Source organism: Carcharhinus amblyrhynchos, chromosome 14, assembly GCF_965287045.1.
Source record: "Carcharhinus amblyrhynchos chromosome 14, sCarAmb.v2.hapA, whole genome shotgun sequence".
Lineage (NCBI taxonomy): Eukaryota > Metazoa > Chordata > Chondrichthyes > Carcharhiniformes > Carcharhinidae > Carcharhinus > Carcharhinus amblyrhynchos.
The window spans coordinates 28,058,087-28,174,231 of NC_137337.1; the positions used below are offsets into that span (position 1 = coordinate 28,058,087).

The window sequence follows — 116,145 nt, forward strand, 5'->3', positions numbered from 1 at the left end:
TTTTTAAGACGCGGGTTGATGGGTTTTTGATAAGAGAGGGGATTAAGGGTTATGGGGAGAGGGCGGGAAGGTGGAACTGAGCCATGACAGATCAGCCATGATCTTATTGAATGGCGGGGCAGGCTCGAAGGGCTAGATGGCCTACTCCTGCTCCTATTTCTTATGTTCTTAGTGAGACACCAAACATTTACCTTATGACAGGTATCTGTTGTAATCTTTTGGTTTAACTCTTCCAAAGTCATGTAACAAGGATATAAATTATATTTCTCTTTATTTCAGATATTAATGCAGCATTGTGAGTTCTCCAAAATTTGCGTGAACAAATTGACAGTTTTGCTGCCTTCAACTTGTCTGTAATATTGAATCTCAGATATTAAATATTATCCTATTTTACATGTCATAAGTAGTGGAGTATCTATTTCTTAGATATTAAGCAGCATGGTGGCACAGTGGTTAGCACTGCTGCCACACAGGGCCAGGGAGCTGGGTTTGATTCCCGGCTTGGGTCACTATGTAGAGTTTGCACATTCTCCCCATGTCTGTGTGGGTTTCCTTTGGGTGTTCCAGTTTCCTCCCACAGACCAAAAGACTGGTTGGGTGCATTGACTATGCTAAATTCCCTCAGTGTAGCCGGACTCGGGGATTTTCACAGTAACTTCATTGCATTAATGTAAGCCTATTTGTGACACTTTCTAGTTTTTCTCATTATTGACAGCAAGGATCCGTCTGAAGAGAAGCAGATGTGCATGCAATGCCACATTATGAAAAATGCTTGGGTTATGGAGGAACTCTGAATTTCAAATTTTTATCTTCACCCACAATATGAATGGAGAAGGCAAAGGTAATAAGAAAGTGGAAACTGCTATAGGATGAGGACAGTGGAGTTTTGAATGAAATATAGTTTGAAGTGGAACCTAGTACATTAATATTATTGGAATAGTCAGCTCAGATGACAAAAATCCCATTTTAAGTATTTGTATGTTATATTTATTGCTTAAGGACGAAGCAATTGCACTGTAAGGTATGAATGAGCAACACCTGCTAACTCAGTCACCAACACTTAAATGTTGTGAAAGTAATTTTAAGAAGTTCTCAATGGAAAAGCCTTCCTGCATCATTGGAGGATGTGTGATGCAGAGTTCCATGAAGTATAAATTTTCAAATACTTCCATGGATTTCTATTACTTTTGTAATCTGCAAGAATGTGTTGTGACAGGGATATTGCTGAGTGTTAGAGTACAGTACAGTACGCTATTCCTGTTTGGCACAGTGGAGGTGGTTAATACAGCTGCCTGGGTTCAATTCCTGGCTTGGGTCAGTGTGAAGTCTGCACATTTTCCCTGTGTCTGCATGGGTTTCCTCCCACAGCCCGAAAGACATACTGGTTAGGTGCATTGGCCACGCTAAATTCTCCCTCAGTGTACCCGAACAGGTGCCACAGTGTGGTAACTTGGGGATTTTCACAATAACTTCATTGCAGTGTTGACGTAGGCCTGCTTGTGAAACTAATAGATATCTAGATATCTAATAGATAACTAATAGATATCTAGATAGCATCTTGAGGGGAATTGCTTGATAGAGCAGATACAGCACAGTTTCGTTAAGGGGAAGTTGTGTCTGACAAATTTACTGGAGTTCTATGAGGATGTGTCTAGGGCGGTGGATAGAGGACAGCCGGTGGATGTGGTCTTTCTTGATTTTCAGAAGGCGTTTGACAAGGTACCTCACAAGAGGTTATTGCAGAAGGTTAGGGGACATGGAGTTGGGGGTAGGGTGTTAGCGTGGATAGAGGATTGGTTGTCAAATAGGAGGCGGAGAGTGGGGGTCAATGGGTGCTATTCGGATTGGCGGATGGTGACTAGTGGAGTGCCCCAGGGGTCGGTGCTGGGGCCTCAGCTATTTACCATTTATATAGATGATCTGGAGGAGGGAACCGAGTGTATGGTGTCAAAATTTGCTGATGACACCAAGATTGGTGGAACGGCAAATTGCGCGGAGGGTGTGGAGAGTCTGCAGAAGGATCTAGATAGGCTGGGCGAATGGGCCAGGAACTGGCAAATGGAATTTAATGTTGGCAAGTGCGAGTTGGTCCACTTTGGTAGGAATAATGGTAGGAAGGATTATTACTTACTTGGCGAAAAACTGCAGCAGGCAACGGTGCAGAGGGATCTCGGGGTCCTTGTGCATGAGTCGCAAAAACCCAGCTTGCAGGTGCAGCAGGTGGTCAGGAAGGCGAATGGGATGCTGGCCTTCATAGCGAGGGGGATTGAATATAAAAGTAGGGAGGTCTTGCTGCGGCTATATATGGCATTGGTGAGGCCACAGCTGGAGTACTGTGTGCAGTTTTGGGCGCCGTACTTACGCAAGGATATTTTGGCCTTGGAGGGAGTGCAGAGGAGGTTTACTAGGCTGATGCTGGAGTTGAGGGGGTTGAGCTATGAGGAGAGGCTGAATAAACTAGGCTTGTACTCGTTAGAGTTTAGAAGAATGAGGGGAGATCTCATTGAGACATATAAGATGATGAATGGAATGGATAGGATAGAGGTGGAGAGACTCTTCCCGCTCAGAAAGGACAGTAGGACTAGGGGGTACAGCCTCAAGATAAAGGGGGGGGTGCGGTTTAGAACGGAGTTGAGGAGGAACTTCTTCACTCAAAGGGTGGTGAATCTCTGGAATTCTCTGCCCGTTGAAGTGGTGGAGGCTACCTCACTAAATATTTTTAAGATGCGGGCTGATGGGTTTTTGATAAGAGAGGGGATTAAGGGTTATGGGGAGAGGGCAGGGAATGTGGAACTGAGCCACGACAGATCAGCCATGATCTTATTGAATGGCGGGGCAGGTTCGAAGGGCTAGATGGCCTACTCCTGCTCCTATTTCTTATGTAGATAAACTTTAGTTATCCGGACGTTTTCTGGTTTTGGTGCCTACAAATTTACAATCATTCCAAAATGACCATCACACAAAAAGCAGTAACGTTCAGCTTCTTTACATCAAGTAATATTCTGGGATGCTTCAATACAGTAAAGGAAATGTTTCATACATTTTACAATGGTGTTACAAATGTTGCAAAGATATTTTAAAGGGTTGTCTGCATTGCAGGCAGTGTCGAGTTGCAGCCTCCAGCCGAACCTCTAGCTTCGTCCGTTCTGCTGGACCATCAGAGACTGATAGCCAAGTTCCGCACACATGAGGACGGTCTCAACAGGGATCTTGGGTTCATGTCGCACTATCTGTAACCCCCGTGACTTGCCTGGGTTTGCAAAACCTCACTTACTGTACTGTCTGGAGACAATACACATCTCTGTAACCTGTGATCAGTGCTCCTTCCACTCACATTGTCAGCCACTTCAGGTCTTGAACAGCAGGTTAGGTGCAAGGATTCGCATTTTAATCAGTAATCTCTAAACTGTCTGTGCTTTATATGCTCTGTCTGAGGCCAGAACTCTCCATTCACCTGACGAAGAGGCAGTCCCCTCGAAAGCTTGTATTATCAAATAAATCGGTCGGACTAAAACCTGGTGTTGTCAGACTTTTTACTGTGTTTACGCCAGTCCAACGCCGGCATTCCCACATCAGGACCATCAGAAATCCAGTCCCAGCTGCTCTCCCCACTGCGCAGCCGCGGATTTGGGTAGCGTTGTCCTACTGCGCAGCCGCGAGTTTATTGGTCACGTGGTCCACATGACCCTTTGACCCACAGCCACCGGACGTTCTCTGGAGCCGGACTTCCGGTGTTGTGTTGCGGAGTGCGGGGGCTGGGGTGGAGTTTGTAAACAAGTGGCCTGGAGCTGGGATGCGGACACAGGTACAGGGAGAGTCTGGAGAGAGGGGGTTAATACTGTGGGGAGCTTGTTAGTTGGGGCACCGAGGCCTATGTCGGCGGGTTAATTAACCCCCTTCTGACTGCTCATTGCGGATGGAGCTGAGGCCTTTCAATTAGTTTGGAAGTCTGAAGGATGGAGGTGTCTAGTGGTAAGACCTCTCCTCATAACCTGCTCTCTGATCTCCACCCTGTGCCACTGACTTTATAACTGCTGAGTCAAAGGCATTATTAATACACAGTTCAATTCCTATCTCTGTACGCCTTGTTTTAAAATTGCAACAATTTAAGTTCATTCATTAGTGTCACAAGTAGGCTGACATTAACACTGCAATGAAGTTACTGTGAAAATCCCCTAGTTGCCACACTCTGGTGCTTGTTCGGGTTCACTGAGGGAGAATTTAGTGTGGCCAGTGCACCTAACCAGCACATCTTTCGGACTGTGGGAGGAAACTGGAGCATCTGGAGTAGACACTGGGAGAGTGTGCAGACTCTCTACAGTGACCCAAGCTGGGAATTGAACCCAGGTCCCTGGCGCTGTGACGCTGCAGTGCTAACCACTGTACCACCCTATTTGTCATACCTTGTCCACCCTGATTGAGATAAACATCTTTCTTTGCTTATTTCATTTGCCAAGTACTAATTTAAGAACATAAGAACTGGGAGCAGGAGTAGGCCATCTAGCCCCTCAAGCCTGCCCCGCCATTCAATAAGATCATGGCTGATCTGGTGGATCAGTTCCACTTACTTGCCTGCTCCCCATAACCCTTACTTCCCTTATCAGTCAGAAACCTATCTACCTGTGACTTAAATATATTCAACGAGGTAGCCTCCCCCACTTCAATGAGCAGAGAATTCCAGAGATTCACTGCTCTCTGAGAGAAGAAGTTCCTCCTCAACTCTGTTCTAAACCCCTCCCCCCTCCCCCCTCCCCTATTTTGAGGCTGTGCCCTCTAGTTGTGGTTTCCTTTCTAAGTGGAAAGAATCTGTCTACCTTGCCCTATCCAGCCCCTTCATTACCTTATATGTCTCTTTAAGATCCCCCCTCAGCCTTCTAAACTCCAACGAGTACAGGCCCAATTTACTCAATCTCCCCTCATCTCCGGTATCAACCTGGTGAACCTTCTCTGTACTCCCTCCAAGGCCAGTATATCCTTTCTGAAATAAGGGGACCAAAATTGCACACGTTTCTCCAGTTGCAGCCCCACCAGTGCCTTGTACAGTTGCAGCAAGACCTGCCTGCTTTTATATTCTAAAGGCCGACGTTCCATTTGCCGCCTTGATCATCTGCTGCACCTGTAGACTGAGTTTTTGCGATTCGTGCACAAGGACCCCCAGGTCCCTCTGCACAGTAGCATGCTGCAATTTTTCACCATTTAAATAATATTCCATCCTACTATTATTTCTTCCAAAGTGGATAACCTCACATTTGCCAACATTATACTCCATCTGCCAGGTCCTCGCCCACTCACTCAGCCGATCCAAATCTATCTGCAGACTTTCTGCGTCCTCCACGCAATTCGCTTTTCCACTCTTCTTCGTGTCATTAGCAAACTTTGTTACCCTACACTCAGCCCCCTTCTCCAGATTGTTTATGTATATGGTAAACAGTTGAGGCCCCAACACAGATCCCTGCGGCATGCCACTACTCACCAACTGCCAACCAGGAAAGCACCCATTTATTCTAACTCTCTGCTTCCTGTTAGATAGCCAATCCTCAATCCACGCTAATACTTTACCCCCAACTCCATGTACCCTAACCTTCTGCAGCAACCTTTTGTGAGGCACCTTATTGAACGCCTTCTGGAAATCTGAAAACACCACATCCACTGGTTCCCCTCTGTCTACTGCACTAGTCACATCTTCATTAAAATCCAGTAAATTTGTCAAACACAACTTTCCCTTCATGAATCCATGCTGTGTCTGCTTGATCGAACCGTTCTTTTCCAGGTGTCCTGCTATTTCTTCTTTAATGATGGATTCTAGCATTTTCCCACCTACGGATGTTAAGCTAACCGGCCTGTAGTTACCCGCCTTTTGTCTGCTACCTTTTTTAAACAGCGGCGTAACAATAGCTGTTTTCCAATCCTCTGGCACTTCCCCAGAGTCCAGTGAATTTTGATAAATAACTAATAATGCATCTGCTATTACTTCTGCCATTTCTTTCAGTACCCTGGGATGCATTCTATCCGGTCCCGGGGACTTGTCTACCTGTAGTCCCATTAGCCTACCAAGCACTACCCGTTTAGTAACAGTAATTGTATTAAGGACCTCATCTCCTACCAACCCTCTATCTTTAATATTCGGTAAGCTGTTTGTGTCCTCCACTGTGAAGACCGACACAAAAAACTTAATTAAAGTCTCAGCCATTTCCTCGTTTCCCACCATTAAATCCCCCCCTCTCGTCCTCCAAGGGTCCAAAATTCACTCTAGCCAGTCTCCTCCTCCTTTATATATTTGTAAAAACTTTTACTATCATTTTGTATATTTAGAGCTAGTTTAATTTCATACTCTATCTTTCCTTTCTTTATCGCTTTCTTAGTCATTCTTTGTTGTTTTTTTAAATCTTTCCCAATCTTCTAATTCCCCACTATTTTTAGCTGCTCTGTACGCGTCGGTTTTTAATTTAATACTCTCCTTTATTTCCTTCATTATCCAAGGCTGGTTATCCCTTTTCTTACAGTCCTTCTTTATCACCGGAATATATTTTTGCTGAGTACTGAAAAAAATCTCCTTAAAAATCCTCCACTGTTCCTCAGCTGTCCTACCAACCAGTCTGTGCCCCCAGTCTACATTTAGCCAATTCCGCCCTCATCCTATCATATTCCCCTCTGTTCAAGCAGAGGACACTGGTTTGGGACCCTACTTTCTCACCCTCCATCTGTATCTGAAATTCAACCATATTGTGATCACTCGTCCCAAGAGGATCCCTAATTCTACCTGCGTCGTTACACAGTACCAGATCTAAGATAACTCGCTCCCTCATAGGTTCTGTAACATACTGTTCAAGGAAACTATACCAACAGCATTCTAAGAACTCTTCCTCAAGTCCACTGTGTCTGACTTGAGTCACCCAATCAATATGCGGGTTAAAATCCCCCATGATTATTGCGGTTCCGTTTTTGCACGCATCAGTTATTTGCTTGTTTATAGCCTGCCCCACTTCAAAGTTATTATTTGGGGGCCTATAGACCACACCCACCAGTGACTTTCTCCCCTTATTATTCCTTACCTCCACCCACAACGATTCCATGTTTTGCTCCTTGGAGCCTATATCGTCTCTCACTACCACCCTGATATTATCCTTTATTAACAGAGCTATCCCACCTCCTTTTTCTTCCTGTCTATCCTAAATGTCTGATACCCCAGGATATTCAGTTCCTGTTCCCAGTCACCCTGCAACCACGTTTCTGTAATGGCCACTAGATCATACCCATTTGTGCTGATTTGTGCCATCAACTTATTTATTACTCATCAACTAATTTAGAGTCAGTTGGAAAGTATACACAGTAAGGTTGCATTTGTAGTCAAATCTTGACTACTTTTGTGGTGAAGTTGCATATGTAAGGTGTGTTTACAAATGACTACTTTTGTTTAGAAATTGTGAAATATGGCAAATGAAAACGAAGATTTGAACGAGGACCTACATGCCGTAGATGAGGAGGAGGAGGAAGAGGAAAATGTTATTGGTTTTCACCAGGATAGGATGCTACATCCAACTTTTCATGATTCTGTACCTGAAGAACGTAGTGGCCATGTAGCTGTGGCATATGGATGTTATATGTATGTCTTGGGTGGCTATAAGGTAAGATAATATAAGCTATTTGATATGTTCATGTAAGTTTTATGAAATTGTCCATATGATCCATTTATTTTGGATGACCATACAGAGCAAATAATTCTTTAAAATGTGTATGTGTGTGTGACAGGGAAAAAAATATATCCGTAGGTAATCCTGGATGCATTCCAGTAATCTCAGGGACATTGCTGCAGGGGTTCCTCAGGGTTGTGTCTGAAATCCAATCATTTTCAGCTGCTCCATCGATGACTTTCTCTCCATCATAAGGTCACACCTGTGGATGAATGTTCACCATTCTTGACTCGTCTGATACTGAAGCAGTCCATGCCCATCTATAGCAAGGCCTGGACAACATTCAGCTTGGGCTGATAAGCGGCAAGCAACATTCGTGCCACACAAGTGCCAGGCAATGACTGTTTCCAATAAGAGAGAATCACCCTTTGACCTTCACTGGCGTTACTGTTGCTGAATCCCCCACTATCAACATTCTCCACTATCAGCCAATGACCAGAAACTAAACTGAACCAGCCACATAAATATTGTGGCTACAAGAGCAGGTCAGAAACTAGGAATTGTTCACAGAATGACTTTCTTCCAGACTCCCCAAAACTTGTTCACTATCCACAAGACACAAGTCAGGAGTGTAATGGAATCATCTCCATCTGCTTGGATGAGTGGAGCTCCAACAACACTCAAGAAGCTCAACATCATCCAGGACAAAGCAGCTTACTTGATTCACATTCCATCCACCACCTTCAACATTCACCCCCTCCACCACTGATGCACAGTGTGTACCATCTACAAGATATACTGCAGCAATCCATCAAAATTCCTTTGACAGCACCTTCCAATCTTGTGATCTCTATCACCTAGAAAGACAAGTGCAGCAGATGAATAGGAACACTACCTTCTGCAAGTTTTCCTTCAAGTCAGGCCATCCTTACTTGGAACTATATTGCTGTTCCTTCACTTCCCTTGGATCAAAATCCTGGAATGCCCTCCCTAATGGCACAGTGAGTGCTCCTATAATGTATGGACTACTGTGATTCAAGAAGGTAGCTCACCACCATCTTCTCAAGGGCAATTAGATAATAAATGCTGGCCTTGCCAGTGATGCGCACATCCTATGAATGAATAGTAAAAATGTAAACATGGCATGAAAGGAAGTCATTTGGCCCATTGTGTCCATGTTGTCTCTCTGTAGAGTGATTCAGTCTCATTCTGTTCTACTTCCCATTGACCGTGCAAGTTTTTTTTCCCCTCAAGTTCCCATGAAATTTCTTTTTGAAACAATTGATTGAATCTGCTTCTACCACCCTCATATCAAATTCCAGATCACTGCCACTTGCTGTGTAATCCTTCCTCACATCTTGCCCAAAAAATTAAATCTGTATTCTTTATGCCATATAACAGCAGCTAATAGGAACATTTCTTTGTCGATTTACTTAAGTGTATCATCTTTTACACTTCTATCAAACCTCCCCTCAATCTACTTGAGGAAAACCCAGGTTTTCTCTCCATGCCTCCACTGTCTACTATCCTGTAGTTTGAAAAACAGCCATTAACTATGATTTGCTGCTTTCTGTTCCTGTGTCAATTTTTTTATCCAAAGCTGACACTGACCCACCTCAGTTTTGTTAGCAAGCCTTTTATATGGTACTTTGGGTTCCCAAACATTGATTGTGACCCCTCTTGGTTAAGGGGACCATCTGTTGTTATGAGCTCAGGAGCAACAATTTGAGACTGATTGTCAAACAGAGCCCCTGATGGAACAATTCTGGTATCAGCATATGTGTGAATCATTCTTGACTCCAAAGCTCCAAGAGGGCCTTCAAAACATTCGCAGACGAACTGGGCGCTGCTCAACAACTCCTGCACCCATCCCTACTCAATGGTGCCCTCCCTGTTTCATTCTGGAGTTGAACAAATTCTCAATGGGCATAGTGGAAAAGGTTTGGGAAATACTGCCCTGTAGACAACATTAATACATTCCCTTTATCAACTTCTCTGTTACTTCATCAAAAAAATTAAGTTTGATTCGTTAAATAGAATCTGCCTTTTACAAATCTGTGGTGGCTCTCAAAGTCCTGTTAATTGTTTCCAGCTTATTGCTTCTAAAACCTAGCCCACTACTTATGTTAAATTGACAAGATGGAGCTATCCGGGATGTCCTTATACCCTTTCTGGGAATGTCAAAATATCTTGGGTGCATATTCTCTGCAGTTCATTAAATCCTACAACAATCTCCAGGGGTTTGACAGGTTAGGCACTGAAGCACTGTTTTCCCTGGCTTGGGAATCTGGAACATCAGCATGGCCTTCAGATAAGGGGCTGATTATTTAGAACTTGGATAAGGAAAAATTTCTTTCTTCAAAAGAGTTGTGGGTAATTGAAATTCTCAACCCCAGAGGTTCTTCCATGGTTACGTAAGTTTAAAAATCAGTGTGCATCACATTACTGAGAGAAAATCTCCTCTGCTCATTAAAAAATATCTTCTGTTGAATAATGGAGCAGTGTGCAGACATTTTCAAACTTTGTTACCACTGCTGTGGAGGATTTGTTTATTGTACTTGGTTTAAAATCAAATGATTTGATCAAAAAATGTCAAATGATTTTTAGAGTTGGGACTTCACAATATCATTGCAGAAGATGGAATTGGGATGTCTTGTTGAAGTTGTACAAGACATTGGTAAGGCCACACTTGGAATACTATGTACAGTTCTGATCACCCTATTATAGAAAAGATATTATTAAACTAGAAAGAGCGCAGAAGAGATTTACTAGGATGCTACTGGGACTTGATGGTTTGAATTACAAGGAGAGGCTGGATAGATTTGGACTTTTTTCTCTGGAGCACTTTATGGACGTCTATAAAATAAGGAGGGGCACAGATCAACTAGATAGTCAATATCTTTTCCCAAAGTTAGGAGAGTCTAAAACTAAAGGTAGTGTAGGTTTAAGGTGAAGGGAAAGATACAAAAGTGTCCAGAGGAGCAATTTTTTCAGACATAGGATGGTGGAAGTCTGAAACAAGCTGCTAGAGATAGTTGTAGAGGTGGGTACAATTTAGTCTTTTAAAAAGCATTTAGACAGTTACATGGGTAAAATAGGTATAGAGGGATATGGGCCAAATGTGGGCAATTGGGGTTAGCTTAGGGATTTTAAAAAAGAAGGGCGGCATGGACAAATTGGGCTAAAGGGCCTGTTTCCATGCTGTAAATCTTTATGACTTTGATTCTATAAGATATGACTGTTTAGAACGGAGTTGAGGAGGAACTTCTTCACTCAAAGGGTGGTGAATCTCTGGAATTCTCTGCCCGTTGAAGTGGTGGAGGCTGCCTCGCTAAATATTTTTAAGACCCGGGTTGATGGGTTTTTGATAGGAGATGGGATTAAGGGTTATGGGGAGAGGGCGGGAAAGTGGAACTGAGCAGCGACAGATCAGCCATGATCTTATTGAATGGCGGGGCAAGCTCGAAGGGCTGGATGGCCTACTCCTGCTCCTATTTCTTATGTTCTTCTTATGTTCTAATTAAGCACAGTCATTCTTTTGGTTTCTTTTCCTGGACTACTTTACATTTGTTTTGCAGAATGCTGCAATTCAAGGCTACCACGATTTCTACTTGCCAAGGGAAGAACTTTGGATCTATAACATGGAAACTGGACGATGGTATGTGCAATGGTTCCATTTCCTATCCAGATTTTACACATTGAAAAGATAGCAGATAATTCTGAGCCCCAGGGGAACATGCAAACGGTTTGGTCTGATTGGTGTTTTTGGACATGTTAATGAAGATGATGTTATACAGTCTTTTATTAGAAATTATGCTAATTTTTGGAATGATTTCCAACATTAGTCAACCCCCAAACTAGATCACTTATTATAAATGCACTCATGCCGAGCACCATCGTGCTTTGCGAACAGCTGCCACCACTTAGTGTCATGCTGTCCTCCACGGAATGGGGCCTGATGTGATGTTCTGGCAAGCTCCTGCAGCTATTTTATTCAGCTGCTGTCAGTTTGATCAGCCTTAATCAGGGAAGCAACTCTTCTCTATCATGTCAACTGTACACTGTGGGTGTATTTTCACTGCTTGGACTGCAGTGGTTCAAGAAGGCGGCTCACCACCTCCTTGTAAAGGACAATTACTGATGGGCAATAATTGTTGGCCTAGCTAACACTGCCTACAGCCTTTAAATTAATTTCAAAAATTGACCAGAGAACCGGGGTTTGTGCATTCACTTGAATTCCTTTTTGGCATTAAAGTTCACATCTGTTGAAGGGGCGGCATGGGCTCGTTGGGCTGAAGGGCCTGTTTCCTGTGCTGGGTTGTTCTTTGTTCTTGTTCTATTCCACATTGCATACAGAGATGCCTAACATCATAGATCTTCAGGGCATCACTCTTGTTAAATGGAACAATACCATGGAAGGCCCATGTCCTCAGGTCTTCTTGATCTCCACAGAGTTTGTGAACTCTGTCAAGCATGTGCATTTGTCCACCGTCAGTTTCCCTCTACAACCATTGCAGTCCTTGTCATTGGCTCCCGTTCTCCAGAATTCTTGCAGGTGCACTCCTTATTTGTCCTTGCCTCTTACAACATCCTACACAACTTGTCAATGTCCTCACACGCTATTGGCTAGATCTGATTGTCGGAGTCCCCTATGAGACCCTTGGCCAGCTCCCTCAGGAAATTGGTACAGTCTGCTTTTGTTCACATTTTCCTTTATCTGACCAGTAATGCAGATCACATATTAAATCATTAAATGTTAAATATAATGCTTGCCTAAGCCAGCTACCAATGCCTTGTTTTTCTCTATGCAAGGGTGTGGTCATAGTCATTGCATGTTCCCAATTGCTCCAAGCAATCTGTTTTAAATAGCTGCAATCCTTATGAAGATGGTGCCTTCAGTGATGTTAGATTTGGAAGTGTGATTCTGACCATGGAAGATGGAGGGCAAATAGTGTGGTCTCTGCTGTTTGACAAGGGCAGTACCTAACACTGATAGGTCATAAATGTCAACCATATTATTCAGATCCCACTGTAGGCTACCTCCTCATCAAATGAGTTATGAATGCAGTTGAATTGTCAGTCAATAATTTCATTCCTGTCAGAGGGAAGATCATTGACAAACATCAGTCTCATGTGTGGGCAGTAGAAATAGTCTCTTCTCGTATGGTGCTAGTGATGGAACTATTGAGGGAATTCAGAATCTGCTTCCACATTTCATTGTGGGAGACATGGCATTACATGATGAATACAATTGTAACTGTAGAAGTCCAAGAGAACAATTTAGGCAGCAGGAGGATGGTGTTAGAGCTGCAGTCACTTTTGCGGTGGCAATGAGACTTTTCTTAGATGGAAGTCTCACAAAGAAATTTGACTGCTCAGAAACAAAACCCCCAACAATGTCCCCCCCACACACTTCATTTGATTCTTGTCAATGCTTTGCATGCAAGATGTTACAGTAATTAAGATTTGTTGAATTGTATTCACCCTTGTTATAAGGCATACTAGATTTAGGCAGATTGCTATGCATCAAACCAATGTTCATCTTTATAGAAATAACCAAACTTGCAAAAATGCAAAGCATTTAAGGGCAGTTGTGAATAAAGATGTTCCACTAGACTGTAAAGTGGACAATTCCTTACTAGATGGTGAAAGATAATTTAACTGTGCGATGTATCACAGCTAATTCCAAACTTATCCTCAGTTGAAGTTCAAGTGTGCACTGACCAGGAGGAGGAAATATGTGCAGTTTCATTTTCCCCACCCCCCACACTTTGTTTTTCAAGGACACTAATGGCAGTTGTAGCCTCCCATCCCAAACGGGTTGAAATGAGTTAACTCCTCAGTTAAGCACTCAGTATTTTGTCTTAAAAATGCTGGGGCAGTTATTGGTTGGTGAGTTTGTGCAATGATAGTGAAATCAACGCGAAAGAAAGAAAATCAGATGAAAGTCCCATTAGGCCCATGTTTTGTGCTGCTTCATGGTTGAAGAGGAAGAGCCATTGTACCTGCCCAACCTGGTTTCTCAGCTGCAGTCACGAAAATTTTAAAGAAAGGAACACGAGAAAACGGAATAGAGACCACATGGCCTTTTTTGTTCAGTAAACAGTAAATCAGAATGATTCAGATTTGCTTGTATCCATTTTAAGAAAAAATTATTTAAAAATAAAACTAGCCAGTTATACCTCTTGCAGATAAAATAATTAATTTGTTACAGGAAGAAGAAATACACAGAAGGTGATGTTCCTCAGTCCATGTCAGGGAGTTGTGCTACTTGTGTGGATGGTGTATTGTATTTGTTTGGAGGACATCATGTAAGAGGGAACACAAATGAGGTAACAGCTTTCTACTTGTTGAGTAGAAATTCCATTGTAGTTAACTGTAAAGCAGCTAGATTGATGCATTTTTCACAATCTGAATTGTCAGTTGTTTAAATTCAGATGTTTCATGAAGCCACTGTACATTTTGATTAGTGCCACCCCTCTCCCTGACAGCAGTCTGTTTGCAACAAGTCAGTCTGTTTGCAACCTTGGTGTCACATTTGATCTTGAGATGAGCCCCTGCGCGCGCGCATCCCCCCCCCCCCCCCCCCCCCCGCCCCCAACCCCCCACCAATATTCATGTCATCTCTTAATACTGCCTATTTTCACCTCCATAACATTGCTTGACTTCACTGTCTCTGTACATCTGCTGCTAAAAGCTTCAGTCATGCCCTTGTTACCTCCTAGACTTGACGATTTCTGACTGGACTGCCACATTCTATCCTTCATACACTTGAGATCATCAAAAACTCTGCTGCCCTTGCCTGAACTCACAGTGCATCTGTTTCCTTATCACTCCGTGCTCGCTGACCTGCATTGATTCCCAGTCACGCAACCCCTTGATTTTAGAACTCTCAGCCTTGTTTTCAAATCCCTCTACGACCTTACCTTTCCCTACCTCTGAAGTCTCGCCAATCTCACAACCATCAGAGATCTGTGCTTTCCTAATTCTGGCCTCGTGCATTCTCAATTATAATTGCTCCACAATTGATGGCCATGTCTTCAGTTGTTGAGATCTCCAAGCTCTGGAATTCCCTCCTTATACCTCTCCACCTCACTTTTTACATTCAAGATGCTTCTTAAAACCTATGTCTCTGACCAAGCTTTTGGTCATCTGACCTAATACCTCATTTAGTTTTGTGCTGTGTTTTGTTTTATAATGTTCCTGTGAAGTGCCTTGGGCGCTTCCATTACATTAAAGGCGCCACTTATTGCTTGTGTAGAATATATGGAAATATTAAAACTTCTTGCTTTGAGCTGTAATGGGGTTTCAAAATGGAGGTAAATTGTTTATTCTTTATCCTTTTGCTCTGCATATTAAATACTTTTTGAAGACTAATGTTTGACTTGTAGATTTGTAAAGCCAATAAAATTCAAAGCAAATTTTTTCCATCTCCAGAAATAATTTTTTTTATTGGTTGATATTGCTGGTAAAGGCACGATTATTGCCCGTTCGTAAGATGTCCTGTGAAGGTTGTGATGGACTTTCACCTTAAATTGCTGCAGTGCTTATGAAGACGGATATTATTTCCTGGGGTGATGGGAAATTTAGGTTATTGAGAGGGATGAATGGACGATAAAACCTGTCCAATTCAGGATGCATGATTGGAGGTGAACCGTGGTGTTTGCAGTATAATGCTGCTATGTACTCCTAGATAGCAGACATCACAGATTAAAACAATATTGCGGGACTAACCTTGGTGAGTTGCTGTAGATTGTGCCTTTTTGCCAAAAGTGATCACTGGCTTCTAGCAATGATGTCTTTTACCACTAAATTCGTGTGATTATGCAACATTGATGTAACAATTTATTCCTGTTCCAAGTGTCCTAACTGGAAGTATTATGATTGTAGAATTCCTAAACATTCCCTGTAGGCATAGAACCAGAGCAAGCCATTCAGCCCTTTGAGCCTGTTCACCCTTCAATTAGGTAAACAGTTGAAGTGCATCTTTATTTGCTTTTCATACCCTCGCCTAACAATCTATCATCTCAACTTTGAAATTTTCACTTAATCTAACCTCCACAGCATTTTGGACAATAGAATTCCACTACCATTTTCTGAAGGGATGTGTTCTGAAGTCACCCCTGAACAGCCTACTTCTAATTTTGAGCTTATGCCCCCTTCTTCTGGACTCACCCACCAGAGGCAATACTTTTTATTTACCATTTGCACAACAATAAACTAATATAAATAACTGGAGTTTGAACCTGTATCATGACAGATCTGTTGTTAGTATAGCTGTATTCATCTAAGTGCCCACCCAGTTTCTTCCTTCTAGGTTGTTTAAGTTATTTGGAAATAGATCTGTCCTATACTGTGTTACTGTAATTACCACTCACTGTTGTAATATGCATCACCGATCAAAACAGGTGGGAGAATCTTTAGTGAGGAGTTATTGCATTCCCGAAGTTCACTGGCGTGTTGTAGATGTGGAATTTTAGCCTTTCGTTCAGACATTTTTGTCAAGCAACAGCCTGACATAGTCAAGCTCCCTAAATAACAATTTGCACCAAGTCCCAGACATTGTACCATTCCTGAGTACATCCTGTCCCACCAGCAGGGAAGACCCAGTAGTTACAGTTAGGAAGAAGTGGCCCTGACCTTTGACTCCATGAAGTCTCTTGGTATCAGGTCTAACATGGACAAGGAAACCCGATTACCACCTATTTCCCTTCTCAGCTGATCAAACGGTGCTACTCCATGTTAAACACCACATTGAAGGACACATATGCCACACTGGATCTGTAGCAGATGGTAAAAAACATCAAGTGAAAAACTTATTTGACCTCACTAATCTACCTATTGCAGATATATCTGTCCATGACTGTATTGGTCGGAGTGATTACCATATAGTTCTTGAGGAGACCAAATTATGCCTCCATACTGAGGCTACTATGCATCATCTTTCTTGGCATTACTGCTGTACTAAATAGGATAGCTCAAAACTGAGCATCCATCAGCAGAAGATGAATTATATTCAGCCACAATCTGTAAACTCATGGTTGGACTCATCCCTCACTTTAGCGTTACATAAACCCAGCCAGTCAGCTCTGGTTCACTGAGGAATGCTGAAGAGCATGTTAGGAACAGCATCAGGCATTCCTAAAATGATTTGCCCAGTTGGTGAAACTACAACATAAGACTACATGCATGCTTAAACAAAAGTAGTGGCACAGTGTGGAAAGTGGAAAGCAATCCTATAACCAACTGATCAGATCAAAGCTCTGCAGTCTACTCACATCCAGTCACGATCGCTGGTGGACAGTACGATTATCCAGAGGAGATTGTTCCACAAACCCCCTGATTCTCAATGATCCCCAGCTCATTAATGTAAAGGACAAGACTGAAATATTTGCAACAATCTTCAGCCAGGAAGTCCCAAGAGAATATTCTATTTTGACCTTCTCCTGAGGTCCCCAGCATCACAGTTATCTTCAACCAATTTGATTCACCCCATCACCTGAAGTATTCAGTCCCCTTATCATTGATGCACAGTGACAGCAATGTGTATCATCCACAATATACACTACAGCAACTTATCAAGGCTCCTTTGACAGTACCTTCCAAACCTGTGATAATTACAAAAAAATAAGTGCAGCAGGTGTATAGGAACACCATGTGCAACATCCCTTCTAGTCCACACACCATCCTGACTTGGAACAATATCACCATTTCTTCACTGATAAACCTCAAACCCTCTTTCTAAGAGCACTGTGGGTGTATCTACATCACATGGACTGCAGTAATTCAAGAAGCTGACTTGCTATCATCTTCTCAAGGGCAATTGAGTGTAGGCAACAAATGCTGGCCTAGCAATGCTCACATCTGCTTAAATAGTAGGGGGAAAAATTAGAAATCAAACTTGTAAAAGGAAAAGGTGAACTCTCTTTAGAGATAATAATAGTTAATTCTCTTTCACCTTGCTGTAGTTCTACATTCTAAACCTGAGAGCCAAAGACAAAATACTTCATTGGGAGAGAATAAAAGATTTCAGGGGGGTACCACCAACACCCAAAGACAAACTCGGATGCTGGGTATACAAAAACAAGTAAGTACATAATTATCTCTAATACAATATTACTTAATGAACAACAAGAGGTTACTGCAGAAGGTCAGAGGACATGGAGTTGGGGGTAGGGTGTTAGCGTGGATAGAGGATTGGTTGTCAAATAGGAGGCAGAGAGTGGGGGTCAATGGGTGCTATTCGGATTGGCGGTTGGTGACTAGTGGGGTGCCCCAGGGGTCGGTGCTGGGGCCTCAGCTATTTACCATTTATATAGATGATCTGGAGGAGGGAACCGAGTGTAGGGTGTCGAAATTTGCTGATGACACCAAGATTGGGGGAAAGGCAAATTGTGCGGAGGGTGTGGAGAGTCTGCAGAAGGATCTAGATAGGCTGGGCGAATGGGCCAGGAAATGGCAAATGGAATTTAATGTTGGCAAGTGTGAGGTGGTCCACTTTGGTAGGAAGAATGGTAGGAAGGACTATTACTTACGTGGCGAAAAACTGCAGCAGGCGACGGTGCAGAGGGACCTCGGGGTCCTTGTGCATGAGTCGCAAAAACCCAGCCTGCAGGTGCAGCAGGTGGTCAGGAAGGCGAATGGGATGCTGGCCTTCATAGCGAGGGGGATTGAATATAAAAGTAGGGAGGTCTTGCTGCAGCTGTATAGGGCATTGGTGAGGCCGCAGCTGGAGTACTGTGTGCAGTTTTGGGCGCCGCACCTGCGCAAGGATATTTTGGCCTTGGAGGGAGTGCAGAGGAGGTTTACTAGGCTGATACCGGAGTTGAGGGGGTTGAGCTATGAGGAGAGGCTGAATAAACTAGGCTTGTACTCGTTAGAGTTTAGAAGAATGAGGGGAGATCTCATTGAGACGTATAAGATGATGAATGGGATGGATAGGATAGAGGTGGAAAGACTCTTCCCGCTCAAAAAAGACAGTAGGACTAGGGGGCACAGCCTCAAGATAAAGGGGGGGCAGTTCAGAACGGAGTTGAGGAGGAACTTCTTCACTCAAAGGGTGGTGAATCTCTGGAATTCTCTGCCCGTTGAAGTGGTGGAGGCTGCCTCGCTAAATATTTTTAAGAAGCGGGTTGATGGGTTTTTGATAAGAGAGGGGATTAAGGGTTATGGGGAGAGGGCGGGAAAGTGGAACTGAGCCACGACAGATCAGCCATGATCTTATTGAATGGCGGGGCAGGCTCGAAGGGCCAGATGGCCTACTCCTGCTCCTATTTCTTATGTTCTTATGTTCTTAAAACGAAATGGCCTTTTCCAGGCAATTGTACATATAGTCAGTCTACACAAGTTCATAGCTGCTGTTTTATCACAGTCAGATCAGACTTTACTTTTTATTACTTTGTTTTGCATGTATATAATCAAATATTAATACATAAAGAAAATATTGGAAATACGCAAACTATTTTTCAGTTATTTCTTAACATTTTCTTGCCATGCACATTTCATACCAATGAAAGGGAAGATAAATGTATGTAATTTTAAGCTTCAATTTTACTTTTTAGAATGACCTACATGAAGAAAAATTGTATAATCTAATAGTTTTATTGTTGTTGATTTTAGCCTACTATTAGAATTTAAAAGTATATTTTTTTTAACAAGGTTTGAAGCTTAGCTTATCAATGAAAACCTTTTCTAGTAACTGCAGAGGTGAAGGGAACTGCCACTGACAGTTAACACCTGTTATTCCATTGTGTTTGTGGAAGGCTGTAGTTAAATTTTAAAATCTTAAATATATACATATTACACAGTATGTTTGGTTTAGCATTTTCCTGAGTATGAAGAGGACCTGAGATAAAGCAGAATATTTTATTAATTAATTCAATTAAATTCCATTTAAAAAAAGTTATTTCATTCATGTGGTCATTGCAGATTTCTTTCTTTCATGCCCGTTATTGTTACTGCTACTTTCACTTTACACCAGGTTGATTTTCTTCGGTGGCTATGGTTACCAACCTCGAGAACAGCATCAGGGATCCTTTGAATTTGATGAATCTTCATTTTGGGTAAGTAATTCAGCATATTGCTTCAGATTGTTTTCTTTGATTTGATTTATTATTGTCACATGTACTCGTATACAGTGAAAAGTTTGTTTCTTGAGCACTATACAAAGTATACCATTCATAGAGAGGGAAAGGAGAGAGTGCAGAGTGTAGTGTTACAGCCATAGCTAGGGTGTAGAGGTACATCCATTCAAAAGTCTGATGGCAGCAGGGAAGAGGCTCAATTGCTATATGTCCTCAGACTTTTGTATCTTTTTCCTGATGGAAGAAGGTGGAAGAGAGAATGTCTGGGGCACATGGGGTCCTTAATTATGCTGGCTGCGTTCCCAAGGTAGTGGGAAGTTTAGACAGTGTCAGAGGGTGGGAGGCTGGTTTGTATGATGAACTGGGCTTCATTCATGATCCTTTGTAGTTTCTTGTGGTTTTGGACAGAGCAGGAGCTATGATACAACCAGAAAGAATGCTTTCTGTGGTGAATCTATAAATGTTGGTGATGGTCACAGCTGACATGCCAAATTTCCTTAGTCTTCTGAGAAAGTAGAGATGTTGGTGGGCTTTATTAACTATAGCATCAACATGGAAGGACCAGGACAGGTGGTTGGTGATTGGATGCCTAAAACCTTGAAGCTCTCGACCATTTCTACTTCATACTCATTGATGTAGACAATATCCTCCACTATGCTTCCTGACATCAATGGCTGTCTTCTTCATTTTGTTGATGTTGAGGGAGAGATTATTGTCATCACACGAGTTCACCAGATTCGCTATCTCTTTCCTGTCCTCTGTCTCATCATTGTTTAAGATCCAACCCACTTGCAAACTTGAAGATTGAGTTGGAGGGGAATTTGGTCATGTGTATAAGGACTAGTAGGGGGCTGAGGACACAGCCTTGTGGGGCACCAGCGCTAAGGATGATCATGGAGGAGGTATTGTTGCCGATCCTTACTGATTGCGGTCTGTGGGTTAGGAAGTTTAGTATCCAGTCCCTTCCTTTGCAAAAGAAAATAATGGGAATTAAACCATTATAACTTTTTTTTCCAGAATGCAAGCCATCCAAGAGGCTGGAACAATCATGTCCACTTCATCGACCTTGAAACTTTTACGTGGAACCAACCTATTACAAAGGTATCGGGCCTGTTATATCGTGTTGCTGAAGAATGGCTTTATCTTTTCTAAATTGCAGTATTTTCCACTAGTGCGAGAATTGTTTTCCTCATGTTTAGACTGAAAAGAGAAAATGCTGGAAAATCTCAGCAGGTCTGATAGCATTTCTGGAGAGAGAATAGAGTCAACGGCAGGAATTCTACCACCTCATCTGCACGAGGTTCGCAAGATTCCGCCCAAAGCCAATGGAGAATGCCATTCTGCGATCCTCACCACTTCCCCCACCCAGTAGAATCAGAGCAGGCATGCCAGTAAAATTCCGATCAACGTTTCAAGTCTGGATATGCCCCTTTGTCAACTCTGAAACATTAGCTTTATTCTCTCTTCACAGATGCTGTCAGACCTGCTGAGATTTTCCCACATTTTCTGTTTTTGTTTCAGACTCGAGGGTAGCACGGTGGTGCAGTAGTTCTCTGAAATATAGAAAAAAACATGCCGAGGCAGTTCATGAAACAATATCTGACAATTTAAGGCCTGAACCAAAACAAAGGAGAGCGGTGGCATTGGTTGTTATTGCTGCCTCACAGCACCATAGACCCGGGTTCAATTCCGGCATTGGGTCACTGCCTGTGTGGAGTTTGCATATTCTCCCTGTGTCTGCTTGGGTTTCCTCCAGGTGCTCTGGTTTCCTCCCACAGTCCAAAGATGTGCGGGTTAGGTGGATTGGCCATGCTAAATTGACCCTAGTATCAGAAGGATTAGCAGGGTAAAAATGTGGGGTTACAGGAATGGGGTCTGGGTGGGATTGTGGTCTCTGCAGACCTGATGGGCTGAATGGCCTCCTTCTGCATTATAGGGATTCTATGAATCCTGCATCCCCAGTATTTTGCCTTTTTCTTGTTTGGCTTTGATTTGGATGATTTTACCAGAACCTAGTACCTGTCCAAAATAATGGAATCCTAACCTTTTGCGTGATGAATTGATGATGATGTGTTGTTGTAACCAATAGGGAAAACCACCTTCACCTAGAGCAGCTCATGCTTGTGCTACAATTGGAAGCCGAGGCTATGTGTTTGGAGGAAGGTATCAGGTATGTTGTTTTATTTACTATACAATAAAAAGTTATGCTTTAGCTAGTTCTGTATTACTTGTACTAACATCATAAATGTCGCCATTGGTGAAAATAGAGTATTTCTTAAAATACATTATGCAACTTCAATCAGATCTCATTAATTCATTTACATTAAGGAAGGACAGTTCATATTTCCAATGAATTCATCTTTAAAATGTTTTATTACTTTAAGCGTACAGTTTGCAATCATGTATGGAACATAAAACAAACTGAAATCTTAGGAGTTTTGACAAACATTTGAACAGTGCCTTGCTGTGGTTTCTTCTAGTTCCTATTTAAAAATAAATTACTATTATAACTATTCAAAAAGGGCATTTTCAGTGGTTGAAAATGGAAAACAGAAATCTGTTTCTCTTTGAGGCACAGTCAAGCACTCTTGGATTGGGTCTGGTTTTAAATGGATCAAGTGCAGAATAAAAGCTCCCTTTACTGCCAAATATGTGTTGCATTACTATACAAGAAAAAATATAATTTCCTCAACTGTTTGTTCTTGTGGCTAGTCTTGTATTTTCACCTTTTCCCAATGGAAGTAAAATACCTCTTCTACAGAGAACGAAGTTACAAAAACCAGCGTGAATGTTAGAATTAACACAGATGTAATGAAATTCAAATCTTTCCATTAAAAGTTCACTTGTGTAACAATGTTAGAGATTTATTCCCTCAGAAGACAAAATGCCTCCAACCGTTAACCTTGTAATAACTGTCTGCTACAAATCAATATTCATTTGTGTACTTTGTTTTTTTCACTGTCTCTATCTAAGGATGCCAGGACCAACGATCTCTATTACCTTGATTTGGATACTTGGGAATGGAATGAAGTGTATGTTACAGTTTCATTTATTTTACATGATTGTGGGTTGCTGAATTAAGAACTATCACTTCCCATTCACTCTTCTCTCGATCTCCTCAGTATATTTGCCAGGAATTTCTTTGGTCCTAAACGTAAATTGCGTTTTGAGCACCGTTTCCAATGTTAGATCGGCAGAGCAGCTCCAAGGAAATTCTAGCGCTTTGATTTCTTGCTGGATTGCAGCTCTAAATACATTGGATATCTTTCAGTTATTTGCCAAGTGACTATTTTTCATTTAGAAATCTTAACAGAAGTGACAACAAGCTTTAGAACCTCAGCCAAGCCTGATTATTCTAAATCTTAGCACCCATGTACAGCTCCTGCCATGGTGTTTCTTGATGCAGCAGAGTACTAGTTGTGATTTTCCTCCAGAGCAGTGGGGCCAGTTGTATGACTGTTATTATCATTGCAATAAGTCAAGCCAACAGCACTGATAAGGATTAAACCTCGAACTTTCCTTAAATGTATGATTTAGCTACTCTACAAACTTGCTGAGCTATCACAGGAGCAACAAAATCATTTTAAATGATTAACATTTTGGTTTAAAGAATATTGTCAAACTATTGTCCATTAAATGTGATGTTTCTTATTTAAAAAAAAATTTTCCTCGCTGCCTGAATAAGCAGATGAGCAGCTCCTCGACCTCTGTTAGTGTTGAACAAAGACTATTTGTTCACAGATGCATAACAATGAACTGCAATAAATGTTTTTTTTCTTTTTAGTAATTTTATCCCTTTGTGAAGCCCCAGTCCATAACAAAGCAGCTCATTTATACCCCGATCTAGTTGTGGAATGTCAGGCATGGCATGCGCCATATATTAAGAATAAAAATAACTTCCGGATTAAAGATGTGTAATTTTGATTAATATGTGGGAAACATAGAGTGGGTCCACCAATATCTGAAAAGAGATAGTACAAGTTAATGTTTCAAACTGAATGCTTTTTATTAACTTTTTGTCTTTATTCAGATGCCAAAGAACCTGCTGTGTATTTTAAGCTTCATTTCAGATTTCTAGTTTTTCTTTTTATCTCTACTAATTTTGTTGTGCCAATCTGAAACAGAAATAGCTTCATAAATCTATGCTTACGTCACCATTGCTGGTCATAAGTATAGTTCCTAATCTTTCTCCATTTATTGACATTAGTGAAACATGTAAGGCAAAATGCTGCACCGGGGGTGCTCATTTCATTGATTCTATCTGTAGTTGAGGTTTGGTGTATGCAGTGTTGTATACAAGAATTGAGTGTTTAGGCCATCCATGAATCAATGCACTTCCATTGGGAACATTGTCTATCACTCAAACCTTTTATTTGCTAGGGTACAATCTCCTGATCAGATCCCCGTTGGCCGTTCTTGGCACTCACTCACTACAATCTCAAATGACCATCTCTTCCTTTTTGGAGGTTTCACGACTGACAAACAACCGTTAAGTATGTTTAACTCTTGTTGCATAAATAATTTACTATTGCAAAGAATTTTTGGAGACTGCAGTTAGAGTTGAGCCTGCCTTTGGGCATTATGGTTAAGGTGGCTTTGAGCTTTCCATTGTGTAACCTCCTCTAGATATTTCCATTTGTGCTTGTGCTGTTATTAACTGTATGCATTTATTTTTTCTGTAAAATTATTTGCCTTAAATATTTTTAAATATACATCTGCATTCAGCTTTTGTGCCCAAATTATTAGTGTAAGATATTGCACTTTATATGGCAAAAGAAATCGTCCGAGTCCTTTCAGGCCACTCAAACCGTCTTTAGCGAAAATGTCACCTTGATGGCAAGAGCTATCGAGGTTTTGTGCCTGCTTTGTGAACTAAACAAATTAGCTCAACATAATTTTTTGTGAATAGATTGGTATGCTTTAGCAATTCACAGCTAATCATATAAGATTTTGTTTTTCAGGTGATGCTTGGATATACAGTGTGAGCAAGAATGAGTGGTTAAAAGTAGAGCACAATTATGCAGATAGACCAAGGTAAAGAGCATAAATAGAAGATTTATTAAATTACAGTTTCCTTTTGAATTTTGCAATCTTGAGATGTTATTTGCACTCTTAACTTTGTGTTAGCTATTTAGTTAATGTTCCAAAATTGTTATTTTTAAGGGTTTTTAAAAAATTATCCTTGTGTATTTATTCTGTTACCATCAGTCTTGATTGTTCTCTAAGGTGAGTGAAGACAGGACAAGTGCCTTGCAAGAAGTTGACAATCACTTGTCAAGCAATGATAGCATACTCTGGGAGAACAGCAGTCTCTCAATGGCTGCAGCTCTTAATTTGCAGATGACATAGAATGGCTGTTTAGTTAATAGTGAGAGGAAAGCTGTAAGCTTCAAAATGATGTAGAAAGGTTGAAGGAGGTAGAAAAGTAGCAGATGGAGTTCAGCTCTGATAAATGTGAGGTAATGCACTTAGGGAGGGCAAACAGTAAAAAGCAATACACAATAAACGGGAATATACTGAGAAGGGAGATGACGTGAGAGATCTTGGCTTGCAAGTGCACAGGTCCCTAAAGGTAGCAGTACTGATAGATAAGGATGTAAAGAAGACACATGGAATGTTCTCCTTCATGGCCGAGATATAGAATACAAAAGTGGGAATAGAATGATGGAACTGTATAAGGCTCTGCTGAGGCCACAACTGGAGCATTTGTGCAGTTCTGGTCGTCACCATTTTTAAAAAATTAACTGGTGCTATTTCAAGGTACTGAGGTAATTCTTTTTTGTTATTTTGCTTGCATATTCATGTAAGAACGCTGTTGCTACTCTAAAAGACTTTGTACAATCTTGTGGGAAAAGATAAGGTGACCCAGTAGTGGTGATTACTGCCTCCTCTCACAGTAAAAGTAAAATTTAACTTATGGGCACCATCCTTTCAAACAACATAGCAGACAATATAACATTTATACTTATGTCATTATTTACCTTTAGGCTTTGGCATTCTGCCTGTACAAATGATGAGGCGGAAGTGATTGTTTTTGGTGGATGTGCCAATAATCTTTTGGCTCATCAACAAGCGGTAGGTTTTTTTTACATTAAACAATGCCCTGAATTTTACTGTTACTTTAGAATGTAATTTGAGGTGTAAATTTAGTAAAGGTCAAACATTATACAGCAGCCGTGGAGCACATCAGAGGCTGAGGATTCCATAGAAACCATAGAACCATAGAAAATTACAGCTCACACAGGCCTTTTGGCCCATCGTTTCTGTGCCAAACCATTTTTTTTTGTCTAGTCCCACTGACCTGCACTTGGACCATATCCCTCCACACCCCTCTCATCCATGAACAAGTCCAAGTTTTTCTTAAATGTTAAAAGTGACCCCACATTTACCACTTTATCTGGCAGCTTATTCCACACTCCCACCACTCTTTGCATGAAGAAGCCCCCACCTAATATTCCCTTTAAAGTTTTCTCCTTTCACCCTTAACCCATGCCCTCTGGCTTTTTTCTCCCCTAGCCTCAGTGGAAAAAGCCTGCTTGCATTCACTCTATCTATACCCATCAAAATCTTATACACCTCTATCAAATCTCCCCTCATTCTTCTACGCTCCAGGGAATAAAGTCCTAACCTATTCAATCTCTCCCTGTAACTCAGCTTCTCAAGTCCCGGCAACATCCTCGTGAACCTTCTCTGCACTCTTTCAACCTTATTCACATCCTTCCTGTATCTAGGTGACCAAAACTGTACACAATACTCTAAATTCGGCCTCACCAATGCCTGATACAACCTTACCATAACACCAACTTTTATATTCGATACTCCAATTTATAAAGGCCAATGTACCAAAAGCACTCTTTACGACCCTATCCATCTGTGATGTCACTTTTAGGGAATTCTGTACCTGTATTCCCAGATTCCTCTGTTCAACTGCACTCTTCAGAGTCCTACCATTTACTCTATATGTTCTACTTTGGTTTGTCCTTCCAAAGTGCAATACCTCACACTTGTCTGCATTAAATTCCATTTGCCATTTTTCAGCCCATTTTTCTAGTTGGTCCAAATCCCTCTGCAAGCTTTGAAAACCTTCCTCGCTGTCCACTACACCTCCAATCTTTGTATCATTGGCAAATTTGCTGATCCAATTTACCACATTATCATCCAGATTATTGATATAGATGAAAAACAACAATGGACCCAACACCGATCCCTGTGGCACGCCACTAGTCACAGGCCTCCACTCAGAGAAGCAATCCTCCACAATCACTCTCTGGCTTCTTCCTTTGAGCCAGTGTCTAATCCAATTTACTATCTCCCCATGTGACTTAACCTTCCTAACTAACCTCTCATGAGGGACCTTGTCAAAGGCCTTGCTGAAATCCAGGTAGACAACATCCACCGCCTTCCTTTCATCCACTTTCCTGGTAACCTCCTTAAAACTCTAATAGATTGGTCAAACGTGACCTACCACGCACAAAGCCATGTTGACTCTCCCTAATAAGTCCCTGTCTATCCAAATATTTGTAGATCCTATCTCTTATCACACCTTCCAATAACTTGCCCACTACCAACATCAAACTTACTGGCCTATAATTTCCCGGATTTCTTTTGGAACCTTTTTTAAACAACGGAACAACATGAGCCACCCTCCAATCATTCAGCACCTCCCCCGTGCATACTGACATTTTAAATATGTCTGCCAGGGCCCCTGCAAGTTCAACACTAGTCTCCCTCAAGGTCCGTGGGAATACCCTGTCTGGTCCTGGGGATTTATCCACTCTGATTTGCCTCAAGACAGCCAGTACCTCCTCCCCTTTAATCTGTAAAGGTTCCATGACCTCACTACCTGTTTGCCGTATTTCCGTAGACTCCAGGCCCGTTTCCTCAGTAAATACGGATGCAAAAAAACCCATTTAGTATCTCCCCCATCTCTTTTGGTTCCATACACAGTCTACCACTCTGGACTTCAAGAGGACCAGTTTTATCCCTCACTATCCTTTTGCTCCTTACATACCTATAGAAGCTCTTTGGATTTTCCTTCACTCTGTCTGCTAATGCAATCTCATGTCTTCTTTTAGCCCTCCTGATTTCCCTCTTAAGTAGCTTTTTGCACTTTTTATACTCCTCGAGCATCTGATCTGTTCCTTGCTGCCTATACATTTCATACAACTCTCTCTTCCTCTTAATCAGTATTACAATCTCCCTTGAGAACCAAGGGTCCTTATTCCTATTTACTTTGCCTTAAGTCCTGACAGAAACTCTGCACTCTCAAAATTTCTCCTTTGAAGGCCTCCCACTTTCCATTTACATCCTTACAAAGAACAGCCTGTGCCAATCCACATTTCCCAGATCCCTTCTCATTTCATCAAATTTGGCCTTTTTCCAATTCAGAACTTCCACCCGAGGACCAGATCTATCCTTATCCATGTTAACCTCATCCAGGTTGAAACTAATGGCATTATGATCACTGGATCCAGTGTTCCCTCACGCTCACATCCATCACCTGCCCTAACTCATTTCCCAATAGGAGATCCAAAATCGCATCCTGTCTAGTTGGCACCTCTATAGACTGATGTAGAAAATTCTCCCGAGCACATTTTACAAACTCTATCCCGTCTAAACCTTTAACGTTATGCGAGTCCCAATCTATATGTGGAAAATTAAATCCCCTACTATCACAACTTTGTTTCTTGCAGTTGTCAGCTACCTCTCTGCTGATTTGCTCCTCCAATTCTCACTGACTATTGGGTGGTCTATAATATAATCCCATTAATGTAGTCATACCTTTCCTTGTTTCTGAGCTCCACCCATAGGGCCTCTGTAGACAAGCTCCTTAATCTATCCTGCATGAGTACTGCTGTAATATTTTCCCTGACCAACAGTGTCACCCCCCCCTACCTTTTATCCCTCTGCCTCTATCACACCTGAAACATTGGAACCCTTGAACACTGAGCTGCCTGTCCTGCCCCTCCCGTAGCCAAGTTTCACTAATGGTATAATGTCATATTTCCACGTGTCAATCCATGCCTTCAGCTCATCTGCCTTCCCCACAATACTCCTGGCATTGAAATAGACACACGTCAAAAGATTATTTCCACCACACTCAACCCTTCCATTTGTGATTTTGCTTGAACTAACCTGTCTTTTTATTCCTGCTCTACAATCTGCTCTGGCACTCTGGTTCCCATCCCCCTGAAAATCTAGTTTAAATGCTCCCCAATAACACTAGCAAACCTTCCTGAAAGTATATTGGCCCCCTTGTAGTTTAGGTGTAACCCATCTCTCTCGTATAGGTCCCACCTGCCCCAGAAGAGGTCCCAATGACCCAAGAATCAGAAACCCTGCCCCCTACACTAGTTCCTCAGCCACATGTTCATCCGCCCAAGCATCCTACTCTTACCCTCACTGGCAGGTGGTACAGGTAGCAATCCTGAGATTACTACCCTCGGGGTCCGGACCTCCTCACTCTCCCTACCTACGTCTTTGGTACCGATGTGTACCACAACATCTGGCTGATCACCTTCCTACTTTAGAATGCTATCGGAGGATAAAAAGTCAAAACTTAACACCAAACTTCAAATGTTTGAGTTTCAAGAAATATCAAGTATACTAAAGAAAACTAGAACATTCTGTCAGCGATATTTTCAGAATAACTACAGTCTTCTGAATGAGGATTTCAAAAGTGCATTATGAATGTCACCGAGTACATTACTGCAAGTAGTATAGCAGCCATTTTCTTTAGCACCATTGTGTTCTTTTGTATTAACATAATGCTTGCATTTATTTCCAATCCAAAGTATAGAATTCATATGTAAATATTCTGGTGATGCTGACTGATAATATCCAAATATACTGTTTACACTGGATAAGGGTTAGCTCAATTCTGCCAGCTCTTTGTGAGGCTGTGTGTGTTAGCTGGCTTGATTATAAGTGACCATTTGATCTGCAGAATATTTTTTGAACAGGGCAAGCTAAATGGTAATGGAGGAGCTGATTTACTATAACATTTCAGAACGTGAATGGAAAATAATTCAGAAATGAGAGAATGCTGTATATGTTTTTAAAAATCTGTATTAGTCAGATCGCTTCAGTGTTTTCAACAATTATTTGGTTTCTTCTAAAAAATTAATTATATGGACAGAGTGTTTTATAGCAAATCATCTTCTCCAGATTTGTTTGGAAATTTCCTCAGCATAAATTATATTAGGACTGATTAGTAATGTAATGCCGTCAGCCAGTTAATGTAATTTTAAAACATTTCAAAACTCTTTTATACACCTAAATTGCTGGGTTTTTTTCCTGCAGGCACATAGTAATGACATTCTTATTTTCTCTGTACAACCGAAGTCCCTTGTCAGGTAAGGGCATGGTTTTGCCAAGGTAAACACCTGCCAGTTTTGCTCATTCATAATGAATTAAAATACGTTTTTTCTTCTTGACATGAATAAGCTGTATCAATACTGTATTAAGTGGGTTTGACAGTCTGAATCCTATATTTGTGGAGCTGAATCCAAAATATCAAATTGCATAATTCAGCAATAATTAGCAGCCTAACTTAAATGAGGTGCACAGGCACTCATCCCTCTCACACACTCATCTGTCTTGAAGGCCCAACACAGCCCCATAAGTCTTGCTATCCTGCCCCTCACAGGCCCCACTCTCCTTTCCTGATGTCCTCACATCCTTGAACTTAAGGGAACAGGACTGCTAGACAAGGTAGTTACAAAGGTGTATGTGATGCTTTTCTTAAAACCTGACGCACAAAAGAGTAGGGAGCTATGCTGGCTCTGTATAAAACACTAGTTAGGCCACAGCAAGAGTAATGAGTAAAGTCTTGATCATTGCATCACAAGAATGTGATATAGTTGCAATAGAGAAGGCATAAAGGAGATTTACCAGGATATTGCTCAGAGTGGAGAATTTTAGCATCAAGAGAAAGTTGGATAGGCTACTATTTTCTTGGAACAGAGATTTAACTAACGTGTATAAAAGTAAGGGATCCAGAATGGATACATGAATAGGGAGGGATTAGAGGAATACAGACCGAATGAGGGCAGAAGATTTTTTTTAAGTTAGGGCATCATGATCGGCACAAGCTTGGAGGGCCGAAGGGCCTGTTCCTGTGCTGTACTTTGTTCTCTTCTTTGCTTTTTGGATAGAAAGGACCTTTTCCCTTAGAGAGGTTATTAACAGGAGCACACATTTAGAGTAATTGATAGAGGGAGTTAATTTTTTTATTTTTGCTCAGAGGGTGCTAGATGCCAGGAGCTCACCCCCTGAAAAGGTGGTAGAGGCAAAAACTCTTAAATTTAAGAGGTACTTGAATATGTATTTCATTGATGAAATTAACAAGGCATCAGACCAACAGCTAGAAAATGGCATTAGGCTAGCTTTTTGTGGCTGGTACTGACATGATGGGTTAAATGGCCTCTTTCTGTGGTGTAAATTTCTTTGATTCTATAATTAATCTGCCTATCTTATTTTCTTCAGTAATCTGTGGTCATGTACTTCAAGGTCTATTCCTCTACACATCTTGCTTTCTTACTATTCATTATGCATTTTTATATACAGAAGATTCAGTAGTATGTGAAATATATTTTCATCATCCTCTGACTGTTAATCCCAGTGTCGTGTTGTGAACAATTTGCAGTAAAGGCAGAAAGTATCCCATCAGAAAACAATGTAAATGGATGATCCCAAATTTAATCTAATTTTCCTTTTCCGTCAGGAAAAGGAAGGGAATTGTCTGCAGATTATTTCTCTACCCATTGTATTTCAGGGCAAGAAACACTCAGGGATGCTTAAAATGTACAAGCCAACGGCTGAAATTGTTCAGAGATTCTTTTGTAGCTGCAGTTTACAAGAGAGCCACAGGGTGGTACACTATTCTGGGTTAGATCACTGATACCTGCTTTTAAGGGAAGGAACAAAATGGTCCACAAACTCCTGATTGAGAATTGCATCGTAGGGTCATTTGAGCACTTGAAGAAATGGCTACATAAACCGGGTTATATATTCTATCACTTACTGAACGTGTATATAAACAAATATCTGCTCCCACCTGGGGTACATTTGTAAAATCCATATCTTGCTGTAGCATTGAGAGATTCAGAGAACACTTAGGGAAGTGCTCCCCACCTCACCCAAACAGCATTCTCTTCAATAATGTTAAAGGAAATGTTAGGTAGTGTCCTTTTGTACGATATATTAAAATTTAATCATAGAATCCTACAGTGCAGAAAGAGATTATTCAATCCATCGAGTCTGCATTGACCACAATCTCATCCAGGCCCTATCCCCATGCATAAACCCCCTGACACTAAGGGACAATTTAGCATGGCCAATCCACCTAACTAGTAAATTAGTTAAAGCAGTTAAAAGGATTAATTCGCTATCCCACTCTTCCAAAGTAGCATGAGTGCTAATTAAGTTGTTGAATTGTTTATGCTCTGAATGTGAATTTAAAGAAACAAACCATCTTCTACTTAAATGATTTGCTATACTATAAAAGTGTGCCGAATTTTGTTTTTTGTATTTTTTTCAGACTTTGCCTAGAGGCAGTGATCCACTATAAAGAAATGTTGGCCAATATTTGGGACTGTCTTCCAAAGCATCTGCTTCTTAGCATTAATCAACGCGCCGGGAGCAGTAACACATCTGGATCATAAAATCTGCCAGAGCAATTCCAGCTTCAGTCATTGTGTGATTTAGCTATTCTTTGTTCTAGCAGTTGGGAATATTTGAGGGGCAGAGAAGCATGATTTTTGATTTCTATTGGTACCTGCATTTTTGCAGGCAAGTTAATATTTTGTTAAGTCTATTTTTCTTTTGAACATTAAGTTAATAAGTTTGTATGTATGGGATTCGTAGATTGTTTTGAATAAATGATGCAAAAAGAAAAAATGGTTTACTCTGTGAAGTGTCCTCTCAGCTGTGGAGTGCCAAATGGTTCAGTACTGGAACCTCAACTATTTATAATCTATATCAATGACTTGAATAAAGGGAGCAAATGCTATTGACACCAAGATAGGGAGGAAATTAAATTGTGAGGAAGATATAGTCTACAAAGAGACTTAAATAGGTTCAAGGAGTGGACAAAAAAAATGGGAATATAAAGTGGGAAAATGTGAACTTGTCCATTTTAGTAGAAAGCATAGAAAAGCAGTATGTTATTTAAATGGAGAAAGATTACAAAACGCTCATTAGAGGAGGATCTGGGTATCCTGATACATGAATCACAAAAAGTTAGTCTTCAGGTACAGCAAGTGATTAGGAAGGCAAATAGAATTGTGTCTGTACTCTATTCCCCTTGTAATAAAATAAGGAAGTATTGCTACAACTGCACGGAACATTGCTGAGACTGCAACTAGTGTGTACAATTTTTGTCTCCTTAATTGAGAAAGGATATAATTGCTTTAGAAGCACTTTGGAAAAGGTTCATATGACTGAAGGGGGTTATATGATAAATAAATGTTGAAGAATGTGGGACTGCATCCATTGGAGTTTAAAAAAATGAAAAGTGACCTTATTGAAACATGGTCCTGAGGGGACTTGACTCTTGAGTGGGTGGAGAGGATGTTTCTGTCAATGAAAGCAACTAGAATTAGGGGACACTTCAAAAATGAGTGTCTACTGAGATTGAGAAAATTATTTCTGAAGATTATTGGTCTGTAAAATTCTGTTGCCCAGGGAGCATTGCAGTGAGTTATTGAATATTTTTAAGGCTGGTTCTTGATTGATAAAAGAGTCAAAAGATCTAGGGGGTAAATAGGAGAGTGGAGTTGATGTCACATTTAGATCAGCCATGATCTTATCAAGTGGCAATGCAGGATTGAGGGGCCAAATGGCCTCCTGCTAATTTGTAAGTTTGAATACAAAGCAATTCATATTGAACCCAGCCAGCTGATGTGGTTTATTTCCCATTCATTCAGTTCTTATGCCAAATAAATTAAGTGCACCTTCAAAACAGAAGGGAATGGAATCTCAGGAAATCTTTCATGGTTTATATCATTTCAGGATCTATACATATACAAAGAACAGCACAGCACAGGAAACAGGCCCTTCAGCCCTCCAAGCCTGTACCGCTCATTGGTCCAACTAGACCATTCATTTGTATCCCTCCATTCCCAGTCTGCTCATGTGACTATCCAGGTAAGTCTTAAACAATCCCAGCGTGTCTGCCCCAACCACCCTCTAAAAAAAGTTCCTTTGATATGAGTTAAACTTCACCCCTCTCACCTTGAGCCTGTGATCCCTGGTGATCGTCACCTCCAACCTGGGAAAAAGCTTCCCACTGTCCATCCTATCTATACCCTTCATAATTTTGTACACCTCTATTAGGTCTCTCTGCATTCGCTGTCTTTCCGGGGAGAACAACCCCAGTTTACCCAATCTCCTCATACCTAAGACCCTCCATACCAGGCAACACCCTGGTAAACCTCCTTTGCACTCTCTAAAGCCTCCACGTACTTCAAATGTGGCCTAACCAACGTTCTATACAGCTGCAACATCAAACTCCAGTTTTAATACTCTATACCCCATCCTATAAAGGCAAGTATACCACATACCTTCTTCACCATCTTCTCCACCTGTGCTGTCACCTTCAAGGATCTGTGGGCTTGCACACCAAGGTCCCTCTGTGTTTCTATACTCTTGATGGTTCTGCCATTTATTGTACAACTCCACCCACCCACTACATTAGTTCTACCAAAATGCATCATTTTGCATTTATCTGGATTAAATTCCATCTGCCATTTTTCTGCCCAATTTTCCAGCCTATATATATATATATCTTGCTGTATTGTCTGACAATGTTCATTGCTATTAGCAAATCCAGCCATCTTCATGTCATCTACAAACTTACTGATCACATCAGTTACACCTTCTAAGTCACTTATATATATCACAAATAGCAGCGGTCCCAGTACAGAGCCTGGCACATCCACATCATGAACACCACTGGTTACAGACCTCCAGCCAGAAAAAGACCCTTTGACTGATACCCTCTGTCTCCTGTGGCCAAGCCAGTTCTCTACCCATCTAGCTACCTCTCATTGTAGCCTATCAGCCTTAACCTTTTTCACCAACCTGCCATAAGGGACTTCGTCAAATGCCTTACTGAAATCCATACAGATGACATCCACGGCCCTTCCTTCGTCAACCGTTTTTGTCACCTCCTCAAAAAACTCCTCCAAATTTGCACTACACAAATGCCAGGTAAAGACCATATCCAACAAGTCTAACATTATTGGTTTGCAAAAAGATAAATCGAGGTCCTACAGTCAGAAATGGGAATTTATAATGGGAAACAAAGAAATGGCTGACCAATTAAATACTTTAGTTCTGCCTTCAGAAAGGACAAATAACACATCACAAATGTTGGGGAATACAGGGAGGGAGGAATTGAGGAAATCAGTATTAATAGAGAAATGGTGTTGGGGAAATTAATGGGATTGAAGACCAATAAATCCCCAGGGGCTGATGTTCTACATCCTAAAGTACTTGAAGAAGTGGCTCTAGAAGTAGTAGATGCATTGGTGGTCACCTTCTAAGATACTATAGACTCTAGAACAGTTCCTACAGACTGGGGGGGTAGCTAATGTAACCCTGCTATTTAAAAAAGATAGAGAAAATAGGGAATTATAGACCAATAAGCCATATGTTAGTAGTGGGGGAAATGCTGAGAGTCCATTATAAACAATGTCCATTATAAAACAATTTAATGACAAAGCACTTGGAAAACAGTGGCAGAATTAGACAGATTTGCATGGATTTGTGAAAGGAAAATTATGCTTGATAAATCGAATGGAATTCTTTGAAGATGTAATTGGTAGAGTTGATGAGGTGCCAATGGATGTGGCTGACTTGGACTTTCAGAAGGTTTTTGATGAGATCCCACAGAACTTAGTGTGTAAAGTTAAAGCACATGAAGTTGAGAGTGGGTAGAAAACTGGTTGGCAGACAGGAAACAAAAGAGAAGGAATAAACAGGTATTATTTCCAGGTGGTGAGCAGTGAATAGTAGGGTACCACCATATCTCCTTCAAGGAATGAAAGTCAACACTGAATCCCTCAACTCCCTGGATGACAAAAGAGGAAATGTGAAACAGAAAAAGGGAGTACGTGTCAGGTTGATAATATAACAGACCCAGACTTAAAAATTTAGAAGGGCAGTGAAACCTGACAGAGCTTGAGAAGAAACTGGCAATTAATATCAAGGGGAATCTGAAAGTCTATATGCCTATAAATAGTAAAGGGTAATAGGAGGTGCAGTTCTGATGAGGGACCAAAAATGGATCTGTGCTTCAAGGCAGAGGGCAAAACTGAGGTATTAAATGACGGACAGTATTTTCTCCCTTGATAAAGACAGGTGCAACATAGTATTAAATTGAGCTACTCAATGGACTGAAAAATTGAGAAAGTCTAGTTTTACCAGTCACATCCACATCTTATGAACAATTTTTTTTTACCTTTTATCCCAGTTTTTGCACTTTTGGTATTTTGCAACTATCATCAACCCACTGACAAAGTGCTTTGGAGTTTGTTTTGAAAACCATTCCTGCTTGCGGTTCTGGCAGCCCTATTCTGTGCTCAGTGCTGCTGATTTGTCAAGGTGTCCATTTAAAATAAGTCAGCATCAGGTAACATCCATGGCCAGTTATATAAGTAATGATTGATTCTTGTGTGCTTTCAGTCAGCTTGGCCTTAGTTTCTTACTGTTTTGAGTAACAAAGAACAACACAGCACAGGAAACAGGCCCTTCGACCCTACAAGCCCACGCTGCCCATTTTAACACAGTGCCTCATTCCAATCCATTTGAGCATTTTGCCAAACATTGGTATGCAATGGGGTACTATGACCTATCACATTTTTACATCCAGATGAAATGTCATTAAACAGTTTTGACTGTGTTGTCACTGACATACAAAGGCTGTAATTTAAATAGTTTGATAAACACTTTTAATTTGGCAACAGCTTTACAATTACAGCAGATTGTGGTAGATCACATTCTTCGTTGATATGTACTGTAAGTGACAATGCCAAATGTCAGTTTGGCACAGACTATATAATTGGTGCTGGATTTTTGTGCATGTATTTCAAACAGCAGTATTTTCACACACTACATTAGTTGCAATTTGACATTGGTGGCATTAAAGTAAATATTCCCTGATGTTTATATCTGCCCAAAATATGATAGCCCATATGATTACTAAACAAACATCATTCACATTCTAAACTCATTTCCTGGGAAAGGTTCATGGACAGTACGGTGGCACAATGGTTAGCATTGCTGCCTCAACACCAGGGCTGCAGAGCCTGGGTGACCGTGTGAAGTCTATGTTCTCCCAATGTGTGTGGGTTTCCTCTGTGTGCTCCAGTTTCCTTCCACTGTTCAAAAATATGCAATGGGGGATTAACAGGACAAGTATGTGGAGTTAAAGGGAATAGGGTCTGGATAAGATGCTCTGTCAGAGAGTCAGTGCAGACTCGATGGACTAAATGGCCTCCTTCTGCACTGTAGAGATTCTATGAAATTATTGCAAGATGTCTAGTAACTATATCAGTATGTGTACTACTGTGGAGAAAAGGGATAATGAAGGGAGTAGGATAAACTAAGTATTCAAAAGGGAATCTTCATCATGCACCTTTATCATCATTACTGTTCAATTTCAGCTTTAAATACAGGAATGATTTGTCAATTTTATAGCTTTTGCTGATGCAAAGGATAGGTGCACAATCTCATTTCTGCTCCAATTAATAGTCATAGAACAGATAAGGAAGGTTATGTTCACTATGTAGAGTCACTGGGGAAGGAGGCAGTTGTGAAACAAATAAATTGTTCTGTGAAGAGCTGGGACAGATAAACAAGGGTGTACATGAACAACATAACTTTCCACTTCATCAACAATTGAAACATAGAACAGATGCTTAATGTTATGAAATTTGAATGGGTATTCCTAACACTACTTTCTAAGGATGCCAGAATTACTGATCACAACTATTTTTCAGCTTAAGTCCTTCAAGTTTCATCTTCTGTTTTACATCAAGAAAGGAACCTGGATCACAGAATGTATTTAAAAAAAAAAGAGAAAGGATCAGGATCGATGCTGCATAATGTATGTTCTTTAAAATCTGTTCTATTTAAAAACAAACTGAGAAACATGATTATCCCACAGCTTGGAATCCTCAAATTAATACTTTGCCTTTCACTGAAAGTGATAACATGTAGAAAGTTGCATGGGATGGCAATAATGTATGGCTACCCAACCAACTTGATTCTTTTGAGTGCCACTGACTTCTGAAGGACAAGTTTGCTAATGAGTGATCCATCCATTCTTAAAAGGATTTCAAAAATCAATGAAGTCAATTGACAGAAAAGAGCAAGGCAGACCTTTCAAAAAGTTGCATTTTTTTTAACCTGGCCTGTCTGCAATGTTAGAAGAGGAGGTTGGAAACAGTTTGCTGCATACTCAAACTAAATATGAGGCAGCCAAGAACAGTTTTGAGAACGGTGCTTTACTTTTGCTGTCCTCAATATATGCGCACGTCTGTATATATCTCGGTCACCCTTTACCAACATTTGTTATTCCTGATATGTCAAAGTTGATAAAAGCTACTGATAATCATCAATAAGGGGATATTGGACATGTTTTGAAATGAATTACCTACAATTAATGAAAGCCTCAGTTTTGATATTAATTTGAAAATTATTTTTTATACATTAATAGAAATTAATGCAATAATGCTCACCTTTTCTAAGATTTTTTACCAGTAATTTGGTAAGTTGGACATCAAAATGTTTCGGTGGCAACAAAGTGGTCTTTCCGAACCAGGCATTAAAATATATATATTTTGGTGGACACAGTTAATTAGTCGGGCATATTGTGTCTGTGAATGTTCAACAGTCTCTTTTATTTCTAAGCTTTGATCAGCACCAAACCAAAAACAGAGACACATGTTTATCACTTATTCGGGTTGTTTAAATCATTCTTAATAAGCAGTTCTGAAGGATTTTCACCATTAGACGTGCTACACCTTGATGGACAGTCCTTGAAGATATTTGACCAACGTAAATCCTGTGTAATTATTTCCGTTTCTTGGCTAATAAATTAGGCGCTGAAACCTTCACCCTGCCAGGTATGTTTCTTGACAAGTCAGTATCCTAAAGAAGATAGAAAAAAATGCATTAAGTATCACATAAAACTCAACTTTCCAAAATTTTTGATGGATTCTGTGGTGATCAGAACATATCCTCATACATGATCCTGAAATTAAGACTAGAATATTTTGGGGCTGTAGCTTTAAATTTCGGGTAAATGAAGGAAGTCATGTGACCTTGAGTCTACCAGGTTTGATTGTTAGAGATCAATGGTAGATTCACTGTTTTACTGTGAAAGTGGTCCAAGTTATTTATGCTTGGAGACAATGGTCAAAATCCCAAAATATAGCATAAGTAGATATCGAGTCTCCCAAAGTCCCAGAAAAGTGTTTTAGGTAACTAACATATCTGATAGTTCAAACTGATGTGGTTTGAACTATCCATTTATTTCTACAATAAAAGGAAGTTGGGATCATGGATACCTAATTAGTTTTACGTCTAAATAGAAATATTGATTTCTTGCCCCACTGACATGGGGAAGAATATAGAGCAAGCCATTAGATCAGGTTACAGGCCTCCCTATAAATCAATGAGCATTATAGCAGTTTTGTCCTGTGGGGTCAGCACAGAGAAAAAGGCTACTTTGCAAACCTCCATGACCAGATGCAGGAGATTTAGAGATCCTGCATCTTCCTGCATCCTGCAACCTTCCATGGATTTTGGGAGACTTGTTCTGGCATGACCAGGAGGAAGAAGAATCACTGGAACAGTCTTCACTGCTGGCTATAGACTTAAGAAACTCTCCGAAAACTGAATGAAGTGCCTGGAGACAACTGTTCAAAGTCATTACTTGGCAAAATGGGAATGTGAGAACTCATTGGAAGTTGGGATCCACAATTGTGGGTTGTTTGCTAAAAGAACTGTAATTCTGTAGAGAGTACGATGAAGGGTAATAAACATACAAGGGGAATTCACTAAGTTGCTGACTAAAGGAAAACCATGTTTAGTCAATGTTTTTAGTCATATGTTACAGTAAAAGTTTTAAAATGTGAAATCTTATTGGGTCATACTGATTTCAAATTTCCATTTACCAGTCTCTATAGCGATCGTAACACAAAAGAAACACATACAGCTATGGACTTAACAGATAAACACTTTAGTATAGTAGTTAAAATATACAGTTTTTCAAGATAACTGAAAATCTATATTTTTCAGTAAACAATGAAATAATGAATACTGAAATGAAATATTTCATCAAGTATTAAAACAAAAATAGAACGAGATAGGACATGCAATAGGCCATTTGGTCCATCGAGTGTGCTCTGCCAGTCAATATGATCATGGCTGATGATCACCTGCTTTTTGTATCCCTCAATTCCCTGAAACATCAAATATCTGTCTATCTCAACCTTAAATATATTAAATGATGGATTATTTACAAACATTTGGAGCACAGAATTCCAAAGATTCATGACCCTTGAGTCAAGAAATTTCTCCTTCTTTTCAATTGTCCCCTTATCTTAAGGCTGTGTATCCTGCACCTCATGTTTTAGATTTGCTAGCCAGCAGGAGCAATCTTTCAGCATTTTGTGTGTTTCAATGAGATCATCTTTAATTCCGGAAAATATAGGCCCAATTTACACATCCTCTCATCATAGGCCAACCCTCTTATTCCAGGAATTAATGTTGTGAACCTTCACTGTGCTGCCTCCAATATCCTTAAAAATGGAGACCAAAACTCTCTCAGTATTTCAGGTATATTCTAACCATAGCCCTGTACAATTACAGTAAGACTTTTTAATTCTTCTATTCCAACCCTTCTGCAATAAAGGCCAATGTGACATTTTCCTTCCTAATTATCTGTATGCTAAATTTGTGTTCCTTGTACAAGCATTACCAAGTCTCTCAACACATCTAAGTAGTCATTAACAAAGTAGTATGAGCTTTTGGCATTATCCTACACCAAATTACTGCAATGATCTATAGGCAAGTGCTCACCATATATTCAAAGTTAATTTAATATACATTTCCTTAAAATAACACATTATCCTGCACATTTTTTATGTTAAACATGCAGACCATATTAATTTTATAGATACCTAATGATCTGTAATTTGAGTGATGTAACATGAATCTTCAGGTCAGTGACAATGCTGTATGTATTGCTGCTGCCTGCAATTTTTTCCCCCTCCCCATCAAAAAAGGCTTAGACCAGGTTTAATCTGTCTAAATTTCCTTCATTAATATCAACATAAGTCGCACTGATCTGTTTCCGAGTCTCTCACTCTAGCTCAGAGTTAGAGACAATCCTACAGGATCCCGAGCAGCAGGGAATTGCTCATCTGAAGTTTAAAACTTCCCAGGCAATTCCCACATAGGTCCACATGTCAAGACTGCCACAGGATCCTGATGTGAATATTCCATCATATGTATGGTCTCCAATAATCAGGAGACTGAATAATTTGGGCCACTGTACTTATCTAAAAACTGCCTCAACAACCACATTAATAACTTTCTCCCATATAATGTTCATGAATTGTTATGAAGGAGAAAAAATAGACATTTTACATATAATTGTAGTGATCTAGAAACTGTGGCTCAAAAGATATGTTATACTTATAAATATATACTTCCTACAAAATTCTTTTGTTTGATACCACATTTGAAAAGGATAACATTCTACTGTGCAAAAATAAAATATATTTACCTTCACACTACGTAATAAATCTTTCTCCCGCTGCATAGCTTCTTTAGAATGCATGAAGTTGTGTAAGGCTGTTTTAGCCGCTAAAAGGCAAAAAACAAAAACCATTTCACAAGGACAATTTGAAATAAAATTGTGAAGAAGATAGTGGGTCAAAGATTTTACATACCCTTTCCTTTCTTCTGTGTGCCCGGAGTGAGTTTCACCTTGTACCTAAAATAAAACATTACATATAAGTGGTTTGATTCATTTGTGTGTCAAATATATTTGTTTCTGTTCGGTAACATAGTATTTGCACTACAGCAAAAAAATTTATAAGACAAGACACAGCTGTACTAAAATAGCAAAAAATGCAATGATTGCAATCATATGTGAAAATACCTACTTTGATTCACACCACTGATTAATGGCACTGGAGACTGTAAAGAATATGGGCCCAACAACATTGTGGCAATAGCACTGAAGGCTTGTGCTCCAAAACTAACCGTACATCTAGCCAAGATGTTCCAGGACATCTACCACACTGACAAGTATTTAGCAATGTGAAAAATTACTACTCTAAACTACTCTATCACGAATGACTGTATGGGGATTAATGTTGGCCAAGTCGTCAGAAGACTCCCCACTGTTTGGAAAAAGCCCTTTAATAAAAGTGTCATCTTAATGAAGACGCATCCTACAATACTGGGATATCTCAGTAATATACCGAATTAGAACATAGAACATTACAGCGCAGAACAGGCCCTTCGGCCCACGATGTTGCGCCGACCAATTAAAAAGCAAATGACTCTCTAACCTAAACCAATCCCTTTCCATCCATAAACCTATCCACGGATCTCTTAAACACCCCCAAACTAGGCGCATTTACAACTGCAGCAGGCAGGGCATGCCAATCCCTCACCACCCTCTGGGTAAAGAACCTACCTCTGACATCCGTCCTATAACTACCACCCCTTAATTTAAAACAATGCCCCCTCGTGCTTTCTCCATCCGAGGAAAAAGGCTATCACTGTCCACCCTATCTAAACCTCTAATCATCTTATATGTTTCAATAAGGTCCCCTCTTAGCCGCCTTCTTTCTAACGAAAACAACCTCAAATCCCTCAGTCTCTCCTCATAGGACCTTCCCTCCATACCAGGCAACATCCTGGTAAACCTCCTCTGCACCCTCTCCAATGCCTCCACATCCTTCCTATGATGTGGGGACCAGAACTGCACACAATACTCCAAGTGCGGCCGCACCAGAGTTTTGTACAGTTGCAACATGATGCTGCGGCTCCTAAACTCAATCCCCCTACCAATAAACGCCAAGACACCGTATGCCTTCCTAACAACCTTATCTACTTGATTCCCAACTTTCAGGGATCTATGTACACATACATCTAGATCCCTCTGCTCATCAACACTACTAAGAGTCCTACCGTTAGCCCTATACTCTACACATCTGTTATTCCTGCCAAAGTGAATTACCTCACACTTTTCCGCATTGAACTCCATCCGCCACCTCTCGGCCCAGCTCTGCAACTTGTCCAAGTCTCTCTGTAAACTATGACACTCCTCCTCACTATCTACCACACCTCCGACTTTGGTGTCATCAGCAAATTTACTAATCCACCCAACTATACCCTCATCCAGATCATTTATAAAAATTACAAACAGCAGTGGCCCCAAAACAGATCCCTGAGGCACACCACTTGTAACTGAACTCCATGACGAATACTTACCATCAACCACCACCCTCTGTCTCCTATCTGCTAGCCAATTCCTGATCCAATTAACTAAATCACCCTCAATCCCATACATCTGCAATTTCTGCAGAAGCCTTCCATGGTGAACCTTATCAAACGCCTTACTAAAGTCCATATATACCACGTCAACTGCCCTACCCCCATCCACCTCTTTGGTCACTTTCTCAAAAAACTCAATAAGGTTAGTAAGGCACGACCTACCCTTCACAAAACCATGCTGACTATCTCCAATCAATTCATTACTCTCTAAATAACTATAAATCCTATCCCTAATAATTTTTTCTAAAACCTTGCCCACAACAGAAGTCAGACTCACCGGTCTATAATTCCCGGGGAAGTCTCTGTTCCCCTTCTTAAACAATGGGACAACATTCGCTATCCTCCAATCCTCTGGCACTATACCTGTGACCAACGACAACCTGAAGATCAGAGCCAGAGGCTCTGCAATCGCCTCTCTTGCCTCCCAGAGAATCCTAGGGTAAATCCCATCCGGCCCAGGGGACTTATCTATTTTCAAATCCTCAAGAATATCTAGCACATCCTCCTTATCAACTGCAATACTATCCAGTTTACAACCCTGTAACCCAGTGTTCTCCACAGCTACATTTATGTCTCCCTGCGTGAATACCGAAGAGAAATATTGGTTCAATGCCTCTCCAATCTCTTCCGGTTCCACACATAACTTCCCACTGCTGTCTCTAACTGGCCCTAACCAATCTTCTGTTCTTAACATATCTATAGAATGCCTTAGGATTCTCCTTAATCCTATCAGCCAAAGTCTTCCCATGTCCTCTTTTAGCCCTTCTTAACTCACTCTTTAACTCCCTCCTAGCCAATCTAAAGCTTTCCAGTGCACTACCTGAGCCCTCAAGTCTCATCCTGACATAAGCCTCCTTTTTCCTTTTAACCAGCGAATCAACTTTTTTAGTGCACCACGGTTTCCTAGCTCGACCATTTCCTCCTTGCCTGACAGGGACATACTATCAAGGACTCGCAGTAGCTGCTCCTTGAAAAAACTCCACATTTCGGACGTTCCCAGACCCTGTAGTCTCCTAGTCCAACCTATGCTTCCTAATTCTCTCCTAATAGCCTCATAATTACCCTTCCCCCAGCTAAAACTACTGACCCAAGGTTCATGCCTATCCCTTTCCATCACTAAGGTGAACGTAACCGAATTGTGGTCACTATCACCAAAATGCACACCAACTTCCAAGTCTAACACCTGTTCTGGCTCATTTCCCAGCACCAAATCCAATATAGCCTCACCTCTAGTTGGCCTATCTACATACTGAGTCAAAAAACCCTCCTGTACGCTTTGTGCAAAAACTGACCCCTCTAATGAGCTAGAGGTATAGCTATTCCAATCAATATTAGTAAAGTTAAAGTCCCCCATAACAATTACCCTATTACTTACACTCCTATCCAGGATCATCTCCGCAATCCTTTCCTCAACCTCTCTAGAACTTTTAGGAGGTCTATAAAAGGCTCCCAACAGGGTGACCTCTCCTATTTCTAATCTCAGCCCATACTACCTCAACAGACAAGTCCTCATCAAACTTCCTCTCTGACACTGTGATACAATCCTTGACTAATAAAGCTACCCCTCCACCCCCTTCTACCTCCTTCTCTACTCCGATTGAAGCATTTGAACCCCGGAACCTGCAACAACCATTCCTGTCCCTGCTCTAACCATGTCTCTGAAATGGCCACAACATCAAAGTTCCAGGTACTGATCCACGCTGCAAGTTCATCCACTTTATTGCAAATACTCCTCGCATTAAAGTATACGCATTTCAAACCCTGCTCTGCTCCACCCCCACGATGCCGTACATTGCAGTCCCCATCTATGCCCCCCTCACTTTCATCCCTGCTACTCAGGCTCCCCCCCCACCCCCGAATCAGTTTAAACCCCCCTGCATAACCTTAGCAAATTTTCCCCCCAAGATATTGGTTCCCCTCTGATTCAGGCGTAGACCATCACTCTTGTAGAGGTCCCACCTTCCCCAGAATGAGCCCCAATTGCTCAAGAACCTGAACCCCTCCCTCCTGCACCATCCCCTCAGCCACGAGTTCAAACTTTCCCTCTCTCTGTTCCGCTCTAAACTGTCATGATGTGGGTATGCCGGCGTTGGACTGGCGTAAACACAGTAAAAAGTCTGACAACACCAGGTTTTAGTCCAACCTATTTATTTGATAATATTCTCACTAGCTTTCGAGGGGACAGCCTCTTCGTCAGGTGAATGGAGAGTTCTGGCCTCAGACAGAGCATATAAAGCACAGACAGTTTAGAGATTACTGATTAAAATGCGAATCCTTACACCTAACCTGCTGTTCAAGACCTGAAGTGGCTGACAATGTGAGTGGTAGGAGCACTGATCACAGTTTAAAGAGATGTGTATTGTCTCCAGACAGTACAGTAAGTGAGGTTTTGCAAACCCAGGCAAGTCACGGGGGTTACAGATAGTGCGACATGAACCCAAGATCCCTGTTGAGACCGTCCTCATGTGTGCGGAACTTGGCTATCAGACTCTGCTCAGCGACTCTGCGCTGTCGTGTGTTGTGAAGGCCGCCTTGGAGAATGCTTACCCGAAGGTCAGAGGCTGAATGCCCGTGACCACTGAAGTGTTCGCCAACAGGAAGGGAACAGTCTTGCCTGGTGACTGTCGAGCGATGTTCATTCATCCGTTGTCGTAGCGTCTGCATGGTCTCCCCAATGTACCATGCTTCGGGACATCCTTTCTTGCAACGTATCAGGTAGACAATGTTGGCCGAGTTGCAAGAGTATTTACCATGTACCTGGTGGATGGTATTCTCACGTGTGATGATGGTGTCCATGTCGATGATCCGGCATGTCTTGCAGAGGTTGCTGTGACAGGGTTGTGTGGTATTGTGGTCACTGTTCTCCTGAAGGCTGAAGGCCCGCTCTAAACTATCCCATGGCACAGGCAAGAGTCCCGAGATAACTACTCTGTCTGACTTGTCCTTAAGTTTCCACCCCAACTCCATAAATTTCTGCTTAATATCCCCTTCCCTTAACCTCCCTATGTTATGCGTCCCCACATGAACTATGACTTGGGGCTGATTTCCCTCTCCCTTAAGAGTCCTGAACACCCTACCTGAAACATCCCGGACCCCAGCCCCTGGGAGGCAACACACCAGCCCTGAGTTCCTACCATTACTTCTGACTCTCCTATCTGTCCCCCCAACTGTGGAGTCCCCAATCACCAGGCCCAATCTTTTAAATCCCCTAACCACCTGAGCCTTCACAACAGCCTAGATTATGCACTCGCTGAATTGAGGCTTGAAACAACAATTCTCTCACTTGGGTGAGAACGAATAAATGAGTGAACCATGAAAGTTAATTTGATTAATTACAGATTCGGTATTCTAGCACCCCTGGAACCATGACCATGCCAGAGTTTGGATTTTCCTGGATTTTGAAACCAATTCCTTCACACTGGCTGTCTCTATAGCACACACTGTACTGATCACTTAAAAATAACAAAGTTGTAAATCACAGGACAGAGTTTTTGAATTTGTAACGATAATGGGCAGGAGCATTGAAAATTTAAAAGTTTGATTGGGCAAATTTTCAAAAATGTATTATTCTTACAATGGAGTGATTCTTGCAGAAAAAGAGCATTCACTTGGACTGCAATAACAGGGACAGAGACAAACAGCTGATTTCTGATCCTTTCAACTGAAAGCAGCTGGGAATGTTGCAATCCAAATGTTCCTGCTATGGAACAGGCACCTTTGTGTCCAGAGAGTAGAGAAGACCATGGACAGGAGGCAGGTCCTAAAACACTGCAATGGACTCAATCCTGTGAGCGCACAACTCTCATCGATTCCATCCTCTGGGATTGGCTTAAGAATGGCCTTTTCATTCTCATGCTTACTCTGTTCTGGGAGCAGAATCTAAGGGGAAAACATTTGGTTTCTGGACAATCCCCCTGCCTTCGGACAAACAAATTTGACACATTGATCTGTACTCACTTATATATGATTCTATTTCTTCCTGCCAACTCTGGCCATTCTGAACCTTAAACAACTTAATTATTGGCAACTGTTTGTAATAAAACTTACTTATAGTTAGTCAGGGCAGTGTATGGAGCACAGAAAGGTACAGCGAACAGCAACACATCTTCTGGGTGAGGCTGACCAGTTAGTGAGTTCAGCAACTTCTCACCCTCCTAAAGTAAAACATAAAGATCTATTAAACTTAATAACTTCAATAGTCAATCATAAGTTTTCAAAATACACTCTTGTTCTACTTAAATGCATTTACGATAAAGCAATTTTCTTCATCTACTGTACTATTAAACAGCAATTTTTATTCTTAATTCTGGAAGAAACTTACTGATAGCAAAATCAAGAACATTTGTGATTATTTGTGGTGAAATCACATCCAAAAAGAGGAAATTTTGCCTTCACTTTTTGGCCTCTTTTGTCTCCATGCCTTAATTTTGGCACCATCTCTGTAACCTTCGTCAATCCTACGACCCTTCAAGATCTCTAGGTTTCTCCAACTTTGATCCCTTGCACATCCTCACACCTTTTGCCCCAGCACAACTAGCCTTTCCTTCAGCTATCCAGAAGAGTCACTCATTCCTTCCCTAAATCATTCTGCCTCTCAACTTCTCTCTCCTCCTTAAAACCTACTGCTTTACCCATGATTTCTGTTACCCTGCCAATTGTCTAGTTCATGGGGTCAACTTGCTTCTGTAAAATATCTTGGTGTGTTATATTGCTTTACAAGCATTATATAAATATGCATATATCACTGTTATCCTAACCTCTTGCATTGAATGCAGTGAATTAGGAGAAAAGTAGTACTTATTTATTAGTGCTCAGTATAACTTCAGAATTTGTGGGACGTTTTCTAGGTGTTCGTTGCAGGAATAGTAAAGATGTATCACATAATTAGTCCATCTGGGAACAAGTTTCTCGAACGTTTTCAAATAAACCACCTAACTGCAGAGGATTCAGAGAAGGGAAAAGTAAATCACAGTGAGGGAAGACAGAGCAAGTGAATGGAAAGTGTTCGAATGGGCCCCTAGTGCCCATTCTTTGAATTTGACCTGTGACATTGGATATCAATGGGTTCTTAAGTACATTACAGTCAAGCCATATGGTGATCAGGAATGGGAGCCTTGAATAATTTTTGTCATTCACAAAGCTAAATCCCTGAAAGGTCCACTGATTATATCACCCCAACATTCAAGTTGAGATTGGTAACACAAAATAATTGTATTAACTGTATATTTTAACATTTAGTAACAATTTAGATTGACATTTATATCGCTATAATTCAACTAAAATTATTTTTGTTTCCCAATTTTTTTCTACATTGTATTTTTTTAAAAACTTATTTTCCCTTTTTGTTAAATATCAATGTTTCATATATTTAATTCTTTAAATAAAGTCTCTTTATAGCTTTTACATTCCCAGCCAGACCATTTCAGAGGTTGCAGCAATTTTAGAAAAGACTAACTGGCTGAAAACTCTACAATTTTGAATTAAAAGACTTGTTTAGTTGTGGGTCAGATCAGAGCAAATGATGTACACTTACATATCAAAATAGCGAATTTATTCCTGGATTAATATATTGCTGTCAAAACGGAAATGGCCTATTTGGACCAACCAGTAATGGCTTATCCTCCACACAAGCAATCAGGCTAAACCCATGTGCTTAACATTTTTTCGACCTTTATCAATATCCTCATCCAATATATTTTGGCCCTCAGCATTATTTACTATATTTTTTGTTTTAATTCTGCATGCAAAAGTGGACACCACTCCTTCTAATCGCTGCTGTACGCCAAACAGAATGAGTCCTGAAACATGACCACTATTGCCTATCTCCAACCATCTGAGCAACCGTTCTTGACTCATATTGTTTCCCCCGGATCAGTTATCCTTAATAATATTTTCCTCCTTTATCTAATGCCATGCTCCTGAATCTTCTTCAGTAACTGCTACCTTGTCTGGCTTTCTAAAATATACACCACATTCATTGCATTTCCCTTAACAACCACTGTCCAACATTTTGCAAAAGAGATTTATCATTTTGACAAGCACAGCTTTATGAAATCTATATTAGCTGTTTATAATTATTTTATTCTCATCTAGATATTTAGTAATTTCATCTTTAATTAAATATGTCAATTTTTCCCCACCACAGGGTGTTAATATAATTGCCCTTTTAGCTTATCATGTTAGCCATTCTTTAGTTCCACTGTCAATAGAATCTATTCTTAACTCATTCCCACATTATGTTGAATGCTCAAATACCGTGGCAGCTGATAAGGGGAGGCAGTTAATAAATACTGAAAATTATATCAAGGGATTTACTTATTAATAACCAACCAACCTCAACTGCTTGCAGATCTTGTTCAGGTTCCTCCTGGTCCTAAATGTTAACAAAATAACACAAATTAACAAAATAATAATGAAATTCTCAATGAAGTATACTGTGCCACTTTTGTTAACTGATTTGCTCTCTGTTTGTGGGATCAGCAGTGGAGGTTCGAAATCTGGTGAAATCCAGACCTTACGAATCTCGCAGGCGAGATTGCAATGTCTGATTTTTGCCTGCTGGCCTTCACCAGCAACCATAATGGGCAAAAACCTGACTTACATTTATTTGAATAAATTTGAATAGTATTCACCCCCCCAAAACCCCACCTTGCCAGACCTTTCCCCTTCACCCAGACTTGAACCTATTGGATCCCTCCAAGGGTGCAAAGATGGGTATAGTCCCTGGGGGAGACGGATATAGCCTAGCACTGCACCCATTCAAGGGCAGGCCCTAATGGGAACCTCACCAGGAAGGGGATGGGGGTTGCACATGTATGTGTGGTGGAGAGTAGAAAGGAAGAGAGCGTTCAACAAAGGAGTGAGGCAACGCCAGCAACAACTGCTGGGATGGGGATGGGGATGGGGATGGGGAGGTGGAGGTGGGAGAAGTGACAGAGATGTCAGTGATTGCTGTTGGAGGTAGAGAGTGGGAGGGCTGAGAGTGGGAGATGCCAATAATTATAAGGGGGTGGGATTGAAAAGGGAGGATGCAATGATCACTGTTGGAACGGGGTACTGAGGTTTGCCAGCACTAATGTGGTTTTTGGGCGAGGCGGGTGTGTGTGTGTGTGTGTGTGTGTGTGTGTGTGTGTGTGTGTGAGAGAGAGAGAGAGAGAGAGAGAGAGAGAGAGTGATGGTAGTGAGAGGGACGAGAGAGAGATGCTGGCGTTGAATGGGAAAGGTGGGGAAAGAGAGATGCTGGCAGTCATCACTGGGGTCGCTCCTGAGACATCCATGATGGGGGAAGGAGAGCGTTATTTCTATTAATTCTTGGTCTGATTGGAGTGGTCTGATCACTGTGCAGCCAGCTTTACCAGCATGGTTAGGCCCCACCCTACAAAATGATAACACAAAACACATGCCCCTGCTTGTGACAAAATCCCATTAGATCTGGCGAGAAAACCTGCCCGTTTCTCTGGAGAAGAACGTGCCAGTTTTCAGTCAGATCCTGACACTGCTCCATTTTTTTGGGGAAGATTCAGTCCAATGTTTTTCATAGTATTAATGCTTAAAATGTGCTTCAATGTCTTACTTCTTGGTGATCTTCCAGGGCAGTTCCCTCTATCGTAACGTCTGCAACATGATGCGTCACAAGTTCAAGATCTTGTCCTTTGCCTTCAACAACACTCGCTCTGATCGAAGGCGGCTGCTTAACCTGCTGTTTTTTAACAGGTTGTTTAATTTTGCCCTTTTTTCCTTTCTTAACCTTTTCCTCTTTGCTTGGACCTGCTGACTGGATTCAGGTATTATAAATTAAAATACAAATCAACTAAAGCATTTTAAAATATCTGTTTAATGCAAACTTATCCTTACCCCAAGTAATTTCATCATTAATTCACGATCCTCTTCATCTTGATCTTTATATTTTTCTTTAATTTTCTTCAGTTTAGCCTGATTACGCAAAGCAGAAGACAATACTTTTAGATGCAGCAGTTGTGTCTGAAGTTAAGCAGCAATATTTTCCCTTGACTGAAATGCAAGTTCACTGCAGTGTCTGTCACTCACCTCAGTACAAATTCTTAATGATAAAGAAAAGTGGGTGGCAATTCTCACCCGATTATCAAAAAATTTAACAGTCCTTTCTGACTTATACTTTTTAAGGGTGTTCATAAAGATTAGATAATGGAACTCTTCCCGTTACAAGGCATCCAGTATAATATCACGCGGCCTGATTCATCACAGCCAAATTCCGATTAAAGCTCCCTTTACTCTTCACCATCAATATGCTTCAATCTCAATACAAGAACACTTTTTAAAAACAAATTCTCCAAACCCCAGTTTGTGGCCTCTCAGTGTCAAAATGAGTGTCAAAGTAAGGAAACATGTTGGGCTTCTGTCCACTAAGAACTGGACTGATCAGCCAAATACATCTCACATAGGACCCAGCAGTCAGCAGAGTGAAGATGCTGTCATCCAATTAGGCTGCATTAGATCTGAACTCACGTGGCAGAAGTGATGAAGTGAAAGTAACCTAAACCACAGCCATTCGCTTTCTCTGTATCCATACTTTTTCTTTCAGACAGGGACTAAGGAAACTAAGACCTTTTTCTGCCAAATGTTAATTCATTCATGGGACATGGGCGTTGCTGGCTGGCCAGCATTTATTGCTTGTTCTTAGTTGCCCTTAGAAAGGTGGTGATGAGCTGCCTTCTTGAATCACTGCAGTCCAAGTATTGTGCGTTGACCCACATGCCATTAGGGAGGGAATGCCAGAATTTTGACCCAGCGACTGCAAAGGGGTGGCATATATTCTCAAGTCAGGATGGTGAGTAACTTGGAGGGGAGCTTGCAGGTGGTGGTGATCCCATGTCACAGGATTCACCCTGAAAATCTTCCAAAACAGTCAATGACCATCACAGCGACAGGATCACATAGCTTAAAACCAAACATTAAAAATAAAGCATGAATAAAGAACCAGGCAACAAAAAGAATGAGCCGGAGAACAGCAGCAGCAATGCAAGACAATTAAGCAAAATGGATAGGCTCTTTATTCAGAATTTATGAAATGTGAATTAAAAGTAGGAAAGTTAAAAAGGATGCCCAAATCCAGTATGGAGATGTGTCCTTGAAAGTCATTCATGACCCTACTTGGGCCCAAATCGAGGGTTGTGGAGTTGATTGTGGCACAGACCAAGTCATATTAATACAGTAGAAATGAATTGTTGATCAATAAATGATGAAGCTAAAACAAGAGAAATATCCCTTTTAAATGTTTTCAATTATCCTAATGAAGTTTTTGATGGGTGCTTTTTAGTGGGAAGACAGTTGCACTGTGGTATTGTTGCTGGAGTAGTAATCCACAGACCCATGGTAATGTTCCAAGGACCCAGGTTTGAATCCCACCACGGCAGATGGCGAGATTTGAATAAAATTCAAATTCAATAAAAATAAATCAGTAACTAAAAGTGGAATTAAAAGAGGACCATGAAGCCATTGTCGATTGTCATAAAAATCCATCTAGTTCACTAATGTTCTTCAGGGAAGGAAATTCATCTTTACGTGGTCTGGCCTACATGCGACTCCACAGCCACTGCAGTGTGGTTGTCTCTTAAAAGAAATTCCGGACGGGCAAGCTGCGCCATCATCCAGAAGAATTAATTTTAAAAACAAATCAAACTGAGGCTCTGCATTTAGGAAAGTCTTACATTTAGAACTGCATACTTCAAGTTGCAAAAATAAAATTATATATTCAGCCAATTTATGTTGCTAAAATATAGTACCAAAACGAGATTTCAAATGTGTTATAAAAGGAAAACATACAGCATGTACAGCAATATCTAAAAATAAAGTGCAGACCATTCTTCGACGCTGCTGATTGGCCTGCTGTTGCATTTTGACATTTTTCTTTTTCTATTTGAGATTTCTAGCATCTGCAGTTTGATTCAATACTTGTGCTGGAGATATTAAATGATTCTTATACTATTGAATAATTCTGACAGCGTATAACAAACCCCATTTAATGGGTAATAATTTAGAATTTAAGACAGAACACATGACCATCTCCTCTCATTACTTTTTGTCCTCTTTTCAAAGGCTGCTGTGGAGGAGGTGGTTTTTTAGCATCCTGCTCTTCGACAGATGGTGTTTTCTTGTCTTCAGATTGATTTGTTAGTTCTGAGTCTTCAGATTCGGGCTTTCTCCTTTTCTTCATTTCTCTGACGCACATAAAAACACAGAGTAGAACAAACTCACGTATTACAAACATAGTAGCTGCTAATTCAACATCAGCGATTTTCACTTTTTAAACCTGTCACTAAACATTTTGCTTAATCTGGGCAACAACTACAACATTTATTTTGGTCCCTTTTTCAATTCCTACTAAATAAATGCAGTTTCCATTCCAACTGAAGATAGAGGGGAGCAAAATCTTTAAATCTTCAGGATACAAAGAAACTCCCATATCCCACTTCCCAAGGAATGCATTCCTTATGAATGAAGGCAATTAGATAACATATGGCTGAAGTAATCAGCATGGTCAACCAAATCTGTGAAGCAAAGGTTTACTTAATTCAACAGAACAAAGTAGTTACAAAGTAGAATCTTATCACCAAGCCATCATCACAACAATTCCAAAAACATGCATGTTCTTTCAGTGACCAGTACAGGAGTACAGTACCAAATAATAGCTTGTTTATTTTATAATACTTGTAAATGATACTCACTTCCTCTCTTTGGCTGTTAGGTGTTTCCGACTTTGTGTTTTCCCATCAACCTGCAGAAAGGTACAAACTTCTACACTTATATCATTGGATTCACTAAGTTCACAATGAATATTTTGAAGCTCTACAATATTACAAATGTAGCATAACACAGGAGACAGACAAAAATGTCATTACCATGGCCAGTATGAAGCAGAAAACAGTTTTAATCTCAATTCTAACTGAAAACCATGACAGTCTGAGAAAGATGCTATAATTTCTCCAATGTTAAAATATTAATTATAGCTCTTCCTCATTCCTTTCTCCTGCCCAAATACCCTTGTCTACCTTGTCCAGGGACGTGGGTATAATATGTAGGGATATGAGGGTAGGGCCTGGGTGGGATTGTGTTCGGTACAGACTCAATGGGCCGAAGGGCCTCTTTCTGCACTGTAAGGTTATGATTCTATGATAATTCTATGAAAAATGCCATACACAAGTCACAAGTTTCACTGACACATATATTATTCAGCAAAATTAACAGATTTTAAGCATGCTCATCCAAGAGAAAGTACAGAACAGGGAAGCTGTAATGTTGGACCTGGATACAACAATAGGGTGATAAAATTATCCGACACCCTACAGAGTTCACACTGACCGTGCATTGGGATTGCAAAATTGTCTCTGCGTGTTGGAGGCCAACATTTGAATCCAACCCAGGTCACAAGTTGAAAGTCTCATGTTGGAACAAGGCAAAAGGAGCTCTATGCCTTTAGATATGTCTTATGACCTAAAAATTCATGTTCCTGAAATTAAAAACATATTAAATTCTATGGCATAGTTTTCTATGGCATATTTTTCTATTTCATGAAAGGAAATCATCCAAAATACAAGTTTGGGAGTGGGAATCCATACTTTCAAAAGTCAATGTTTTGCTGGTTTCTTTATTCAGTACCTGGAAAATTTAGTTTTTTTTTTAAAAAAAGACTGCACATTTGTGCTTAAAACACATTTCAAGTTTTGCTTTTAATTTTTGGGATCATTAAAATGAGGAACAGGACACTTCATTTTTGGCACATCTTTCAGAAAAGACTCTCAAAGGAAGGTGAGATGAATAACAAAGTAACCAGTGTCCTAAAAATTTGAGATAATCACATGCCCAGAACTAAAGTAAAAAAAATTTTAATTCTGTTTATTAGAATATTACCATTTTTGAGATCTATCTGAAGGAAACTACCAATTTAATATCAATTTTCACACAAGTATTGAGCCTGAAACTAAATTTGTTTAAGAACCTTATCAAATCTGGATTCCAGAGATAAAAAGAAGCATTCTAACTCACTGCAACACTCAAACACAGTAAAATATGATTTTAACAAATACCTTACTAACATTTATGCATCTTCCCAACCCGCCAGTATATATAAAAGTTAAACTAAAGTATTTTACCCAAACTTCTTCAATTGGTTCATCTTTACAAGATGGAAAATACATCTGCAAAGGTCTGTTGAAAAATAAGATTTAAAACAGTAGTTAAACAATCAGATTTATTTTATCAAATATGACACTTTCATAGCCCCATAATGGCTGGTTTATGTAAAATATATTTGGATAATTTACATTTTGAAAATCAAAAGAACTTTTAGCTTAATGGCATCTTGAAAAGTAGACTGCATGAAAGGTGAATTTTGTGTTTTCCCACTTGCAAAGGAGCCCCGTTGTGACACTACATAGTCAAACTGCCTCAATGGATCATCTCTCAGTGGCAGAACAACGCACCAGCCAGAACAGCTAACAAGTTATTTTGTATTCTATAAATTGGCGCTTTTAAAATTGGTGATTTTGTTTGTGCATATCACAGCTGAATTGTTCCTTTAATAAAAAATCCAAAATATTCTACAGGCGAGGAGTAGCAGAATGACCCAAACAGAAACAACATCAAACCCTAAACAGAAACAAGGATATAAGTTAAGGGAAATGACCTAAGGCATAGTTGAAGAGTAGATTTTGATGGTAGATGAGACGTTTTTAAAAAACAAGAAATCTAGAGCAGAGCCAACAATATTATAGGGTCTAGTAACGTAACTAATAAGCAATTACTAAAGAATACCATTATTCTAACCAGCAGTTCATCAAAAACAGAACTAAATTAACAAGTGCCTCTAAATCCAACACAGATTATGGTGCAATTTATTGGAGTGAAAGTATGCTTTAAATATTGGGCCATTTTACCAGTGGGATGATGGATAGCAATTATTTATGGCAAAAACAAAATCAACTCGACCAGATATATTGAAAAGGTGCAAGTGTGCCAAGTCAGATCTGGTTCATGAATGGGTCAGCCCTGGCTCAGTTTGCCATACAGTCACCTCTAAGCCTGCAGGTTGTGGGATTATAAAACAAAACATGATACCAGATCTCAGAAGGAGTTATTAGGGAAGATAACCAAAAGGTTGATCAAAGAACGATGTTTCAAGAATGTCTTAATAGAGGAAAACAAGTAGAGGGGAGAGAGGGTTAGAGGGGGAAATCCAGACTTTACACCCAAACAGTGAAAGGCAGGCCACCAATGGTACAGTGATCAGGGAATGTTCAAGGGACCAGAATTAGAGGGGTGCAGGTATCTCAAAAATGTTTCTGACTTGGAGAAGATTGCACAGATAATGAAGGAGGCAAGGCCATGGAGAAATGTCACGATCTGGTACATTTTTCTGCAACGTCTGAAAACCAGGAAGATCCTATAAAATCATGGGACAAAACAAGTAGCTAGATAACCTGGCAAGTTCTGTCTGTTGCCTGGCAATGCTACAAATTCTACCCAGCATTAGAAGAACAAGTGAAAACATTCCTGAAAAGTTGAGGTGGTAAGGTTTCAACTCAAGAATAACCTGTTACACAGAATACAAAAATAGAGCAAAAAAAAAGCTAACAGAAGCCCTGCAATTACAATTTTAAATTGTAATTGCAAGCCATCTTATGACCTAAAATAACTCTACATGAAAATTACCTCTTTGACTGAAGATGTGACAGGTCAATAGTTGTGTCAGGATAACTAATTTCTCCATTTTTTTCTTCATCTTGACCTTCCTGAACCTTCTGGGTATCACTGGAATCTTTCAAATCAGCTTCCTCTTCAGCTTGTTTGTCTGATTCACCTTCAGTTTTGTCCTGTGGACCCTCTGCAACTTCTTGCACCTCTGCATATTGGTTATTTTCTGATTCGGTACTGGTGTCTTCACTGTCACTGCTTTCATTATCCTGCTGATCCCCTGCAATCCTTTGCACGTTTTCAGGTTGTTTGTTTCTAGCTTCAGTACCAGTCACTTCACTGTCATCACTACTGCTCTCATCAGAGTTTTGCTGACTTTCTGTAATCCCTCGTACCTCTTCAGACTGCTGGTTTTCAGATTCTGCGCTGATCTCTTTATTTTCATCGCTACTACTTCCATCATTGTCTGATTGGGTTTAATAAAATAACTTCTTAAAAAAATACATAAACCTATAAATCATAGTCATATATAATATTAATTGAGCAAATCACACTTTGGAAAAGAAGCTTAAAGAAATAGACCATCATTTCTGACGATATGGATAAAGTCTTACCAAAATGTGGCGGAGTGCTGTTTCAGGCAAGAAAACCAACATGTTTCTGTCCAGATTCTACCACACTCAACCAAAATAAAAATCAAGGAGTGTAACTGGCACTCCTCACTTGTCTATCCGCTCCCTGCCCACAACTACATTTGCATTAAAACCCCCTTCCCCCCATAGGATTCCCACGGGGAACACAGCTTGACAGGTTGGCATTGCAAGGTTGGCATGATGCAATCTGTGCCAAGAAGCAGTGCCATGGGTATTGTCAGGACCATGTCCCTTGTTCCCCAGGGGGCTATGCTTACCTTTATGACCTTGAGGAGACTTCTATGGCAGATTCACATCTGTGTGAACCTACTGTAAACCATGCCAACATGACATCATGTTGATGTAGTCTGAAGGTAGGGCAAGGGGTCAAGATATGGTAAGGGAGCTTGTTAATTATATACCAGTTAAACACTAAAAATTGTGTTTCTGGTTTGCAAACATGAATGGAAAGCTCATCAAAAGAGAAAATGCTGGAAAACCCCGCAAGTCTGGAAGCATCTGTAAGGAGAATGAAGGGCTGACATCAAGTCGAGATGACCTTTTTTGTCAAACCTTTGACAAAGGGTCATCTGGATTTGAAATGTCAATTCTTTTCCTTCCTTACAGATGTTACGACGTCTGCTGAGATTTTCCAGCATTTTCTCTTTTGGTTTCAGATTCCAGCATCTGCAGTAATTTGCTTTTATCTAATAGAAAGCTTATAACATTATCAAAAGACAACTGTAAAGTGATAGCTATCACTATTCAAATGAAGATTATTCACCAAATGATACTTCTAATCTTTGAAATTTCACCAGTAATTTAAAGAATCTGAAAGACCGAATGAATGATTTCAAAAGAGACCTGTTTGACACATCCATGGAAAAAAACAGAAAAAAAGGATACAAAGTACATGCAGACACCATCTGTTTTGTGGAGCAGCTCACAGCGATGTTAAAGCAAAACAATTATTGAACAATGATGACATGCCCTGCAGTAGAACCTGGCTAAGGTACCCAAGATCCAAGTATGCTGCAGTTTGCACAATTTTACCAAAGTGGTGTTATCAATGTGATGGGTGAGAAAATGGAATGTAAAGCCTTCTGTTAGCCAAGGTCAAATGGTATTATTCTGCCTGTGGCCATGCTCCAGCCATTATTCCTCCCTAGCAACCAGGTAACTTTTAAGGAACTAAGTATGTGCTTAGGGGCATTAAAATAGATGGTGCATTATCAGTATCATGAGCTGATACAATTGACAGGTTGGTAGTTTTTAAGGACAAAGGAAAAGAAAATCTTGTGAATTTCTTCTAATTTTACACAATGTTTACACAATAGATATAAAATTAAATGAAAAACAATAGTGCTTTTTCTAGTTAGAGGAACAGCATCATGCATGGTGATAGGGAAGTCAATAGCTTAACCAAATCACCCAACAGATTCACTTGCACAAACTACCTTCCTTTAAAAGATGCGCACTGTGAAAAATGCCTGACAAACACCTTTTTTGCCAATATAACTGAAAAGCATAAAATGTATTACCATTCTTACATGGTAGCTACAAACTTTTTTAAATTCCTCTTAGAATAAAAATGCCGAATTCAATTTTAAAAAGGTTAGGATGAGCAAATAATTTCTCTGGAAACGCTTCAGAATCTTCTGTCATAAATTTTTTTCCATGGGCTTTCTTATATTACCTAAAGGTGCAGTATCCTCGGAAAAAAGTTCAGATGTGGTGCTAGTTACTGTCTCCATGTCTTCATCCTGCACTTTTACTTTTCGTTCACCTATGTGCCTCCACAGAAATTGCTCATCAACCTAAGTACAAGCAAACCATAGCACTTTTAAGATGTAGCTGAGAAACAGTCATAAAATATCAAGCAAGGTTCTAGTCCTGATTTTTCTACAAAATACAAATTTCCACAAGATAAGCTTAATTCTAACAAGATTGATAATTAATAATCAAGAAATAAGATGAGATTGGGAGTTAGGTTGCAAAGTGAATTAATTCTGATCCCAACAATGATGGGATGAGAATATTCTCTTTCTGCTGGCTTCAAGCGATCCACGTGCTATGATTTTAAACAACCCCAAACCATTCCTATTAGGCTTGGACTCACACTACAAAACTGCCTCTAAATTGGCACTAATTAGAATTTTCATTCCAGAAAAGCCACATGTTGTGGGAAATGGAAATGTCACATTATGCAGCATGGCAAGTTCTTCTACAAGTCGGAGTTCAATCATGTAAGAGCGAAGGCAGCTTTACTGAAATAATTGGGAAGAAAATATGAAATATCAGAACTCAGCAATGTTAAATAGTCCCGATTCTGGCAACCTTCCATCTCTGAAAGGTGACTGACAAGCAGCAAACAAATCCATTTCCAATGGGGTGTCTTCACATGATGCACCTTTGCTGATGGCTGCAGAGGCCAACCCTCATCAGTAGCATAGTGGTTAGCATAGCTGCCTCACAGCGCCAGGGCCCTGGGTTCAATTCCTGGCTTGGGTCATTGTCTGTATGGAGTTTGCACATTCTTTCTGTGTCTGCGTAGGTTTCCACCGGGTGCTCCTGTTTCCTCTCAGTTCAAGAGCTGCGCTGATTAGGTGCATTGGCCATGCTAAATTCTCCCTCAATGTACCTGGATAGGTGCTGAAGTGTGGCGAGTGGGGAATTTTCAGTAACTTCATTGCAGTGTTAACATAAGCTAACTTCATAAAATCCCTATAGTGCAGAAGGAGGCCATTTGACCCATCAAGTCTGCACCGATAACCATCCCACCCAGGCCCTATGCCCACAACCCCACATATTTACCCTGCTTATCCCCCAATCTGCAAATCTTGGGACAATAAAGGGCAATTTAGCAAGGCCAATCTGCCTAATCTGCACATCTTTGGAGTGTGGGACGAAACCAGAGTACCTGGACCAAACCCACGCAGACAAAGGGAGAATGTGCAAACTCCACACAGACACCTGTGACACTAATAAATAAACTTTAAACTTAAGAGGCAGGTTCTGCCACAACTGCTGCATATGAAGCTACTATGTAGTGTTATTTTCAGTGCTAGTATGTGTTGACAAGTTGCTGAAGTCACAGGCCATCATTGTGGTGTACACTAGCCCACAGGAGGTGTAACAATTTTCCTCTGTTGTCAGCTAGTAACTTGCAATAATCGATGTCTGGGGTCTTCATGTCACACTTAAAAGCATCCTTGTAGCAGATCTTTGGGCAGTTTACTGATCCAGCTACCTCGCTATACAGAAAGTCCTTGGGTTTGCAACCAACTTTCATCCTGCAGACTTGTCCAAGTCAATGAAGAAGGCTCTATCTGATGAGTGATAACAAACTTGGAAACCTGACCTCTGAGAGGTTTGCTGAATTGTGATTTTAACCTGCACAGAATGCACTGCAAACAGCAAAGGTGGAAATTGTTGAGCAGCTCTTCTTGATAGCTGCAAGTCGCCCATGGTTCACACCCTTACAGCATGGTGCTGAGAACACCAGCCTTAGAAAGCATCAGATTGGTCCTAAAGGTCAGTTTGATGATATTCCATGATTGTCTACATAATGCCGACATTATTACGTGGGAGAACTACAGTTTCAACCACTGAAGCTGTCAAGGCATTGGTCTTGATGGCTGCAAGATGAAAAACTTCAGCAACATGTCTCTCTTCGCAGCAGCATTCTATCCACTTCACTCAATTTCCAGTCTGTGCTAAAAGAATCAGAGGGGAAGGTTGTTCCTGGACAGGCTATGCATCGCAAGCCTCCCAAATTGAGTGCAACACTGTACAAATACATTTATTGCACAATGACTTGCTATAATACTTCAGTAGTCAAACATAGTTAAGGGACCTAACAACACTAGATTTTTTAGATTTCATTATTTCATCCAAAATTTCTAGAAAATTTTCATACATTACCTTAAACAAAAAGCCAAATCCCATCATAAGGTAAGACGGTGGGAGGTAGTTCTTCTTACCTAGTAAAATGAAATAATATTATTTGGGAGAGCAAGTAAATGCTGTAAAAATAGTTAAAGCATCTGCAGCAAACACTGCTCAAATATCAGATTTAAGGGAAAAAAAACTTGTTATGCTAGAACATATTTTCTTTATCTTAAAACCTGTTGATTATGAAGAAAGTTATCTTAGTCGAATCAAAATAATACCCAATCTCCCTAGGCTTCTATCTTCACACGGCCACACTTGGGAAAGGATCAATAGCTTTATAAGCAGCATTCTTTTTATATAATTCAAGTTCTATATATAAAAATAAGACTTGTAGTTCAAGAATGGTGCAAAAACTCCAACTGGCTGAAATCCTGAAATAATGGATATATTGCTAAAATGATCAAAATAGTCAAATTACCAAACAACCAATCAAGATCAATGTCACTAACATTCTACTTACCTCTGATCATGAAACTCCCTGTTGTCAGGTATTCTCCTGTTGGTGCTGTTTTTGATACCTGAATGTTTAAAGGTGGCAAATTTAAGAACATCTTATTCACACATTCATATTTGTTTTAAAATAGATGTAAATTAAAATTATACACCAATTGTGCAGAGAACCATGGAGGGAGCAGCACAACACTTGCACGTTGGAGTGAAGTCCCAGGCTAGTAAGTGAAGTTATTAGCAGTCAAGGATTGGAAGGAGGGAAAGTTTTAAAATGTCACTGTGAAAGATTGGGATAAAACATCAACGTGGGATTCAGTACAGTGGCATTGGTCAGGAGCAAGGAAATGTTCTACAAAGGCAGTCTACAAAGGATATAAAAGTAAAATCAAATAAAGTTCAATTTCATTTTTTGAGGGAGAAGATTGGTGTGGCTCTAGAATTTTCCAGATCGGCAGCTTAAACCATTATACGGACCATCTAGGAAAAATATAATTTCTGCTAGTCTCAAAACTAGACAGGTACATTGCACTGTAGAATTACATTAGATTACTTCACTGTCATCATGAAATTGTTTCACAGTCATCACTGTGCAATTCTTCGAACAAAGCTTGTAAATTGGCCTTTATATTACTTCAGGAGAATCACAGCTGTTTAAAAATTTACATTGCACCATAGAGCAGCAACAAAAATTTGCAGTTACAATGAATTCCTAATTCACCGTGGACAGCACAGTGGTTAGCACTGCTGCTTCACAGCACCAGGGACCTGGGTTCGATTCCTGGCTTGGGTAACTGTCTGTGCGGAGTCTGCATGTTCTCACCGTGTCTGCAAGAGTTTCCTCCAGGCGCTCCAGTTTCCTCTCTCAGTCCAAAAGATGTGCAAGTTAGGTTGGCCATGCTAAATTTTCCCTCAGTATACCTGAACAGGTGACAGAGTGTGGTGACTGGGGATTTTCACAGTAACTTCATTGCAGTGTTAATGTAAGCCCGCTTGTGACAGTAATAAATAAACTTTAATGTTAACCAAGCCAGGTACCAGGTGGAGAATTGACTTTGCCTCATGAGGATAAGGTCCCGAAATAACTGACATTCTTTTCTCTAATATCATTTATTTCAGTGCTCAGCCATGTCATGGTGTGCAAGCCAGGGATCAGATCTATAGCCCAAACAATATGATCCACATTTTGTCCCATCCACCCTAAATAATAAATGAAAATACAATTAAATCTGTTTTAAAATAGGAAATGGAAGCCCCAAAAAAGCAGTTTGGTGATGGGGATGGAAGTAAGAGATAAACAGCTGATGGTAGACTGATAGGAGACCAGTTCATGCCTCCAAATACCCCTACAATGAGTTATACCCATCATTGCTGCTCTACTGATGAAAACACCAAATGAAATCTAGGCACTTAGCTATACACGGGGAATATGGCAGCACAAGTAATTCTGCTGCACCTTCTCGTGGACAGACATTCACTGTACAGCAAAGCTTATGCTGATGCGCTCTGCTGGGAATGAAGTGTGGTACAGAGTCTCCAGAGCGAAAGGTGGAAGATACTTAAATAGATTTTAAAAGCAATTTAAAAATATGAAACACAAGACATAGCCAATAAATGGTACACTCATATGATTTGGTCTTTTCACATGCTAATATTGATTCCTGATTACTGGGCCCTCACTACATAGAATTCTTAACTTGGCCAGGACTACTGCAGCATTTAAAAAATTAAAAAAGTAAAAATAATTTGCAGGTGTTTGTTTGGCATAAAATAATTACTAAATAAACTGTATTTTGATAAATTAAACATCTTCACTAACATAATGGTAAATTTTCTTCTTCATCACCTAAGGCATATTTGTGAATTGCCTATTCAATTTTTATGCCATTGGTGTCAATAAGTAGACAATTAGCTCGGTCACATTACTGACCAGATGGTGAAAAGGAAAATGTGCCCCACGATGTTTAAATCAGCCATGGCTCACATACGGTTGCGACTTTGCCTGAATCAAAAGGTTATGGGATCAAGTTCCACTCGACAGATTTAAACATTCAGGAAATGCAGCAGCACTGCTAAGGTACCATCTATTGGAGGAGACATTAAACTGTCCCTGTCTTAAGTGGATGTAAGAGATCACTACTTGAAAAAAAAGCAGATGATGTCTCCCTGATGCTTTAGTCAATAGTTATCAGCAACTTAACTAAATAAAATTATCAAGTCTTATTGTATGTATACTGTTATATTTCTACATTCCAACAGTGACTACACTTCAAACATTATTCATTGGCTGTAGACCACTTTGTGATTTCTGAAAGGAACCATTAAAGTGAAAGTCCTTTTCTTTCCATTGTACTGAAAAGGTTAATGATGATTTTTAACTACTGAAGTCTAACGTGGGAATCTCAGCAGCGCAATGTTGCAAAATCAAACTCCATTGTGGCCGATTACCTGATTATAATAGACCCACCAAGCACTAGTAATTACACGCGCTTCCCATGCAGCACTGTAACAAACAGCCATTGTGCCAGCTTCTGTCAATGTACGTGGAGGAATTGGCTCCCCTGCATATAAAGAAGAATTTCAATAAGGCTGTTCATGAAAAACATAGTAGCAGAAAGATCAGTTGCAACGTTGAATAGCAAATGAATTAACCTTTTTGGTTCTTGATAACACAGCTGGTGGCTCCATGGAGGTCAGCATGTACATAAATGTCACCTGGAGAACAGGAATCAAAATGTAATTATGATTTTAAAAAACCATCATATAAATAAAGTGCAAATATAGCTGTGCCTCAGTATTCCTGGTACAGGAAAATGCATAAATGGTTAAAGTTCCAGATCCACTATTCAGTGAATGCCAATGGAATATGTGTAAACACACACACACACAATTTATATGTATATAGGATAACACTTGGTTTAATGCACTTTGGTTCTGAATAATTAATCAATACTTACCATTTTATAGAAGAATAATAGCTAGAGACAGGTTTTGGAAAGCGATGGGTGGAGGGAAATCTGTACAATCAGTTGATATACAGGATTATACAGATTTCTCAGAAATCTGATAAGTCCACATTTAATTTCCTGGAACTCCAGGAGATTCGTACAAGCTTGTTGAAATCACAAAAGGCACAGATTATCACATTTAAACAAACAGTCAGTGTTTTCAGAAGAGGTAGCACGGGGAGAAAAAAATCCTTCTCAAAGCATTTGAAATACAAAAATGAGGAAACAATACTTTAGTTCAAAACAGTCAAACCCCATTGTGAAACTGCATTCAGGTTTGGGTACCAAACCTCGTGAAAGACTCACCAAATGAGATTAGAGCTTAAAAAGTTTAAATCATGCAAAGAGTTTGCATCAACTTAATTTACAAATATCACCTGTACTTCCTTGAGTTCGGAGGAATGATTTAATCAAAGCACTTAAATGATAAAATGATTTAATAGAGTTGATACAGCAAAATTGCTTCTTCTAGTGATGCCAACAGGTTCAATTCCCGTACTGGCAATGTCACTGGACCAGTAATCCAGAAGTCCAGGCTGAAGTTCTGGAAAGATGGGATTAAATCTCACAATGGAAGCCTGTAGAATTTAAATTCAATGAATAAATCTGAAATATAAAGCTAGTCTCAGTGACCTAGACAAATATATCAATTTCTCTAAATATCTATCTGGTTCGCTAATATCTTTTAGGGAAGGAAATCTGACATTTTTACCTGGCCTGGCCTACATGTGACTCCAGACCCATAGCAATATGGTTGACTCTTAACTGCCCTCTGAAATAGCCAAGCAAGCACCAGGTTCAAAGGTAATTAAAGATGGTCTTGATGGTTATGCCCACATTCCAAGGAAGAATTTTAAAAAAAGGAACCCCGAACAAGGGAGCAAAATTTTAAAATTAGAGCTATTAATAAGGGTGAAATCAGGAAGTACACAAAGCGTATGCGAAATCTGGAACTTTTCCCCTGAAAAGGTTGTGGATGTGAGTGAACTGAAACTTTCAAGACTGAAAATTATTTTATTTTAGGTGAGATTCAGGTGAAATAAAGCAACAGTGGACAAATGGAACGCAGTTACAGACTGACCATGAACTAGTGGAATAGCAGAACAGGTTCAACAGGTTGAATTGGCTTCTCTGTTCCAATGCCCAGATGTTATATAAAAAAAACTTGTAAATATTAAAAGATTAAAGGTAAGTCATCATAGTCTCAAACGATCATACGGTGCTGTAGCATTAGGGGAGGGAAGAGCAGACTGGTGGTGATTTAACCTGAGGAGCAACACACTTCAGGCAGAGGGCAAAGTTGAGCGGGTGGGCCATTATGAATAACTTCAGCCAGTACAGGAATTGAACCTGTCGGCATCACTCTGAATCATTAGCCAGCTGTTCAGCCAACTGAGCTAGACTCTCAGGGCCATTTGGTGAAGCAAGGCTCAAGAGAAGTCCTAGGGAGCTGAGGTGGCAGAAGGTTGCTAGTTCCTTACTGGAAAAGGTTAGTGCTCAGAGAAGACCCACAAGTCATCTGTAGTTCAGTGCAGCGAGACATTGGAGTTCAGAGAGATCCAGGAGCAGCACCAGCTTAGCAAAGCTAGTGGTCGGCAAAAGAGCTGGAATTGTTTTGTGAGGTGAGCAGCTTTGTGAAAACCTAGGAATGCAGTTTCAGGAGAAGAGGTTGAACAATTTGGAAGTGAGCAGTTGTCAAGGCAGTCTGAGTCAGAATGGCTCAAAGGAATTTAAAGGCTAGAATCATAGAAACCCGACAGTGCAGAAGTTTGTCATTTGGCCCATTGAATCTGCACGGACAATGATCCCACCTAAGGCCTATCCCCGTAACCCCACATATTTACCCCACTAATCCCTCTAACGTACATATCCTGGGATTCTAAGGGGCAATTTAGCATGGCCAATGCACTTGACCTACACATCTTTGGACTGTGGGAGGAAACCAGGGCACCAGAGGAAACCTATGAAGACATGGGGAAAATGTGCAAATTCCATACACTCAGTGACCCAAGCCAGGAATCAAACCCAGGTCCCTGGAGCTGTAAGGCAACAGTGCTAACCACTGTGCCACCATGCCATCCCTTAAAGTCTAGATGTTCAAAAGCATGGCATTAACATCTCTGGTGAGAAAGACAGTATTTAGCAAGATTTTGAGATTCTCAGTGGACACTCAGGTCTTTGGAAGAGGGGTGTGTAGAGGCGGTGGGGTGGGGGTTGCTGGCTGACAAAACGATAGGATCCATCTTGGTTGCACCTGCTATTTAAGGTGCATGGTGATGTGGTGCAACCACAGTTTGACGTTTGTATTTACCTCATTTTAATTCTGAATGTTAAAATAAAAGATAGATTGAAGGGCATTTTACTTTTCTGACTTTGTATGGTAGTTTATTTTTTAATGTAAACGTAAGAGTTATGTCAAGAAAAACATCTCCATTCAGTGCCTGATAATCTACAGAGCTATGTAACACAGACAAGAAGACTAATCAAAATTAGATGGCTTGGTGGGTGAACTAATTTATTGGACACATGAGCTTTAACGTGCAATTCAAACTCCTCCTTTCCAGAAGTTTAAGCAACTTATCTTAATTCCCTGCCGATTTTGCATTATGCATCAACCAGGCAGAAATGTGTGTTAATAAATGTGGATGCAAAAAATATTAGTCTCTGGGAGCAGAAAACAAGCAATACATACAAACCTGATTTCAGATATCGTTTGACAATCAATTCATTTTGCTGCTGATCTCGACCTGCTATTACAAGGTAGTTTTCGCTGCTGATGAACCACAAGAATTTCTCAAACCTACCAAAGAAAACAAACTACGGATAATTAAATACAATAAATTAAAATCTTTTCCTCTGAGGTTTCAGGTTGTTCATTATAACAGACAAATTGGAAAGCTAATAGCAAATCTTATACACCCCAGAGCTAAAAAGATTCACTACAAATTTATAAAGATAATGTTTCAAACGCAAGTATTAAATATACCTTCCAACACAAATTAGAATATCTTTAGAAATGGACAAAACCTGACATGTGCATATGCACTACTCAATTTAAAAAACATACATCTAGAATAGATCATAACTGCAATTTAAAAGTAAAAACACTGAAAAAAAATTCAATTTATGGACTTCAAATCGATGACTGGCATCTGTATTGTATCTAATCTAATAACACTGGGCTCAATTTAACAGGACTTGTCAAGGAACTTGAAGAAAGCGGCCCACAAAGATTAAGCGATTTCTGTGGTGCGGATTTCCCTTTTCCCAATGTCAGTTCGCAAATGGTGCAATGTCAAGGGGGCCTTCTGGAGTCCACCAACAACATGGTACCATTAAATAGGCTAAGCAATGAATCACATTAAGGTATGCTCACAGACAGTGAACTACAAAGTAAAACGCAATGATATTTTGTTTTATTAAACACAAGGTGGGAATGCACACATGGGATTAATGTGGAACTTGAAATATCAAACTACGAAAAGGAATATCTTAAATATGTGAATTATCATAATGGAGAATTTTGATATTTCAAAAATACAAAATTAGCTTTGCAGGGCCAATGAGCTGGTTCCGCAGTGATTGTGGACTTAGTACACAGTTATAAACCCAGCTAAACCTTATTCAATAAGATACCGTCTATCCAAAGGTGTTCACAGGAAGACTAACAGCATAGAAGGTCAAGTTTTTAGTGATTGTACATCCTGAGGGAAACATAAAATCGATGATACAACTTCAAGATTTCGGTGTTTCAACGAAAGCTAACAGTTTTGCAGCCATCACAACTGCAAATTGGGCCATTCTTAACTGAATTTCAGCACATGCTATTGCAAAATATAGTCTCCCAAGTTCAATAAGAATGAAAAGATTTGTTTATTCATCATAAGTTTCCCTAGAAGAAATTATGAGAAACAAAAAAAAAGTGCTACACCTGTGACATATGATTCTGTACATCATTAACTAAAAAACTGTTTCAACATTTATTGATTATGTTACACTGCTTCACCTCAACTACATGTAGTTTAGAACAAAGAACAACACAGCACGGGAAACAGGCCCTTCGGCCCAACGAGCCCACGCCACCATTTTAACATTATGAGTGCCCTCCTCTACCCATGACCTTTGTCTACACCTACTGGGGAAGGTTGAGGGAAGACTAATTTAGGGACAATTTGTTACACCAATCAGCCTAAGAGCACATTTTTGGGTTGTGGGAGGAAACCGGAGCACCTGGAGAAAACCCACACAATCAGGGGGAGAACGTGCAAACTCCCGCAGACACCGGCCCAAATCCATGTATCTGCACAGCAAACAGTGATAGTCACTGAGCTGTCATGTTGCCCGACAGATGGTCCAGTTTAAGCATACACTAACGATGTGAAGTACTGGGCAACTCTCGAAGCAACATCCAAGAGCAGGCCTCGCACGACCCACCACGTGTATGCCCCTTGTTACTCATGTACAAAAACATCCTTCAGGGATTTAGTAGTGTTGCATATGAGCAGATCATGCTTTCATTTCTCATACCTAGGTTTGAACCTGGTCCAATTAGTCATTTGCTACTACAGAAATTGAGTATTGCTGGAAAAAAAATACATTTTGTTAAAGCTTTTCACCTTGCACTCATCAGGACAATCACAAAAATACCATAAACAGGAGAAATAACTATGTACTGTACTAGAGTGCTGATTAATTGGCAAGTGGACTCTGATTTTTAGAGGTATTGCCATGGAGCATGTCCCAGTTAATGGAAACTGGCAGTTAACTACTAAGCATTATTTGAAAATTTAAACCAGGCAGCATTGTTCTGATCGATCAAGCAGTGAACCAGAAAATGATCATTACATATTTTGATTAGCTGAGCAGGCACAATGTATACATATGTTCTTTCTGTCTTCAAAGAACAGGACACTGCGCATTAATAAATGTGGCTTCCAGTACACAGAAATGCACACACTGTGAGACCAACTGTCAATCTTAACTTCGTTGTCAGCGTACGTTTTAATACACTGAGGATTATTTAGCAACTGTTGTCTAATTACAGAATTATATCTAATGTTGGACACTGTATTTTGAGTTTTTGCAAGCACGGGCTAGGTATAGTCTGCAGCTTGCCAACTGCAAACAGCAGAAGGAAGGGACATGCTGTTTGATGCAATCCACCCGTCTCAGGGACATACAGCCTAAATACGTGGCATCACACTGGCACTGAAATGCTCTGAACATTACACACCAACATATTATGATGTTAGTTAAAGAAATTTTAAAAATACTAGTGCTTAGGAGGTGCAGTCCTGATCACAAAACAAATTCATTATTATACACTTATGTCCCACTACTGCGATAGCAGGTACATAAGTAGGAGTCAACTTCTGTACAAAACAAGGCAAGAATGATTAAAGCTGCAACTTATACCACTGAACCCAAGAAAATAAATGCCAGCAGGCTCAAAAATCACAGCTCTAACGTGTGAAATGTCACATTAATGCAGGGGTGGGGTGGATTGTAAGTGTTCATCATCTGAAATTGGATCAAAGGGAACTTTGTACTGAAGCAAACCTTGCTACATGTTTGATGCCAATACAAAATGCATGGAAGAGGAAACTATTCATTTCTCATCAAAATTATTCCTCATTTTTCACTGGCATATTGGCTTGATCACTTTTGTTGACTCAGTCACTGTCCTTTCCTTTGAAGATGCACCTGACCCTCCCAGTCATAGCACTGTGAAGATCAGGAAGTGGCTGTGTGGGGAAAAATACAGATGCCAACCCACATGCTCATCTCTTCATGCACCGCAATAACCCAAAAATCCAAATATAAAATGCGATTAAACTATTACGAGTTCTTGCTTCACTTATTTTAATCACGAATGTGAGTTAAATTTTCTTGGTTGATTTACCTAAATCCATCACTCACTCTCAGTTAATTGTTACCAGTCATGTTGGTGATATTCTAAGTCTATCTTAACCAGAACAACTTACTGTTACTCCAGCCCATTTAATAACTGAATTATCAAAATTAGTAGTGTGCAGAGGTGGATTAGTCCAATTCAATTACAGCCCACTCTACATGTATACAATACATACCACACAACCTACCAATACACTTTTCGTGCCTTCTGAATTGTAATGACTGTCTGAACTTCTTTTAGCGTCTTTTTTGTCTTCTTTTCTGCTGATTTAAATGCCTGAAAGAAAAACAAATTAAGAATAAATGAATAAAAATGGATTTAAGTTAGAGATTTTTAAAAAAAATTTTAAAAAGTGATTTAATTTAGTCACTTTGAATCTGAAATCTGCAGAACAAGTAGATATCAGATTATAATCAGTTAGAATAGTGAAACTGAAACAAATAAATTCCAACCAAATGAGATACATTCTGGAATCCTGAAGAAAATTAAAAAGATATGGATAATGTTCTGGGTAATATATCATTAAAAGAGTGCCATAAACACAGAAGTGGTTCCCAAAATCAAGGGGTTATCTACGTTATCCTAATATTTAAAAAGGAGCAAGATGTTCATAAAACAATCAAGGGTGAACAAGAAACCCTTAATTGAAATCAAAATTAAATTCTCTGGCACAAATGACATAGAGAACAAGGTTAAAAATAAAATCTCTATTCTTAACCCCTCCTTTTTTTTATTCACAGATGAATGGGGATGCAGCATTTGAAGGCACCTTCTTGCCATACAGAAAGAAAACAAAATCAGAACTGAAATTAACACTAGGCCACTCTCATGCACTACATGGCAATCCAAAATTGGCAGAAGTTCATGGGCTAGAGCGCGAGCTCACGAACCACAAGGATCGATAGCCCAGTAAAGTTTAAACCATAAAAAAGGGGAGCGAAATACAGCATTGACTTTCTAAAAGCCATGAGAGAAATTAATTGCACTGCCCCGCTTCTTGCTTTTCACAGCGTTGCTACAGACACGTTGAAGGAGAAATTCAATAGAAGTGTCACTACACGGGCATATGCTGATTTCCAAGTCAGGCAGCACCACAAGGCCAATACACATGCAGCTTGGGCACCATTCTTCAGTGATGACTTTTGTCTTTCAATGTAGAACATTTCCTACCTTTTCTGCAGCTTCAACTGTTTTCTTTTCCTTCATTGCTGCATTTCTTTTGTGATCGTAGTATCTGCATCAAAATATCATTTGAAAAACAAAATGCTTAAAACATAGTTAAAACATATTAACTATCAGTGTAATTAAATTTAGAAACAACTGGCTTTAGAATAAGTTGACCTAATTTTTGTATTTGCCCTTTTTCATTACGGGATGGCTTTTTTTATAACTGCATTCTTCAATTATTATTAACCATACGTGCAGCAATTGTGAAATCTGTTTATTTAACTACAAATTTGTAGCACAAGGTAATTCAATGGTGACATGTAGGATCAAGCTGATTATTTCATTTATTATTGTCTCATGCATTAGTATACAGTGAAAAGTATTGCTTCTTGCACCCCATACAGACAAAGCATACCATCCATGCCGAAGGAAAAGAGAGAGTGCAGAATATAATGTTACAGCTAGGGTGTAGAAAAAGACCAGCTTAATGCAAGGTATGTCCATTCAAAAATCTGTTGGCAGCAGGGAAGAAGCCGTTCTTGAGTCGGTTGGTATGTGTCATCAGACTTTTGTATCTTTCTCCTAACGGAAGATGGAAGAGAGAATGTCCGGAGTGCGTGGGGTGTTTAATTTTGCTGGCTGTTTTTCCCTGGCAGTGGGAAGTGCATATAGTGTCAATTGGTGGGAGGTTAGTTTGAGTGATAGACTGTGCTTGATTCACAATCCTTGGTAGTTTCTTGCGGTCTTGGACAAAGCAAGGGCCATACAAGCTGTGATACAACTTGAAAAAATGCTTTCTATGGTGCATCTATAAAAGTTGGAGAGAGTTGTAGCAGACATGCCAAATTTCCTTAGTCTTCTGAGAAAGTAGAGGCGTTGGTGGACTTTCTTAACTATAGTGCTGGCATGGAGAGACCAGGACAGGTTGTTGGTGATCCAGACATCTAAAAAAAAACTGAAGTTTTTGACCAGTTTTACTACATCCCCTTTGACATAGACAGGAACATGTTCTCCACTACATTCCTTGAAGTCGACAACTATGTCCTTCACTTTGTTGACATTGAGGGAGAGATTATTTGTTGTCGCACCAGTTCATCAGATTCTCTATCTCTTCCTTGTACTCCGTCTTGTCATTGTTTGAAATCAGACCCACTATGGTGGCATCATCAGCAAACTTGAAAATTGAATCGGTGGGGAATTTGGCCACACAGTCATAAGTGTATAATGAGTATAGTAAGGGACTGAGGTCACAGCCTTGTGGGGCACCAGTGTTGAGGATGATTGTGGAGGAGGTGTTATTGCCTATCCTTACTGATTGCCGTCTGTGGGTTAAGAAATTCAGAATCCAGTCACAGTGGGAGGCACCGAGCTCCAGGCCACAGAGTTTGGAAATGCATTAGCTGCAGCTTGGAAACTGAGAAAGTAGTGAACATAGACTAGAGAGAAAGAAGAATAACGAGCAGGTCACCCAACCCATGCTTATGCAATTTTTAGTAAGCAACTCAAGCACCTATGGCAGAGCCTTAGCAATTTATCCCTACTAGGAAAACTGACTGATGCATAGGAACTTTGAGGCAGAGAAAATTACATAAAATTGGGATTTTTGGTAATTTAGTGATTGTGGGACCACTTCAGAATGTATAAAATCAAACTTTACACTTCAGAAGTGTGAAATATTTAAGGTAGCAGTCCATGGTGCATTGTTTGACAATCCTCAAAGCATGACTCAAAGTTTTATAAATTTCTTTATGCTGAAATGAAAGAGGCTAACTCACCATTAATGGTAAGATTATTCATAAAATATTCTACGTCAGTGATGTCAACAAGAACTGATAAATTATTTAATTAGAAAATCAGATTGCCCAATTTGTTTAAATATTAGAGGCATTTTAAAATTGGAATAAATACAAATTCAAATTCATAACAACTGTGTTTATATTATCAATTTTGGAGTAAGTATCACAGAAAATATAGGTTTTCCAGATGAATACCTACCTTTTTGCATTAGCATATGCAGACAGACCAAGATCCACATCCACCAACACTGGTTTGTTTTTTTGGATCATTTTCTTCCCCTGTTGCTTTTTGTCCTTTTTCTTCTTGCCTTTTGTTTGTTCATTTTGAACAACTTCATCCGCAGTAACGTCATCTTCCTGGTCTTCATCATCAGTTATGTATGGGTTTCTAAACAGAATGCAGAATTAAAATTATATACTGTATACAGGTTCCTGACACAGACTTCACAATAATCCATTGGGCCAGCAGGTGCTGAGGAATGCCAGCATCTGCAAGTTTCCCCTCCAAGCCAATCATCCTGACTTGGATATATGTCGCTGTTCCTTCACTGATGCTGGATCAGAATCTTTGAACTTCCTTCCTAAAAGCGCCGTGGATATGCGCAAACCATACTAATTGCAGCAGTTCAATAGAGTGGTGGTTTCTCAAGGGCAATTAGAGATGGACAACAAATGATGGACTTGTCAGTAATTCTCATATCCAATATACAAATAAAAAAACCTACACCATCCCACTTTCCTGTCAAAATATAAGAAGCACAAGGAAACAGAAATAGCAAGGTAGGAAGAATACATCAAGATAGGAAGTCATTTTTACGGTCTCACCTGCTGCAGAAAAGACCATGGCTTTCATCTGTAAGTAACGGGTTCTTTAAAAAGGCACAACTATTTAACAAATTGCTTTGGCAGGAATAGTGACTGGGCCGGTAAACAAGACAATAAATGTCATCAAAGCTTTGACAGAACTTTCTATCAAAGGTAGTAGGCACATGGGAACACCACCATCTCCAAGATACTCTCCAAGTCACACAGCATTAAGACAACTACAACAATTTACATAACGAAATACGCCAAACACTTGAACATTATAATATGAAGTCATTGATCCACATAAGGAGAACTAGGCCAGACGATTAAAAGCTTGGTCAAAAGAAGCACATTTAAAGAGTGTCTTAAAGGAAGAAAGTAAGGCAGAGATGTGTGGGGGGGAGGTGGTGGTGGTATTACAGAGTTTAGGGCCTAGGTACAGTCAATGGTGTAGTAATTAAAATAGACAATGCACAGCAGGGCAGAATAAAAGAGCAGTGCAGATATCTCAGAGGACTGTGGGGTTGGAGGAGATTGCAGGTATAGGGAGGGGCAAGACCATGGAAGCATTTGAAAAACAAACCTGAAAATTTTAAAATCAGGACATTGCTAATGTAGCTCACGAGTACAGGGGCAAACAGAAATGGGACTTGGTGGGAGTTAAGACATGAGCAGCAGGGTTTATGATCTCAAGTTTATGGAGGGTAGAATGTGGGATCCTAACCAGGAATGCACTGGAATAGTCAAGCTTAGAAGTAGTGAAGACGTGAATGCGATTTCAGCAGCAGATGACAGGGGTGAAGTTGGGCAATAATCTGAAAATAGTGGTCTTAAAAAGGTGGAAAAAATGAGATTGGAAGCGAACCTTGGGATCAAAGACACCAAGGCTGTGAGCAATTGGTTTATTCTCAAACTGTTGAAGGAGGAGGGATGTAATCAGTAGCTAGGGAACAGTGTTTGGAGTTATGTCCAAAAATAATGACTTTATTCTTTTCATTACTTAATTGGAGGGTTTGTGTTTATCCAGTAACAGATGCTGGGTAAGCAGTCTGATAGTTCAGCAATGCTGCAAGACTTGAGAGAGGTGGTAGCAATGTCAAACTGACTGTCATCAGTATACATGTGGAAATTAATACTGTGCCTTCATATGATATCGCCAAGAGACCACATGTAGATGAGAAAGATCCTTGGGGATGTAAGATTTCAATAACATAACAAATTTAGAATTTTAGATGAACGAGGACTAACACTTGGGATTTCATATTTGCCACACTTTAAATACTAGCTTAAGTTCTTGCCTGCTGGAAGAGAGGCAATTAGTCAAAAACAAGCTGCTCGCACAATTTGCAGCTACAAGGCAGTTTATATCAGCTGGAAGCGCTAGTTGTGTGTGAAGAATGTACCAACAAGGGCCTGAAGTTGCAGCATTTCCTTTGTTTAAAATTCACACACAAGGTTTCTTAAGAAATGACGGTTCAATTCTCAGCATGAATTCCTCACTATAGTGATACAAGATAGGTGCTGCTAGTTTAACACATATACATTTCAATTAAAATAGTCTTCCAAAATTTTGATTAATTAAATATATCAACAGAGTAAGTCATTTATCATTTAGGAAGACATCCATTTTGCTTATCTCTCCTGTGCCACAAGCTAACATATGATACTGAGGAGTCCCAGGGTACACTTCAGCAAGTTCCCATACTTATGCAAAAGCCAACCAGCCCACAATTTGTGATAAGAATGTAACATGATTTATGTCACCTGTCCATTAATTCATGTAACTCCATAGATGTCACTGAATAAAGCATCTGTCTCTCAATCACTTACTACATGACTTCAGCAATGAAGGTGGAGAGAGAAGTGTGATCTCACTTTAAATTAATTGACGAGTTAATATGACCTTATATGATGCAAAGAACCTCAGAATTAAGGATAAATATCCAAGGTTTCAAGACATTGTTGGCACAGTCACCCACTGTTCCAATGGTGACAACTCTCCTAAGTCACAGCTCAAAACTGAAATCAGGACAGAGACAAAAACTTTGCTTGTACTGTCAGCACCTGAGGGAATCCAGACTCCCAGGTGGGAGAGGAATATTCTTGCTGTCTTTACTGCCTTTTGTTAATTATATTTACCATTACTGCTTATTAAATTCCTACCCTGCCTTTCTCACTTGATTGTATCTTGTTGGCTAGCTCAGCAAGACCCACACAAATTATGGATTTGGGATACGAAGTTAAATTAACTAAAATTACCAGCAGCCTAAATTTTAATCATATTCTAATTCTTACAGTAATGTGGGAAGTAACCACACTTGGACAGGATGAGAAAGTGTTGCTAGTGATACTATAGTTGCAATAAAGGTAGATAACAATGTAACCAGGTGTGACTAGTTCCACCCAGCTGGATAAATGGACAGGCTTTGGAGGAGGATGATCTGGTCAATTTTATCAAAGGCTGCTGATTAGGTCAAGGAGAATAAGGAGAAGTTTACCTAGGTCATAATCGCACAAGATGGCATGTGATTTTGTCGTGTACTAATTTGGTACTGTGGCAGGAGCAGAAACCTGATTGGAGGGATATATTGTGGACAATATATCACCATTCCTCCCAAGATGATGGATCAAAATCCTAGAACTCCCAACCCAACAGCACCATGGGAACAGACTACTAAGCTTCAAGAACTCAAGTGCAGTTAAAAATGGACAATACATGCGGGCCTTGCCAGTGATGCCCACATCCTGTGAATGATTAAAAAATGTAAGTGCACAGTGCTCAGTGTGGTCTGCCCAAATGTAAGTGATGATGTGGGTATGCCGGCGTTGGACTGGCGTAAACACAGTAAAAAGTCTGACAACACCAGGTTTTAGTCCAGCCTATTTATTTGATAATATACTCGCAAGCTTTCGGGTTAGCCACCTGACGAAGGGGCTAACCCGAAAGCTTGCGAGTATATTATCAAATAAATAGGTTGGACTAAAACCTGGTGTTGTCAGACTTTTTACAAATGTAAGTGCACAGTGCTCAGTGTGGTCTGCCCAAACACCAAATTCTGTTGTGGTCATCAGGTCACAATGGAACTATTTATGTGACAGAGGCTCTGTAGGAGAGAGCCATATGGCTGTTCCCAGTGTCACAGGTCTGTGTTATTAGGAAACACTGGAAAACAGTCTTCTAGTTTGGAAAGGAAGGAGCTGAAAGACGATCTATATAGATAAGACAACAATAGAAATAGACCAACGGCCAATTCTTGCTTTAGGTACATAACACAGCATGCAACATTAAACACTTAAAGAGATTGATGTATTCCCTAATATTTAACCTTACAATGTTGTCAGTTGGGTGATCACAACATGTTAATAAAGCAGCAGTTATACATCTGTCCCTGATGCCATCTTTAAAGGTCTGATTATTAGAAATGAGTCATTTTAATCAGTAATATATTGTGCCCTTGCCAAATTGGTTTGGATTTGTATAACTGCAAATATACTTTGGATCGAGCAATGTAAAATGATTCAAAGGTCAGTTAAATTTAAATCACCTCCAATCTTTGACATATGTGGCTGAAATCCAGCTCAGAATTACTGATTGCTCATACGGGGTTTAGGTTGAATGTCAGCAATTCTATGAGTATATTTCATACATACAGATACGTTCTACAATCTACATAGACATCTTACGCCAAAATACAATTCCAAAGCCTATTAGCTTATTCAACAAGTTATTTATAGTGAGACAAAAAGCACAGAAACCAAACTAAAGGCATCATACGTAGATTACTGACCCCAACAATTTAGGTGCATGTAACAGTGTGCTGTTGTCAGTTTTTTTTTAAATGTATGGAAGGGTTTTAAAGTCTCTTTAACAAAAGCCTAAATGACATTTCCAGTGGGACATTTCTCCATTCTAATATAATTAAGGTTCATCATAAAATAATTTAACAGGGGCATTTCATACTTTACACCAGAAATCTGAACTTTAGTGTTATAGTCACACATTTATATATTTGCTGCAAACTGTCTTAAAAAATTAGCAGCTCAAACACTCGTTTGTCTCAAATGTAAATGTTAGTATTTTGTCGATCCCATAAATTATCAGAATACAAAGAGTCATTCACCTTAAGAATTTGAACAACCATCTACACATCATCAGGTATTTATTGTACTATTAGCTGCCAATTTACCATAAATTTGGATGAGATAAAACATCATTTTTTCAGAATTGCAAAATAACAAATGTTTAAACTATTTTTTGCATTCAAATCCTTCTTCAAAATACAGTACATCTTTAACTATATTTTTTAGATTAAGATTGATGAAAGTAAAAAGCTTACTTCAACAACATTGTGATATGATTTGTCTCTAGCTTCAGCTCTTTTATGGCACAAGCTACAATATCTTCTTGTTCCTGTGCTTCTTTTACAATACTCCCAATTTCAGTCCAGTCAATCTGATTGGCTAAGGCACTGCGTATCACTTGAATAGCTTTATCAACAATGTTCAAATTGATTTCAATTAACTCTCCCTTAATCTTATCGTATTCCTATTGAAAGAGAAACATAGATAAAAAAAATTTAATTTTTTAACATTGTAAATGTAACACATAGATAAAGACAAAGACAAAGAACAACCCAGCACGGGAAACAGGCCCTTCGGCCCAACGAGCCCGCGCCGCCGCATCACCCTACACCTATTCTACCCTGCATGTCTACGAATGGGACCCTACTCAGTCAGATTCAGGGAAGAAATAGTGTCAATTTGGTAAAAACCGATTAGCCTAAGAGCACATCTTTGGGGTGTGGGAGGAAACCGGAGCGCCCGGAGGAAACCCACGCAACCACAGGGAGAATGCGCAAACTCCCACAGACACAGGCCCAAATCCATGTGTCTGCACAGCTAGCAGTGCTAGTCACTGAGCTGTTGCGGCGCCCGTCTACCGGTCCAGGATCAAGCACACACACCGACATGAAGTACTAGGCCACTCCTGGACTTCCAAGAGTAGCCCACGCACGACCCGCCGTGTGCATGCCCCTCGCTTGACACGAGGTGGACCTCCACCTGTGGAATAAAGACAAAAAATATTAATCATACAGCCTGCCCTTCCGGTGTCTCCCGAGGTTTAACCCTATTTAATAGCCCCTACCATATCCCTCCATTCTCGTTTCACTCATGTGCCTATCTAACTGCATCTTAATACACTCAAAGAGTGCCCAGTTCGAGTCTTTACGTCGCTCGTCGACGGTCAAATGTCTTATCTGCCACCCAGTTGTTCCACAGCCGAGGGGGCATTGGCAGAAACGGTAGGTTCAATTTGGTAATTTAGTACGATACGGCCCCAACCACCATAAATGCAGACAAGCAGACTGCATCACACCACTGGGAACATGTGTCGTGGTTAGTTCGAGCTCTCTTTTATATATTTAAATATATAGAGCCGTTTACCCATAGTCATCATTTGATCACAAACCGGCCATTTATTTCGAATAGTCATCATCTGGGCAAGAGTCATCATGAGCGGGTCGCGGCACCATCAACCATCAAATGCCTTACACCAGGTACGGTAAATGAATTTGTCTCACCTCCTAGCCGATCGCCTGGGCTTGAGGTCTCGGTAGGTTTTCTGTACATTGGTAGGAGTGAATGCAAGCTCAGCCGAGTGCATATCACAAAGTCAAAGTTTCTTACGACCCCCGAAGGGACTACCAGTACAGTATCATGGCGATTCTCAGCTAGTTGAATTCCTTGCAGAACAATCTTCTGCCAGACTAAGGTTCTGCATACCCTGCGCTAAACGAGTCCAACGTTCCTGCCTCCACCACCCTACTCAGTAGCACATTCCAGACCCCCACAACTCTCTGCGTAAAGAACCTTCTTCTCACCTCCAAATTATACCTCCCCCCCCTCACCCTTAAATGATGACCTCTCGTGTTCGTACCCAGTCTAGGGAGCAGTCTCTCACTATTAACTCTATCTATTCCCTTCAGTATCTTATATACTTCTATCATGTCCCCTCTCAATCTCCGTCTTTCCAAGGAGAATAGCCCCAGTTTCTTCAATCTCTCCTCGTAACCCAGTCCCCCCATGCCAGGCAACATCCTGGTAAACCACCTCTGCACCCTTTCCAGAGACTCCACGTCCTTCCGGTAGTAAGGTGACCAGAACTGGACGCAGTACTCCAAATGCGGTCTAACCAACGTTCTGTACAACTGAAGCATTAGACGGCAGCTTTTATACTCTATGCCCCTTCCTATAAAGGCTAACATCCCATAAGCCTTCCTAACAACGTTCTCCACTTGTGACGCAACCTTCATGGATTTGTGAACCTGCACTCCCAGGTCCCTCTATGTCTATACTCCTAATCGGCCTACCTTTTATCACATAGCTCCTCTCTGCATTATTCCGTCCAAAATGCATCACCTCGCATTTGTCAGGATTAAATGCCATCTGCCACCTATCTGCCTACTGCACCAACCTATCTATATCCTGTTGTATCACCTGACAATCCAGTTCCGTACCCGCCAACCCTGCCATCTTGGTGTCATCAGCAAACTTGCTGATCACACCACCTACGCCCTCTTCCAAGTCATTTATGTAGACTACAAAGAGGAGATATCACTTTTAACAATGTGCCAAGACATTTCGGTGGTATAATTAAAAGAAATATCTCCAACCAAAGAAAAATACATTCAGGAGAAAACCAAAAACTTGGTCAAAGAAGTTGATTTTAAGAAGTGTCATAAAAGAGAGAGATCTGAGGAGTAAAGTGAACAAATTTCAGAGCACTGAATCATGGCAGAGTACCTGGGTGGGATGGAAAGGGGCGTGGGTCAAAGGTCTGAAGCAATGTAAACAAAAGGATCAGAATATTAAATTTGAGGCATTGAGGGTAGGAACCAAAGTAGGTCAGCAAGGACCAGTGATAGAATGATAAATCAGCAAATGAAAGGGACAGAAGAACTCATGAAAACCACAATCACCAGAGGAAGTGGTACTGAATAAATTGATGGAGCTGTGGGTTGACAAGTCCCCAGGTCCTGATGGGCTTCACCCAAGGGTCTTAAAAGAAGTGGCTAGTATGATAGTTGATGTGTTGGTTTTAATTTTCCCAAAATTCCCTAGACTCAGGGAAGATTCCATTAGATTGGAAAATAGTGATTGTAACTCTTTTATTCAAAAAGGAAAGGAGACAGAAAGCAAGAAACAACAGGCTAGCTGGTTTAACATCCATTGTAGAGAAAATGTTAGAAGCCATAATTAAAGATTTTATAGTAGGGCACTCAGATAAATTCAAGATAAATGAGACAAAGTCAACATGGTTTTGAGAGGGAAATCGTGTTTAACCAATTTATTAGGAGTTGTTTGAGGAAGTAACACGCTGTGGGTAAAGGGGAACCAGTGAATCTAACCAGTGAAGGCATTTGATAGGGTGCCACAGAAAACAAAAGGTCATGATGAAATGGGTATCATATTGGCATGGATAGAAGAATGGCTAGCTAACAGGCTGTAGAGTGTAGGCATAAATGGGTCATTTTCTAGTTGGCAAACTGTAACAAGTGGTGTGCCACAGAGTTCAATACTGGGGCCTCAACTTTTTACAATTTATATGAATTACTTTGGTGAAAGGACTAAAAGGTATAGTTACTAAATTTGCAGATGACACAAAAATAAATAAAACATAAGAAGGTGACAAAGGGATATAGATAGATTAAGGGAGTGGGCAAAGATTTGGCAAATGGCGTATAATGTGGGAAAATGTGAAATTGTCTATTTTGCAGGAAGAATAAAGAAGAAGCATATTATCTAAATGATGAGAGCTCGCAGAGCTTAGAGACGTAGAGGGATGCGGGTGTTCTTGTGACTCGCAAAAGGTTAGTTTGCCAGTACAGCAGGTAATTAGGAAAGCTAATAAAATGTTATCATTTATTGCAAGGGAAATTGAATAGACCTGAAGGAGCAGTGCTCTAAAATCTTGTGATTCCAAATAAATCTGTTGGACTTTAACCTGGTGTTGTAAGACTTCTCAGCTGTAGAGGGCTTTGTAAGAGTAAGTGACCATTTGATTGGAACTGAAGGGTGGATGTGGAGAGAATATTTCCTCTCACGGGAGAAGGCAGGTGGGAGCAATCTTTGTTTTTTTTAGGCAAGGCTATATAGATTTTCTACAGCCAGGGAGTAAAAGGTTATTTGGGGCAGGTGGATATGGGGTTAAAGTCAGCTCAACCATGATTTACTGAATGACAGCAGGCTTAAGAGGCTGAGTGGCTTATTCCTGCTCCTAATTCATACATTCATATGCTAACTCATGGTAAACAGAATTTGGTGTAGGATGATAGAAGCAGCAGCATTTTGGCTGAGCTTAGTTTATGGAGAAGGGTGGTAAGAAGAACTGGAATAGCCTAGTCAGAAAATAACACAGCAGGGATGTGGTTTTCAACAGTACCTAGACTAAGTTAGGAAAGACATAATGGGCATGATTCCCTGTATCAGCACGGTGCCTTTGGAGGGATTCATGACCAGCGCCCAGCAGATCGCAGCTATCCCAGAAATGTAGAGAGATGCAGCCTTTTTTTTTGAAAGAGTAATCAGCCTCATTCTGGAAATCAGCATGAGGCTGATTACAGTATGGGATGGCATCGTCCAGGCTAGCTAATGTTTCCCACCCCGTCGAGACAGATTCCCACCAGTGGGAGGTCACGTATGGTCCCCATGAACGGGAAGCAGGTATGGTCGTCCTGCTGGTGGGGACAGAGGCCATTGAGGCCCCCCCAGGGTGGGGGAGTGCCCCTTGAACAGCGCCAGTGTGGCACTTTGGCAATGCCAAGGAGGTGGGGGTGTTGGACTGGTCATGGAGAGTGGGGGTTGGGGTGGACATGGAGGGAGGGTTACAGAAACCGGTGATGGGGTCATGGAGGCCTGCGATTGGGAGGGAGGGTCATGGAGACCGGTGATGGGGGGAGCCAGTGCACATGCGTCTATCTCCATGCTGACAGCTTGGCACATGTGCACTGGCCTGCTCAGCATGATGATTCTGACCTCTCTGGCAGGTTCAGGCTCTATTCACCACCCCTCCCCCCCCCCCACCCCACCACCTCCCTCCTCCCACTCACCCACCCCCCCTACCAATGTGAATCAGGTTACAGACTCTGCGATGCATAGATTCCCGGAGATTCATTCCACTCAGCTCGCCCAAAAAATGGGCTGGAAAATCTCCAGTATTCCTGCCCTTTGGGCACTTAGTTTTTTTTTTGAGAGAATTGCCCCCATAATGTCTTCAATCTAAACCAACGGGAGTTATCCATACAAAATAACAATTACAAATGTACATAATATCCCTTAAGATTACTATTGATGTATGGATGATAGATTAATGTTCACAGCAGCAAACTTACAATTAGCCATCATATACTCTACTATTGCAGGTGTATAATTAAGCTTACCTGATTTGCTTGCAAGGCATCTAACCTTTTCTCATGGTCTTTACGAACATTTTCCAATTTCTTCAATGCTTGCTTTTCCTTATAACATGGAATATAAGGTATTATATCTATATCATGCATTTTGTCCACAGTGATCATCAATGGTGTATCTTTTCACTTGGAAAATTGAAATATTTTCAACTCTTTTGAAAACGCTTGTAAACCACGCATTAATCTGCTTACACATCAATATAGATTATGTTTTTATACTATTATCAGGGAATAAACCATCACCCTGCAATTTTGTGGGGTATTCTATTTTGGTGAGAGCCCAGCTGAACTGCGAAGTGTAAAAGAATAAACAACTAGTTTCAGCCCTTTGCATTATTACCCTCATCAAAATTAGAGCTGGAGGCGAGGAGAATCTCAGAGCCCTAATGTTTGTAGAACTTCAGAATAACTGGTCTAGTAATGTTCTTCATTTTCTATTTAATGAAACAGTCATAAATATATTAAATTATGTATTGCATTAATAAAAGTACTGTGAATGCATCCAAAAGTTCTGATTTTTAAGCCAGAAATAAACTTTGGATATAAATAGTAAATGGTCACCATACAATATGCAAGAAGGTTTTAAGTAGAGCAAGGCACAAATAAATTTTGAAAACTTCCAATGGCTTAAAATTTAATAATAAAACAGTAGAACATTCTGGCTACAACGGTAACGGGAAGAACTATTCTCATTTGAAAGCCACAAAGAGGTACAGGTAGCATCTAGCACATTATTGAAAGGGGGTAAATGCGGATAAGTTTGGTTAAATCTTTTTAAAATCACATAAGTTAAAAAATGACCTGTTTGTTGAATTTAGGAGATTGGAAAACAATTTTAGGAGCAGTACTTCACAGATGAATATTTCAGCATTATGTCCTCAGTCATGTGCCAGGAACAGATGATTAGGGAACTTGATACACAAGGAAATGTGGGGTATCAGGAATAAAGATGCTACCTTGCGGGGCCCACCTGACGAAGGAACAGCCAGTTCCTAAAGCTAGTGGCGTTTGCTACAAATAAATCTGTTGGACTTTAACCTGGTGTTGAGAGACTTCTTATTGTGTTTACCCCAGTCTAATGCCAGCATCCCCACATCATTGCATAGTTCTGACAGAGATGGGAGCAATACTGTAAGGATGGGATATATCTGAAGGGGGGAGGTACTAATTTACCTGTAGAGGATCATTTTCTTCCCAGGCAGTGAAAGAAAAAAATCAAAAAAAAATCTTTTTGTCAATGTTATTATGAATGCCCAGTGGTGCTGAAATTATATTGCCGCAAAAGATGAACATAAAGTCATTTAACAAAGTTGGTGAAATTTGATAAGTTATTCTACACAGAAATGGGCCATTCAGCTCAACTACTCCATAGCAATATTTATGTACCATTTAAAACTATTTTTATTTAGATTACCAGAGCCAGGAATCCTTCTAACCACGGTAACAGTGTTTTTGACTGTGTAGTTGCAGAGAGAACATCAATAAAATAAATTAAGTAAAACAGTGTGAATTTTTTCAGTGCTTTTTAAAGATAGTGAAATCTTACCTGCTGCAAAGCTTTTAAGTCTATTTTCTGGCTTTCTAATTTTGAGTAAAACTCATCAACTGCCTGAACAAAAAATATATTTTTACAAAATTAGCCCAAAAAAAATTTAAACACTAATAAGAAACACACAGTAGAATTTATGTTGCTGAGGTTCTGTTGTATCAGTGTTGGGCATCCATGATTTCCCCTGCCAAAGTGGTCTTTGAATTTTGGTATCAAATGGATATCACAACCATGCCAAATCTTGCCTTTGCACACACTACACACGCACTTGCAAGAGAAGTTGCTCTTTAGTGATTAGGATAGGAAACTTATTAACTGATTGGTACTGCAGTATACCTATCTGCATCTAGCTGACATGAATGAACCCAATACAGACCCGGGATGAATGTAAGACCTTGCTGGTTTGTATGATTTGTCCAAAATCAATTATTTATTATTGGAATAACATTTCTTATGACGGTTTTTACCACTATAAATTTTATCACAATTTTGCAAAGGGTTTTATTTTCATGTAACAGTTACAGATAATTTAAAGGTTTTGACTTTATTTTATATATAATTTATAGTCAAATAAAAGCAAAGCACAAAATTATTCATTCACACTTTATCTTCAATGTTAGGACAGTGAGAGTTTTCACTAAAGCAATATTTGCAGCTGATCTATTACAGACTGCCAGACAATTATTTCTGTATGCCTCTAATTCTCATTAACCATTCCAATAGTCTATAACTACAAATGAGACAAAATGCCAGTGATTGTTTTACGTAATCTCCTCTATCCAGCAAAGAGATTACTGCAGGGAACTAAAACATACATCTTCAAATAATACATACAGAAGAGGAAAACTGACTTATCTTCCTACACAAAATACATAAATCCAAGTTATTTTCTTTCTGTTTCTTTATAAAAGCCTATGGTTAGCGGACCAATGTGTGTTAAATTGAAATTAAATTGAAAAATAACTTGAAATATGCTATTAGCAATAAGAAACCACATTCTCATTTCTGACTTTTGCTTAGACAGTGCAAGAATATGAATTGGATGTGCCCAACAAAAATGATCATTCGAAAAAAATTTGAGGCTTTTTTGCATATGTTGCAACCAAATAATCCCACGTTAAATACAGAACAGCTGTTTAATCACTGATGTCTTTGCCTCCATTTTTATTATAAAAAGCACTTATTATTACTGAAAATACAAGCTATATCAAAACCATATACTAACATCAAACTGAAATGCAAAATCCTGAAAGCACTAGGGAGCAGAGGTTTAAGGTGTGAGGGCAAGGTTTAAAGAAGATGTACAAAGCAGATTTTTTTTTTTTACAGAGTAGTGGTCTGGAGCCTGGAGTTCGTTGCTGGGGGAGATAGTGGAAGCAGATACAGTAGTGACTTCTAAGGGCATCTTGACAAGCACATGAATAGGATGGGAATAGAGGGATATGGTCCCCAGAAGGGTAGGAGGTTTTAGTTAAATCGAGCAGTTTGGTCGGTGCAGGCTTGGAGGGCCAAAGGGCCTGCTCCTGTACTGTAATTTTCTTTGTTCACTAGTAAATAGAAAGAGTTAATGAAGCCGTGCAAGAATTCTCAACTTACTGCCAAAATCTTGTAACTAGAGTGCCTTTAAGTTACTGCACTGTTCGTGAGAAGTCTTGTTCCCATGCAACTCAAAAGAGTAAATTCATATAAGTGCTGCCTATTTTTTTCTAGTGGCAGCATGTACTTTTAAACTTGCTTTCTATATGCAAATATTACAACAAGGGATCAATGTGCTCCTTCAAGAATCTATCATATTTGTTACATGATTAAGAAATAAGCACAATATATCCATGTCCTATTATTAGGCATCTTACATTTATGTCTAAATAAGACTGAACATTTTAGAAAGAAACAAAAAAATAAGATCCAGCAGTATATTATTACCTTATCAAACGAGTCAAACACTATACACGAATAGTTTGTATGTTGTTCAAAAAGAAATGGATGAAATTCCTCATATCTGTAAAAGACAAAATCATTTTTTCAAAGAGATAGTCTAATAGCCCTACAACCATATGATAATGCAAGAAGTATAAACTTACGTTAGTAACTCTTCAGGTGGCTTGTCTGGATCCAAACTTGGCTTTTTTTCTCGTTTTTGTATAATATAACCCTATCCAAAAACAATTAATACAATTTGTCTATTTCAGGGTTATAAGTAGTTTAAAATTTAAATGGGTGCATGGTTTTAAAAATATCTCCAGACACACCTTTTGTTTCTTTTCTTGTCCCATTTCCACTCCCTCTGTTTTTGCACCATTAAATTCTGTAATTTAATCTCTCCTGTCCTCTACCCTAACGGAGACATTTTTTTCATTCTTCTTCCTACCCATTCCAGTTCAAAACCTATTACATTTTCCCAGTGCTGATGTATGACCACAGACCCGAAACATTGACTTTGTTTCTCTATAAAGGTAGTGCTGGATCTGCTGATTTCCAGCATTTTCTGTTTTAGTTCCAAATTTGATATAGCGAGCCTTCAAGGTAAGGATATCTTTGGAACACCTCAGATATTCATGCTTGAATTTTTGTTTTGTTGCGCTACTTGTGAAAACAGGCCATTTTGCTCAATGAGTCTATGTAGGCATGTATTCGCCACAAAAGAAAATAGTGCTAGCCACACTTAGCTGTCCTGTTCCGATATCCCAGTTTTCTTTATATATCTGTAGTTTTACATTAAATGTTGCCATATCCTCAGGTCTCTGTAAAAAGGCCCTTTTCATTCTCTAAATGTTTCAGAGGCGAGCTTACTAGATTCACGCCTGGTTTCTCGCTTCTCGCGATCTTGCCAGCTCTGGATACTTAAATATTATTAGTGAGTCTCAAATGCAATTGCCCAGGCTTACTTGTCTTAATGACCTCACTGGTAGAGGTCCTCACCAGTAAGGATTTGGTCCCCATCAATGGGGAGCTGATGTGATGGCCTCTCCGGTGGGACGGGATGCCATTGAGGCCCAGGTGCAGGGCCTAAGGGGAGGATGTGCATTCAGCAATTGGGGCAGCAAGTCAACCGGGCCAGGAAGTTGGGGATGATCAGCTGGGGAGGCCAGCGAACAGGCTGAGGGGGAAAACTGACAGATCTCTCTGCTCTGTTGCACATATCATGATTGTACAAAGATCATGATAGTACCCTCTTCTGCGAGCAACTAGTTTTCTGCTGAGAATAGACTCCATCCATTTGCTCTACTGGCATGAATCATATTTCACCTCTTTTTTTGCACAAAGTGCCATTAGATTGTGTCTGAAGGCTTGCTGAAAAAATGGGCGTGATTTTCTCCCATTTTCATGCTCATTCAGCATCTAGAATTTAAGCACCCCCCCACCCTCCATTGCATTTCATTTGGCTTCTATTATGCCTCACTTTAGACCCCACAACCATTACAGACTGCATACTTTATCTACTTCATGGTATTTCTATACAAGTTATTTTTAACATCAACCCCATAAGCAGAATTATACCCACTGTAAAACCTCAATATCATTCCTGCAACTTGGAAGTGAATACCACAATCAGTACTCTAACTGACATCTTATAAGCCCATCATTACTATTGGCTTGTGTTTTGTATATATATAGAATTCCATTAATGTTTTGGCTTTTAAAATAATCTAATCAACCCGAGGTCAAAGTCATAGAGCAATGCAGCATGGAAACACCATGGTGTTGCCTAAAATGTTTCGTGAGCCTGTACCCCTTCCAAAATCCCCAAGTTTTCCCAGTGCACTAAGCCTATTTCCCTTGAATATATTTACTCCTATTATAATTTTAAAGTCAAAATGTCTTGTCTCACACTTGCTGACACTAAATTAGAGTTGCCATTTTAAGCCCACCATCTCAAACTTACCAATATCATTTTTTAGTTTCCTTTGGCATGCTAAAGAATTGAGCTTTACTTCCTGTTTTGAAGTCATCGACAGACTATTTCTACAGCTACATACAATTCAGCAATATACACTGGAAAGCATGAGCAGAGGCAAAAATGATATCTGAAACGGAGATCCAATTACAGAATATGGGAAATTAACTGGCAGAGAAGAGGTAGGCTTGGCATCACAAGGAAATAATACTACAAGAGTCTACCTGTCCTTTAAAGTTACTTGTCATCTCCATAAATTCCTCAGCCTTCTGTAAAGCTGCCATAAGCTTTTCTCCATCTGGAAATGGGAAGTATGATTAAAGGCAAAATTTAAAACTGAAAATTAAAACAGAAAAAATCTCAAATTATTCTTTCATTTGTCATACCAAAGATTACAATTATTCTTACAATAATGTTATGCCATTAAACTATTTTCATAAAATGCACTATTTTCAATAACATTGCAATTAAAATCTGTTCCTGTAAACTTACCTTTAGACAGATCAAAATCATGGCCTACTTTTGCATTACCAGATATTCCAATCTTCATCAGACAATGTTCAATCAACGTTGCTCCACAAGCTGTAAAATGAAAAAGGTATTTTGATGGTTAGAAAATGTCGTCATTTCAAATCTCAAGAAAATGAAAATATTTTTCAATGTCTAATCTGTAAAATAACTGGCCACACTAAACCAGTTTTATTTCAGTGCTGAACTGGAAATAAATCTACATCTTGCATGTGCTTGAAAATGATATTCTACAGTCGACATGCAGTATTAAAACTATTAAAATTAAAAATCTATTAGAACTGATCTAATTGGAAGCACTTCCTGAGAACAAATGAAGTTTGTTACTTTGTTTAGATGTGTCAAGTAAGCCAGCATTATGCCTTTAAACCCTGACATGAGTTATAGCTGTATTTGCTGGTGACAATACCATCTTGGGCGGCACGCTAGCACTGTGGTTAGCACTGCTGCTTCACAGCTCCAGGGTCCTGAGTTCGATTCCCGGCTCGCGTCACTGTCTATGTGGAGTTTACACATTCTCCTCGTGTCTGCGTGGGTTTCCTCCCACAGTCCAAAGATGTGCAGGTTAGGTTGATTGGCCATGCTAAGAAATTGCCCCTTAGTGACTAGGGATGCGTAGGTTAGAGGGATTAGTGGGTATGATATGTAAGGATACGGGGATAGGTCCTGGGTGAGATTGTGTTCGGTGCAGACTCGATGGGCCAAAGGGCCTCTTTCTGCACTGTGGGGTTCTATGATTCATTTTGATTCCCTTTGTCCTGGAATTAAACAATTTTGATTTATTGAAGAAAATCAGTTATACCATTGTGGGAAGGCCTTACAGACGGTCTCCAAGTCAGGTGGGGAATGATGGCCAAACAGAAGTATATGTGATGCTATTGTTTTCTCAAGTTTGCCAGTTTTATTTTATATCAATGTATTGTAGCTTAACTCTTTGGAGGTTCTCGCGAGCTCTGCAGCCCATTACATGAATTACAGGTCTTATATATGTTCACTGTTATTAGAACCAGTATTGCAAATGTTATTATTACTGTATCACAAAATAAATTTGAGATCAAAACTCTGAGAATCCGTTTTTTTTATATTCCTTGCTAGTTTATTCTCATGCTATCAATTTTTGTCATCTTCTGCTGGCTTCTAAAACTCTCCAAATTCTCAGGCTTACTACTTTTCTTGGCAATATTATAAACCTCTTCTGTAAATCTAATAACACCCTTAACCTTAGTTAGCCACAGATAGGCCACATTCCTCTGGATGTTTTATTTCTCACTGGAATGTATATTCTTGATAATGAAATATTTATTTAAATGCCTGCAATTACTCATCTACAAACATACCTTTTAAGCAGGTACAAAAGCTTTTCTGTTAATGTTTGATTCACTGCCATTTAGCTTCCGGTAATGCTTATCTTGAAGAGGTTCTGCTCTTCTCTCCAACAGAACTTCCATTTGTCTCTTCCACAATCTCCCTTTTATTCTTTTATCCCCACTCCCCTTTCCCCAACTCTTGACTTATTTAAAACTTATTACAAATAGAACTTCCTCCAGTTTGAAGAGAAGTCATTAGCCTAAAATGTTAACAGTTTCCCTCTCCACAAATGCTCCTTGACTGATTAGCATTTCCAGCATTTTCTGTTTTTATTTCAGATTGCTTGCAGCTTTTGAATTAGCAATACTCAAGTACTTGCTTTTCTTACTTTTATTCCACAGTGATGTCTAAGTTACCACCGCTGAGCATGTTATAACACAACTAGCATATTGATACTACAGAAATTTCCTGATTATCTGAATTTACTGACTATACTTACAAAAAAAAATGTTACTCACAAAGATGGGGGTTCAGAATTTTCTTTATTTGTTCTCCTTTTGGTGTATTAGCCAATACTTCTGTCAACCTGTACAACAATTAGAATTTTCTGTAGTTACCAAGAATGGCAAGGGTATAACTTTCTATTAATTACTGCAGCATAGAGATGCATCAAGACTTAAAATCATATTACTGGGTGATTTTTCTACTGCATTGAATCCAATTAACTTATTTCCTGGGATCAAAGTAAAAGTCACCTCTTTACAATGTGTGCATACTTCTAGAGTGCATGAGTAGCATGGGCAGACGGGGACTGCCTTAGAATGGTCGTCTTATTGAAATAAAATGCAAATTGAGTGACTGTACGTCATTAATGCCTTACGTCATTTATTGAGGGCACCAACCTGACAGTGCCAACCTTTGCCAGGGCAGACCCCAAGGAATGCCAGCGATGATGAGAAGGCCAATGCTGGTGATAAGGAAGCTGATGCCAGTGTTGATCGGAGGGAAGAGGACCCATGCCATCCATGGTTGGTGGGGCAGAAGGGAGGAATGAATTTTTTCCCAGCGACTGAGGTAGCCTTTCAAGTCCCCACCTTGCCAGACTAACAGCACAGACCCCCGCTCACATTCCTTTTGCAATTAATGGCACAAGATCTGGAGAGAAAACTGGCCAATGGAGTTGGAGAGTTCCACACCAGTTCTCTCACCAGAACTGACAATCTTCCAAATTCTCGCAAGTTTCCGCCCTTTGGGATATGGAGGATTACAGAGGAAGAGACAAATAGTGGCTTAATTACAGACTGACAATCTGTCTGGACAAAGCCAAGTAATTTCAATTTTACAGCAAGCACATGAATGGAAAAGAAAAGACTTCAATGTTGCAGACCTAGGGGGCGATTCTGCCAAAAGTGTTAAATTGGTAGAAAAACCGTTCTAACCCCTTCTTCAAGGCGAGTTCAGCTTCTTACCTGGATCTCCGCACTCTGCACTGCAGAAGGTCCCAGTCATGAATATCATTAAAAATCCAAGATGGGGGGGACCTATTCATGCCAGAGTCTGACCGTTCTGGAACTCTGCGCATGCGCAGTGGTCCCAACCTGTCAGACTCCCCGTTTGCTGGCCAGCTCAATTGCTGGCCAGCCCGGGACCCGCACAGTGCTGCCCCTCAGCCAACCCCATGGCCCAATCGCAGCCCCACAACAATTCTCGGGGTAGTCCTGGCCCTCCCCCGCAAAAGCACCCCGATTTACAGCCCTCTCCCCCTCCTTTCATTCCGGCAGAGTCTCCAGCTGGTTCCCTGAACATGAGGAGCTAATCTGAATGCCGCTGGAATGAAGAACTCGTGGCGGGGTGAGAAATTCAACCGGGACCTGAAAGTTCCCAATAATTAACTGATAAACATATTTAAAATACATTTTTAAAAAATTTAAATTACTTACCTGCTTTCCCACCGGTTTCCAGCGTGGTCCGACCGGCGACTGTTCGCCACCTCTGGGAGATCCACATGCATTCCTGGTGCAAGCTCAAATCCCAGTTCAAGGTCGGTGACTCACGCCTCCGGCTTCGGCCTACTAGAAATGTTGTGGGTTGCGATGAGAGAATCGCAGCCCTAATCTCCTAAACTTTGGACCATTTAAAATTTAGACCGCCACTAATTGACTCCTCTCTAACCTCTCCTGCTTTTATGGCACTCCCTAAAACTTGCTTGTTCCCGGTCTTTGGTGTTTGATTAACACTTGAGATGAGCTTTCAAACACATATGCAATCCATCGCTAAGTCTGCCCATTTCCCACCTTTATAACATCATTCAATGTAGTGCAGATGGTATCACATTTTAAAATATATCCTTACAACAAAATCAAGCTAGAAGTCTGTTCATAAGGCAAAGTACAACACTTCATCCATCAGAAATACATGACAATGCTAAAGGGAATGTCGAAAATACGTTTAGATTTCATATACATGATGACTATACCTCTCTAAGGATAGTGGAGGCTCTGGACCTTTTGCATTATCAACTGGATATCGCTCACGAACAGCAAATTTCACATCTTCTACCTCGTCAGTGCGGAAACGCAGGAGATTTAGAATTGTGTATTCGTGGTCAGTGAGAATTATGTTACCCTGCAAATAGAAAAGTAGGAAATATTATAACAGAATAACTGTAAAAGCTCATAACTGAAGGTAGAATTAAATGTCATAATAATAATAATAAATTACGATACAATATTTGACTTTGCTTAGCTTTAATCATTGGAAATAAAGAATACAAGAGTTCCTTCTATCTGTAAGCATTGAGCATTCTGAGGTCAACTGTAAGTGGAAAAGGAGCAGAATTACATAGAACACAGAACACATGAACAGACTATTCAGATCAGCTAGTCTGTGCTGGTTTTACAGCCCATACAAGTTCTCTTACATTTTATCTGCCTCATTTCATATAATTCTGTTCTGTTGTCTTTAAGTACTCATCTGATTTCCTTTTGAAAGCAACTATGCTATTTGCCTCAACCATTTCCTCTAGTGAAGTTTCACATTCTAACCACTCACTTAATAAAGGTATTTCTCTTCGTTTACCAATTGGATTTATTAAAAATAACTTTGTATTGATGAAACCTAAATTTGGCTCCTCAACAAGTCAAAACATTCTCTCTACATCTACCCTGTCCCACCTATAATTTTAAAAACCTACTAGGTTATATTCAAGTCTGCCTTCAAAAGGAAAAAAAACTCCAACCTGACTAATTGTTCCTTGCAGCTATAATCTCTGTTCTAGGAACGTCCTTGAATTTTGCTCCACTTTTTCCAGCACTTCCCTCTCCCTTTTCTATTATACAGACCAGAATTGTACACATTAGTCCAAATGAAGTCTGACAAAGTCCTGTACAAGTTTATCAGAACTTAATTACTTTTGAATTATGTATCCTTAGAAGTAAATTTCAGTGCTTTGTAACTTTTTAATTGCTTTGTTTACCTATGATGCTGCTTCTAATGTTTTGTTAACTTCTAATCCCAGGTCACTTTACTTTTTAATTCATCCGTGGGACATGGATGTCGCTGACTAGGCCAGCATTTATTGCCCATCCTTAATTGCCCTTAAGGTGGTGGTGGCGAGCTACTTTTTTGAACTGCTGCACTCCACATGGTACAGGCACACCCACAGTGCTATTAGGGAGGGACTTCAAGGATGTTGGTCCAGCGACGATGAAGGAACAGAGATATATTTCCAAGCCAGGATGGTGAATGGCTTGCAGAGGAACTTCCAACTGCTGCCCTAATCTTTCCAGATGGTAGTAGTCATGGGGTTTAAAAGGTACTGTTTGAGGAACCTAGGTGCATTCCTATAGTGCATCTAGCAGCTAGTACACACTGCTAACACTGAGTGTTAAGGATGGAGGGTGTGAATGTTTGTGGATGGGGTGCCAGTTAAGCATGTTGCTTTGTCCTGACACTGTCATGCGCATCTTGAGTGTTGTTGAAGTTGCTCATTCAGACAAGTGGAGAGGATTCTACCACACTCCTGACTTGTACCTTGTAGATTGTGGACAGCCTTTGGGGAGTCAGAGTGTGAGTTATTCAACACAGGATTTTTCATTGATTTTGTGGCTTGTTCAAGAAAGTAAAGTCCCATTGGTTCCAAGGCAATGTGGCATTTTGGATCCAAAATTGGCTGAGAGGCAGGAAGTGGAGGCTGATGATGGATGGAGGTGCCTGTGGCTGGAAATCTGCTTTCATTGGGGTTCTGACATTGACAGCACAGGAGGAGGATAATCATGACCATGCCAGTCAACAAAGCTCTGACGATACTAACCCCATTTTCCATCACTTGGCCCATAGCTCTGGACGTTACGTAGCGCAAATGAATATCTAAACCCTTTTTAAATATTACAAGACTTCTGACTTAACCATGCTTCCAGGCAGCAAGTTGCAGACTCCCACCGCCCTCTGGGTGAAAAAGTTTCTCCTCAATTTCCCACTTAGCCTTCAATCTCTTACCTTAAATCTATGCCCCCTGGTTATTGACCCCTCCACTAATGGAAAAAATACCTTCCTAGTCTCGCTATATTTGCCCCTCAATCCTACACATCTCTATCAGGTCTCCTTCACTACTCCATTGAAAACAGCCCCAGCCTTTCTAATTTTTCCTCAAAGCTCAAGCCTTCCAGCCCAGGCAGCATCTTGGTAAATCTCCTCTGCACCCTCCCTATAATGTGGTCACCAAAGCTGCACCCAGTACTCCAGTTGTACCCTAACCATTGTTTTAAACAGTTCCAGCATGATCTCTTTGCTCTTGTATTCTATGCCCAGTCTAATAAATGCAAGTATCCCATACGTTTTCCTAAGCACCTTACCTACCTGTCTTGCCACCTTCAAGGACCTGTAAATACGCAGTCCAAGGTCCTATTGATCGGCAGTACTTTCCATGGTCCTACCATTGATAGTGTAAACCTGTGCCTTGTTAGCTCTTCCCAAATGCATTACCTCACATTTTTCCAGGTTGACTTCAATTTGCCACTGCTCTGCCCACTTGACCAGTCCATTGATATCCTGCAATCTACAGCTATCCTGCTCACTATTTACCACCCTACCAATTTTCATGACATCCAAAAACCTTTTGGTCATACCTATATTTAAATCCAAATCACTAACATACACTACAAATAGCAGGAGCCCCAGCACTGAGCCCTTCAGAACCCCAATGAAAGCAGATTTCCAGCCACAGGCACCTCCATCCATCATCAGCCTCCGCTTCCTGCCTCTCAGCCAATTTTGGATCCAAAATGCCACATTGCCTTGGAACCAACGGGACTTTACTTTCTTGAACAAGTCACAAAAGTTTTGCTAAAGTCCATACAGATCACATCAATGCTTTAACCGCTTCAATACTCCTGGCTACCATATCAAAATTCAATGAAATTTGTCAAACATGATCTTCCTTTAACAAATCCATGCTGTCTATTCCTGATTAATCCGTATCTATCCAAGTGCAGATATATTCTGCCCCTCAGAATCGTAACTTCCTCACCACCAAGGTTGGACTGATTGTCAGCTTCCAACTAGCTCTTGTAGCTACAGTATTCACATAGCTAGTCCTGGTCAGTACTGAGAAAGGAGTTCTTAAACACCGTAAAAACTCAATTTCCTTTCCTCTCTTCGGTGCTTCTTGCTATCGATTTATTTGGGAGAAGTTGAAATCTCCAATGGTTATTCTTTTGCGCTAGCTAGTCACCTTGCAGATATGCTTCCATGTCTCTTCCTCCAAATCCCTCCCACTATTTAGTGGTCTATAGTATTTCCAAATAGGTTGATGAATCCCTTCTCATCTTCTGGCTCAATCCATATCCATTCTAAACTTGTCTTTTATTACTAGTTAAATCCTGTTTTCTATCACTGTTACATTTTCTTTAACAAGTACAGCTACATAACTAATCCCAACTTTCCCCATGTATTATTATATAGCAATACTGAGTTATCAATCCTGTTCTCTTAGTTAACTAGCTTACTACATCTGGATTCCCGATCAAATTATTGATTTCAATCATCCACTTTTTTGCAAACACTGTATACATTGCTCAAGTATAAACTGATTTTATTATTTGTTAGTATTTGTTTTGCCTTTCTGTTCTATGACTCCATCTGACATCTGGCCATTCATTTTATCCTTCTTCCTTCCTTTAATTTGTCCTATACACTCTCTTACTGATATTTTCGTTGTTAATTTTCAGTCTTTTCCAGTAATTGCCATGGCCTTCCCCAGGCTTTCATGTTACAAAAATACTTAAAACAGCCCTGGTTATTGTTCTGACAGCATCTTGGTTCCAGCCCAGTTCAGATATGGTCCAGCCCCAACGCAGCCCCTTCCAGTCCCAGCACTATTGCCAGAGTTCCATAAAATGGAATCTCTCTTTCAAGTATCACTATTTGTCTCTATACCAATTTTCAAAAATCTTGGGCAACAATCCTAAAATTATTACCTGCATTTCAATTCAGCTCCTGACTCTTGATAATCCCACAGCTCTTTCCATTTCTTTTCTAAAATATTATTTCTAATGTGGATCACAACAACTGAATTCTCCTTTGTTCATTACCAGATTCCTTTACAGCTATTCAAGATGTCCCTCATCATAGCTTTGGGTCAGTAATTTAGCTAACGGAATCTTGATTTTGATTGCAAAAGAAAATTATCTTTTCCCCTACATATAGCTTAACTCTAGGATTCTATCCACATTCTTTCCCAACAGTAGGTCTCAATGCCAAATTCAGAAGACCACCCTCTAATCCATATTAATACAATATTTGTCCACTTGCTGAAATCAGACACCCCCATCCCTTCTGAACTATGCAGCTGCTCTAATATGCCAACCTGCGAGTGTATTATATGTCATTTCTCCCAAAAGGCAAGTTGAGGTTTCCCAGATAATTTCACAAAGAATTAGTCACCTGGAGAGGGGGAAACATTTAACCTCTTAACCTCAACTTCCATTTAAACCAATGCTAGATAAAATGTGTTAACCACTGCATTAGTCACTTCTTTGACAGATAAATGATTTCTAACCAACTAACCAGGAAAGACAGTATAGGGTGGTTGTGAATCCCTGCATGGTTCCGCAGGACTGATGCAAAATATCTCAATATAAGTTATTAAAAACTTAAAGCTGAGAATGCATATGTGAAAGAACTACAGCTTTAAAACAATAAAACTCTGCTGAGGATGTATATACACACAAAGCAAAACAAACAAAAAAATTAAAATAAAACCATATCAAATAATCCACCTTGTTCAACCTATGCACAACAAATTGTGAACGTATCCAACTGGGCAACTAATGTCAATTGTGTAATGTTAACAGAGACTGTAAAGAATGCCCAAGATAAGCGTCAATTCCCATGTAGAAAACACCTTTAAATGCTGCCAATTTTGTTCAATGAATCTATTAAAAATATATGACTATATTGTTTTTCCAAGAAAAGTGATATTTTGTATTGCGACTTACTCGGTCATACAGTTCAACAATCAAGTGATAGGCTGCTTGATCAGAGCCAAACTGAAAATCTACTATTCTGTCAACACCAAGTTGCTTAATGTGGACCACTCTTCGTGATTTTAGATGTTTACGGCACTGCAAGAACAAACAAAAATGACAGTGTTAGTAGAAATTTGTTGTAATCAATAACCCTAGCGACCAGATGAGATTGATAGAAAGGGAGGATTGCTATTTTGTAATTGAATCAGGACTTAAAGAAACTGGAAGATATTCTGTGTCTTAGCATAATCTCAAAATAAACGTATATTATGTGCATCAGGAAGTAATTTACAAAACTATAAGACATAGAATGGTTACAGCAGAGGCCATTCAGCTGATCATGTCTGTGCCAGCTCTCTGCACGAGTAACTCAGCTTGTCCCGCTCCCTTGTCCTTTCTCCACAGCCCTGCAGGTTTTTACTCATCAGCTGCTTATTCAACTTCTTTTTGAAAACTACAATTGAACCTGCCTCTACCATACTTCCAGATGTTAACCACTTGCTGCTTGTCACTACTGGTTCTTTTGCTATTCACCTTAAATTGGTGTCCTCTGGTTTTTAATCTTTTTGCCAACAGGAACAATCAAAATCGTGAACGGCGGACCATTCCGACATTCAAAGGCACGGAAGCTAAATTTCCCCCAAAACAATTATAAGAACATAAGAAATAGAAGCAGGAGTAGGCCATCTAGCCCTTCGAGCCTGCCCAGCCATTCAATAAGATCATGGCTGATCTGTCGTGGCTCAGTTCCACTTTCCCGCCCTCTCCCCATAACCCTTAATCCCCTCTCTTATCAAAAACCCATCAACCCACGTCTTAAAAATATTTAGCGAGGCAGCCTCCACCACTTCAACGGGCAGAGAATTCCAGAGATTCACCACCCTTTGAGTGAAGAAGTTCCTCCTCAACTCCGTTCTAAACCGACCCCCCTTTATCTTGAGGCTGTGCCCCCTAGACCTACTGTCTTTTTTGAGTGGGAAGTGTCTCTCCACCTCTATCCTATCCATCCCATTCATCATCTTATATGTCTCAATGAGATCTCCCCTCATTCTTCTAAACTCCAATGAGTACAAGCCTAGTTTATTCAGCCTCTCCTCATAGCTCAACCCCCTCAGCTCCGGTATCAGCCTAGTAAACCTCCTCTGCACTCCCTCCAAGGCCAAAATATCTTTGCGCAGGTGCGGCGCCCAAAACTGCACACAGTACTCCAGCTGCGGCCTCACCAATGCCCTATACAGCTGCAGCAAGACCTCCCTACTTTTATATTCAATCCCCCTCGCTATGAAGGCCAGCATCCCATTTGCCTTCCTGACCACCTGCTAGCTGGGTTTTTGCGACTCATGCACAAGGACCCCGAGGTCCCTCTGCACCGTCGCCTGCTGCAGTTTTTCGCCACGTAAGTAATAGTCCTTCCTACCATTATTCCTACCAAAGTGGACCACCTCACACTTGCCAACATTAAATTCCATTTGCCATTTCCTGGCCCATTCGCCCAGCCTATCTAGATCCTTCTGCAGACTCTCCACACCCTCCGCGCAATTTGCCGTTCCACCAATCTTGGTGTCATCAGCAAATTTCGACACCATACACTCGGTTCCCTCCTCCAGATCATCTATATAAATGGTAAATAGCTGAGGCCCCAGCACTGACCCCTGGGGCACTCCACTAGTCACCATCCGCCAATCCGAATAGCACCCGTTGACCCCCACTCTCTGCCTCCTATTTGACAACCAATCCTCTATCCACGCTAACACCCTACCCCCAACTCCATGTCCCCCGACCTTCTGCAATAACCTCTTGTGAGGTACTTTGTCAAACGCCTTCTGAAAATCCAGAAAGACCACATCCACTGGCTCTCCTCTATCCACCGCCCTAGACACATCCTCATAGAACTCCAGTAAATTTGTCAGACACGACTTCCCTTTAATGAAACCGTGCTGCGTCTGCTCTATCAAGCAATTCCCTTCAAGATGCCTCGCAATTTCCTCCTTAATGACGGATTCTAACATTTTACCTACCACAGACGTTAAACTAACCGGCCTATAATTCCCTGCCTTTTGCCTGGCACCCTTCTTAAACAACGGCGTAACATTAGCCGTTTTCTAATCTTCCGGCACTTCCCCGGAATCCAGCGACGTCTGGAAAATAACCACCAAGGCATCCACTATCACCTCCGCCATTTCTTTCAGAACCCTCGGATGCATTCCATCCGGTCCTGGGGACTTGTCCACAATCAGCCCCTCCAGTCTGTCGAGCACCGCCTCTCTAGTAACAGTAATGTCATTAAGACCCTCCAGTCCTACCACCTTACCATCGCTAACACCCGGCAAATTATTCACGTCCTCCTCCGTGAAGACAGAAACAAAAAAGTTATTCAACACCTTAGCCATATCCCCATCCCCTACCACTAGGTCCCCTTTCTCATCCTCTAAAGGACCAACGTTCACCCTAGCCAGCCTCTTCCTTTTTATATATTTATAAAAACTCTTGCTATCCTTTTTTATATTAAGCGCTAGCCCAGCTTCATAGTTTCTCCTACCCTCCTTTATCAACTTCTTTGTCAATCTTTGTTGACATTTAAACCTCTCCCAATCCTCTTCTCGCCCACTACTCTTAGCTACTCTAAATTCCTCCGCTTTTAATTTAACACTTTCCTTCACCTCCTTCGTTATCCACGGCTTATTACCTCTCCTCCTACGGTCCTTTTTGACCATCGGAATAAATTTCTGCTGAGCACCAAGAAAGATCTCCTTAAAGATCCTCCACTGCTCCTCAGCAGACCCTCCCTCCAACGCGCTCCCCCAGTCAACATTCGCCAATTCTTCTCTCATCCTACCGTACTCCCCTCTATTCAAACAAAGGACGCATGTCCGGGAACCCACTTTCTCCTCCTCCATCTGCACCAGAAACTCCACCATACAATGATCACTCTCTCCAAGAGGATCCTTCACCGCAAGGTCCTTAATTCTACCTGCCTCATTACATAGCACCAGATCCAAGATAGCTCGCTCCCTCGTCAGCTCCAACACACACTGTTCAAGGAAATTATCCCGGCAGCATTCCAAGAACTCCTCCTCGAGCCCACCGCGTCCAACATGGGTCGACCAATCAATATGCAGATTGAAATCCCCCATAACTACGGCCGTCCCATTCCTGCACGCCGCACTTATTTGCGCGTTAACAGCCCGCCCCACCTCCAGATCATTATTCGGGGGCCTATAGACGACACCCACCAGTGTCTTCCTCCCTTTGCTGTTCCTAATCTCCACTCACAACGATTCCACTTTCTGCTCTATGGCTCCAATATCATCCCTTGCTACCACCTTGATGCTATCCTTAATCAGCAGAGCTACGCCACTCCCTCTTTCCTCCTGCCTATCCTTCCTAAACACTTGATACCCCTGGACATTCAGCTCCCAGTCCCTGTCACCTTGCAGCCACGTCTCTGTAATGGCCACCAGATCGTATCCATTTGTGCTGATCTGCGCCACCAGCTCATCCACTTTATTCCGAATGCTTCGTGCATTCAGATAAAGCGCTTTCATCCCAGCCTTCACCTGGACCCTATTTGCCGTAACGCCACCAACCATACTCACGCCCCCTACTCCCTCTATTATTGGGACATCCTCGGCCTCTTCCCTTACCTGCACCCTATCCTTAACTTTAGACCTCGTAACCGCCCCCCCCCCCCAAAATTAGTTTAAAGCCCTGTCTACAGTCCTCTTTACTCGATTCGCCAGCACTCTGGTCCCAGCACGGTTCAGACCAACCCCATCCCGCCCGAACACGTCCCACCTACCCCAATACTGGTGCCAATGCCCCATAAATTCAAACCCATTCCTCCCACACCAATCCCTGAGCCACCCATTCACTTCCTTAATCCTGTCAACCCTGCAAAACTAAATCTTGCAACATACCATATTTTTCCCACTTCCATCAATTTTAGAATTTTAAATCTCATGTCCATAAAGTTAATGCATACAGAAATACATTTTGGCATTGAAGAAAAAACTCAGCTCAAAAATGTTACTTAATCACTATTTGCATTGGTAGATTCTACTTAAATTTTACATCTTGTGTAGGTCTATTACATATTTAAGGATATAGGTATCCAACGTGCTGTTCATTTCACAAAAGCCACTGTAAATTTGTTAAAACTATAAAACTATTACAGGAATATCATCATGGATGCTATTGGGTGGAGATCAGTTTGTACCTTCATCGCAAAGCCTGAGGGCATCATATTCTTTGGCCATTCAAACTCTGTCGTGTGAATCCGGATGCCTGATTCAACCAAAAGCATTGCTTTTGATTCTGGCCTGTAAAGAAATGGAAAGGAGAAGTAGAATGGAAACAAACCTGCTAAATACAATGTGCGAATGTAGCATTATGTTAACAGTAAATTGGCATCCTTCTTCATGTTTCAAATTATATCATAATTGTTGGTGGGGAATCTAGCTTGGTCTTAAAACCAAATAGTAAATTATTTCAAAATTGTATTTCCAGCATACAAGTCTTCAACTAGACATTAAAGACAAACTTGATGCAATAGCAACAGTTATATTTCAAATTATATTGTTCCCTATCTGGAAAAATAGGACGTAGGTTTAATAATTAGAAAATAATTGGACTGTTATAAAGCGGAGGAGAGTTAAATATATTTGTATTTGGAGTTGTTTCAAATTAATACAAAAGCAAAAGGACTTTCACCAGCATCAGTATTTCACTCAAATTGTTAAATTCTTGTCTATGACAGAAGGAAGTTCCAAGTTAAAGTATTAAGATTATGGGCATTCATCTGCAACCGTTGATAGTTCTCTACATGTTGAACGGAGTACAGTGAAAGAACAATGCATTCTACGAGACAGAATGACACTGACCTCACCTAGTCATCCCTTCTTGAGCTGTACTTCATTGCTGTGTGCATGCATGCATGGGGAGTAGTGTTAAATTTTTAGGAATGTATTTAGCCACAAGAACAAACGCAAGAACATACAGATTCAAGGGATGTTGAAGTATGCAAGCCAGTTTAAGTGGGGTGACATTTGTTTGGAAATAAGGTTGATCCTGTGTCCATCATTTCTGAGAGATTATTTTGCACTGAACAAATTAGCCAATCAAAATAAATAATAAATTTATTTAGATTCAGACAGACTCACAAAAACATATAGATAATCATTCTATCAAAACAAAATAATTCAAACAACTATTTTTATTAAACATCCATAATTCTGTTCATGGTAAACAATATTTTAACAGTTACAACAAAACACAGGTTACAAAGTCAAACTTACTTCTGAAGTCGAATGAGGTAAGTTTTGTTGTCCACGTCATATACATTGTTTACCCTCATCCCCAGTAAGCTAAATGAAACAAAAAAAATTTTAAATAAACACAAGTAATAAAAACAGTTTACATCACCTCCATAAAATCACAGTTTATTATCACTGAGTGGTTATAGCATGGGAACCCCCATTCAGCTCATCCTGGCTGTGTCAGCTCTCCAAGAGTTACTCAGCTCAGCCCACTTCCCTGTCATTTCCTTGTTGCCCTGCACTTTTTTCCTCTTCAGGTAACTACCCAATTTTCTTTTGAAAGCTGCAACTGAATCAGGCTTTAGGACACTTTCAGGCACTGCACTCCATATCCTAACCATGTATTACATTATACAATTTTTCTTCATACTATTTCTGGTCCTTTTTCCAATTACCTTAAATTGATGTCCTCTAGCTCTTGATTTTTTTTTCACAATGGGAACATTTTCACCCTCCACTGTCCAGGCCCCCTGAAGATTTTGAACACCTCTTTTAAATTTCTTTTTAACCATCTCTAAAGATAAATAATCACAGTTATGCCCATCTATCCTTAACTGAAGTCTCTCATCTAGTTCTATAAATTTTTTCTTCACCTTCTCCAATGTCTTCACATCCTTCAAAGATTGAAAACAAGTTTCTAGTTGAGTCCAAACCAGTGTTTATAAAGGTTCACCAGAACTTCTTTGCTTTTGTACTTTATGCCTCTTAATTATAAAGCCCAAAATCCCATGTACTTTGTTAACCTTTTTCTCAAACTGCTCTGCTACCTTCAATGATTTGTGTATTCCCAGATCCCTTTAGAATTGTATCCTTTCTGGTGGCACAGTGGTTAGCATTGCTGCATCACAGTGCCAGGGAAGCGCATTCGATTCCTGGCTTGGGTCATTATCTGTGTGGAGTTTGTACATTCTCCCCATGTCTGCGTGGGTTTCCTCCAGGTGCTCCAGTTTCCTCCCACAGTCTGAAAGACGTGCTAGTTAGGTGCATTGACCCAAACAGGCGCAGTAGTGTGGCGACGAGGAGAATTTCACAGTAACTTCACTGCTGTGTTAATGTAAGCCTTGTGACTAATAAATAAACTTTAAGTTGCCTCGTCATCCTTCCTTGCAAAACGTATCACTTGACTTTTCTCTGCATTAAATTTCATTTCCTACATTCTACCAGCCTATCACTATCTTCCTCACGGTTCACAACACTTAAAGGGTATGTGTCATCAGTACATTTTCAAATTATGCCCTGCACACAGATGTCTAGGTAACTGATATAGGTCAAGAAAATAAGTTTAAATACAAATTCTCAGTAATATTTACAAGCATATTTACACATTATTTATTATGTGCAATACATAAAAGATTTTAAAAACTAACCTATTTTTTATTTGTATCTCACTCAAAAACAAGACAAATTGTTTCAGATATTGCTATGAATGCTTAGGCACACATAACATATTGCTTTTATCCACTATTTTAATGACATCACTCATGCTTATATACTAGCAATCCAAACAGCAATTTTTGGGGTATTACACACCAACAAAAGGTCAAAAACACAGGATAATTCAGAACTTTTTAAAAAAAAATCAGCAGGGTGTGTCCATATGATCAGTACATATATGGCCCTTATTGTGAGGTATTAAACCATATGGATCAAGGTTATACGGAATTCAGTGCATGATCTAAGCAAAGTTAACTAGCAAATAGTGGTCTGCTCATCATCTGGAATGGGTCAACAATGGAAAGTTCTCTCTCACTGTTTAAATTTTCAGAAAGTTGCAAAGTTCCAGAAAGCAGTGGTGCCTCAAACTGCAGGAGAAATTGTAATTTAATTAAAGGAAATTGGATTTTACCAAAGAGTCAGAACAGCTATTGACACTAAACATAGGGTTGACAAAGTTTGTAAAACAAAATATGGTAGGACTGAAACTGAAGAGATCATAACTCAAGTTCTATAATCTTTGTTGATAAAAATTAATTTGAAAATCTTAATGTCTCTACCTCAGAAAATACTTGTATTTATTAATTCAATGGTGTCTTTCACATCCTCAAGACAATCCAAAGCACTTGACAATAAATGGATTGATTTTGAAGCATGATTATTGTAATTTAGACAAATAACTTCCATTTACAGACAGTTTGTTAATTTGTGTCTGATGGTTTGAAAAGCTTGCTTGGAGGCACTGAACGGAGCTGCAGGGTTTCAGGCATGTTAAGCCCCACCACAAGCTTCTGCAGCACGATTTGGAATCGCTGATATTTTTGCAGGCAGAGTGCATACAGGGGCACCTGAGAACGGGTCTAAGAGTCAGATCTGAAACACAGTTTCAAATCCATCCAGCACGTAGAATCAAAATGGTGAAATAGGGCCGAGCGTGCACCATCTCTGCAAGATACACTGTAGCAATTTGTCAAGCCTTCTTCCACAGCAGTCACCATATCCATAAATTAATCAGCTAGAAGAACTGGGCAGCAGTTGCATGGGAATACCTCCACCAGTAAATTCCCCTTCAGTTACACACCATCCTAATATTCCTTCACTGTTGTTGGGTCAAAATCCTAGAACTTCTTCCCTACAGGATCAGATGGCTCTCCCAGAGACTAATCAAACAACAGTCTAACATAGTCATACATAATGAATCATAACTTACAATCAATGTCCCAGACTCTAGGTATGGCCTATCCCAGCCAAAAGGACAGATCCACCAGAGGTGGTGTTACAGAGTTGGAAGGGAACGGCACTCAGACTCTTCAACTCCCAACATCAAGTGGCAGCATAGGCAAAGAAACCTCCTGCTAATTACCACCTACTAGCCTTCCTCAGCTGGTGAATCAGTGACCAGGATAGGTTGTTGGTGATCAGGACATCAAGATACTGGAAGCTCACGACCATTTCCACTTCATCCTCGTTGATGTAGTTACCTTACTTCTCCATGTAGAATAACATTTGTAATAAGAACCAACGACACAGAATATACTCTTCAATCTCCATCACCAAGAGCAGCTCAACAGTACCACCACAGAGCTGGCTGAATCCTGAAGCACATATTAGTCAGACTTAGTCAACGGCAGGTATTGTGTATTACATCCTTTTAATCTCCGCCTAATGCTCTCTCCACTCACATTGTCTGCATCTTTAAGAACTGAATAGCAGGTTAGCTGTAAAGACTCGCATTCTAATCAGTATTCTGTAAATTATGTGTGCCTCTATATAGCCTTCTCTGATCTGAACCTTCCACACACCTAACGAACTGGTTGGACTTTAACCTGGTGTTGAGAGACTTTTTACTGTGTTTACCCCAGTCCAACGCCGGCATCGCCACAGATGCATCCACTCATGACAGCACTGATAGGAGCGACCACTCCCTGGTCCTTGCAAAGACGAAGTCCTGTATTCAGCCTGAAGATATCTTCCATCATGCTGTGCAGCACTAACACTGTACTAAATGGGGTAGATTCAAAGCAGATCTAGCAGTTAAAAACTGGCCAATGAGGTGTTGTGGACCATCACCAGAATTGTATTCAACCACAATTTGTAACCTCATGGCCCAGCACTTCTCAACTCTACCATCACCATCAAGCCAAGATACCATCCGTGGTTCAATGAAGAGTTATAAAAGACAGCATGCCAGGAGGCATATCCAAAGGCTAGGTGGACATTTAGTGAAGCTACAAGAGGATCAGATGCACGCTAAACAGCAAAAGCAGCATATTATAGGCAGAAGTAAGCAATCCCACAACAAACAAATCAGATTAAAAGTCTGTAGTCCTGCCACATCCAGTTATGAACGACAGCAGACAATTAAACAACTAATCAGAGGAGCAGGCTTCACAAACATTTCCATCCTCAATGGGAAAGCCAAGCATGACAGTGCAAAAGAAAAGGCTGCAGCCATTTTCAATCTATTCAGCCAGAAGTGCCAAGATCCCCAGCATCACAGCTGCCAGTCATATGCCAATTTGATCAGTCCATCTGATATTAAGTGGTTACAGCCAGGGTTCAGGCCTTTACAACATCCTAACTGTAATTCTAAAAATTAGTGTGCCAAACTAACTACATCCTTACCCAACCTAGTCTATCAACAGGTTACCACCTTAAATATTCATTCCCTCCACTAGCAGCAGTGTAGATCACCCAAGACAGACTGCAGCAACTCAATAAGCCTTCCTTGAGAATACCTTTCAAACCTGCAACTAACAGCTAGAAGAACATGCATACATGATATGTTAATAAGACACAGAATACATCATTAAAGGTAGCGACACAACATCTCAATCTTGCCCTCTCTTGTAGGCTGCATGGCAAGATGAAGCCAGTCATTTGGTTCCTGATAAAATTAATGTTTTTCTTATCTCAGCAAACTCTAATATTCTACAACAGCCCAACAAGATCAAGAATATTATAACTGACATCTGAAAGTTGGGGGCAGCACAGTAGTTAACACTGCTGCCTCAAAGTGCCAGGGAGCTGGGTTCAATTCCAACCTTGGGTCACTGTCTGTGTAGAGTTTGCATATTCTGCCTGTATCTGCATGGGTTTCCTCCATGTGTTCCAGTTTCCTCCCGTGGTCCAAAGATGTGCGGTTAGATTGATCGGTCATGCTAAATTGACCCTAGTGTCAGGGGGTTTAGTAGGGTAAATATGTGGAGTTACAGGAATAGGGCCTGGGTGGAATTGTGGTTGGTGCAGACTCGATGGGCCAAATGACTTCCTTTTACACTGTAAGGATTCTATGATTCTTTTAACTTCCAAAAGTCACACACTACCTTTAACTTAATTCCTTCACTGTTGCTTAGTCAAAAATCCTGGAATGCCCTCCCTAACACTATTGTATGCGTAGCTACAACACATGGACTGTACCTGTACAAAAAGACAGCTCATTACAACCATCTTAAAGGTAAACTGGGACGGGCAATAAATACTGGCTTAATTATCAGCAAGATTCACATCCCAATTAAAAAAAACAGTAAGGCAGTCAAAAGATGTTCCAAAACTGGGCGATGGCCAGTGCTGAGTAGGCCTTTACATGATCCTAGATGTAATCTTAAAGACTTGCATGCCAAACTTTCCCAACCTATTCTATCAATAGGTTGCCATTTTCAATATTCACTCCCTCCACCACTCCCACACCAGCAGTGTGGGTCATCCAAGATAGACGGCAACAACTCAGCAAGACTTCCTTGAGAATACCTTTCAAACTCGCAACTTCTACTACCTACAAACCACTTTCTTGCTAAAGGACCTGGTTAACATTGGTGGTAGTAGTAAGTATGGGGGGGGGTAGGGGGCTGCACCCTCGCTTGACGACGTGGGACGTTGAAGGCACTACACAAATGCAAGTTGTTGTTGACAGTTTGGTGCGCGGGGCCCTGGAGCTCGGACATGTCCCTAAAGCGGTGGGTGGTTTTTCAGATTATCGGTCCCAGCAGCAGGCACGTAGTCAGGTCCACGGGGGTTAAGGATCAGTCTGAGGTACCTCTGCAGCTCCGACACGATGGCTCGGATATCGATGGTGTTGAAACGCGACTTCATCTTCAGCTCCGGTTGGTGCCCCTAGCACCGTCTGCGCACGCGCCAACCTCGCACGGCGAGAGACTGGATCAAAAACTCTGGACCGCGACCGTTTAACTCAAAATATTCTAGGATCCACCTTAAATACTCCATACCTTACATTCACTGTTTCTATTGTAGATCATTTTTTAAAATTTGCCTTAATTACTCATGTAAGCTATTGCATTTTTCTTTAAATTACATTCTATAGGGAGAAAAAAGAACTGTCACAAGTGTATTCAACATCCTTCTCCTCAAAATAGCTCCAAAGGACCATTCTCACTTGGTTACCAACAGAAGGCAAAATCCTATATTTTCTTCTTATTTTGCACTGCAACTCTTGGATTATAAAACCCCGTCTCCCAACATTCATTTATTGGCTAGCTCTCTTACATGCTGGTTGCCCTCCAGAAATATTAACCAGAGCCAAGGTATCTCTCCACAACTGGCCACCACTACCTTTAACACCACAATTGCCTTTATTGTCAGACTCTTCATCCAGATTCAAACCATGGATATGCCAGAACTCATTCCGACTGAACACAAGCTAAACAGGGAATTTTTCAGCCCCTACCTTAACTTCACACTCTGGCTGCTGTGTCCCATCCCATTTCCCAGCTGTATGGCACCTTCGTGTGTGAAGGTGGAACACTGAGCTAGAACAAACCATGACCTTGTGACAGAGACGGCTTAAAGGGCTCCCACTGATCCTATTTCATAGGGAACATGAAGCAAGCAGTTCACATCTTGGTGCTTTGACCAAACAAAAACAAAAAGAAATATTTGCATTTATTTGGTACTTTTCATGACCAATGAATATTTCAAAGCATTTTACAGCCAATTAACTACTTTTTGAAGTGTGGTCACTATTGTAAAGGAGGCAAAACAGCAGCTAATTTGCACTCTGCAAAATCTCACAAACAATGGTATTTTATGATGTCGACTGAGGGATATATATTGACCAGGATAACAGGGTTAGTTCCCTGGTGTTCTTCTTTGAAATAGTGCCATCAGAATCTTTATTCCCAACTGAGTAGGCAGATGGAACCTAAGTTTAACATGTGAGATAATGCCACTGATGGTCGAATGTTCCCATTGAAACAGTGAAGTGCCAGCATTGATTGCTGTGCTCAAGCCGTGGAGTGGGATTTGAAACTGACTACCAGCTGTGCCATGAAACTCTGAAATGAGAGTCAAAACCCATACCAGATCACCAAAGTCATTTGCTTCCATCATCTGAAGCATTTCCTATTTCCATACTTATCTCAGCCTCACCACTACTATACATCTCTACCTACTTTTGTTACAACAGGCTTCCTCAGTCACTTCAGGGGATAATGATTGTGGAACTGATGTCACATTTAGATCAAAACAGGTAACCATGGCAGGTTTCCTTTCCTGAGCAAGTCAGTAAACCAGCTGAGTTTTGAGGACTATTCAAGAAATTTGTGGATATATTTATCAGCTTTTTCTTTGCTAGATTTATAAGGTGAGTTCAAGTTCTCAAATTGCCATAGTTGGATTTGAACTCGTGCTCTAATTGAAATTATGAGTGCTAATCTCTGGATTACTTGTTATCATTACATTACTTTACACATTTGGATGAGGGAAAGTTACAAATGTTCTCCTTAACCACCTCCTCAGTTCTGCTCTGCATTAAACTTATCGAAGACTCTATCAGCAGCTAACTGTACCATAACAAATTCTATCTGTTTATCATCCCTGTTCTCACTGATCCTCATGAACTCCTTGTTTCCCAATATATTGAACTAAAAATTCTTATCCCCATTTACAATTCCCTCATCTCCTTGCTTCAGTTTATCTTTGAAACCACCTGCACACCTACTTGCCTGTCCCTGTCCTTCATTCTTCCAACTCTGGTCTCCTTTCCCACATCCATAAGTACAAATGTGTAAATTAATGTAATGGTAACCAGTAATCCAGAGATCAGAACTCATAATCTCGATTAGCACATGAGTTCAAATCCAACTATGGCAATTTGAGAACTTGAACTCATCTTATAAATCTAGCAAAGAAAAAGCTGATAAATATATCCATGAATTTCTTGAATAGTCCTCAAAATTCAACTGGTTCACTGACTTGCTTAGGAAAGGAAACCTGCCATGGTTACCTGTTTCGATCTAAATGTGACATTAGTTCCACAATAATTATCCCCTGAAGTGACTGAGGGAGCCTATTGTATCAAATCGCTACAAGGAATTCAAAAGGCTCACTTCTTTATGCAATCATTGTTATTGTTATTGTTGTTCTATTGTTGGTCCTTCTACCTTGGACAATGGGTATGGGATTTGGTTCTTAGTCAGACTGTAGACACATTACTGATCCATGGTTTCTACTTAACACTTGTTTACTGTACTACATCTAAACAGGTTACAGATTAAGCATGTTGCTCTTGGGCATGATTCCAGCCTCTTTCTCTTGACTAACACATGACTGATTGATTTCAGCAGCACATCATCATCTAAGTAACAAATTAATGTATGCCGTCTGCTAACCCTTTATACAACACTTGCCCCGAAATATGCTATCCTACTTTTTAACAACATGAAACTATATCTTTAATTATTTACATTACATTTCTGTAACTCCCATTTTATAACAACAGATTTTAGCCAACTCCAACTCTTGCTCTTCCCCTCCCCATCAGGAAGATGCTTTAGAGGCATGAAAATTTCCTTCAGCATCTGGTAGGACACAATCATATTGCTATGTAAGTGCTGCATGATAGCTCCATCGACTACATCTTCCATCATTTTGGTAATGATCAGGACTTCATCTGCACCAGATCAGTGAGGCAGTCACTGAAACCTATACCGTCATGGGCTGATCCATTTGCGATAGGTTGATAGGTAACAGCAAGTCCTAGTAGTTTTTTTCCCCCTTTTGTTAATTTCATCATCACCTGTTGCAGATCCAGTTTGGCAGCTTTGTCCTTAGCCAGTTTGACTTTCTGTGATGTAACCAAGAGTACATTCTGTGCCCTTGCCACCCTCACTGCTTTCTCCACCTTTTGTTCAACAAGGAGGAATACTGATTCATCAGATAGAGTAGTAGTTGATGATCAATAGGATGTTTCATTGCTCATCTTTGACCTGAATCCACGAGACTCTGTGGGATGTGAACACATCTTTGAGGAATCCCAGGGCAACTTCTTCCTGACTGTATACCAATGATACCACCTCTGTTGGATCTGTCGTTTTGGTGGGACAGGGCATACCCAGGAATGATGATCACGATGCCTAGGATATCAGCTGTATTGTATAATTTGGTGAGAATGACTATGTCAGGCTGTTGCTTAACTAGTTTGTGAGGCAGTTCTTTCAATTGTTGGTACAAACCTTCATATATGGGTCTGGAGATACATGTAGGTCAGATCAGGTAAAGACAACAGATTTCCTTCCCCAAAGGACATTATAATAAAACTTAGCTCTGAATTTGTCACACTACTTGCACTAGAAAGTTGCACATTCATCTGTGGGAATCACACAAAAGTTACCTGAATATGTTAATTAACACTTGAACTTGATTCTAGCATAACTTGCATGGAAAATATTTAAGCCACTGAACTTTGCTGTTAGATTGCTTCAGAGAGAAAGAATTGTAAACTTTAATTAACATAACAATATTTAAATGGGTAGAAATGGTTATCACCAGATATTCCAAAATTACAAATCACTTGTCTAAGTAATCACATAGTTATTAAATACAGTTCACAAGTGAAGAAGCCTAACTCACTCACAAGAAAATTATAAGGGAAATACTTCTGAGCAGTGGAACAAAAATCATATTCAACAATTTCTTGTGCAGTGTTCCTTTTACATATTTGGTCTTGTTTCATTTTATTGCATCACCAACTTCCATTAAACTCACATTTTAGCAGTGAAGTTTTGATCCAGTATAGTGCATTATATTATAAGGAATCAAATAGCAACTGTACTACTGTATTACCGTTGCTGAGTTTTGGCCTCTGTTCAGAGTGAGAATGTGTGCCAAGATTACAAGAAAATATTTTTTCTGTTTTGATGATTAGAAAATCATTACTCATGCAATTTGCTGTGTTTTCTTTGTCTTTATTGTTTTACTTGATGTCTTGTGCCCTCACATTATCATACTATTTCAGCACTGCTACATATTCTGTTAAATGATATTTCAGTTTTGTATACATATGTTAATATAAACACATCCCATGGTCCAAGAATCTAAGTAAACATTAAAAACAGCCTATGCCATTGTCATAAATCTCTGTAGCACAAATATGTTAAATATACAACATTGACATAACAGAAACCTCAACAATAGTTACTAGTTGCTGTTGCTATGGTTGCAGTGAACATTACTTTGTGGTGACAAGCACAGTTTGGTTTTATTTTGAATTGCCAATGGCTGTGCTTATGAAAAAGTAATTTATCCAGGCTATTTAAATTAATTTTGCATCCACTCACCTGAGATAGGAACCAAGCTACAACACATCCTGTTCTGATTGGGGTCACTTCTAAACTTCAGAACAGCATTTCATCTTTTAATCTTTTCAAAATATGTTTAGCATGATCTAAACATTTTAAATTAATTCAAGAAGAAAATGAAAACAACAAAATGTACCAGGGGTTAAATATACACAATAGACTGAAATCATTATTTTAAAAATCCCCTTGTATTTCATTAAAAATTAGAAAGCAACTTGAGGTCACCCAATGCGATTATATATATAAACTGGTTAGAATTCGCAGAAGGGTATCTGGCAGTGAATGCTGTGCATTAGATTTCTTTCTTTATCCCTCAGTTCAAATGAGTTTTGAGTTGCAAATTGCTGGAAATGTGAATTGAAAATAGGAGGGTGAACACAGCAGGAAATCTGAGACCTTGTTACACTACTGAGAAGTATGTAGGGGGAATTGAAGTCAGATTTAGATACAGAAAGAGAATAATAAAGATAAGAAAAGATAGATATGGTTAAGAGGGAAAAATAAACAGAATGGAAAAGAAAAGATAAAATTTAAATAGAAACTAACTTCTCTAGGAACAATTTACTACCTCCAGGAGTGCGACATGATAGTTTCAGTTGTTCCCTTTCTGGGCCATTAATGTTAAGAGGCATATCAGGATCATAAATCAGTCCTTTATAAGAATTAACAGTCCAAGTTCTCTACAGCCAGCTTAATTTGTATTTATAATGCCAACTTAAAATTTGTGGGTCAGTGGTTTTGTCACTGGGTGATGATATGTGTCACGTACAATTGCTTGATCTATTGTCACTGATTAGCTATCTGTGAAGAGGCAGTTGAGTGTCAGTACACAGTCCCTGTATCACCAGAATTTACTGTAGTCCCTCCCAACAATGACACATAACAACTAGGCACCCCACAGTCCAGGTTGAGCTGCAGGGGATCTTGGAAGAAATTTGGTCCCCAGAGGTATGATTTACAGTATGTGAACACACCCTGGCATCTATAAGCAGGTCCTAGTTAAGGGTAAAAATAGTACCCTCTTGCTATGTGGGTCTGGCTCAGGAAGGTCAAAGGTCCATGAATGGAAGGCTATAGATGGCTGGTGATCCTTTTAAGCAAACACTTTAATACGGTTTTGACAACCTACTTACCTTATCCCCATTCACTCACTTGCTGCTTCTGCTGGTAGCATCCTTTTGTCCACAGTCCTGTCTATTTGCACGTCTCATTCCACATTTCTCTCACTTCCCCATCAGCTAATCTGTCTGTTGTTGGCTGAACCATCCCCTAAATGGTGTATGTATATTGTCAGGGGAGGAGGTCTCACTCTCTGCTTTCTATAAAACTCTATATTTCATCATGGCTAATGTATAATTTTAAAAAACAAAGAATTTAAAAAGACTGAAGCCATGACTGGCTATGACTCAGACAAAAATAATTTTCTGGTATTCGGAGAAGCTTCTATTTACCTCTGAAAACACAGCAATGACAAAGTGAGGTGCAGAAGACCAACTTTCAAGGGAATTATACAAAAGGCTATTCACATTTCTTAAATAAGGCCTGGCCAAAGGAGACCCCTAATCTGCTATGGCAATGGACCTTGAAACCCCAATTGAAATTCTTACTGGCTGAAACATGAACCATCTCAAGTACCAGACAAAGAAATATACATTATTTGTCAAAGACAAAATGGAGAAGTGGGAATCATTTTACATGACTACACCCCTCAAGCTGGAATAATCAGTTATACTCTCTTGCTGTACTGCCAATGAGTCTGCCATCTTCCATCAAGCATGCAGTGGCTCAGAAAAAGGGCTCTGTCCAGGGTAAAAGCCTGACCCCGTCTATGCT

General features: G+C 40.2%; 2 protein-coding genes across 3 annotated transcripts; one reads left to right on the plus strand and one right to left on the minus strand.

Moving 5' to 3' along the window:
* The first annotated feature begins 3,693 nt into the window (after positions 1-3,693).
* On the plus strand, positions 3,694-32,614 carry LOC145352523 (kelch domain-containing protein 2-like). Of its 2 annotated transcripts, none has more exons than XM_080202489.1 (14): positions 3,694-3,805; positions 7,419-7,625; positions 11,210-11,289; positions 13,846-13,963; positions 17,600-17,718; positions 19,612-19,693; positions 20,732-20,815; positions 21,804-21,884; positions 22,688-22,746; positions 24,095-24,207; positions 24,676-24,748; positions 25,702-25,789; positions 30,017-30,069; positions 32,256-32,614. In XM_080202489.1, the coding sequence occupies exons 2-14, from the start codon at positions 7,431-7,433 to the stop codon at positions 32,377-32,379; spliced, it is 1,269 nt and encodes a 422-aa protein (XP_080058615.1). In that variant the 5' UTR covers positions 3,694-3,805; positions 7,419-7,430; the 3' UTR covers positions 32,380-32,614. The 2 variants fall into 2 exon arrangements, with proteins under 2 accessions (XP_080058615.1, XP_080058616.1); XM_080202490.1 differs by lacking the exon at positions 3,694-3,805 and adding an exon at positions 3,830-3,972.
* Positions 32,615-38,592: 5,978 nt separating this feature from the next.
* nemf (nuclear export mediator factor) lies at positions 38,593-109,862 on the minus strand. Its single transcript, XM_080202491.1, has 33 exons — positions 109,755-109,862; positions 104,264-104,332; positions 103,186-103,288; positions 98,940-99,065; positions 93,920-94,068; positions 91,962-92,029; positions 90,100-90,189; positions 89,832-89,905; positions 87,794-87,864; positions 87,636-87,711; positions 85,710-85,772; positions 84,134-84,211; positions 79,031-79,239; positions 74,086-74,274; positions 72,094-72,157; positions 71,111-71,199; positions 67,706-67,809; positions 64,654-64,716; positions 64,450-64,562; positions 62,015-62,072; positions 61,525-61,583; positions 59,297-59,417; positions 56,987-57,434; positions 55,429-55,483; positions 54,004-54,053; positions 53,355-53,496; positions 51,155-51,232; positions 50,874-51,074; positions 49,635-49,673; positions 47,348-47,454; positions 41,683-41,726; positions 41,517-41,596; positions 38,593-38,872 (listed from the first exon to the last, which is right to left on the minus strand). The coding sequence occupies exons 1-33, from the start codon at positions 109,808-109,810 to the stop codon at positions 38,795-38,797; spliced, it is 3,414 nt and encodes a 1,137-aa protein (XP_080058617.1). The 5' UTR covers positions 109,811-109,862; the 3' UTR covers positions 38,593-38,794.
* Between the last annotated feature and the right edge of the window lie 6,283 nt (positions 109,863-116,145).

What these genes read in the sequence shown, in the direction of transcription:
- LOC145352523 (XM_080202489.1), top strand. Translation starts at nt 7,431, where the DNA reads ATGGCAAATGAAAACGAAGATTTGAACGAGGACCTACATGCCGTAGAT. An exon ending in GGAACCAACCTATTACAAAG is followed by an intron (nt 20,816 to 21,803) that starts GTATCGGGCCTG and finishes TGTAACCAATAG; the next exon opens with GGAAAACCACCTTCACCTAG. An exon ending in TTTTGGCTCATCAACAAGCG is followed by an intron (nt 25,790 to 30,016) that starts GTAGGTTTTTTT and finishes TTTTTCCTGCAG; the next exon opens with GCACATAGTAATGACATTCT.
- nemf (XM_080202491.1), bottom strand. Translation starts at nt 109,810, where the DNA reads ATGAAGTCGCGTTTCAACACCATCGATATCCGAGCCATCGTGTCGGAG. An exon ending in TGTTTGACTCGTTTGATAAG is followed by an intron (nt 85,773 to 87,635) that starts GTAATAATATAC and finishes TTTTTTGTTCAG; the next exon opens with GCAGTTGATGAGTTTTACTC. An exon ending in CACACAGAAGAAAGGAAAGG is followed by an intron (nt 41,597 to 41,682) that starts GTATGTAAAATC and finishes TTTGCCTTTTAG; the next exon opens with CGGCTAAAACAGCCTTACAC.